The sequence below is a fragment of the Pholcus phalangioides genome, unplaced genomic scaffold (genome assembly GCF_987345545.1).
Source record: "Pholcus phalangioides strain wild (caught in Gottingen) unplaced genomic scaffold, Ppha-v1.0 ptg000011l_1, whole genome shotgun sequence".
Classification (NCBI taxonomy): domain Eukaryota; kingdom Metazoa; phylum Arthropoda; class Arachnida; order Araneae; family Pholcidae; genus Pholcus; species Pholcus phalangioides.
Genome location: NW_028301604.1, coordinates 59,929,259 through 60,073,437, shown reverse-complemented (window position 1 = coordinate 60,073,437; position 144,179 = coordinate 59,929,259). Strand labels below are relative to the sequence as shown.

Genomic DNA, 144,179 nt, shown 5'->3' with positions numbered 1-144,179 from the left:
GTTATAATATCACATTACATGGAGAGAAGAAGCGCCGATCGTGATAGAAGAAGACTGTACTTGGCTTCTAATGAGATTTGATATTTCAGTTCTTTTAAAAAGCTGCAACCCTCTTCTAGGGGAGAAATTTACTTTCAAATACAAATACAAATACAACGCCACAACAGGCAAATTGCCCAACGAGGTGGCTGACTTAAGAACATCATAGATCCCCGAGCCCCTACCTACTACTGCTACACCCCACATGCACCCCCCCCCCGCGGAACCCCCCAACGAATCGGTACATGCGGGAATGTGCGTGTACGTGTAGTGCAACCTGACGTAAAGTTTGTTTCGGTGTAATGCTTGTTATGTGTACTGCTGTCATCTGCCCCCCAGTTTTACTAACTATGAGTGAAGTGTTATGGTTGAATGATTTACCGTTGTAGGACTGTTGCTCTCTGTGGCGAGACTTTTTAACGGGGAGATCGGCTCGCATTTGCGCCTTGAAGTTGGGAACCACAGAAAACCAACTTCAGCCGACCACCACTGTGGGGTTCGAACCCGGATCCTCGCATCACGAGTCCGGCCCTATAACCACTCGACCACCACAGCGGCTCGTTGGTGTTTGGCGCGTAGCTAGCCGTTACAAAAATTCAAAGCGTTGTAACTCCGCACATATTCGTCCGATCCTAAAACGGAAAACACTTTTCGATATTAGTTTTTCATAAGGAATATATTAGTTTCTCCACACGTGCGTAATTATTGAACGGTCGATGGTATCCTCCCTGTGTGTATATTGTCATAAAAAATAAATTAAAATAGTGTTGTAAGGATAAAAAAAATCATGTGTGAAGTATTATTAATCTTATAATGTTAGCTTTCTTCATCTATCAACATTTTTAAACATAATCGACATTACCGATCGAATCCCTCATCATAGACTGAAGTTTGAGCGAAATGTACGGTCAATTTAAGTAATTCATTGACGATTTATCATACTTACCAATACGAGTTGGGGATTATACATAATGACCTTTTACTGTGAATGTGATGAATTCGGAAAATTTATCAAACTTACCAAAATGGTAGATGATTGTGAATAATCACTAAATCAATCTAAATTAATTAAAAATAAAAATGAATTAAATTAATTAAAAATAAAAATGAATTAAATTAATTGAAAATAAAAATGAATTAAATTAATTAAAAATAAAAATGAATTAAATTAATTGAAAATAAAAATGAATTAATAAAAAATAAAAATAAATTAATAAAAAATAAAAATAAATTAATAAAAAATAAAAATGAATTAAATTAATTAAAAATAAAAATGAATTAAATTAATAAAAAATAAAAATGAATTAAATTAATAAAAAATAAAAATAAATTAATAAAAAATAAAAATAAATTAATAAAAAATAAAAATAAATTAATAAAAAATAAAAATGATAAAAATGAATTAAATTAATTAAAAATAAAAATGAATTAAATTAATTAAAAATAAAAATGAATTAAATTAATTAAAAACAAAAATGAATTAAATTAATTAAAAACAAAAATGAATTAAATTAATTAAAAACAAAAATGAATTAAATTATTAAAAATAAATTTAATTAATTAAATAATCACCATATTTATTACATTTACGGTAACATTAACATATACACACATGGATGATATCTAAGCAACATGTTTTGGAATGATGAAGTTTTTGTGCAGGTTGTACGGATAATAGAGGAAAAACAGATCAATATGTAATTAAAAATATGTTCACTCATGAAAAAAGTATATTTTCTTTTGGAAGCATTGCAAACCTATAACATCAGTATATTGGCATCCCAAAACATTTTCGAAATATTCACGGCAGCAGAATTATTATAAAAAATCACTATTTTTGTCGGTTTTGATTGAAATTCTTATTCACGATCAACTCCTTATCAAGTTACTTAGATTTGTTTAAAGTCGACCGGTTTGAAAGGAGATAAATGATTCGATTCTAGGAGAAAAAAATTATATTCACTGCATATCACTATGGCTGAAGTCGTTTCTTTGACTCGTTCAACCCTTTGGGGTCCAGAGGTTTTTCGGCACTTCGTTGGTACCATAGATAGTACGGTTCGTACTTTATAGTGCCTCCCCGCAATAACAAAGGTTCCTGGATGCATGTCCCTTTGGAGTTTTTGTATAGCTTATATAAGTTAACCAAATTCACAGGGATCTTCGTATTATTGTAAGGGGTCGTTGCAACAATGAAGTACCGTTGTTTCCTGCTGCAGACCTATGTCGAGTCCACCTCGACCGCAAAAGATTGATCTACCTCTATTAACGCAGTACGTTTACTCTTAAGTACTGTTGCTAAATGCTACTGTTGCTAGATCTTTCCAGGGTATGTGTCTATACTAAACCCACTTTATAATAGAAGTTATATAGTATTACTTATACCTCACTAAAAGCAGGTGTGGAAAGCCTCAAAAATAATCTTTTGGCATAGTTTGATATGTGCTGAAATGTAGATGGAATTTCTCAGATTTAAAATAATGAAAAATGATGATGGATAGTAGTTGATTAAAAAATATGAATAAATAATGAATAATACTGATTACAAAAATTACTAAATCAGTTATAGATGTCAGCGGGTGAAGTTTCCAGTGAGCACACGGCCATATCTGTATAAACATGGTTTAACGAAGAAATGGTTTCAATATAGGAGTGGAGTTTATAAGCATTTTTAGCTTAGAACTGAAAATTGTTAAAACTTGCATAAACTGATTTTAAAAAAATAAAGAAAGCAGTCATGAGAGAAAACTCTTGAATTAATTGAAAACCTTCACCAATAACGCTTTCAATCCTTCATTTAAAATGCGGGGAAGGTTGTACCACAATGTATCCCAAAATGTGGGACAGGTTGCACCGCAATGTATCCCAAAATGCGGGACAGGTTGTACTACAATGTGTCTCCAAAAGATTGATAGAAGCGTAATGTATTTGTAACCATGAAATGGGAAAACTTGATCAATCAGCGAAGCACGATATCGAGAAACAAGTGACAGTGAACAAATGTAATTGAACTCAACACAACAGATATTTTAATAACGCGCATTATCATCTAACTGAAACAAGAGATTTTCGGAGCTCGAATATATTTGAGAGCATACATAAAGGATCAATTCGAGAATAACTGCGTTTCGTTAATTTGACTCCCACGTCAATGCTAAATGAAATATTTCGAGCCAACAAATATTATTACACGATTTTCTGTAGTCAGGCGGTTTTAAAATATACTGACAGAGTCATTATCATTGCTCTTTGAATGAGAAAGCTGATTGCTGAGTAAAGTAGCTTGCCGCTTTCTGTTTCCATGTCTTGTTTCGACGAACAAGCGTTAATTTTTGATACCGCTGTATGCATTCTCTTTTAAATGGAACTAAGAATGCTGTGGCGCAAATAACCATACACTGTGGAGGCAATTTAACGAGGTGGTTATTCTGCGAATCATAATGGCTTTGAAAATTGCACAAACTTTCCAGCTAACCGCTCTTGAAGAAAGATTGCATTTATTTCCTAAGTTTTTGAATTCAGAAGCAGTTTACTAAGCTAATTAAAAATATTATAAATCTTAATCGCTGGGCCAGCTGGGTAAAACTCCTCAAATATTAATCTTCTGAGATATACCGTTACTCAAGATTATATCATCCATTGAATAAACTATGTCTATTGAATGTCTATGCCTGTGACTTTCATTTGCTTCGAAAAATTTCGGTAAGGGAAAGTTGAATGTGAAGATGTCTATCCCGGTGCTTATTTTGCAATGTTTTCCTTTAAGTTGTCTCGCTATGCAGAGAAATCAAAACTATCCTATGGATTGGAATTCTATACATTGCATTTTATATAGGAATTAAGAATGAAAAGTTTATCATTACACTCAAGTTAACACCGACAGAAGTAATACTAAGGAGACGATTTAAATACTGACACTTTTTTATCAGCCACTGCACATAAACTTTTTTTGATCATTTGATCATTTTTGTCGCACCACGGTCATTTTCTGCACACGAGGGCTAATTAGACCGGGACCTACAATTTATTGCCGATTCCGAACGGCATGCTTGTTTTTTTTTATACTCATCGAGAGGTTGGCACGCTAACCCTTCGATGGGGGACTCCCTGCGGTAGCAATTTTTTGCTGCGGTCAAGTTGCCGTTTTTTGTTGTACCCCTGTGTCAGGAAAGTTTTCTGACAAGGATGAACCGGGTATCGAACTCACGACACCTCTAAAAATCCTTTGGTACTTTAGGCGAGTATCTTATCGACCGGGCTATCGCACCCCAACTTTTTTTGACTAAAGTAAGGACATAGCTCATTATTCTTGACACATTTCTAACAATTTTCAATTTATATACAGAAGTAACTTGATGAAGTGAACTAACAATCTTGACAAAATCATGAGCACCAGATGATTTTCTAATAAAGAGAGACAAGTCCTCTTACCTGCTACTCCATTATTTAACGAAACTACGCATAATTAACAAAGTTACTTTTAAATACGGTATATGTCTGGAAAAGTCTTACCGATTGTGGAAAAGGATTTGTCAAGAATTATCAGATATATAGTTGGTCGATACAGACAGTTACATCCATCATCTTTCGGAACAACCACTCCTCGTGTGAACGAAGAACCGATTCGCTACTCTTCGACTCTGCTCGAAATTCAGGTTGTGGTTTAGGCTCAGACTAAACCGAGACAAAATCCCCAAGAGACCGAGAGTAGAACGTAATCCAATTTGCTGAGCTTGCTTTCGCTTGATTTTACTGGAATTCCTAACCATAGCAACAGCTTCGGCTTAACAATGAGTCATTCTCACTCGTAATCCGCTTGCTTCTCTCTTTTCTTACACTCAGTGAAACCAAAAAGCCAATCAAATTTTTAACAAGTTCTGGGCATAACATTTTCTAAATTCATTGACTGGTTTCATCAATTATGATAACCACATTAACACGTTATAAAGCACTGAAAATTGTAGGTTTTGAGTACTCAGTTCTGTGGATTTAACGTCGGTAGCGATTTTGAATTGCCATTTTCTAGACATTTATATATCACTGAAAAATATCAATCGTATTTCGTCCATAGACAAGCAGAGACGAAAAGAAACTGTTCACTTTATTTAAGTCTCCCAAGTATTTTATACCTATTAAAAATCAGAAAAAAATTTTAGATTTGATATAAAGTATTATGTAACAATAAAAGTAGATTGACAATTTGAAATAAAGCTGGTTATCCCTTACATTAAATCCTGCGACATACAGCTGATGTACCTCGTATAATAATTTTACTTGTAGATTTATTTTGGTAGCCCACTGTTTGAAATGACAAGGCTAAGGAGAAAAAAAAGAACTACGAAAATATTTGCTTTATCGTAAGACGTTTTGGAGGCATTTCGCATTTTAAAGAAATACCGAGAGATGATCCAATGTGTATACAAGTATTTACATACATATCAACCAATTCTATTGGGGAATAAAAAAACTATCGTAAACAGTGCGTGAAATTTTCGTGCTCAGAATTTCACTTTTTTTATCACACAACTGAGTGAAACAAACATTATTTGGGATTGTGTCTTTTTTTAGAAATCGAAAGTTTATCTTATTATTGCTGTAATATTCTTCAAATGTTATTCTATCTCGTCCGCCGAAAAGACAAGACATCATTGCAGTTATAAAGCATGTGCAATGAGAATATCGTGATGCATTCTGTCCCGTAGCGCATTCGAAAAGAATCTATACGATTTCTAAGGTATACATTGAGTTTTATTGCCTGTCTCGGAGAAGTCACTTTTCAAAGTCGGGACAGTTTTCTTGCGATCTATCATAACATTGATCTGCAGAGCGATTTTTCTTTTACCCCTCTACCTCCTTTCTTTACGAATTCCTTTAATACAGGCTTTTTCACGGTAACCTATACTTTATATTTTCTTTTATTTTTGTCGTTGTAATTTCTAGAAATCGATCATCCATCATATCTTCATGCGCGAAAGCCATTTCCTTTTCCATATGTCCTTTGACGCACTTTCCTATAACTATATGTATGTATATATTTTATTTTGTTTGTCGCTCAATGCAAAAAAATTGAATTTTACCAATAAAAGACAAAATAGTTTTAGGACAGTCTTTCATGTCATAGAATAATTATTTATTTATTCACTGGATTCAGCATAATATTCAATCACTTATGATTATATACTATGTACACGATCACAAAAGAATCGTAATTATTAGAACAAAATGTGAAGAATAGTAGCGTTAAATATATCTAACTAAAGTAAAATAAAAAGAAGTCTTTTCTTAATAGTCAAAACTATTTTTTAATGAAATCCATTGAATTAAAAAAAATAATTTTTTTTGAACATACACATTTATCGTACATGAAAAATGCAATCTTAGTTATTTGGAGGATATACCTGCTCATCAGAAAAATCAGCGTCGCATAATAATGAACAGTTTTTCTTAATGATACCAAACGCATTTGTCAAACGATTCGGAAAATTTAGTTCGTTATTACACAGAATGTTCCTGATGATCGAAGTTAATTGGGCGAGTCATGCTTCATTTTCTCTTGCTAAGCTATCTGAAATTGAAGCAATTAGAAATAGGTGACAAATTAAACTAATGATTTGCGTTCTAACCAGATTAAGACTAAAATTATTTTTAATAGTAATCAGCAGCCTAAAGCAGGACTTCGTCTTTAGAATTATCTCGAATTTTGTAAAATCATTTTTTACTTCTTTCGATTTGAAACGAGAAATATATGTCTTGGAATAAAATATTTATATGAGAATATTTTTCACTCCATAAGTTCGGACTCATGATAATATTCAAATCAGAATAAGCTAAACATCAATTTTGTTGCCATTTTAAATGCAGTTTTTGTTACTCATTTTTACTTGAACTTTGTGATACATTTAGAAAAAATGTGATTAAATTTTGCTCACAGGAAAACGGTGAAATATTGGAAATGAAACTTAAAAATGAAAGAAATATTTCATAAGACTTTGCAGATTTTATCTTGCTATAATGAACATCTTAAAGATTCTTAGAGAAAGAGAGAGAAAGATTGTAATTCAGTTTTTGTTATGAATCCTATTTAAAATTTTTTATTCAGTGACGTCTTAGGTTCTCTAATTTGGGAAAAAATCTAAATAAAAAATATCTTTCGAAAAATGGTAATAGTTTAATTTCATTATCAATATAATCTTCGCATGTCCAATAGCTTTTTTGAAAAATCTGTTAATTAAGATAAATATTTTTTCCCCCAAGTTATTTTATAAATACTTTCATCAGTCATCATAGACTATTCAATCATTCATAAACTCCCAAAAATTCTCGTCTTAAGTATTTGAATGCCAGAGAGAGAGAGAGAGTCAAATAAATAAAACAAAGAGTATTAAATAAAATATTTATTTTAATTATTAATTCATTTTTGTTTGACTGTTGGTGAAATCATTAATAAGCTAAGTATTAAGTTTAAAGAAAAACCTGAAATATATAAAAGACATAAACAGAGACTACATTTTTTTTTGTTTAATTCAGTAAAATATTGAACCGTATTATGAATACCAGTCTGATGCTACGGTGTCTTTTCGAAATGATTTTCACATCACTCATTTTAGTTTTAAAAAAAAAACACCAAAGATATGCTATTCAACTATATACATTTAACTAAAAAAAGAGATTAAATATGACGAAAATGAAGAATTTATCATTTGAGACTTTCTTCCTTCTACACAAATTATAGGGTTTTTTTTTAAAATTAATTAATCTTATTTTTAAAAACAAATGTTCTCGATGACTGATGAAAAATTCTTTTCAATATCTGGATGATAAATTACCGATTTGTTGGATTCAAATACGAAAAATGCTTCTGACAAAATCATTAGGTAGAAAATAATAATATTTCTTGAAAAGAAATTCCTGTGTATAAAAACACAAAGCCGCGTAACTACGTCAGGAACGACAAAATAAAAATAGATTTTTTTTTATTTGTGCTCTTCTCATAGCAGAATTGAAAGATATATCGTGTTTCTTTTTCTGTTGATCCTTAATAGTAGCTGATAAAGGTTATAGATATCATTATTTTTCCCCGGTAGTCACTATAAGTATTGCATCTTCCGTTCGGAGAGCGCTACAGTTTCTTACTATTCGTAGAGGATTTCTTTACTCTTTGTCTCATTGCTCGTCGGAAGAGTACATCAAGCGGATTCATTTCTGTTTACTTGAAAGAAATGTAATCCGGTGTTTTCTTTCCTTATTTTTTCATTCGCAATCTATAAAGATAAGCGCGAGTACTTCTATATTTTCTGTGGAGTAATTGGGTTTATAGCAGATGAAAAGAAAAACTTTGGCTTTGGTACCCAAAGAACTTAACTCGAAGGATTTGCATTTTTGTGCGACGGTAGACCACCGAACCATGGAATCGAATACGGAATGAAAAAACATTGCTTTAAAATAAAAAGAAAAGAAACATACTAAAAATAGGAACATTTATTTCACAAATATAACATCGAATAAAAGGTCAATATAATTGCATCAAGGTAGTCAATCGGAAATATTTCTGCTTTCTACTCCGAAAATCAAATCACCCTTCGTAATTTAGTAAAAATTATTAATGACGTAGAAAGTGATAAAAAATTCAAAGAAATTATTGCCTAAAGAATAATTGCTGAATAATTAATTTTTTATCTTCCACTAACGTTCATGTCAAAGTGTATATGAACAAGGAAATTGGCAGAATAAATACAGTTCCGATTTACACTAATTGCAAGCTCATTTTTTATACCTAATGTTTTTTTCAAACATTATTTCTTTTCCGGAAGATAAAGGTGAGTTACAAATAATTAATTTCTTTCGCAGTATTAAATATTTTAACAGATTTGAAACTTTAGAATTAATTTAGAAATTTTCTCTTTTCACTAATTTACTGGAATACTTAATGAGCGGGAGGAACTCGTTTCACGGAAGGTCGACTCGACGTATATTCGTGTTTTTCTTTTCACGATCTAGATACGAGTATACTTTCGTACATTTAATTTATTTTTAATTGGTGGATTCCTCAGTGTGGCTTGAAGCAGCTTATAATTTATTCTTGTTTTATTTCAGCAGCAAAGAACTATCAAAATATTCTGAAGCTCTTGAAAAAAACTGCTTGACTACGTGGTATTTGCGCGCAGGTTGAAATTCAAAGAAGATTGCAGACGAAGCTTAACAGTTGACTGATATTTCAATAAAATGAAGTCTTCAGTAAAGGTCCACACGGAATAGAGCAGTCGAATTGCAGAATTCGCGAAATCCAGAAAACGATTCATATTATGTTGTTACGGTTCTCTGCTGTTTTCGGGTGGAGACTCCTATCGCTTATGCTAGAGATAAGGGAAATGGGAAGAAAAAAAGTTCAATTTTATTCGAATGATGGATACTGCTAAGATTCAATTTCGATGACATTACAGAAGTCGAATGGGAAAAAAAAATTTCATGAACTCTTTCCTAAAGAAAGAAACGAAATAACACACAAATTTCTCTGTTGGAATAGAGTTCCTTTGTGAGTAGAATCTCTCGTTTATATTTCTATTTGCAGCCTTTTGCCTAAACACACACCCGAAACTTTTGAATGTTTCTCATGATTACTTTGAAAAAGAAAAAATATATATATATATATAGATGTGAAAAGTTAACGTATGTTTTCCCAAAATGTGTGTATGTGTGAGAACAACTCCGGAGATTCTCTAACCCCGTTATCACAAACACTGATTCAAAAGAAAAAGAATTAATTTTACGGAAATGAAGCCTGGTGCGATGTAAAATTTTACTACGTCTCTGATTTCAAACAAGATTCTAATGTTTCAGAACAAAACGAAATATAATACATGCACGATTTCGAGCATATACATCACGTTTTCCGAAAAAAGCAGGACATATTTCTAGATGGTACAATTACTTGGTATAAAGTAAAATTTCTGAAATTATAATATATTCATTTTTTAAAATATTTTAATCATATGATAATGGAATGTGAAAATAATGCTCGATTTCATTCTCAAAAAGGTCTCTTCGCGTTCTCCTAAAATCATTCTTCCGAGGCTTAGATCGTCCTGCACTGCAGTATGCCGCAAGGGTTTGGAGACCATACCTATAGAGGGATACATTGACTTTGTTGAGAGAAGAGCTACGCGTGCTCTGGTTGGTAAACAAAGCTTAAGCTATGGAGAGAGGGACTTGATTTCTTGAATATATTTACATTGGAAGAACGCAGTTTTCGGGGTGACATGATCGAAGTGTTTAATATTTTCAATAGGATGGACCATGAGTTATTAATACACTGTCAATCAACTGCTTCGACAAGGAGACACCAGTATCGTTTAGTAAAAGAGAGTTATAGGTTGTGGTGTCACAGGGAGTTTTTCTCTAAAGGTTTGTTAATAAATGGAATTTTAACACAATCGACACGTTTATAAAGAAGCATGATAAACATAGTGTAAACTTAATCGAGAAGCTATCCATACTTAAAATAAGACGACCATGATTTTTTTTATGGGCAGTGTATTATATAGTATTAATTATTATTTTTCTCCTTCGTGATACGCATACGCTTTTATATTGGGTTGCTGTATTTTGGTTATATATATATATATATATATATATATATATATATATATAGAAACAGTCCATATTTTCATGGGCATCTTTTTTCAACCACATTTTGCATGTTCCCAGATCACTTGAGGGATTCGCGTCAAATTTATCGATGACTCGAGTAGCCCGCAACTCGTTCCAAACCCAAAGAAGTCGTCCGCACTCTCCTAACGGTTGAGCACTTCTGTTCTAAAACGTTGCTATACGTACAAACGGTCTTATCCACAATAGCACCCCAATCGGCAAATAAATATTTAACATAGAAGTATTTTATTTGTGCTCATTTATTTTTATTCTTTTTTTAGCATTATTCGGTAAAAATCGAAGCAAAGTAAATGCCCCGAAACATTTACTTGGTTGTTAGAGAGTACAGTTTAGTACAAATGATATAGGTTACGGTCGAAACATAAATTCTTGCACACAATTTCGGGTAAAAAAAAAGGTAAAGAGTGATAAGAACAAATAACATTGCTTCTTACTGGTAGAATAAAAGAAAAAATAAATAACAATGATTGATGGTGATAAGGAAGAAAAACCGTCATGAAGAGTAAAAGAAAAAGAGGCGTATTTCTTTCTTTAAAAAGAACTTCATTTTCTGCAAACTCAAAGAATGATTTCATGGGCTTTCTCTAGAGATCACCATCTGTAAATTGGAATGGAGGTTTTGAAATCACTGCTATAGCTCTAAAAAAAAATAATAATAAACGTCGCACAGTAACCCGGATCAATATCAACATTTAAAAGAACGAGTAACGAAAATGAATGGTGAAACTAAAAGAAATCAATTTCAGGAAAAAAGAAGTAAAATAATAGATATTGAAAATAGATGGGTTTTGTGTGGTTAACGTGTGAAAATGTGTTTCTGAATTATTTTTTTTTTAGCGTTTTTTCTTATCTTCCGAACCTCTACAACCGAAAAATATAACCATTAGAGCAGTGTTTCTCAAAGTGGGCAATATCGCCCCCTGGTGGGCGATAGAATGATCTAGGGGGCGATAGAAGGCTATGGATTTAACATTGGATCCTATGGGTTCGCTTGAGTAGGGGGGCGATAAGAGAAAAAAATTTCTGAAGAAGGAGGGAGATAGAACAAAAAGTTTGAGAAACTGCGTTAGAGCAAGGGTGCTCAAACTATGGGAGAGTGGTCACTTCACTGGTTCGAAAACGAGTCACGGGCCACTTAATTAAGTGATCTGGGACAGCGTCGCAGGTTATTTAAGTGATCTGTAAATGTGCCAGGGGGCGCTTGAGTCATCTGCAACTGAGCCGCACGCCACTTGAATGATCTGAAAATGTGCGGCGGGCCACTTGAGTGATCTAGAACGGGTCACTTAATTGATCTGTAAATGTGCTGAGGACCATCTACGTGCTATGGAACGGTGCCGTGGGCCAATCCTGTGATTTATAAATGTGCTATGGGTTACTCAAGTAATCTGAAAATGTGTTTCGGGCCACTAGCGGAAACCAAAACCGGGCAGCAGGTCACCTGAAAATGTGCCGCGGGCCGCTTGATTGATGCGGAACTGCACCGTGGTCCACTTAATTGATCTGAATGTGTGCCGCGGGCAGCTTAAGTGCTTTCGAACTGCACCCCATGTTACTCGTATGATGTAAATATGCCGCTAGTCACAGGTGACGTGGAGCTACACCGCGGGTCGCATAAGAGATCTGTGCAGTTCATGTGGCGCTTAATTCATTTTTACAAAATTATATTTGAGATTGCGGGCCACATCAGATGACTTCGAGGATCACATTTGATCCACGGGCTTTGGGTTGAGCATATACACATTATAGTTAAGGTTATACTTTTAAACTGGGAAAAATAATGGAAATTATAAACTATGTGAAATGTGATATTTAAATTTTTATTTTCTGGGTAGAACTGGCGAAGAAATATTACTCTGAACAAATCATATTTAAACAAACAAGAAAATCATATTAAATAAATTAATTTGATTAATGATTTTCAAAAATAAAATCTATTGAAGTGAAAGACTCGAACAAAGGTGATGAAAATATATAAACTGGAAACCTCTTTTGAACTAAATCAATTTTCGGTTGAATTATTGGTGAAAGATTTTGAAACGGACCTAAAGAGACTGTTTTTGACACATAAATACAAGTGATCCTTTGTAACAATAGTGTTTTTAATGCTTTAGAGCGTGAGTGAGATATAGAGCTCGATTTCTATAGTATATTTTAAAGTTTAATAGAAAAATTAAAACAAGAATGATGATTGGAAGCCAGACTCTAGTGGTTGAGATGCGGTTCTTTGTGGTTCAAATCTTAATCTAAATAATTTTTTTAACAGTATATTGAATATAAAAGATTTTATAATAAACTTTCAAGGATGGATTTTAGGAAATTTATTTTTCTTTGATACACCTCTCGACCCGACCTAGACAGTATCAGGATTTTCTGATTTAAATTTATTCAGCTGAACAAGAAAAAATAATCTTATCCTGATTAGAAGTAGAGGTAGAAGCTGAAATGATCGCGAATAGAATATGACTTAGCAATATCGAATACATATTTATAAATTGATAGATGAGTGTTCTGTGTGTAGTATACAGGGTGATTCCATAATTCACCTTGCCGCAATTTACTGGTGAACCGTTGATCCTAGAAGCATAGTTCCAGTTAGAAAAGTATCCCAATAACATATAAAACTTAGATAAGTCATTCATGTTCCAAGGGGTTGTATAGTTATTAATACACAAAATAAAACTTGTAATGCGGACACCCTTTGCTCAAAAACCTAATTAAAATGTTGTTGTTCTGTCTCTCCTGATGGCAATAAAAAAATTCCACGTTTTTAAGTACAACATTCGCAGAGATATTGGAATTTAAAAAATGAGGAAAGTTGAATACAAGCAGCATTAAATGCTCGTAAACCGTTTTGTTTTACCCACTTTTTACTATTTAATGCTGCTTACTCCCAAGTTTCCTCTGTTTTTAGAATTTTAATATACCAGCGAATATTGCACACTCAGAACTTGAAACGTGGAACTTCTTGTTGGCATCAGGAGGGACAGGGCAACAATTTTCTAATTGAGTTTTAGGGCACAGTGTCCGTATAAAAAGTTAATTATTTTATTTTAATAACTATACAACTTGAGACATGAATAACCTATCTGAGGTGAACACGCTATTTGGATACTGTTTCTAATTGGAAGTATGCCTCTAAGATCAACGGTTCGATAGTAAAATGCGGCAAGGGGAATTATGGAATCATCCTGCATAGTGTTGTGTTATTTAGTTGTTCGTGACTCGTATGCGTTCCATTGATTATTCTCCGTGTAGAATCTTGCTTTGGTTTTTCAGATGCTCTAAGTAACACAAAATAAATCGATAAATAATGTTTCCCCACTGACTTTATTCAATCGAGTTCTTTGATTTTTTTTCCGTTTTGATTGATGAGTGTTTCGAAGTTGACGATTATTTTTCTTTCAGCAAGAAACACCACTGAAACTGTTCTTTTATTCTTAATTAGGTAAATACTGCCAAAAAAATGAATGAATGCTTAATAACGATAAATGATAATTTCTTTTATGGCATAAATCTACGTACGCGAAAATGAAAAAAAATTGCCCCAATCGTACGATGTTGGATAGAGTCATCACGACGTTAAGAGGCTAATAGCAACTCTATAACTGAGTATACGTGTCTTTCCACCCAAGTCTGATTTTCTTTAAGTTCATGAACAAACAACTTTTTAGAAAAAGTTCTCTCACAACAGTAAATAAAATTTTTCAACAAGATTCAAAACAAACATTTCTTGTCTGCGAAAATTGTTTTCAAACTTTTACGAACTAATTCATTAGCTTCAGCCCGAAGAAGATTCTGGCATGACAGCTCCAGGACATCTGTCTATATTATAGGATATTTTTTTTTCGCTCGCACGTATTCGGTATGATTAATGGATTCTGAAAGTGGGGGGCATATTTATGATTAGAAAACGGCATTTATGAACTGGTGATTTAAAAATTATTCAAGATTTTCGATTTAAAGGTACAGTTGCACGCATCAGTGAGTTAAGTTGATTAAGGTTTTAAAAAATATTTTGTGTTTGAGCAGCGTGTTTTAACTTTTCTCCTTTTTGGGAAATGCCAAATATAAAAAATATTAATACAAAATGCTTCACATTTCCAAGGTAACCCTTTCAAAGTAGTAAACAATAAAAATTCACTTTCCGTTCCTTTTAATGGTTTTATTCTTGCTATAAACAATATGATGCTTATGATTTTTTTTCAAGATTCATGTACTATTCAGAATCGGAACATTAGATTCCAGTAGACATATTGTATTTTACTGTGTATAATCCTCGGATAGAACTAAAAAAATTGAATTTTCTCAATGTGGATTATATACCACTGTGTGATATCTGCAGCTTTTCCGAGAGGGTGCAATGGGAAATAAATGTATATTTTTGAATTTGTAGAAAATGATTTCTTTTAAAGAATTATAAATGTGTGGCGTATAGGTGTGAGTAAAAAAAATGTTAAAATTTTCTCTACAAAAACATGACCAACCTCCCATCGCTTGAGAATTAATTATTGGTATATGAACTTCGCATATGTGGATTATACGCCGCTACGGATTATACAATGATATATTTCTCAAAAGCAAAATTCGCATCGGCGGATTATAAGCAGAGAATTAAAATTAAATGTATAAGTTCCTTATAAAAAACTTCAGAATATTTGAAATAGTTACTTTGAAAATTTGTTGTAAAAGAAAAATGTGAATATCGAATAATCATTTTCGAATTTCAGCTTTTTTTGATGTACTAATAAGATATTAAGATTCGATTTGTTTAGAATAAATAATTAATTCTGTGTGCTGCAAAATTAAATCAGATTTTTTTCTAGCGTTTTTTTTTTTGTTTTTTTTTCAATTTTGTCATGAAACCGGATCCCCTCAGCTAATTGGAATTTCGTTACAGAAAATAAATCTAGCGAACTTCGAGGTGGTAATTGCGAAATTGTAAAATTTTTTGATGTGAATGATACGCGCGGTCCTAGCAACCTTAAATTAAGGAGAGTGATATCAACAAATATACCACGATTCTCAATTCTGATTGAAAAATATTTATAATGAACAAAATAAAGAAAGAATTCTCGCGTGTTGTGTGAGTGAAAACATAGTTCACGACACGTACTTTTATTCCGCTGTATTTTCTAATTATTCAAGTTATTAAATGCGTCGGAATGCCATAACGAAGAAAATGCGAATAAATTTATCCCCTTGAAAAAGCACTTCTAATGTCATCTCGAATTCTCGGCGTTCTGTAATGCTAAAGGCTCAAAGCTAACATCACTCGAGTTCCATCAGATGCATTGACCGGAAACGTAGACCGTCAGAAGAAAAATGAGCCTGATTTCAACTAAAAGGCAGACAATCTTTTTCTATCCTTTTCAGTACAATTTACGAACATTGATAAGAGCATACTACACCTCGATCGTTGGGTGTTAGTGGAAGTTAGTCACTTTAAAGGCACTTTTCGACATTCATTCCGATGTTTTTTTTCGACAAACTACTCTTGACACTTGAAGTTATTAGCTCTATTAAGCTCTAGTGGTTTTAGGAAATTCCGATCGTTAAATATATTTTTTATCTAGTTTTATTTTAATCCTTTCAGAATGAAACCTTCGTAATGCAATTTCAATACGGTAGTCTCATGTTTGAATGAATGATTGTTAAAGAATTGATTCTTTAATAAAATAGAAAATAATTACATTAAATAAACCTGCAGGGTTGAGAAATTGAACAGTTTAGGAGATTTATCAACTTCCGGAAATTTTCAGCTCAAACAAATGAATGAAAAAAAGCATGTTTTCTTATCTCCTAAACATAAAAAGACAATACAAACCATCCTCAAGTTTATATTTGATAAATATCTTCGCTTGGCATCGCAAAAACGGTTTTTGGGCACAAAAGCGAATTTATTTCCCGTTCAAGCAATTCTCACCAAGTTTGCGACAAATACAAAACGATACAAAAATACACTCATTAGACATTCATTCACTGCCAACTTGGATAGTGGATGGCAGCGCTCACTAAACACTTATTACGTAGACTTGCACCTGCTACATGTCACCAAACAAAATATTCTGACGTAACTTCACTATACTGACTGAAACAATTATGAGTTGACGCAATGGCGACAGATCGGAATTTTGGAGGATCGGGAAAAGTAGAAGCCGAAAAATATCTTGTCCACTACAATCGACATGTTGAAAAACAAATATGTTATTCGTACACAATCATCCTTACACGACAATCATATTTTTTTATAAGAACAGTAGTTTTTCTCCTTAATTTAAGACTATAACTTGGCTTTTTGTATTTTATGGGTTCTGGATTGCTGTATATAGGGTTGTGTTTTATATTTATGTTCAATGTGCAGTTTTTAATTACTGAGCCGTTGCTGTTGTGGCCTATATGTAGATTCTAATCAAACTATTGATTCAGGGAAATAACTGTTAAAATGTTCCGTTTGCATCCCCCGTTGTTTTATCTAAATTCAACTGGTTATGCACCGTGGTTATTATCAGTCAGACAATTTGATTAGACCAGGACTAACAGCTTCTAGCCCATACCGCATTATATCTTCCCCTTTTATTATAATAATAGCCACTTGCACTTTCGAATATATTTGTACTATGCCGCAACATGTCTTTCTGTATTCGTACCTTTGCATATCCCTGTTTGTAGAAAATTTTTCTGTACAGCTTCTTGTTTTTCTGTTGTATAATAATACTACCCATTTGCACTCTTGAATAAATTTGTATTTTGCCGCAGCATGCTCTTCTATATTCGTACCACTGCGAACGCCGTTGTTTTTGTTGCAAATTTTTCTGTACAGTATCACGCCTTCCTTTTGTATAATAATACCCAATTGCACTCTGGAATATATTGTACTTGGCCGCAAAATGCTCTTGTAAAAAAGTCTGCTACAGGCAGAGAAAGGCTCCAGAGGTGCTGTAGGATTTGGGTCCCACACGTCATACAGATCTCTCTTTTTTTCTCTACATCCTTTAGAACCGTCGCATACGCTAATTTAGTGTCGCAAATAATCTCTGTACTGCAACATGTTCTTCTTCATGTTTTACATCATGTTCTACCTTTATACAGCAAAACCCGCTTGTTTTTTGGAATTCTGTACACCAGACGCAACATATCTGTTCTATTCTGTATTTTGTACTGTCCCTTTGCCTTCTTGTTGCTTACACAGCACCATGCTCCCCCTTCTTTTACTGCAATATCCAGTGGTCACTTTGGTCCCCATTGAATATTTTCTATTCTGATGCAACATATGCATCACTCCACTATAAATGTCATGCACATAAATCCTGATGGAGCTTACAGAACTCCTGGTGAGAATAAAAAGAAGCACAAGGCCCGCCTAACAGAAAAGAGGCCAAGGGCCCAATAAACAGACTAAGACGTCTACTGATGATGGGGATAACACCCATACAGTCCTGGAAGGATAGGATGGAATCAGGCCGAATGGGTAGAAAACCAGTGCAGCCAGGCCAGGTGACCCTGTACGTGGGCCAATGTTGGATGCCGGCCGATATCTTGCGAGCTCTCATGAACAACGGACTCTGCACACTCGTGAATTCGATGTGGCTGGATTCCAATACACAATTCATGTTCTCAACTTCGAGGTGCAAATGTGAGCCTATCTCCCCGTTAAAAAGTCTCTACACAGAGAGCAACAGGCCTACAACGATACAATCATTCAATCATTACACTTCACTCATAGTTAGAAAAACTGATGGCAGATGGCGGCACTACATAGAACAAGCATTACCCAGAAACAATCTTCCGTCAGGTTCACAACACGTACACGCACATTCCAACATGTCCCAATTCATTGGAAGTTCCGAGAGGGAAAATGTGGATGAGGGGCATGTGTGTGTGGTTTAGTAGTACACAATTCATGCTGATTTCTTGACATGTAACCCGTCACAAAGGGTGCCTTACAAAAGGGATATTGGATGTGCTGCAGCTTCTTTCCATATATGTTGTGCCCACGTGGGCCCCCCTTCGCGTTGCTGATAAAATTTTGGACTAAGCTTCTCTGATGTTATGATATATGCATGTATGAGTGGGTCCGCTCCGCTCATAATTATTCGTAATTATTTGAATATAAAGGTAATTGGTTAAAATTGTTAATTTATTCAAATTTGTTAAAATTGTTAATTTATTCAAATTTGTTAAAATTGTTAATTTATTCAAATTTGTTAAAATTGTTAATTTATTCAAATTTGTTAAAATTGTTAATTTATTCAAATTTGTTAAAATTGTTAATTTATTTAAATTGGTTAAAATTGTTAATTGTTTAAGGATGAATATTTATTTAAAGATTATTTGAAATGTGACTAGGTAATAGGTGTGGTATTAATTGAGACTTGGCATTTGGTAACTTGGCTTTGGGTAGTTGAAAAGGACACGTGCAGGTGGTTACGAGTGATAAAAGATTATGTAAGAAAAGAAGAAGGTGCTTTAGGCCAACTGCCGATGAAGCACAATTAATATGGCAAGGTATGAATCTATGAAATAGGAATGTAAGAGGGAAAATACATGAATAATAGATGTCAATGATTCGCGACCTTCACTGAAAAAAAGATGCAATTTGAACACAACTTGGAAAGAAAGAGAGGGTATTGAAGAGTGAGAATATATTAGTAAGAGATTGAATCGTCATGCATAGGTTACCCTTAAGCAAATTGCCGGTGCGACTTTCACATTCGCGTGTAACCGTCACCTGGCAGGTCCAAGGCTTGGTGACAGGAGAAAGGTGATTTTCTAAAATACATGAATAGGAGCTGTCACGGAATGAGATTCGATTCTAGAGGCGTAGGTGTGGAGAAGTTATGGTGAGCGAGAGTAATGAAATTTTAGAATTAATGAATAGTAAGGATACTGTTCGCTTAGAAATGGATGTAAGAGAGGAAATATAAATACAAAGCGGCACTGCCCATTAGAGCACCTGTGCTCTGCAAGTAACATGGGGGGTGGCCTTATGTATTAATATGAAGGTGACCGGTGCACGTCGGCGTTCTAATTATTTAGGAAGGGGCGAAATTTATTAGAGTAGATGAATAGCACAGATCTTCTAAGAATGGTTACGCGAAAGTCCAATCGAATTGCCCTTGCTTGAGGCCTCAAATTAAAATGTAGTACGGAAAGAAAAATTACAAGACGGAGCGAATCCGGGGTTCTAACGAGGAGCCGAAGAGGATGTAAAATCAGGAGGCCCGATGGGAGAAGAAACATAGAAAAGAAACAGATAGAAGAGAGAAGTGAGGAGTTTTTGGTTTGATGGAAGGGGTTTTGGAATAGCGAGGAGTCGAGGAGACTCGAGCTGAGAGTCGTGGGACAATGAGCCGAGAATGATGGTATGTCCAGGTACATGAAAAATCGAAGTGCCGTAGTGCCAGGTGGAGGAGGTGCATACCTAGGATGGCAAGGAGATCACCAACGAAGACCGGGGTGATACACCAATCTATTGTTCCTTTAACTCATAATGTCTAGTTATGTAACTGTTGAATTGGTATGTAATGGGTAACGCCTCAGATACATTTGATAAAGTTTACCTGCGATTGTGCTGATAGCATATAAAAAATTTTGTAGTGTTAATGAGATATATTATAGTCTATATTGATGCCTGCTATGTTTAAACTTCTAAATTAAAAATTTTTATACTTTAAACTTGCATCCGTGCGTTTATCACTGGGTTACTGTAATTATGTTTACCAACTTCGGCCATATCGCTATATTGCAATTTACTGCCGTTAACAAGTTGGAAATGATGATGCCATCTATCGGTGGTCGCCTCAAGCTTGTTAGGGAAAATATCTGTATTCTTCCCCGGCTTTTGAACCTGGGACCGTGACGGCAACGGTACGGTGGTAGACGAGCACCTTACTACCCCGCCACTTGGGGGCGGCTACCAGCTGGAGTTTTTTCCGGCACGACCGTGCTATCCGGGGTACTGAACTTACATCGCTAATGCTACAGAGCCTGGTCGTGATCGTTTTTGTTCAGTTCAGCTTGTAGCCCATTAAGCAAAAATGTTCACGTCAGAATCGAGATTCGAAGACTGAAATCTTCAGCCAGAAATTGGTTGGCGCGCTTACCAGTAGATTACGAGGTGGATATGTTATTTTATTATTATTACTGACATTTGAATTGCACTATAAGATAGCGCAATTCAATTAATTATATTAGTTAGATATCTAATTAAAAGGAAAGAAACTAGTTGGTATTAGTTAGTATCTCATGAGACGCCTTCTTATGCTTTTGGTACAATGTATAGCCATAAGTCAATGGACACTTTGGATTGAAGAATTTTTCGAATTTCTAGAAATTATACTTGAAATTAATTTCGAGTCTCTTACTATTACTATAAATACTTGATGAATCGTTCTGAAATTTTGATCATGTAAATCCTTATGCTTGTACTTACAATTTACAGTTAAAATGTGCACCGTCCAGTTAAATTCAGTGCACCGACAAAAAAGTAATTAAGAAAAAAACGTGTTTGATCAATCCTGTATCAGAAAAAGCTGCAAATGATTTGTAACTTTTAAAAAATATTTCACCGGTTACTTTTGATGTCTGTATGGATTTTCGTTAAAACTGCATGTGCAATGATACCTTGGCTTACGAAGATAATTTGTTCCAAAAGCCCTTAGAATGCCCAGACTGTTGAGTTTTATGCTAAGAGTCTTGCACTAGAAGAACGTGCGGCTCTGAAAATATAGACTCCTTTTTTTCAATGCATTTGCTATCAGCCGAATCTGTTATTTTACATGAAATAATGCAAAACTTTTAGAAAGAGAGCGGAAGATACAACTGGAAAAATATTCCGAGGTGAACATGAGTTAGAGTCGGGCTCAAGTGACAATAATTTTGATGATTGGCGCAAAAATTCAGCTCTCAACGCGGCCGTTTTATGTTAGCGCGTGTGCCCATATCAACGAAAATAGTCATAAGCCGAATCCATATTCGTTAGCCGAGGCACAAAAAACACAAAAAAAAAAAAATCTTCGTTAGGCGAAAAAGTCGTAAGCCGAAATATCACTGTATTTTCACGAAGATATGAGAATGTTCCTTCTAAAAATTACAATTTTCATAGAGGAAAATAACAGGTAAAATATTTTGCAGAAGTTGCAAATTATTTGCAGATACTTCTGATACAGGGTTGATCAAAAATAAATCTTTCTTATTTAATTTTTTGTCGGCCTCCCTTAATGCATTCGTGACTAAATTTTCACTGAGGGTTGTGAGTATAGCCATAGGATTTACATGACTAAAAAATTTAAGAAAAATTCATGTCTTTATTTTTTTAGAAATTCGAAAAAACATTCTCTGAACTCCACTGACTTATAGCGATACAGTTTATATTATCAATTATTTTTTGACAGCACACGAATGTAATGTATAAAAAACGATTTTGAACGCATTTCACTAGATTTGGAGAAATACTGAACCAATGAAAGATTCGAAATGTATATTTCAAGCTATGAAGTGGTGAGAAAAAAATCAAAAAAGCAAAAACCGTAACGTGATTTGTGGTTTTTTAAGGCACTGGAATTTTTCCTCTTATCTTTTCACATGTCAAGAATTTTTCGTTCCTTTTTTTACTTGAAGTGAAATTTGATTCAATTTTTCTTGACTTGTTTTAAAAGTACACCACGTGTCTTGTTTGTTTAAATTGTGAATATGAAGTACTCGAATTATAAGAAAAATAATAATAGTCTTTCATATATGAATACTAGGATATGGAGTCATGAGCATTCACGGTTTAAAGACCACTGACTCCAAATAATTTTTTTTTCAACTATTTACATTATTTTAATATATGCTTGTCGATTTAAGTGTTGTAAAACTTTGGAAACCAATAAATGGGTCAATAAAACTTTTAGCAACCCATCCGAAGATTTATGACACATGAACATTTCTAGACACTATTACTTTTACAATTCTTTTAATCACGAGTTTTGTTACTATTTCTGTTATTGGCATTATTTTTGTCATTATTAATTTTTTTTTGGCCTGGAATTTTTAAGGTTGTTCGGCCGGTAGCGTCGTTTTTTCAAACTTTAGAGGAGACACAATAAAAGTCTTCGCTGAATTAGGGAAACACCTTTTCTTCATGGATTGCAGCTGCGTGAAGGTGTATGGCAATTAAATCTGTTGTTTTCTGCAGGAACTTACTTTAGAAACGTTTAACGGAAACTATATATAGAACGTTATTCTAAAAACCAATTTCGCAAAATTGTAACATAGAACTTTATTCGGCCGAAAGCTTCAATTAAACCAATATGATTTTTGCAGTAGCTATCTACTGGTCCAAACATGCATTATATGAAAAATTCTTCAGAAAGATAATTCAAGATTAAAACATTCAAAAATAATTTATTTCAAAGCTACTTTTGCCGTGCAATTAAATCCATTTTTGTAAAATAATATTCTTATATGATGGAGGAAATGAATGTGATATTTGTCATTTCAGTGGTCAACAATATTTCTGACAATTTTTCATAACTTAGAAAGTGCACGTCACTTCAATGCGCTAGAGGCGTTGTGCTAGTAAGCTTGATCATTTTTGTCGCACCACGGTCATTTTCTGCACACGAGGGCTAATTAGACCGGGACCTACAATTTATTGCCGATTCCGAACGGCAGGCTTGTTTTTCATACTCATCGAGAGGTTGGTGCGCTAACCCCTCGATGGGGGACTCCCTGCGGTAGCAATTTTTGCTGCGGTCAAGTCGCCGTTTTTTGTTGTACCCCTGTGTCAGGAAAGTTTTCTGACAAGGACGAACTGGGTATCGAACTCGCGACACCTCTAAACATCCTTTGGTACTTTAGGCGAGCATCTTATCGACCGGGCTACCGCGCCCCGCTAGTAAGCTTTCGTACAAGAAGAACGGCCAGTTATTCGATATGTTACCTGTTGAAGAAGTCATATCACAATGGTATTTAATGGACAAAATTATGAACAAATTTTAAAGTAAAAGTAATAAGTAGTTTTCAAAATTGTGTGCCAAAACATACTTCAAGATTTTTGCAATTTTATCTACTATTTTCGATGGATTTTTGTTTTTTATTAAAAAATTCAAAATGTTTGACACAAATAATCGAAATGAAACAAAACGTTCGCATATACAAAGCAGTGGCAGATTTGTTGATGTTATGGCATAATAGAACGTTTCCTGGAATTTTCTAGGCCCTTTATTTTGAGTAAAACAGTCCAACAGTACAGTATTATGACTGAAGTTTTATGTGGTCAATAAAATCATCATGCAGTAATTTTATACACTATTGGAGATGCACATTTCTATTCGCACAATCTTCCATGCCGCAAACAGTTTGAATACGGATTGAAAAACATGACGGATCGTTCATTTAGCCTCCGCAATGTCAGACACCAATTTGATTAATATTTATGAAATAGACTCGAAAGTGAAACTTGCATTCCGTAAAATTTGATACCTGATTTCTCAAGCCAACTATTAGCATCTTGTAGAATTCATACCGAGGAGGATAAAAGCAGTTTTAAAAGCAAAAAGGGGCCCCAAAAAGCAGGAAAATATCTATTCAACTACAATCGACATGTTAGAAAACAAATATGATATTCACTTCTCAAGAACTATGTTATTATACATGTTATATTATATAGCTATGTATTTTCGCATCACTCGGCTGTCGAAACCTTCGTATTGATAACGGAGCGTGACATCATCTTCGAATAAGTCACCATCTAGAGGCAGTGTCAGCAATGCGAGCTTCTGGCTTTCATGTACAGTCCCGTTCAGCACACGCGAGCTCTAAAGAGAGAGAATTCGTTGTGTTTGTAGCGCATTAGTCTAGCGTGCTCAGTCGGTACGTGAATGAACGTGGATTCGATTCCCCCAAATGCAATTGGATTTTTCTTTCCTGCATTTATCTTTGCATCAGCCAGCTATCGAAACATTCGTAAGAATTATGTGTATTTAGCGTTTTTTTTCGAATACTTTATATTTTGCATCTAATTTTCTATTGAATATATATGCTGTCACATTAAAATTTCATTTGTTTCGTAAGTTTTGGTGAATGAAAATATTCTGAAATGTTTAAATGACTTATTTGTGGCATTGCATGGTTTTTGGTGGATTTATACGTACGGAGAAACGCATAGGTTCCCAAACGCCTCCTTTAGCCAAGCTGAGCAATTAAAGGTAGCTACACTTGCACTTAACGTACTTACCCGTGGAAGTTATTTGATCTCTAGGGACCGATTACGGAATCTGAATCTTCTAAGTTGTTAACACCTCGGTAGTTTTGAAGCGTTCTTCGAAAAGCATCCCCATATATCCCGAACGATCATAGATACTTCTATTGCATAAGTGCTGCTTATGAAATAATGGGAAAAGTTTCGGTATTTTCAGACAGAAATTGGAATATCACAACCGTGTTTATTTTCCCGTCAGTTGGAGAAGTATATTTTTAGCCATTAAGTACTGAGGAATTTACCGGATACTATCGTTTCAGAAAAGAAGTATTGTGCCCTTGATCGGCCAAGCCACATCGCAGAAAAACGAAGCAATGGAGGAAAGGGTTTTGTGTAAATGACATAAAGAGAAAGCTCTCAAGAAAGAAGATAATCCACGCACCACTTGCACAAGAAAAAAAAAGGAATGTGTCCATGGTTTCTAAAATCAGCAATAAATGGGGCGCTAACATAAAAATGTTATTGCTGCTAGTTTTTGGAATTCGGGATCCGTGAGCTGTATGTGCCTGTATTACTCAAAGAAACAAGTCGTTTGAAAAACATTAGGAGCAAAAATATCTGTAAAACTCTGGAACTTTCCTTTTTTTCTCCCACAAGAATATGCTATATAGCGCAAGAATACGTTAAGTTTATGAAGCGACAAAAACACAATATTGAGAAGCCATATTGAGAGTCACAATTCCCTTTCTACGTCCAGATTTTCAAATATATTCACTGTTTCTTATTCCCGTTGCTAGCAATGCGTACGAAATTTATTATGTATTCATTGCATTTTTTGGAATTATTCGATACTGTTCAAGTACACTCAACATGGTTCACATTTTAAAATGATTACAGTTTTGAACTTGCTTTTACGCATATAAACCGACATTTCCATGGTGACAACAGATCAAAAGCAACTAGAACGAGAGGGAAAAAAGCTTTTTCATTGTACATTTATGTCGGTGAATTTTTTGTCTGAACTAGAAAGAGAGTGAATATAACTGAATATAAGAGGTAAATCTATACTTGAAGAAAATTTCTGTCAGAAAATATAATGGAAACGGAGGAACGAAACCCATACGAATGTTTTCTTTATAATAACAAATAACATTTTCTTTCTTATCAAGCCCCGAAGTGCTTGCGATCTTTTCTTTCATATAACATAATATCAGAAAGAAGCATAAGAAGGTTTTTCAAGTATTGGTTTTCCGCTTCTGTTACTTGGATACAGCATTTTGCTGACTTTTCTTTGTAGGTTTTAATAGAAGTATGCTTTTTTCACCTGATAGGTGCAAGTTTTATGAGCGAGATCCTTCCTCTTACTCTCTATTAGCAAGAGCTAAGAGATGCCGCTGCTGAGAGAGTGTTTTCTGCAACTTATATTTAATAAAATGGTCTCATTCGTATTAACTATTGCGGCCTATGTAATACAGACCCATTTTCTTCAATTATCGGGTTTGTTTCGGAAAAGAGAAACCAAAGCATCAAAAATTCGTTGCCTATTCAATATTAGTGAGTAAGATTCGAATTGAAGTGTAAGCAATCATTTTGACGCCGAATATAAACGATGGAATTTTTTTCATGCGATGCTCTTTCTCATTTGCCCACACGCGTATTTACTAAAATAATTCCATGGTATTTGATCTCTTTATAATGTATAAACCAGTATGAGTAAACTTATAATTTCATAAAAAGAAATGAATTTGTAATATTAAGACAAAATGCATTCATACAATATTCCCTTGAGTGTTATATAAATGAAGAAGAAATGCGCTTCCACAAAATTTATACAAATACTAATTTATATAAATAAAAAAATATTTTACTGAAATGAATCACAAGTGTTTCTGAGTAATTTTCATTATATATGACTAAGTGAAGAAACAAGAGTTTTAGTTTTTAAAAATAATAGCCTATATACCGAATAAAAAAATAATACTAGTTTACAATATTTTAACCCTTAAATGAGTAGCTTTGCTTATGTGCAAAGATTTCTATATAACGTTCATTACTGCAGCCAGTTTGAAGATAAAAATTCAGAAACCCCTTTGTATATAAGATGAGGTTATATTCTTTAAACTTTAAATTTTGAATTTGCTGGTAGATTCCCCAATTAACAACAACTTTTTGTTTGTTGCACATCATGTGTGGCTGTGATTTCGCTAATTTGTTAAAATGTTTTGTTTGCATATCTTTTCTTTTTTTATTTTAGTTTACAATTCGAATGCTTTTCTTACTAGAGTTTGAATCACAACGAATATAGCTATATAAATGGAAAGTAACATTACTTCAATACATTTATTTTGCATGCAATTTTTGAGACTCTGTACGTCTTTAAGGCTCTGTGTTAGCAGTACAGTTCAAAACAGATTTTTTAAATAATTTTTTCCTCTTTTAACTATGAAAGTATCTACGTCAGTAACTATGAAAAAAATTATTTTTCTCTTCTGTTTGAAAAGAAAAGGCATGGGTTTAAGGGTTCAAATATTTATTTGATAAATATTGTAGGACGCACACCCTGCATCTGTATCATCAATATGAATAAATTTTAAAAAGACACAAAATTCTGATAGTTCACACGAGCAACTTTAGAATGCTCACACAAAAAAACATAAGATGTATAGCTGCAGAAAAGCTATTTATGTTTGTACTGTATAGTGTTTTAAATTTAATGTATGGGTATATAGATTATATATTTGCGTTTGCACGACTTCGAGGAAATTGTCTATACGTATTTTCAGTACCATAAAAATGAGATCTGCAATTCTACTATACACCATGCTTTATAATCGAATTTTTTGGACAATGGTCTCAAATAAGTGAAAAAACATCCATCATACAGGAAAAGTGAAAAATTTACGTGAAACATGCCATAAATTGACGTGTTCCCGACAAGCATCATTTTCTTACGATTATCTCAAGATTTGAAAAAAAAAAAACTATTTTTAAACCTTCAGTAATTGGTTATGTGTCAGTTTCCTTTTTCGCCAAGAATTATATATTATTATTAATGAGAGCATTTTGCAGACCACTCAGCACACCACTGATTTTAAACGGTGAGTGGTCACGAAATTCGTATGCTGAAATTGCTTTACAGAAACGAACACGAGTAGCACAGCGTACTGGTATCTGAATTTTATACCCCATGAGAAATTCGTTTCTATAGATGCAATAGATAATTTGTTTTCTCTTCGATTTTCCATTAATCCAAACTCATCCATCTTACAAATTCACTTATGCAAATAATTTATAATATGATCAAACTGGAACAAAATAATGTGATTCACATTAGTTTCATTAAGAAATTACCATAATTACGTAAAAAACTATAAACCGTGTACAATCATTACACGGTAATATCATTAAAGGAACTTAAGACAGTTGAGAATTCAAAAAAAAAATTGTCTGTTAAGAATTCCAATAATAACCATGTAGCATGGAAAAACGATGCCACATAAATATTTTAAATTCTTGAGGCCTACTGCTTGTGTCATACTCACTAAACCTTAAATATGTTGTGAGAGAAAAAATTATATATTACATTTTTAGATAAGAGAACTGATTCTCTACTGTCAGCGATTTTTATAATATTTAATTATTTCGTTGAAAACAATACAACTTAAACTAAAATTAGCTGGTGAACCATATTTTAATTGGTTATTTGTTTTGGTGATGTGCAATTTAATTCAAATTATTCATTTTATTGTTTTGGTGTATGGTATTAAAATATTTTTCGAATTGAACTATTAAGGATAATTTCTTAACTGACTGTTTCAGAAAAAAAAATATCGTCGGAAAACTTCCACATTTGTAATAGATTCGCCCGATATTCACATTTGTGGGATTTTTCAACAATATTTTGCATTGTTAAAAACATGTCCATGTATGGAGCGAATTCTTTGTAAAAGTCTAATAATTCATTGCGTTAGCCGAGTTTTGTTTAATATCGTAACTTTTGCGTGCTTTTTATGTATTAAAATAAAGCAACGCAAACGTTTTCAGTTTCTACTGAATTATCGTATTTTAGGATAACTTGAAAAACTTTTCAAAATCCCATATTCTTTAAAAAAACTGCAACGTAAAAACTTACGAAATTAAAATTCTATTAGATCCAAGTACGAAAATGCACAAATTTTTACTAATACTTTACATTACATTTGAATGAATAATCGTTGAAAATTCTTGAACAGACTACAAATGTTAGCTCGTATGAAATGAATATTTTCATCTCATATTTATGAAAAGTAAAAAATTTCTTATTATAGCAGATCTTGAAAAAAAATAGTGAAAAATGATTTGCGAATATAATAAAGAACTGAAACGAAGAGCGAAAATAACTGAAGTTCATAAAACTTCGAACGTTAGACGTAACCTTCGGCTTATCTGTAGAAAAATGGGACAAAATATTCGATAATAAAAACAGGCTTTTTACAGCTTCGTTCTTTAGAATTCATAAAAAAATATTTTGACAGGAACTGATCTCATTTATGCCAGAGTTTCATTCCACGTTACTTAAAATTCATAGGTAAAATAAAAGACTAGCGAATATTATTCTCATCTCTTTGTCTTAGAAAACATAAAAAACTCGCATTTAACAGTTTAGAAATTTCCGTACATTGAAGTACGTAGCATAGAAAGTCCCAATCATTCATGAAATTTTAAATAATCATGAAGCTGTTATAAAATAAAAAATACTCAAAATGTTCTTTTATTTACGCATATAATATGTATGAGATATTTTTCACTCATACGTGGTATTTATTTTACTTTTATTTGGTGTCAAACATAATTCATGCCACATGAATATATATGTTATTTCTTTTGCGTACTCAAAGAGTAACCTTTTAAAACTCGTTTCTATATATAAAAATTTATATCAATATTTTTATTTAATATTTTCCTTAGTATTCATGTATTCATGTATTTTCATTCTTTGGAATTGGGATAAGCCGCTCTTTTTCACAATGCAGATGGCATGGTTTCGGCCGATTTCGATTTCTTAAACCGAGTTTTACGCTGGGCTCCCTTAGTTACTCTTCGATAGCATTAGCTCGACAGTAAATCGAGATGCCGAAAATAGGAGAAGTGAAAAAAATCGTTTCAAGTAGTTTGTATCTCATTAGAGCAGTCGTTCAAGGAAAAGGTGCGATAGCGCTCCCGGTTCCTGGAGGACTGAAGAATCACTCACACGTACTACCGATGAAGTGTAAGGTGAGAAGAGCGAATAGGAGGACCAATGCATTTCTTTTACACATGAATATCCTACGGTTTCCATGGAGAAGCTTTTTGATGCACCGGAAAAGTTATCTTTTGCCTACTAGCCCGACTCTATATCTACCAATCACCCTGTTACGTATTCTGTATACATTTGATTCCGGTTCTCTGAATTGGGTGATACATGCGTATATATGCTGTGCATACACACATTAACTTAGGCTTTTTAGTAGAGATATATAGTATGTATTAGAGCAAAGGTTATATTAGTTGCATCAATAAATATTAGATACCTGAAGCTTCTACGGCACTTTTAATGAAAATCAAAGCAATCCGAGACATCTACTTGCTGATGCCACAAAATATATTGAGCACCTAGAAAAAAAACGGGAATGTCATCTTCATTTTCCTCATGCAATTTAGATTCAATCAATAATATCGACGTGGCAGAACTTTGATGCTTTTTCATGGCTGAAAAAATATAGCTTTCGAAAAATCGATGCGTTTTTTACGTTAACTTCCATGTCACCTAAAAGATGAATTTAGTGTTTAACATTTCCAAGATTAGCGGCTAATTATAATTTTAACTCGTTATTTCGGAGGTTGCACCGAGAAATGTACCGAGGGCATCTAAAAACAAATATCTGTAGCGTGGATGGAAACGTTACCTGAAGGTATTTTTTAAGAGGTATGATTCACACATTCACACGATCTAGGTGTATAGAAACTTTCAAGGACTCGGTATGCAATACACGAGCTTCTCCTGAAATAGACAGCGTAGAAAGATTCGCGATCGTCAGTGATGTAGGCGTGACGCTAATGGGGCATTGATTGCCGTACACTTTCGAAAATACCTGGAGTTTTGCGGATATTTGCAATGGTGATGGTGATTCTGACTAAAATGTTTGTCTAAAAGGTGACGAGAGTTCTTTTCACAGTCATTTTTGAAAGTCCCAATACACAGGACTATTGTGAATTACCATAATTCTTTCACTAAGAAAAAAAGAATATTTATTTGGGAAAAAAATATTAAAAATTTATCCAAATTTTAGTTCAAGTGTAGAAATTGAATGGGATAACCTTCGAAAGCGCCTTTAGTTGAGAAAGAGGGTTATCTTCAACGTATCAAGATCAGACCGCAGTTTTACTTGGTTTTACTCGATCATTTGATACGAGAAACTCATTTTAGTCATAAAAATAGTCATTTTTGGAAATCGATTGCTGATGTTTCAACTCTTATATGATCGTTTTAGGGTTTGATGTTACGTTGCTCATAAAAGTTTCAGGGTTTAAATTTGCTCTTGCCTTTTTATCTGCAAACAAATTCATTGCCCATCATTCTAGAAGAAAAGCATTGAAGTATTATAAGGCAATCGAAATATTATTGATACTGTGGCAGTAAAATGAAAAGATCGTGCAGATAATACTTTTTATTTCCCTACTTATATATTTAAACAATTTTTCAATGCTGGACGGGAAGCCACCTTTATGGCAAGGGTTGTTGAATGATCTAGAAAAATGTCTCACTTACTCTAATCTCACAGTACCCTAAAATCTTTCTTAATCACCTATTGTGTATTACTTTTTATTTTACCCTATTACCTAAATTATACTTAAAAGAGAGAAAGAGAGCTTTCTTGTTATAAATGTTACATCAAGTCAATAAATGTCTTTATAAAAGCGTGAGTTGGGAGTTTTTAGGATTAGTATTATTTATATATATATATATATATATATATTTGTAGTAAATGTTGATATATTAGCATATTTCTTATACTTTGCTTTGATTATATCAATCAATAAAAAAAAGAACTAAAAAAAAATGTTAGTTTCAATCAAATTTATAGATCAGTATAATTTATAAGCATTCTTGTACATTTTCCCCGGAGACTTAAACTATATCGTAAATAGATAAGACCGATTAAAGGGAGCCAATTATTCGATCGGAAGTTGTTAAAGGTAACCTTCTGACAAAGACATAATTAGAAAAGTGTTCTGACGCTTCCAGTCCTACTTAATTGGCATTGAAGTTCTCGTTGCCTCGAAATAACATTTCGATATGTAAGCCCCTTCGATGCAATTATGGAATGCAGTGGAATGAACAATGTACACAGAGGTTAGAGTATACATCAGATAACTAAGGAATCAATGAATACCATTCAGGAGAACGATCATACACGTTGAAATCACGTGAAAAATACCAAACACCGTTCTAAGGAATCTGACAGTTACTTTGAGATACAATTATTTACAAAGGTCACAACAGGCAAAATGCCTAACGAGGTAGCTGAAAAAAAAAATGCTCATAAAAAATATGGGTATCAAGTACACTAAAACCTCGATAAGTCGTCACTCACGTTATCAAAAAATTGTGACGGCTTAAGCGAAGTGTTGTCAGTTTCAATGTGCAATATCATGTGAAAATTTAAAGTAATATAACATTTATCAAAATAACTATTTAAATTTACAATATGAAACAAAATTTATGGATTATAAAAGAAAAAAATTAGAATTTTTAACCTTTTGCGAGCAGTTAGTATTTAACTTATTGTGGTAAAATATACCGGTACACTTCAATTTATACTAATAATTTTTAATTTAGACTAATCAGAGCAACTGTTAGAATAGTTAGCTTTTCTTCATAGCAGAACTATTGCACATTTAATTTTAAATACGCATGAAATTTATAATTTTATGTTTTAATTCTTCATCAGTAGTTCATGATACCACTGGGCGTTAAGATACTCGCCTAAAGTACCAAAGGATGTTTAGAGGTGTCGCGAGTTCGATACCCGGTTCGTCCTGGTCAGAAAATTTTCCTGACACAGGGGTAGAACAAAAAAACGGCGACTTGACCGCAGCAAAAAATTGCTAGCAGGGAGTCCCCCATCGAGGGGTTAGCGCATCAATCTCTCGATGAGTATAAAAAGCAAGCCTGCCGTTCGAAATCGGCAATAAATTGTATGTCCCGGTCTAATTAGCCCTCGTGTGCAGAAAATGACCGTGGTGCGACAAAAATGATCATGATACAACTATTGTATAAGGTAATCTGAAACATACGGCCATCTTTTCACTTGAGGGGGCCCTATCCAGGGAAAGGCAAAAAAAAAATGTCTGGTTTTTCAACAAATATATTTTGTTTAAATTTGAAGCCCCAAATTAGTGGGGCCCATGCAGAAATCAGGTACTCCTCGAATAGTCCTTAATGTTTCAAAAGCTTTAGTCAGCAAATTAACTTCCTCAGCTAACTTTTGTTACTTGAGCTGTTCCATTTTGATACTTAAGACTTTTATGGTAACTTTTAAGCATATTGCAATGCTGTTATCAAGCTCTTTTTTTTTTTAAAGGGAGCCAGAGAAAGATCATCTGTTCCTCTCTCTTAAACTTTTCCATAGTTAAGAGTTAACCAAAATTTGCAACGAGTAAACGAGCGTTTAATAACATTAGTGTGTATGGAAGCCGGACGGGACCGACTAAAAATGACGACTTAACCGGAGTGATCACTTACTAAGGTGACGACTTAACGAGGTTAGACTGTATATCCAATGTACAGCAACACAAAGTAAGAGCAATTATTACGAAAAAACTAATAACTATGATAATATGTAATACACTGTTCATAAATAATTATCTTTGTCTTATCTAACTAAGTATGTATAGCTACTCCATTCATCGTATTTTATTAGCATCATATTTCTTCTCACATATGTCAATTGTGTCAGAATTCATGACCTCCCGGGGTAAGGTGTTAAATTTATTCACAACCCTTTTAGAGAAAAATTCTCTTCGACCCCACAACCTGGAGATGTCCCTTAATAATCGGTACTGGTGTCCCCTTGTCGAAGCACACGAATGGCCGTATTAAAACACTCATGGTGCATCCTATCCATCTTGTTGAAAATTTCAAACACTTCTATCATATTCCCCCACCACCTGCGTTCTTCCAAGCACCTTAACCAAATCTATGTACCTCTGTAGGTATGGTCTCCAAAACCTAACCTCATACTCCAATCCAGGACGAACTAAGCTTCGGAACAGTGGAAGGATCACTTTAGGAGAATGCGAAGACATCTTTCAAGAATGAAACTGAGCATTGTATTTGCTTTTTAAACAACAACATACTTGTTCTTTATATTTAATATATTTTTTGCAGATGAAACTAATTACCGTCTTTAGCCTGATTTCAATGACCAGATCTTATGTACTTTTTTCCTTTTCTTACCTTTGTATCATTAGGAGAACACGAAATATGAACTTGTTCTACATAAATAAGATTGGCATAAACTTTTGAAATTTTGAATAGATTTTGACAAGCCAAATAAAAAAATTGCGTTTAAATGAAAACTTTCATGAGGATTTATGTGAATGAATAGTAGTAGTATAATAGAATTTTAGTGTTTTAGGCTATAGGTACCGTTTTTCTCGGAATAAGCATGGGCGGAGGTACAGGACCCCCCCCCCCCCAGAGTCAAACGTGGAGTCGACTGATCTAATGTATATATGTATAGATGAATTGACATCATCATCATCGTTCCCCCCCCCAGCAATAATGACCTTGCCCCTTCAGACTTCCAAGTCAATTTCCGCCTATGGGAATAAGCATTGCATAAGCATCGCAGCGGTGTAAAACAGTCTTTTCACAGTGAAATTCATGTTACACCTAATGTGAGTTTTTGTTACGTGTTATTTCTTTATGTCTTCAAAAGAATAAAGGCTGAAGCATTTATACAGAAAGGTTTTTATGGGAGTGCATTTTATTTTATCATAGTTATTAGTTTTTTTTCCAGTTTTATTTTAGTATGCAATTAGTTTTTTTCGTGATAATTTACTTTTTTTGGTTGTTGTATTTAGTTTTAATAAACATCCATACTTTTTATGGGCATCTTTTTTCCAGCCACCTTGTTGGGCATTTTGCCTGTTGTATCTGTATAAATATAGTATTGACTAACTTCTGAGGAATTTGGTAATAAAGATTAAATTTAACTCTGTGAATCTCAATACCTCCATAAACTCTATGAGAAAATAATTTATCATATCTTCAGAGGAGAGCCTTACCAGAAGATGTCCAACGCGATACCCAAGAACTAAACTGACTCGACATAAATTTCTTGCCACCATCGCTTCTTCGAGAAACTGATATTTAGCAACTTTCCAAACTCTTTCCGAAAATTCGAAATCCCGAGGTAGTTCTAGAAATTACTTCCAGTTTGCTGAGTAGCATAATTCATTCACTAAGTTATGCATAAGATACTGATATTTTCCTGGTTTTGCATCACGGAATTCATTGCGATTCGTCTTCCATCCAGCGGATTCATTTCTGGATTTTCATAAATTTTTCCTCATTCATTTTCCGGCATAAAGTTTCTTCTGGTGTTTTTGAGAGGAAACGCGATCGCAAATTTAATAGGTAAAGCAACCTGAGGCTATTCGCACAGGAGGCACTTTCTTTTCTCTGTCGGTGCTGGCGGCGGAAGCATACTGGATTGTTTTCGGCGGAAGGATACCGCGTGAATCTAGATTCCTATGAGATTCCTGCGCCGCGTGGATCAGAGTTGGAGAGGATGTCTTCACCTGTGGATGCACGATCCACGTCGCTCTTGGAGGATAAGCAAGCGCCTACCAGACAAACAAGCACAACAGTGTCATCGATAGATGCAGGCCAACATCAGCCTCTGCTCTTCAAAGACAGTGAGTACAGTGCGCGTTTGCTCTGTGATCCTCTCATTCACTTAAAAACTTTAGGAATTATTTTTATTTCTATTTATTTCTCTTTATATCTTTCCCGCATATATATTTTCTTTTCTTAGAAGATAGTAATGCCCCATGTGTCTTAGAAATACGCTTATCATACAATACAATCATTGGTTGAAAGTTATGAAGAAAAGTTGTGTTCACGTTGAAATTATTCTTATCAGAAATTGGTAATGAAATACGGTAAAAAAAGAATAACTCGAAGCAAAAATGTAATTAGTGTAATATTTATTTGGGGATAAATATTTACTATTAAAAACCGATTTATTCTATTTTGGTATTGATAATTTCTATGTATGAAAATATTATTGTGTTCGATGTAACATTAACTTAACTGTGTTATTTAAAAACTAGAGTAAGTTCATGAAATCTTTTCGCTTATGATAAATAATTTTTCGATTTATGAAATAAGCTAAAATTCAAACTGTGCGAAAGAATTGAAAAATTATAACTTTATGAACAAAAAAACCCATTTTCCTTTGAACTTGGTTAGCGCAAATTTCAAGCATATTTAATTTTTGTAATACTGAATCAGTTTCACTACAGGAGCGTGAAAAAACTTTAATATTAAAATATATTGCCAAGTGCAAATAATATATGCTTAGAATTACAGACATGATAGAACATGTAAAAAGGTTCGCGAAAAAAATCTGGGAAATGCATTTCCTTCCATTTTTCAGCTATTCCATCCGTATTTATGAATGTTTAAGAAATTTACGCATATGTGAATTTTGAATTTTTTTAATACCACTTCAGAAGTTTCAACGCTGCTTACTCCTCATGAATTATAACGTGAGAAGCTATTTATTCTAAGGTAGACGTATCTATGTTTAGATACGCATAGCTACATATAGGATTCATTCAGCGTACAGTTATGCGGGCTTACATAAACATTGATAACCATCTGATCGGTAGATTTTAAAGTATACATTTTTCCAGGTTGCTTCCTTGAATGATATTTGAAAAAAAGTTTTTGCGTATGTTAGAAATCGGCAAAAGGAAATTTCATAGCCTAAAATAGGTAGATTTTCTCTCCCCTTAATACAACACACTCTGCGGCAAAAGGAAAAAAAACTCGGATAAAGACCGGAAGAAAAAAATAAGTAGCTTAAATATATATAATTGAATGAGCGAAGGAAAAGCAAAAGCTCCTTTCGCATTAGGGTAATAAATAGTCTTATCGATTTGTTTTCATTTTAAGAGGACTTTTTATGAACTACAAAATTATACAGTTCACAGAGTTCCATGCAAAAAAAAAAAATTTAAATCGGGCAATTATTTAGCCTCAATTTTATGTACAGCTAGCTAGCTATTCAAAGTACGTTGAAAGCAAAATTCTTTTTCTGTAAAGAGGAAAACAACTGAAATGTTATTTATTGTTTGAAACTATTGATCTCAACACTACGATAAAAACGTTGTTTTTATATTTTAGTTAACATGATAATTTTACATGTCATTCTCAAGAGGATATGTCAGAGTAGTCTTTGCATTAATTCTGGAAATGAATGATTACAATAACTCATTGTTGTTAAAGTGGTGTAATGGTATGTTCTGATTAAGCTAAAAAATTGATCGTACAAATCATTTCTAAGCCCTTTTATATCGGTTTAAATTTTATGTGGTTTTGTATTCAATTCCCACCATATGTATCAAATCTTTTATTTAGAAGGATCACGATGTACTTAACACCAGAATACGCTATCCTCTACGTGTGGGCTTGTAATCTTATCAAAAGTTACTCATCAATACACGGTTATATATTTCAATAAATAATATACATATGCAGAAGCTCCTAACAATAGACAAACAAAAACTATGAGTATTTTATAAATGCTCCACGGTTTTTAAATATATATCATTTTATTATAATGTACAACATAATGTTCATTGAAATAGTTACCATAATGTTTTAACTCAAACAATACGGTGTGATCATGAATCAGTTGATAGTGAAAGTTGAGTCACCAATTGTTAAGGTATGCATTCGGCAAGAAAAGGTAAGAAAGATTTTAGAATTCAACTTTACTAAAGAATAAGCTGCTCGAAATATTTTATTGAGGTAAGTGCATTTCATTGGTTGGTAATATATTATTCTTTTTAATTTTATTTTATTTTAGTAGCACCATTATATAACATCTGGTGTAATTAAACAGGAATTTTACTGCAGTTGTAAAAATTACTTCAGTTGTAATTTTAAACATCAGCTAGGTATGTTTTTATCTAGAGGAATATATAAAAACTTTTTTTTGATGAAAAAAACATTCCTTCAAAATTTACAGAGTAAGTATAGCAAATAATGTTGCTATTTATTAATACTTAGGTTTATACGAAAAAAGAAACAATTATAGACGTATTGAACCAATTTTTCTGTGTCTATATCTCGAAAACGTAATTGTATGTTAATAAATTTAATAAAAATAAAGTGGGGAGGACGTATGTTAGTAATATTTACAATACGCACCACGTAACTTTTTGAGACACGAAGAAAGCTTACCCAGTATTTGCGATAACTGGTAGCGAGACGCATTTCCATCTGCATTCAAATCTTATCTAACTTCAATGAACTTTTTTCTAGACTTATAAAAGTTTTGTTCTACACTTTCAACTCTCAATTCTCTGATAAATGTATTTAAAATAAATAATAAGTAGTAAGATAAATTGCACAATAGAAAAGAATAATTCTTTTGGTCTGAATAGCGGATCATTGTTGATTTATTCACTTGCAACATTTCTTAAATTGAGCAGTTGGTGAATAAATTGAGTTGACAAGAACAGAACTGAAAATTATAGAAATGTTGCTGTTCTTACGATGATAAACGACGAGCGGAGCAATTTTCACACAATTTACTGACTGCTCGAATTTCCTTAATGCTGCCATCCGTCTGTCGAGTGACGCTCTCTATCCGTTGTGGTTCTGTGTGAGATTCGGAAGCAATAAATTTTCTTCAGCTCACGCAATCGTTAGAAAGAGGGGATGGTGATGATCTATTAATATTGGCCTATTCCTTCAACCAGATAATTTGAGCCGAGCTTATATCGAGCAAGTTTCCCGTAGTTTTTTTTAGCTTATTCGTGATGCCACGATGCCAATATGAGCAATACCCCAAAATAAATGATACTTCCGTTGAGAATACTATTGCACAAAAAAAACACTTTCGAAGTTTACGAAAAAAAGATAAATAAATAAAAATATATATGTTTTGCTTTTTTGTGATTACTTTTTTGCAATGTATATTTTACATCGAAATACTGTAAAAAAAGTTGACTCAATTTTAACACAAAATTTTCACTTTTGGTAGCGTATAAACTTAACCCTTTCACTACCACATTATGGAAAAATTTAATAATTATCAGCAGATTTTTTGGTAGGTAATTTTAGTTCTGAGCTTAAAAGTCATAAGCATATAGCTTAGAGTCATAATAATGAATATTTATTTACTTCACCACAAAATGGCTGCAGAGCTTGGAATACTTTTATCCGATCTCGCTTGTACACCGACGTACGCGTTATTTTGCAAAAGACTATCAAGCTTTCACATTTTAGTTTCTTGATCAAATCCCCATTTTAATTTAATGCACCCCCCCCCAACCAACCAGCATGTATGTACAGTATAGCATTATTTGCTCCTTTTCTTTTGATTTTTATAAACTAGTTGTCCCACACTTGTGCTGTCATCTGGTAATCGTAAAATAGTTATACAGTCGTTATACTCTAAAATATTCTAATCTAATATTCTAACCCATCAACATGGGTAAGGAATGTTATAGGGGTTAAAATTTTTTTAAATATATTACTTTAAGTGCTGCCAGTAGTGAAAGGGTTAAGTAAAATTGAAGTATAGACATATATATATAACTGACAAATATAGATGCGACTTATTTTTTTAGTTCAAGCATAGTTTTTCAATTTCGAGATGAAATGTTTTAGAACTAATACAAGTTGTAATTATACAAATACAAATACAAATACAAATACAACACCACAACAGGCAAATTGCCCAACGAGGTGGCTGACTTAAGAACATCATGGATCCCCGAGCCCTTTTTTACCCTACCTACGAGCCCTACCTACTACTGCTATACCACACATGCACCCCGCCCACAACCCCCCCCGCGGAACCCCCAACGAATCGGTACATGCGGGAATGTGCGTGCACGTGTAGTGAAACCTGGCGTGTTTTTTTTTGTTTCTCTGTAATGCTTGTTATGTGTAGTGCTGCCATCTGCCACCAGTTTTTCAAACTATGAGTGAAGTGTTATGATTGAATGATTTTTCGTTGTAGGACTGTTGCTCTCTGTGGCGAGACTTTTTAACGGGGAGATCGGCTCGCATTTGCGCCTTGAAGTTGGGAACCACAGAAAACCAACTTCAGCCGACCACCACTGTGGGGTTCGAACCCGGATCCTCGCATCGCGAGTCCGTCACTATAAATTAGAAATGATAAATAGAAAATTAGCGTTGATTCGTAGCTGCACTTGATATTTATTCAAGGGCATTAAATCAAAATATCGAATGAGACTTAAAATATGCATTGACTGTAATATACGAAACATAATACGGATGAATTAGAGTAAAAAGAAAACGTTTACTTGAAATTTATTACTTTCCTTAGATGATCACTGTTAAACGGAATCGCTTCTGTCAAGTTCAGAGTCAGTAATGACGCAAACAGGTCGTTATAAACTGCATGTCAGCAAAATATCGGTTTGATCACGTCGTTAACCAAGCTCCCATCAGAAGTACGATAACAGTGATCATTAGTGTGCCGCTCGGACGGCCAAAAGCTAACAGTCATCTGAGAAATGGTACGGTATGTTATATCGCGAAAAATCTTGATCATCAGTCTCAAAGATGAGAAACAAAATAAATAGCTTGTTTACCAAAGGTTTCAACTTTTCATTAAAAAAAAAGAAAAATGAAGAAATTTTGGGGTAACAAAAAAATTTTTAGAAACTCTTATGAACTCGAATCCAGTCTAAAAATCGAATATAAACGCAATTCTACGTGAAAGAAAACAAACTTTGCTTTGTCCACCTTCAGTGGTTTAAGGATTTTTGGGTGCAAATAACAATATAGGTACATCATTCAAAAATGCATTAATGTACACAGCATTTAATTCAGTATTTTTAGCGTTTTATAATGACATTTTCAGTAATTTAAAACTAAGTATTTTAATTAAGGCAAAATACGAAAAAAAACCAATTTTCAGAAATAAATTATTCAATAATTAGGTCTAATCATTGAACCTCATTAAGGCAGTTATGAGTGAAAGGGGTCAATTCTTATCGTATCCAATGACCAATTCCTAAACCATCAGTTCTCAGAAATAACTTCTCAATTACAAAAATATTTCAAACGCTGTCACACATGATCTGAAAGCTGTTCAACTCATTTTTTTTTTGAAAAATTACGAAATTTAATTTCTGGATTATGAGTCATACCTACGGGATCCACGAAATTAAAGAATGCCTGCAGCAGTTTTAAGGCTACAGATGGAAAGAAATTAGGACGAGAGATACATCAAACGATGCCCTCATCATTTATTTATAATAATACTACAAATTGCCAATAAACCGCGCAGTAGCAATGAGAACCCAGCATTACAACCTCCATTGCTGTCAACAGTAGCATTCGTTCTTAAAACGAATTTTTCTGTAGCAAAATGCTAGAATATGACGCCTAATGCTGTTGTTAAGATCTGACAGTTTTGTATCCTCCATGATAGACCCTATCCTTTAAAACACCCCATAATAGTCACATCAAGTGGAATCGGGTGATCGGACATTCCAAGAGCTGTTGGCTTTTATCAGCCAAATATATAAAGGAAACAGATATTTTCCAGGTTGCACGCCGAGGTGAACTCGGAAATAAAAGTCATCTGGTCTCCGCCGGGACTCGAACCCAGCCCCTCTTGCATTCTGGACAAGCACGCTACCATCTACACCACTGGAGACACGGCCCTGCCTTCCTTATTTCACGCACTGTGGCTTGAGTGCTGAAGTGGAGCCATTAGTAGCCTCTCAACTTCAGCAAATGGCCCTCAGGTGGGACGGTAGAGATAGAGATAGACGGCTTTTTCTCAGCCAATATATCAAGGAAACATATTTTCTGAATTTTATGACGACGTAAACTCGGAAAGAGTTCGAGTCCCGGCGGAGACCAGATGACTTTTATTTCCGAGTTCACCTCGGCATAAAATCCAGAAAATATATTTCCTTGATAAATGATTGTGTTGGGTAGTGTACCGTTTCGCAAATGGTTATACTGAAAATACCCACGTTTTTGAAGCTTAGATATAACGGAATTCTATAACATGTCGTCATAATTCAATGTATGTAGTAGGTGCACTTCAACAACTCTTTATGTTGCGTCATTCAAATAAGATTGTATTGGTTATTAGACATACATTTTTTTATACGACCCTTTAGAGTTTAACTAGAATGACGGGAATTAAGAAGATGCGTGAAATTCCAAAAATTATACATTTCATAACTCGGTCACTTTTGTTCGTAAAAATGATTACTATATGTGACTTACAGGACCCAGAGACAGCATAAGAATTTAAATTTCACGACGTTTCAAAAATATATATTTTTTGAGATAAACGACTTCTAGGATGATTTGTAACATCATTTGAAACACTTTTTATTAATTGGAAGTTGCTTCCACGACTAACGATTTAGAAATTAAATATTTTAGATGACGATAAGACTGGACACCCTGTATAGTGGTTGCTATGATGGATGTTTGCAGCTTACGTATACATGAGCGTAGAGATAAATTGATGCTGTGAACAAGTTCCAGTCAACAACGCATCCATCTTTATTTCCATTTCTCCCTCATAGGATCGATTGTTTATATATCCATGACATAAAAAAGAACAACATCGGGTAAAGAGTTATTCCAGAGTCACATACTCGGGCAAACTTACTTTTATTTATTTTTTCAAAAGAAAGTAAACAAAACTTATGGACATAACTTTTTGTGTTCCACTTCCTTAAGTTTGATTTGAAAAACAAGACCAAAAGTGTTATTTTTACTTCGAGATTTCTTTCCGGAGGCTCATTTTCAAAAGGCACAGAGATCTCAATATTTTGAATCCCTCTTGCATGAAACTTATACGTCTCGAAAAAATTGCGTTTATTCGGCTTGTTCACGAGAACGACTTCATAATCCGTATCTGCATCTGAGAAATATATAATATCTGTGCAATTTGTAAAGTGCGTATTGGAACAGTAACACGTAAATACACGTAGTTAAACCTGTATGAAACAGAAGGGCAAGAAACTGAATTTATTTTCCATTCCAGACAGGTTTCCGTTTTATAGAGGTGGACATAAAAATATATGCAATGATTTATTTCTATCGTTTACGAAACTTGAGATTTGAGAACATCACACTTACTTCTATAAGATGTGTTAAACAGAGACATGCATATTATTATTTTCAATTTTTTCATGTTTGCTGTCTAAATAGCTATACATTTTAAATTTCATGTTTAATACACCATTAGGTAAACTTCAATATAACGATGTTCTGCGGACCAAAAAAAGAATATCCTTGTAGAAGGATTATCGTTATATCGAGAGGCAAAATTATCCTTACGCGTGATCAAATTTATGCTGTTGTTGTCATCTTTTGTACATCGACATTGTTAATACCATCAGAAAATGCGCTTTTATGTATTTATTCGCCGCAAAAAATTTTAATTTACCAATTTATTATAAAAATTCACTAAGATGCATTGCCCTTGTAAAGTACATAGTTGCACTTTTGTGTCTTACACAGAAAGTAGCAACAACTTCCTTTAGCTTTTGGTGATCCATTAGTGCAAAATATCGATGTTATTAGACGCTTTTTTTTAACGAAAACAAGTGACGAAGTTAAAATTAAATTAAAAACGATTTTGAACCAGTACCTCCTAGAGATAGAAGACCTCTGAACTGTTTGCCATAAACATCATTCGGACTACCTAGCAAGTTTGCCACATTTTGAAACACAGCCTACTATTTCGTTTCTTTTTTTTTTGGCGTAGAATCTTCCTGATTGGCTCACAAATGCCGCCCAGTGATTGAATGTGGGGCATAGAAATCACCAATTCTGAGCCCGATCATTCCTTTTCCTCACAATAATGATACTGGCAGGTGCAAAGAATTTTTTCCCTGAATATTCTGAAAATGGACTACTTTCTGACGTCACAAGCAGAATGCGGAGGCCTTGTATCTCTAGGAGGTGCTGTTTGAACACAATATAAAAAATATCGTTATGGCGGTTTCAAAAATTTCCTAAAAATATCGTTATAGAGGGATTTATCGTAGTGAAGGATATCGTTGTAGCGAGAGGTTTCAGTATATTTAAAATTAAAATTGAGAAATTGCAAACCTTTGCTAAATTGCATACCTTTTTAAAAATACCGACAATGAGATCAACAACTAATAGCGTTAGTGAAAGAAAGATTCTGCATTTCTGTAACATTTTTGTGTTCAAATTCAATACTGTACTCGTTTCTTGTGGCTGGTGGCCATCTCTACACATCTCTACGCGGTATCGCTAAATTGTGAACAACACGGTCTCCCTTGTGAACATTCAGTCTCTCTTGCGTATTTAGTCTCCCGAAATTATCAAACTTTTTCCAAGAGATAGGAGTATTTTCTAACAAAAGTCACCATTTCCGTCATAAATGTATTTATATATAAACTCACACAACAGGCATATGCCCAATTACAGTGTAGTGAAGAAAAAAGTAAAAAACAAACATAAACAGCACGTTGCAATATACAGAAAGGCAAAGAATAATACAAATAATAATGGCACAATAATAATAACGCAAATAAATATAATACAAATAATACCATATGTGTGTACAAAAAAAGGAGAAAAAAAAAAGTCAAAAAAGCACATGAGAACTTACACACCTGAGGAAGCGAAAAAGAGGAGAATTTTCCAACACGTTAGTTCGGTATGGTGGGACATGCAAGAAATTTCGGTTACGAAGATTGATGCTATTACAGTGAAAACTGATTTGCGCTAAAATGTCTGGTGCATCCAAGTCGAAGTGCAGAATTTTCACAAAAAAGGTGATCAATGCATTCTGACTGCGGACTTCGAGTGATTCATAGTGAAAAGTAGATCTGAGTATGTCTGTAGAATTCGAATATCAAAAATTTAAAACTTCTTGAAGTAAACAAAGCGCAAAAGCCTATTTTGTGTGCGTTCAACCCTCGTGTTATTGCACAAGTAATACGGATACCAGATTATGGAACAATATTCTAGAACTGACCTTACGTAAGAATCGTAAAGACGCAGCAAGATTTCTGTATTTTGAAAAAATTTGCTCTTGCGGGTTATGAAACCGACATTCCTTGATGCTTTTGAAACAATGTGATTAATATGCTGGTTGAAATTGAGAGTCTTATCAAAAGTGACACCTTCATGTACTCTACTCTTTCGAGCGTTTGACCATCAATATTGTAATTGTGCAGGAATGCTAAACAAGCTTTTACTAAATTTTGAATAGTAAATCCGCTTCCTCTCGATCATCAAAGCCAAGTTCGATCATCTTCTTTCAAGATTGGCACTTTTACTCTTCGTGAAGAGTAATGTGATATCTTTGTTATTACGGCAAATTTATCACCAAATTTGTAAAATGTTGGCCAAATGAGACCGATTTGGAAAATTATTTTCCCAAAATCAACACTGTTGCCAAAATGTGGTAATTTTTTCTCCTTAGTATCAAGTCAAATTTTTTGAAGGAAGGTGCATACACTTTTGTACGTGTTTAATTGCGCGATCGCTTTTTTACGCTGTCATTTTAATCAGATTACATGTCGATCAGTAAAATAGGGCAATATTTTTTTGAGCAATTTTAAAATTTCATCGAAACTGTTTCGCTAAAAAGCTTAAATGAATGATGTTAAAATGGTAGCTTGACAAAGATGACTGGTGGAAACAGTAAAATAATAACAACGATTCAGTCAGAAACTTTTAATCAAACTAATTATTCTATTAATTGACAATTATTCTATTAATTTTTTTTTAATTCCCACGGATGAACTAAAAAACTGCAATCTGAGAAAATCGTAATAAAATCGCTTAGAAATTTGAAAGTGCAACACACACACACACACAAGAAAATAAAAAAAACTGTGTGTGTGTGTGTGTGTGTGTGTGTATATATATATATATATATATATATTACACGTGATTACCAAGTAATCACGTGTGTAATTATTGGGTTATTGATGTTACCACCCTGTGTATTCAAATTGTCCGTGTGTTATATATATTAGCACGTTTTTACTCACGAACATATCCGAAGATACGAACGGAAATATTGTACTGAATTTGACGGTATCTGGAGGAAATTAATAAAATTCATCCGATAAGACGTGATAAAACTGCCGTGTCGCGCTCAAATTTTTTGACATTCGTGACTTGATTAGCGTTATGAGATAAAACGGTTATAGGTGTCTCTAAAACAACGAAATACAGTAAAAAAATAGCCCTGCGACATCTCAAATTGTACTTCGCTGAATTCATGACGTGACAGAACGTGGGACGTGATAATGCGTTTGATGACAACGAGCAGAGAGTGCATTTCTTTATCCAAAGAATAAATGTGAAATTTATTCATGAATTATGTATGCTATGTGTTTCATACATATTTTTTGCTGCTTATTTTATTTTTATTTTTTTATTGCTTATACGTTTTTTGTTGGTTATTACTAAATTTCACCCCACTACGATTCCCCATTCATAGAATTCGTGATACGAAATAGCTTTTAATTCATGTAAAATATCAAATACATAACACTAGCAAGTAATAACACCGTTGAGTTTTTTTCAAGTATTCTCACTGATTCGCAGGTGGTTAGTGGCTGTACTTGATGCCACAATTCTGACTTACGAATAATTTGACATGTGCCTAGTTGTTCGGAACGGAACAAATTCGCAAGTCGAAAGGCTGCTATATTTGTTATTTCAATTTTTTTCATTAATAATTATTTTTCCAATGTTGAAAATCACAAATCGTCATGTGGTAAAAATTACTCGTAAAAATTCAACAAACCTTCAATGCATTCACACTTAACTTAAGATGACTGGTTCAAAACAAGTTTAAGCTAGTCAGTTTTGACTTCATATATATGTCAGTTTTTGACTTTAATCTCATATCTCTGAAAAAAAAGTTAAATTAGTTCTATTTATTTCCATTAAAGGCACGTGACGAATATTCCTAAGCATTCAACATCGAAATACGAACAATCTTTTTGTTCATCGAAATTAATTGAGAACCCATTTAACGTATAATTTTAGAAAAAGACATTTGTATTGAGAGAGAAAATTTTGTTCTCTAATTTAAATGCTAAAGATCGGGTAATCATATTGCGTTAAATTTATCTATGATCAAATTTGATGCTTCACTACTTCCCTACCAACTTAACGTCGGATAGTTTCTGATCTGCTTTTCATGTTTCTATCGATTATTCATTTTTCAGGAATATTTTTCTTTTTTACGTTTACACAAGACCTTACTTCCCTGTAATATTTCTTACTATATCGCTACTACCGGCCACATATTCGTTCTAATCTGCTACTGGGACATCATCAAAGATAATATGCATTATGGACATCTAAACACGACGTAGCGAACTTTGTTGAAAGCATGATTGTAAAAAAAAAAGACCGTACGTTTAATTGTCAGTAGATTTCTAATGTGAAAATTTAGTTGAATTGGTAGCGCTGAGAACACGTAATCAGGTATATGATCAATTTTTCATTTGAAAACACAAATTTTTACAGTCCTAATCTTTAATTATTTGATAATATACTTGTATAATAGATTCTTCATATTTGTAGCTTAGTATCGTCATGCTACGTTATAAAATTTTTCGTTTCAGAAAACGTTGAGAGTTAGGACAAAAACTTTTTCCCATTATAAAGTAGAAAATATAATTTTCCCATTATAAAGTAGAAAAAACGAATAGAATAGACATTACCTGCTATAATTTTGCAATTTCAGTTTCTGCAAAGAAAAATTTACTTCATACTTTTCTCATTAAACTCTTATAGTTTTTTTCACAACCACTGTGTTAATATCGTATATATTGTCTCATATCAAAAATTGCTATCTATACATATAAAATAACATGTCCTGACTGATTCATTGACTGACTGACTGACTGATTCATCATCGCCGAGCCGAAACTACTGAAGCTATAAACATGAAATTTGGTCAGTAGTTTTATTTCATGACGTAAAGACTCACTAAGGAGGATTTTTTCGAAATTCAACCCCTAAGGGGGACGTAAAGGGGGTTCAAATGTTACATAGAGAAATTACACCGAGCTGAAACAGTTGAAGCTACAAGTAGGAAATTTGGTCAGTAGTTCCATTTCATGAGGGAAAGACTTACTAAAGCTTTGGTTACAGTGGAGCAAAGAAATATGAGTTCCAAGAATACCGACGAAGAAGGAAAAAACGCATAGGGTTTGAGGAAGAGATGTCCGCACATTGTAAAAGCGGAGGAGGATAGAGAAAATTCCCGAAGGGGTTCTGAAATGTAAGGGTGTGATGATGATGTTCCCTCCTCAGACGAGGGGAAAAAAGGGAAAAACGGACCAATCAGCAGATCGAGATGAAAACAAACCGGATTGTTCAAGTCACGCACTTTGTTGAGCAGAGTCTATCTCTAGTCCCGCTGCTCGAGTATGTGAAGTGTAGAACAAAACAATACAATTGTTTTCGTCGCTAGTGTCTATTATGCACTCGTACCTCGTGGTCGTCTCACTGAGTTCGACCTAAATAAGGGGTTTTCGAAATGCCCCCCCCCCCCCTAAAATTGTCACAAGGGGTTCAAAGGTTATATAGAGGCATCACGCCGAGCTAAAACCACTGAAGTGAAAATATGAAATTTGGTCAGTATTTTTATTTTGTAATGAATAACTCACTGAAAAAAGATTTTTCAAAATTCAACCACTAAGGGGGGGGGGGGAGGTTCAAAGGTTACATGGATCAATCATAACTGCGCCGAAATCGTTGAAGCTATAAATATGAAATTTTGTCAGTTTTTTTGTTTTATGATGTGGAGACTCACCAAGGAAAGAATTTTCAAATTTCAATCTTTAAAGGGGTTATAAAGTGGTTCAAAAGTTGTATGGAGCAATCATGGTGCCGAGCTGAAACCGCTGAAGCTATGAATGTGAAATTTCGTCAGTATTATATTTTATAATATAGACACCCCCTAAGACGGGATTTCTGAAAATTCAACCCCCAAGGGGATCATAATAGGTTCAAATGCTATGTGGGTGAAGCATCGCTGAGCAATTTTCAGATTACCAAATCCACACGAGCGAAGCCGCGCTTAACAGCTGGTATATATACATATAATATTCCTGATTTATATGTTTCTTAGGGAAAAAGAACGCATTTTTCCTTAAAAATATATGATTTGAACTATTTATTGAACATAAAGTTTTACCTTTAAATTTCTCAGTAGTAACATTTTTTTCTGCGTTTTGCCACTTCCTCCTCTCTTTACTTCCAAAGCAAATCTGAACGCTGACTGAAATGTTGACGCAAAAAATTCTATCGAAAATCTATATCCATTCGTATATTTCATATTAGCATTGTTTGAAGGGATTTAAGGGCGTATAATATTGCCCTGTAGTTATCGATTTCTGTCCGCTCATCACTTGACACGTCAGAACATAGCACAAACTGGAATGAATAGCCATTGCTCACACTTGCTCATTTCCACAATGTATAGCGTAACTATTAATTCATGACACACGCACAAGCTCTTTGAATGCTATAGTTTTTGCGCAATGGTTCTCATTGTTATTTCTATCGTATAAGAACATATCTTATATGGACAGTGTTTCTTAAAATCTCGTCATATATAACATTCACTTATCACTTATATATAAAAATCATTACTTATTAGATCAGAAACAATAATATTTCTTATAAACTGGTGATCAAAAACGTATATATAATCAGAATATGTTTTTAAACTTATATTTCTTTCATAGTTTTGAAGATAGTTTTGGAACACCACACAATACTGACAGCGAACCAAATCCTCATTCAAAGTTTACTTTTTGGCTACCTCCTCTCTCGATGGTTTCGTTACTTTTCTCAATTGTTTCTGGTTGTAAATGTTTCAAAAGATTTGAGTCTTTAACTATATATTTGGTCAAATTCTCACGGTCATCTTCCAATAAGCTTGTGCTTCTTAGACTCAAGGCCCATAAGAATGACATTGGCCCACCGTTTAAAAACTGAAATGCATTTCCTGATAATGTCAAATACATGAAGCGTTGAAATGTTGAGCGAAAATTCGAACTCTGAGCTTTTCAATCGTAATTTTTATTTTATGTAGACTATTCAAAATTTAACATTTATTATTGCTATTTGAAGAATTTTTGCGTTCCTAACTAGTTTGGCATAATCTAAATTAAAACATATAACTTTCGAATATACCAGAAATCCGAACGATACGATATGGTTGTACGTGGGAAAAGAATGTCCATCCACACCTAAAATATATTCTGCAGAACGCGAGTCTTGCAATTGTATATATATGTGTGTACTTTGATAAAATGCAGAGAAGTCAGCTCGTCTGCAAATTTTTCCTCTCTCTCTTTTTACCAAAGTATAAGAATGAGGAATAACGATAATAATAATGATATAAAAAAGCAGAAGGAGAAAATGCAAAAATAAAAGTCAGAGCTTCCATCAAAATGTCGTTTGGAACGCGAAAGGTGGATTGCAGGTTTGTGAGACGTCTTTTTATTGAAATGTCACCTCACGAGAAAAATGGTCGGAAGAGCGTGAAAGCTATATTTGATTATCTACAGCGTAACAAAAGATAAGCGTTAGAAATTATCTTTGATAATTCTTTCGCCACTTCTTCTGGGCGATACTTTCTTTCGTAAAAATTGCTATTCAAACAAAGAAACGCACCAAAAATTCCTTATGCAAAACAATTTTTACCTTCGGTTGAAACGAGCCTCCCATCAGTTTGATCACTTTAACACTACGCCGTCATTTTAATTGAAATGCATGGATTTCCGACCTCTAAGTCAGAATTTTTTTCAGATAGCGAAAATGATTTATTACTACTTGGATTTAATCTTATGGAAACCTTTTGCTATGCGTAATTGCTCGTAAAATATTTTCGCGCGGTACACAGCATCAGCACAGTTAAAAAACTTGGTTCGAATTTTTATTTTTTAAACATTCATCCACAGATTACTTCTAAATATGTATATTAGATTTTAGGGGGGGAAACCTATTTAATATCATTTTTTTCGAATGGTAACTTGCATAAAAATTGTTTTTAATATTAGAAAACCAAGGTTAAATAAAAGCTTTTGATTAAAATATTTTCACGCTATTCCAGCGTTGATTTTTTGACTCGCACATTCAGTTCAAAGCCAAATCTATGCTATGATTCTTATAGAAAACAGATTTAAGAAATTTATTATGTTTGCATGAATATTTTTGCTTCATGTGGCTGTTGTTAGAAACTAATCATAGTCTATCAAAGATAAATAGAGTTTTGATAAAGTACAATTCTGCAAAATATGAATGTATGCACCATGAATGTATTACTCAATGTTACTCAGAATACTACACAGAAAAGATCAGAACATAAAATACAGAGAGAGAGATTCATTATATACTTAAAAAAAGTTTGTGCATAAAAATATTTGTGTAAAAACATATGAAAGAGAATATGTATTTGTTTTTACAAACAGATAAAGAGTACTTTATTATATAACTTTATTATTATTTATTGATTCAACAAAAATTGAGTTCAAATTTATTGAATGATATGAATTATTCTGAGTGTGAATTTCACTCCCTATTGTGAAAGTTTATGTTGGTAGCAAATACGTTACCACAATTTAACACATTTATTCATCTGTCACAAGTCAACTCGTGTTTTTAAAAGCATACGTAGCCGGTATAATGAGTAAGTTTTTCCTTAGAAAACCGGTCTATAAGGTCTATAATGTGTTAAAATAAGAGTATATGCCTATTCCTTTCAAAGCTGAAAATTACTCCCGACATTATACTGCATATATTATTTGGTGTAGTGTGACCATACATTTTCCTACGCCCTCAAAACAGAAATTTAATCCAATATGTACTATTACAGGATTTATGAAGTTTCACTCTTGAAGTTTTCTAACTGATAAAACTATTTTCCTCCTTTTGTGAAGCATATCCATGAATCATTTTGAATTTCTATCAAGATTTTCAGATTTGTAATTGATACCTTTCTGCGTAAATCAGCATTTCCAAGAGCTGATTCGTGAAGAGATATCCGTGTTCATTTATTGAGGTTCACCAATTGTTTCGGTAAACGTGTCTCAAACCAGGAATCACGCTAATTAATTCAACAGCTTCTTGCCGCTACAGTCACCGACCAGTGACTCGGAGGCATTCTGTCGTTTGAATAATGATTCAGACCAACGAGAGAGAATTTCAATGCAATCATCCAATGAACCATCGTCTTGTCCGCCAACATCCGTTGAGACCGAAAACTATGAAACCGTTCCTTCACTGTAACTATTTACTGCTCCTTCAGTTATTTACTACATTGCCCCTATTTACTACACTTCAATCGTCAAGAGTACGTTACGTCATATCACATGAGTGAGCAATGATATTTGTTAAGGTATACGTAAGACCGCGTGAACCAGCTGCTAGACGCAGTCTCGTCCATTTGAATTTCATAAGCTGAGCTCTCAGCTTTACAATTAAAAGTGTTTTTTATGGCTATCATACATTCTGACAGACTATAGAAATTTCTTTGATTTCTTTGATTCAGCTGAATTGTTCAAAAATTTTGAAAAATATGTGTTATTATTGCATATCAGATGGCTAATACCAAGTATATTGAACTATGCCCGAATAGCATGGTGGTAAGATGCTGTCACGATCCCAGGTTCAAACCCGAGGGAGGATGTAGATAAGCTAGTTTCCCTAACGAGCTTGAGGTGAGACCACCGCCTTCATTTTCAACCCATGTCATTAATGACAATAAATGCATTATAGCGATATGGCCAGAGTTGGCGTAGTAGTAATATTGGACTGGAGATAACTGGCAACGGAAAAAGTCTGGTAAAACTAGTCACAATTATGTGTACCTACTCAAATGTTTTGTGCTAGCAAATAAATAAAACGAGATTGATTTGTTTTATTTAAATTTGTTATTTACATTTGGGAAATGGAAATTTTTTCCTCACAAGAATACAAAGAACTATAAATATTTTATAGTCACTCTCCGTCGGAAACGTAAAGATACTCAAGAATAAAATACCGTGTTATCGACTTTTTGGTGAAAAAGTCGGCCCTGAAAAACTCTATATACGTAAAACTTTTTAAAGTTAAAGCCTTATACAATTAGCAATCAGAAAAGTATGTATTTTTCCCTCGGGTTGTTCTCGATGCAAAACTATAGGCAATGGTCAAGATAACCCACCATGAGTTTCAACTTGTGGCGTAATTTCCTCTGTAGTATTTTATCTCGTCAACGATTAGATTAGCCAGTGGCATAGCACGGGGACTATTGAGAAAAGCGAAATAACACAAGACACTTATATATCAAAATAAGAAATAACAGGAATAACACGATGATGACTATTGTTTGCTTCTGTATATCATATACACTTAATTCACGTCAACGTTGGAATAACAGATCATCGAGCCAATATCAATGGAACGATGCAACTATTATGGGATTAAAGAGCGTATGAGAACCAATAGCAAACCTTTATCGATTACCATCGGTTATTATAGATATCGGTTGATTATATAAATGATTTTATCACTCAAGACAGTTTTGTAGTGAATAGAACATTTTTTAACTTGTTATAACGAACTTATAGATATCGTGAATAATATATCATACTAATTGAATTTTCAGCTTTTAATCTGTGTTTTAGACAGCAAAAAATGAAGCTATAAATAACAGTTTCTATACCATTATGTCACCGAAGGCAATCGACGCTCTACTATTTCATAGGGAAAGTGGTCAGTTTTACCATGAATAGTCGAGTGCAAAAGCGAATACATTCATTTTGGGAATTAATGTGAAAGCTCAAGGAAGCTCATCCGTTTAAAGTTTGGTGAATTTTGTTGAAGATGCGAGGATATAAATGAATATAAAAACACAAATACTCGCACGAAATCGTTACGCTCTTGTGAAAGAATCTGATGGTAAAGAAGAAATCTTCACCGCAGTTTTCTTTCAAAAACATGAAAGATGCTTACAGCGAGAATTGAGAAACTTTGATCCCAGGGGTTTGAAATGTCAGAAAAATTAAAAGGATGGAATTAATTCCTATTCCCCTTCTGTAAAAACGTTTACCTGTGTTAAACGCGAATATATATATATATATATTGCTGTTTTAAAATGTTATTTATTTTTAAATTACCTATTATTTATTTTTCTTCTTCACTTTTTCTTTCTACATATAAATTGGAGAGGATTTGACTTTTCATAGAATTTTGTGTTTTGTTAGTAAGCAGTGACGTTAGTAAAACCTGTAATGTCGTTGTTGCAAATAAGTGATTGACCAGGGTTAATATTTATGCACATGGATCGTATATGCATTATGAGTCGTTTATTATTCTAGTAATCAAAAATGCTTCTCTCAATATTCGTTGTTCGAGCATTTTTGATAGCGTTATATTAACTCTATTACGATAAAGCTTTATTGTTCGTGAATTCCCGCAATTTTAATCTCATAACTTTGAATAAAAAATAATGAGAGAATGGATGGAATTTCCACGAAATTGATTTGAATTTCATTATCTTAAACAGAGTGAAAATAATTAAAAAAGTATTAAATTATTAGAAAAAAAGGTTTGCTATTGAAAAAGTCATTACTTTATGAGAATAATTAGCTGTGGCTTTTCCTTTAGTAATTAAAATTTAGCTGGCGTACTATGAATCAGGGATAATTACAGTGCCAAATAAATAAGCCAGTAAGGGTTATTATCCCCCTTGATTTAAGTATCAGTTTTGCCCCGACTGTACCCTGGGAATTGGAAAGAAAAAAACGAAGTCATAAAGAATCGCAGTTAATTAGATCCTTCCCCTCCCCCCCAGCTTCCTACATATTAAAATCACTGAAATGTCGACTGGAATGTATTTCATCTCACTGAATATATATATCTATACATATATATTTAAATACATGTATATCTATTTTGTTATTTGACTAGTATCGGCCTCTCTGTGTTCGTAACGTGATCCTCCCGTAATTTATGATAACATAGATGAGGAGTGAGATTTTCTACAACCTGCATAATTCTCGACACTCTACGGCTTTGATGGAGTTTGAATGTTCATTACAGTTTCCGATGTTCAGCAAAGGTAATCTCTTTGTTGAGCTTTAGGGCAATGCATATGATAAAGTGTAACGCATTTTCCAGCAAACAATTCACGTACGGCCGTGTTTATGATCGTTGGTCTATACATACATTTGTATTCCTTAATACATCGGTTTCACCAACTGTCATTTGAATAGAGATGATCAATAACATTCTTATCATATCAAATTCCAGTTGACTTTGAATCTCTCTCTCTCTGAGTGTGTACGAATGTCAAATCATATCATCATGTTAGTTACATTTCACTTTCTCGTTATGATTTAATAGAATTTGAAATTACGACATAATGATTCGAAGATTTATTCACAAATCACTCGCTCAAACTCGTTGTTCTTTAAGTAATTAAATACTTTATTTTATTCAACATTCAATCTCTAGAGCCTATAGATAGGGTAACCTAGTCATTTCTCAGAATCTATCTGAAATTCTATGAGAGAATGTATGTCTATGAAATCAAAAAAGAGAAATCATCGAATAGTATACCTCACTTAAACTTTGTGAAGTTACTCAAACTTGCATTTTGAAGGAATAAATGACGATTTTAAATGAAAGTATCAGCTTTTTAAATATATATTTTAAATAAATAAATAAATATATATATATATATATATATGCACATATACAGGGTGAATCAGACACGTCGTGGCAAGAATGAAGCGAAGCGCCTGCGTGCAAGTCTTTAGCAACAACCTGATTGGCTGCTTGCGAAATGGAGCTATCCGATTGGTCTATTCGAATTCTCTTTAAATTCCCGTTCGTAATGAATTTAAGCCATGGCGCTGCGATCGGTGGTGTTGATTTATTGTCGTTTACTAATTTATTTTTGAAGTTCCGGATGTATGTGCCTTCGTAGAAGTCTAAATCGGCCGTGGATTTCACTTTGTGAAAAACTCCTGAAATCTGAATCTATAGCCCTCTTGATAGCAATGACCGGCGATGGTCGATTTTTCGCATTCTCGATTTTTAACACAGCGAGCATGTACATTTAATCTGATTTTTATGGGTCTCATTGTTTGGCAACAGGTTCTTACGGAAGCTCAATCACATTTTTACAATTTCATTTTTTAAATAAACATTTCCTCAATATAATGTGCATCGGTTTTTTCCGCATATTAACAATGATCAGTAGTGAAAGTGTTGGAACGTGCTTACATGAAAGATAAACAACATTTACAGAAAGGATAATTTAAGTGAATTACTAAAGATGTTTGTATATAGCCTTTGCCGGTATCCATTACTCAAGCTGGCAGCCTATAGAGGTCGGGTTTAAAATTATCTTATCTCATCCTTACTAGAGAGAGATCCTTGCTGACAGGTCTTTTTTCAATTAATGTAAGACGAACCAATTACCATCTAAGGAAATAATAAATTGTAGTGAACCACCACAACTTGTGTGATCAACTTATGCTCATTTCCCAGAAAATCTTGCAGTTAAGTGAATTTTAGCACTAGCATAGCACTAATATATCAAGAACTATCGACCAATCAGTCTCCTATCAGTAAATTATAAAATCTTCACCAAAGTGCTGACAATCCAAATTGGACGAAGCTCAACCAAAAGAACAGGCAGGATTTCGAAGTGGATTCAGTACAATGGATCACATCCAAACAATCAGGGAACTTATAGAGAGACACAATGAATACGAATTACCATTGTGTATGGCCTTCATTGATTTTGAGAAAGCGTTTGACTCTGTCTTCACATATGCTGTTGTTAAAGCTCTAGATGTAATTGGGGTAGAGAAGACTTACATTAATATCATTAAAAAAATATATGACAAAGCAACTGCAACTTCGCTTGGATAAAGGGAAAGCAAAAATTAAACTTGGAAAAGGAGTCAGACAGGGTGATACTATCTCCCCAAACTCTTTACCACTGTTTTAGAAGAAGTATTCAGAAAACTAGATTGGGATGAGAAAGGAATTAAAATAAATGGAGAATTTCTCAACCATTTGCGTTTTGCTGATGACATTGTTGTTATCAGCAGTAATCCAGACAAACTAGAAGAAATGATATAAGAACTGGCGAAGGAAAGTATTCAGGTGGGCTTTAAAATGAATCTGCAAAAGATTAGTTATGTTCAACTCCTTTGCGTTGAAGAGGACAAAATCTTGCTCAACAACACAGAGATAGAAGAAGTAGAAAGCTATGTATACTTGCGACAAGAAATTACCATGGACAACACAACTGAATCATTAATGAAATAAACAGAAGAATCAGGATTTGATGGAGCACTTTTGGCAAAAACTGTGTAATTCTGAAGAGTCACATGCCATTATGTTTGCAAATAAAACCAGTTTGTGCTACCAGCACTGACTTATGTTGCTGAAACATGGACACTCACAAGCAAGATAATACAAAGACTTCAGACAGCACAAAGCAGCATGGAAAGATGTATGCTAGGCATCACAAGAAGAGACAGAAAATGACTCACTTGTATAAGGAACCACACAAAGTTATATGATATCATGAAAAGAATTAAATGTCTAAAATGGAAATGGGCTGGACATATTGCAAGAAGACAGGACAACAGATGGACCACAAGTATTCTAGATTGGTACCCCCGTGGTGTTAAACGTCCGACGCAAGATGGATTGACGAGATCAGGAAAGTGGCTGGAGTCAACTGGGTGACTAAAGCATCAGAAAAAACAGTATGGAAAAATTTAGAGACCTTCATCCAGCAGTGGACTGAAAACGGTTGTTGATGATGATGATGATAGCACGAATGTCATCAAAATTAAAATATTATAATAACGAAGTTAAACTATTTAAGTAAGCAATTCGGTATTTTAAATAATAGTTTGATGAATGTAGTGAGCTGTGTGAGGTATGGACAACTCACAGCAAATTGTTTTGCTAAACGGGCTAAAGCTAATGGCTGGTTACTTTAATTGTTTATCACGTATTTTTTTTATTGTCAAATTGTCAAATGTTAAATCTCAGGTAAACAATTTGTCACTTGTAGTCAAATTCTTACGCCCACTATTTCAACCACTTTTGACTGCATTTTTAATTTGTCACTGGTGTGCACGTACTTTCTTTCTCTCCAGAGCAAATGTTTTTTTTGTTTGTGAGCAGGTGGTCTACTCACTAGAAATTCCCGAATAAAAAAAGTGAAACTCTTTATTTGCACGAGAATTATTTTGGTAAATGAATATGCACTAATAAATAGAAAAAAAAGTATTTAAAAACGTTTTTTGCGGGGTACTTAACGCATTTTCCCCTATTTTATTGCATATTTTGGAATTTTGTTGTAAATGTTTGGAATACATGTAGAGTGAATTTTTAGGCATTTTTATTGCATATTTTGGCATTTTTATTGCATATTTTGGCATTTTTATTGCATATTTTGGCATTTTTATTGCATATTTTGGCATTTTTTATTGCATTTAGATTTAAAGCATATATAGTATTTTAGAGCATATATAGTATTTTAGAGCATATATAGTATTTTAGAGCATATATAGTATTTTAGAGCATATATAGTATTTTAGAGCATATTTCGCCACTTTTTTTAGCGCATATAATTCGGGCTCTATTAATGATGATCTAAAACGACTGAAATTCTGCCTTCGCATGCAAGATGCTATGAAGGCGGACAATTTTTCATCTGACGTCGAGCAAGTTTTGCAAGATTTTTCATATTACCTTGACATTATACATGTGATTAAAGAAAGTCATATTGAACATTTGTAAAAAACTCATACATTTTCCCTTTATATTCACGTATGGATTCTGCGTCACTAATTTAAAAAAAATACATCATTTTCAAATCGGATGATTCTTTCTGAATCACATTGTACAGTGATTGAAATTGACCACTTTGGGTAAAATAGATTGACTAAAATTATATTTCAGCAGTTTTTTTTTAATCGAAAAACGCACATAAATATTATAATGTAATGTTTTTTTTAATCACTGTTTAGAATACCTTACGTGTTCCTTACGCACTCCTTACGTGAGAACGGATGCAGTTTACACCAACAACAAAAGTTGGAAAGAAATGTTTTTGGCAATCTCTCTTGATGTATTTATGAATTCCATAACTTATGTTTCAGAAAGGGGTAAAAATACTCTATTCATATGTTGTGCTCAAGCTGGATATCTCAAACTTTATGCTTGAACAAATAAGTGTACTTTTTTTTCTTGATTTTTTTTTGTGGTAGTGATTCTTGAAAAATGATGAAGTTCGGAGAATATTGAGTGCGTTCCATCTAGAAAATGATCATAAAAAAGTATGCCAATGTACTTAGTGGAATGTTTCGCACATGCTGCAAAGCTCAAGTTTCCTCAAGTATGTTTCTGGCAGCAAATATTGGCCTCCTGGGCCAGTTTGGTTGGTTTTATCCTGAAAGTCCATTATGCCACGCATAAAAACCTTTAATACCTCTTCTTCTTTCTAGATATCTCTCTATTCGTTCGGAATCGTTTTTTTTTTTTTTTCTCTTTTGCAGCAAGTGGTCGGCTAATACAACAATGCAACGAAAATAGGATATGCGGCCGTCGTTCCATAAAACAGCGATAAGGAAGCTGTATCTAGAATTTTTTTCCCCGACTCGCGTGTTCGTTTTTCTCTGTTTTAGTTATTTTGTAAAAAAATATAAAAGGTCCTGAAAGGATTTCATTAATAATCTCTTGGCTATTAAAATGCTCATTTTACTTGTCCTACTGTTGGATTATTTATGAATGTTTTTACATTCTAATTATTTCAAGCATTGTAATGTGTTTTATAGCGTCGGACAGTCTAAAACATTTCCAATGCACACTCCGTTATATATTCAATGGTAATTTAAATTCAACCCGAGCGTACATTCCCCCCCCCCCCACAGTATTTTTATAAGAATGTTTTTTAAAATAAAATCCACACTCTTTTTCGAGAAGTGAAAAAAATAACGTAAAATTCTAGAACACAGTCATAGCTGCAATTTAAACTTTCTGGGCTGCATCGTAAATGATGAGAAGCAAAATAAAAGTTACAATAAAAATGCAAAATTCTGAGAAATTTATGTTAAGCCCAGAAACGATGAAACCCTACACAGCAAGTGCTTTTTTTTTAGAGTAAATGCATATGAGACTGCAACACACATCAAAATGATATTACATAATAATATACAGGGGTTGTACACTTTTATCCTTATCTAATAGATAATTCCTAAACCATTAGTCTTTGAAGAGATTTCGACTTGCAAAAGATGCTTCCAATGTTGTCACCTATCGTATTAGAAGCCATTCAAGTAAGAAGAAATTGAAACGTTACAAAATTCGAATTTTTATACAGACTAGTTATACCTAGTGGAAAAAATTTTCTATAATATTTCTGAAAATATGATATTTGAAAATGATATTTCTATTTCAACAAAAAAACCCATAATTTTGCGTCTGAAATTGACTTAGATATGAAACGTTTTTTTTTTTTGGAAATGAGATATCGCACTATCCTTTATTGTTCGCACTGCTACAGCTTTATTTGGGGTGCTTCTCTTCTACAAAGTTTTGCACAGATGAGGGACTTTTCATTTCTTTCTTCGTCTTCCTCAGACGAGATCATAATCTCTTGCGTTAATCATAATAAGCGAGATCTTAATAAGCTCCTGCTGTTGTGCGCAATGGAGATCCATCAGTTCGTCTGTAGATATGATAATGTTCCTCCAATTGTTCTTGAATGTCGTGCTCATGCACCTCCAGTCTCATGGTCTTCCCCAAGGACACAATCTCCTAGGAAATAGTGGCCCTTATTCATGAGCTAGCCCCTCAATGTCACGGTCAATAAAGCAATCAGGCCAAAGTTTTTCTCCAAGCGGAATTGAAAAAATTCAAGCGCACGTACTCGTGGTTACAATGTTACATCTAGTTTCATATCGTAAACAGTCACGCTCTCAGTGATGTTCATTTTTCGAATTTGACACACTGACCGGAGACTGTAGGTAAGTACATTACCTAGAATTTCACTGCACTTGTGTGGGCGAAAGCGAAAAACCATCAGCTTAGTTATGATAACGTGGAAATAAATAAACAAAGCCCAAAATTTTTGCTCGTACTGCGAATCATCACTCGTTAATCGAATCAAAATTTGTTCCAAATTTTTGCTCGTTAACTGAAGTTCCGCTGTGTATATATATATATATATATATATATATATGTATGTATAAAGGAAACTGTTCAGTTCATGCAATGAAGCAAAAGTTTAAAATTTCATTGACTCAATCTCATTCAAAATAAAATTTAACATTAAAATTTTTTTTTGAAATTTAAATTTTCAAATTTAAGTTAATCAAAATTTAATTTAAATAAGTTAAAGTTTGATTTAAATAAGTTAAACAAAATTTAATTTAAATAAGAGTCAATTAAATCTTAAAATTTTTCTTCATTTCATGAACTGAATAGGTTCTTTTATATTTTGAAGTGATTTTTTTATTCAATTACATGGATGTCATGGTATTTTATCATGCGCGAAGCTGTTTTTAAAGCATCTTTTTGAAAATTTACAAAAATTTAATTATGAGAGATATGTGAAACTTTTTACTTTTGCAGAATAGCAGATACAATCAAAAACGTGTAAAAAAAGTTTAAATAAACCAGTGGCTAAATAGCATTTTTAATGATATTTCTATTAGAGCAAAGTTGTTCACCATGTTAATAGGTACAAGACAACATTTGAAGCATTTTTAGTACGTGGTAGTTCCTTTATAGACTAGTTAGGAAAATTAGTAATTCGACATAAGCATATGTATATAAAAATCAATCAAAATGACACATATTTCTTTTGCTGTGTTTTTTTATATATTTAACTAAAATCTTATAAAAAAAAAAATATTTTTTGGAACTGCGAGAAGTATTGCACGGAATGTTTAAAGCAAACGAAAAACGTTTAAAGCATGAAATGCATAGGAGTTCCTTTTCTAGTTTTCGAAACGTGCAACAAATATGTAACTAATTCAAAACGACCTCAATTAATGTAACTGAACGATTCCTCCAAATGATTTTTCATTTTCGGTGTGTGTTTTAGCTTTTATGTCAAAGAAAACTTTCAGTAAAATATTTGAAATTAATCTTCGAATTTGAGAACTCGAATATAAAACTCTAGAGAGATTTCGCTTATTTTTCATTTTATTCTATGAAATTTTCCAAGAAAGTAGTCGTATTCGATGCACCTACACAAAGATTTGCGTATGCCGATTTGAGAACAAACTGAATTTGATGTGTGGGGTGACGTAGACGTGAAAGTGCCTTTCGTTTCTAAAGAAACCCATCCATCCATAATCCGTTTTGAGGTCCATATATATCTGTCATCTCGAACCTCCCACCACGGAATGTTCTTGCGTGACACGCTTTTAGAGATGCACTTCAAAAGTGCCCCCTCCCACGAAAAACATGAAAATTTTTGAATAAATGGAAAACGCAGATGAAAAATGTTCGGACAATTGTCGGCAGATTCTTTTTTAGATTTCTTCAAAGTATGTTAAATAACATAGACTACGCTCTATCAAAAATGGTTCCCCACTAAGATAAAATCAGCTGCATTTCGATGAAATAAAAAAAAATTACATCAGCGTTTCTTGTCTAGACATATATGAATAGCATAGGATGCGGTGATGTATTATGAAATTTGTCTGTTATTCAAAACTTGTATTTACATTTTCATTCTCTTGTAGTATCAATGTGTGGCATTTAAATTTGTTTTTTATTTCTTTTAATTGAAAGTGACCCTTCACTTGTGTGGCATTTATTTCAGAAAAATGCACCAAAAATGGAAAAATAAATTTTCTGTTTAATTTTTTGTTCATTGTACGAATAAAAAGAACGGTATACCTTTATATATATATGTAAGTTGTAAAAAAAGTTTTGAATTTTAATAATCACTATTTACTACAGGGGTGGCCAATCTTTTTCGCAAACCGTGCCATAATCAAGATTATTTTCGATGCGCATGCCACTCTATGTATTTTAACACGCTGTTCATACGTCCCGTTTTTACGGGATACGACCATTCTCTGTTCCTGCAAAATATTGCTCGGTTGTCCTCTTATTTTCATAAAAATGTTCAGTTTTTCATCTTTTAAGTTCTAAATCGTTTTTTATTTTTGGGTCATAATTTCCATTATTGCAATGCAGATTGTGTATGTACGTATATCGGCAGAAGTTCATCTTAACTGCACAATGTTTGGGCATAGACACCCGAACCTGAGGACTAAATTCTTTTGTCTCCCCTTCCCAATAAACTTTGTGAGAGGACTTAGCCCCCCCCCCCTCCCAAGAATTCATGAATATACTATGCATGTCCCCCATGTAGACGATCCTGAATCTCAAACCCATGGGACGTCCAGCAACTATGCCCAAAGATGAAAAACCGAACAGAAACGCATTGAATCATCACATCATTATTATTCTTAGAGAGGCTACTATACTAAATATAGGTTTGGCAGCCTACACACAAGACCATCATTCGTAAAAAAGAATTATTTAAAAGTTGGAGAGAATTTCTTTTTGATTGAAAAAAAAGGGATAGAATTTCTTTAATTTTTGAAAAGCGTTAGCGTGCCACTTCTGATACCATGGCGTACCTCGAGTTGGCCACCCCTGACTTAATAAGTAGTAGAACAATCACTATTTATTAATTAATATGGTAATCACTTTTTAATTATTAATAGGATAATCACTGTGTGTGAACTACCACTTATTATTGAATAATTGCATTTGAACAGGATGTCATAAGTTGATGTATCATTAATTTTTAGTTGATGAGGTCAAGATATCTTATATTTCGGTGAGGTGTATAGTCGCTTATTAAGATTTACCACGCCAAAGATAGGTTGATAGGTAGTATAATGTATAATTAACATCTCATGGAGAGATCTTCCCCTTGTGCATATGAGTATTATGTTGCTAGGTGATGATCCCGACAGACACAACTGCATTGACAATTCAACAGGTAGGAAGATGTTGTTGACCGTCCATTCAGCGATTTCAGATCACTAAATGTGCCCAAGGATAATAGACGATAGCTTTTCAAACGATTACACCAAGTGTTATAGACATATGTCACTTTACGGTGACTTGAGATGTTGTACAGGCCTTCTCGACATCCAAGTCAAACGAAAACAACGACTTACTGCCGAGCACTATATAACTCGGGGGCAATGTGCTTAAAAAGCGTAAGCAACAGAGCCCTGCCATGTTCGGTAAGTTAGTAAGTAAGCTACTGTCAGCATTTTTTGAATGTTACTTCGTGAAAGTACAGTTGAGGAGAAGTGCCTGTAAACGGCATATGGTGAAACTGTAGATGAGCGGATTGGATGTGAAACACTAATAACATGCTAATTTAAAACTAGATAAATGTTGAAAACTAGAAAGTAATGCCTTTCTACTGTCAACAATGTTTTCGGGTATCCATGGTTCTTGAACAAAATTCATTTTAATGAAATTAATTTTCTTCAACTTTTGAAAAGTTTGCATTATTTACAAATTTCCGGTAATAAAAAATATCACTATTTTATAGTAATATTTTTATTAACCGACGGAGCCTATTATATAACTTAAATTAGCTATAAATCATGTTTGTTTTTTTTACATAAAACCGAAATTTTATGGGTTGAAACTGCGAAGGATCGATGCTTCATAAAACTTTCATTTAAAAATAAAGAAAACGCTTTGAAAAATGAATGGGTATGTTTTTTTTTCTATTTAAAGATGATTGCGAAAAAAACTTCATCAAAAAATTAGAAATCATACAAATTTTTACGAGGATTTTTATGACCACCATGTGAATTACAAAAAAAAAGAAAGAAAAGCTATGAGTATCAAAATGATTTGACTTTTTTGTACTGTGCAAAACAAGTAACTGTTCCACCAGTGGCATCTACGTCATCATCAATGATGAAACTGAAGCACATCTTCTGATTATTCTCCGTTCCAGCATCCATGATATGCTCCATTAGGTCTTGAAATGGTTATTGCTTGTCTCAGTGGTTGGAGCAAGACCGATGGCTTATTCTATCTTTCTCTCGTTTTCTTTCCTTTTACACTTTGTGTGTGTGTATGTCTTTCTCAGGCACCCCCGATAGAGTGGACTAGCTCCTCAATTAAGATTAATGGCCAAGTTGTGGAGTTGCCCACTCATTTAAAGCTGCTAGGTATCCCTCAGCCATCGATTTTTCTTCAGAATCCAGGTATCGATCATTTTAAGGCAAAAAATATTTTCTTTTTTCTTATGGCAGTTTTTTTTTCCAGGAAGAAGTTGTCGTACTATCTAAAGAAATAAAGACAGCTAAAACATTGTTTAAATAATTAATTATTTTGAAATTTGCTCCTTTTTTAATAATAGTTTCCCGAGTTCAATTTTTTTAAGCAAAACCGAGATTGTTAAAAAATAGCCGAGAAAATTAGCTATCAATGAGCCACATAAAATTATAATTACATTTTATCGACGACTTAAATAATAATGTATACCAGTTTTTGGTAAGAAATGCACATCAATGAATATTCAAATATTTATCAAAGACATAACAATAGGCACTAATTTAGACAAAAATATTAAAACATCTTTGAAATATTTATGAGAAAAGAAATCTTAGACACTCGTGTGATGTCTGGATAGAAAATCTACTGATTTTATTATTATTATTTATTTAACAAAAGAAATTTACAAATATACGCAAATAGAGAGAACTGGTCATCCAAGGTGAACATGACTGCCACATATTAGATGTTGGGCTTTTTCATATAAAAAAAGTAAAATGTGTGAGGGGAAGAGAAATCTATACATACACTTTTATATAAACACAAATATAAACGGAAGGGGGGGGAGAAGAAATTATAATCAGTTAAATATTAAGTAATAGATGGGTGAAGGAGGGACGGAAAAAAACAAAATTAGTTGTTACATCATTGTGGCAACGCGAGACAATAAGTAAGATTTGAATAATTGAGCTACTGTCGTAAAAAGGCACAATATTTAAGATGCTGATAAATATAAGGGGAAAAATCAATAACTTTAATTAGTGGGGGAAAATGTTTAAAATATTGGAAGTGCACGGAAATATATCATCAATAGACAGTAGATATCTTTTGAAGCACTTTTTGTAGGTATATAGAGAGGGAGCATTTTCTCTCTTAATTTCAATGGGAAGAGAGTTATAAAACTTAGGTATTAGGTAAGAGAAATAATTTTTTCGTATTTTTGTGCATAATGCGTCATGAGTAGGTGGCATTACGCCTAGCAGAAGATTAAGTGGATATTAATGGTAGAGAATATTGACGTTTAAAGAGAGAAGTATAACAGGGATTTATAAAAATATAAGTATCTAAGTGGTAGAATTTCTATTCTTTGGAAGAGAGTGATGAAAGGAGTGCAATAGGCATTAGAAATTAGCCTTATAATTTTCTTCAGTAGTGATATTATAGGTTTTGAATTAATCAAATAAATCACTAGCCCAAATAGGTAGACCGTATAATAAGTAAGAGTAGAACAGCGAGTAGTGAACGATTAACGAAAAGAACGATTAACAAAAGTTTCTTGAAGATAAAAATTATACATTGTGAATCTTAATTTGATTTGTAGATTATGAACGTTGGACTTCCATTTCATATCAGAGTCAATGTAAATACCCAGGGATTTTATGGTATTCACATGTTCTAATTTATGACAGTTACAACCAGTGTTAATGTGATATATAGGTTTATGAAGCATAAAATGAATATTCAAAGCAGGAATGTTATGTAAAATATTAAGTGGTAGATCATTTGCATAAAACCAGTCTCTAATTTTTATCATGTCAGAATTTACTGTGTTTTGAAGAGATTCATCAGAAGTAGCAGAGTAAAGAATAATTATACCATCAGCAGAACGTGATTATCTTGCCACTAATTTCGAGATCACATAAATCATTTATGAATATATTGAAGAGTAGGGGACCAAGAACAGATCCCTGGGATACTCCTCTGTTAACCCCCAAAAAAATTACTTGAAAGACAGTCGCATCTTACTCTCTGGGATCTGTTCGTCAGGTATGATACTAAGAGATTTGAAGGGATGTGTTTCCCCCACATGCCCCAAGCTTATATTGAGGGATTGCATGGTTAAAATGCTGTCAAAAACTTTCCTTATGTCCATGAAAACAGCTAAGGGTTTTCTAGATTTGTCAAGATTATGTATTATGTATGTACTAAAATCTAAGTAAAGCAGCTTCAGTGTTATGATTAGGAAGAAACCCAACGTGATTATGAGAAAAAAATTAGTATGAGAAAGAAATAAGAGTAGTCAAACCTCGTTAATATATCACTCTCAAGAGACCAAAAATATGTCCTCGTAAGCAGAGTGACTCGTTAAACGGAGTAAGCAATAGCCGCGAAGATTCCTGTCTCCCTATTGATGCATTCATACAGAAAAAAAAAAAATTTAGTTATTCAAACGAGTTCAGTCATGAAAATTGATTACTCGAGTTTTTCTTAATCGATTAATGTTTATTTGCTACATAATTACGCATTTGAACAACACAAAATATTACCTTTTCGATTTTTAGAAATTCACAAATTTTTTCGCATGTTTATGGAAACCGAAGTATTTTCATCTTGTAACGCAGTTTAATTCTTTTGAAACACCATAAATCAAAATAAAATATTCTTTATGGAATATTTAATAAAAATGTGTGAACGAAAAAAAATGTTTGTTTATTTTTCATTGAAAAAACACTGGCGAGTTTTGTTTGTGTGGAATTGGAAGTTGAAGAAGCTTTCCTTTTCTTCAAAGATGATAGAAATTGGAAGTCTCTGCCTATTGTGCTTTCCAGTCCCGATACAAATTTTCTTAATATAGGTCTTGAAGTGAGCAGCATCGCATTTTGAGAACTTTTGAGAAGAGCAAAGCTGTTTAGAAATTTTCATTTTGTATTTTAAGCAATGAGTAACATTATAATATGCAGTACTGACCTCTTGATCACATGAATATTTTTTAGTTTTTAAATAAAGTTTTGAATGTATACAATCAAATTTAAAATTAAAATTAATTTCAATTCTAAAATTTGAACACAAAATATTGAAACGAAATTTTCATCATTATTATTAAGTAGGAAAACATCGGAACAATCTTATTAATGTTCTGGTTTTGCATATAGATAAATAAATACATACCAAGGTACTTTCTTTATCCTTAAACACACAGTAAAATATATTTCAGTACAACAATCTCAATTTACTTGCTTGAAAGTTTCACAAATTATTGAAAGGAACATTATAACATCACGTTCCGAAACATTTCAACCTGATTTAAAATTTTGAAATGATTATCATGATTAACATTTATAGTCTTCGAAATTTCATTATATCGTTACTATCAAAACATTTAATCGGATACATTCGCTCGAATGAAACGATGCACTTATTGGTTGCATTTTTCAAGTGTTACAAAATAATTTTTACGGTGCAATATTCGTCTTATACAGCTGAAAATTATGAACTGATAGATCACTTGATGACTTATGAATGAAAATCCTCGGAGAGAAAGGAATGAGTCAACTCACTAAGAAGCATTTCATGTGGGTAACTTTCTTCAATACAGCTGATATTGCAATGAACTCAGAGTTTAGGTTTCCATGATATAGTTCAATTTTTTTCTTGTAAATGAATGCGTGTTGCAGTAAATAGCTCCATTCCTCATGTCGCACCGAAAACAGTAGTATATGCGTGTGTTCCACACATTTCACTGGAGCGCAAGAGGCCATCTTATATCTGAACAATATCATTCCCGTAGTATAGTTTCCGTCCCGTAGTTTCCCAAAATTTGTGCTCCATCGCTTCCCTTCTCCAAAAACCTTGCCTTATCGCCCCAACTCAAGCCAACCCATAGGATGTAATACTGATCTTAAACCGATAGCTTCTACTACCCCTCGGGGCCATTTCATTACCCCCAGGGGACGATGTTGCCCACTTGGGAAGCACTAGTGTAAAGCATTGATTTTTGATCAGTGGAAGTTTATGAATTGTGATACATGAAAATAAAACATATTTTTTTAAGAGGTGCGACAGAACTTTGGAAGTAAGTTTCTAACCACAGTAGCTGATCTCTATGGTTGTACTTTTCCGTTTAGCAACCATGAGTAAAGAGTTAGTAACCAAACCAAGTGGGATCTCCGATCTACGTAACAGTGGTTACATGTATCATCTGAATATGACGCCCATAGACTGTTGAAATGTGTGAAGATTTGTGGTTTTCCCGGATTATTCACTATTATTGCTGGTTCTTTATTGTGTGAGTATATCAGGCAAAGGATTCTATTTTCTCCAAGTTCAGACGTGACGTTGCGTGTTAAGTTCAGAAATCACTGGATTTGTCATATTTCACGCTAAAGGGCTGGGACAGCCCTTCAGTGATATTTCTTATGTTTGAAGGAAAGACCGACTACTATTTATTGTTATTACACTACTCGAAACAATTAGGGAATTGTGTATTAATTATTTAAATTTATTAAATTTATATATTTATATTTATTAAAATTTTGTTGGTTATTAATTCTTGTGACACAACTCTTTGTGAATACCTAACAATGCTCTATGTCAATATTTTATCAATTAAAATGTTTAACAATCAAAAGTAAATAAAAACCACACCTCCCAAATGGTTTTGAGCAATGTATCTTCACCAGAAGAGGTAGTATCTGTTTGCCAAGAGACCCGTTGTTTATCGTCTTCCCACTGCTAAGCTCATTTGAATTTTTGTAGATAACATCGTGAATGAAACATGACTGGGATCTTATCCACAATGGCAAACTGAGATTCAGCTTTTGAAGTGATATCTGTCGTTACTATATGTTGAGAGAACCAATAATAATAATAATAATAATATTCAATTTACTTACTCATCGTATCCAAGAAATCGAGATTCCTTTACACGTGGATGTTTACTAGTGTGCGCCGTGATAGCGTTACATTTCACATACCTTCGAACATATTTAGAAAGGTAATTTCAATGCTACTCGCGAAAGAAGTATATTTCAAGTGAAAAATTTGTGATTATATTATGTACAGGGTGGTCATAAAACAACTTTGCCGATATACGTGTCACCAGTGGCCTCAAAAATCAACTAGTGCAAATGAAATTGGAGATATAAGTGTTTCTCCAAGTATGCACTCGAGAATGAAAAGAAAAACAGAACTCCAGCTTTCGCGGTTACGGTTACAGCAACTAAATTTCGAAAAATTCGAATAGCAACACTCACTTTTATGCATTGCATAATGATCGGTGCAGTAAAAAACCATGAATGCTGTTGAAACGGTACCTGTAGCACCATAAACGCCGGCGCGAGACGGATACAAAGAAAGATGATCTCACCAAGCCCTTGGTGAGCGCTAATGCACCTAAATGATTTGCACTCATTGATTTTTGTGGCCACTAGAGGCTCGTGTATCGGCAAAGTTATTTCATGACCACCCTGTATATAAGATGCTATTGCTATACTATCAAAGTAATGCGTATTATTTTGCATCGAAAGCATGTTGCATTTTTATAAATGTATTTTATTCATACATCGAAGACAAAATCGATATTTTTGGTTTCCTGTTTTGTATACAGAAATTACTTATGTAACGTATGGCCAATAATAAACAATTCTTATTTATGTGTATACTTATTACATAAAAAAATCGTACATTAGTCTGTTTGGAATTTGTGATTTTACAAAGCATTTTTTATGAGTTTATAAGTGGAACTTAAATGTATCAGTTATTTTTCAACGTGAGCTAATGCTAATCTTACAAAATATTTCAAACCATTTTGGTCTCAAAAAAAAGGAAAAAATGAAAGTGATACAAACAATTTATACATCATTTTACCGTGCTCTTTTTATAGTTGGAAAAATATAGACACTCAGGACACTAGAGAAGCTTTTAACCACTTAAGGTGTTTAGGAAGAATGTGATGTATGCAGTAGAAGTTTGCATTAATTTTTTTGAAAAATTTCGAGAATAATAGCTATTTTCATATGAATAGCTGCAGAAAAGATTTTACTGATTTACACAAAAAACGGGTTAATGTACTTCCGTAGAGAAAAGCAAACCTCGACCGAAATGCAAATTGCCACCAGAAAGCGTGACTTCAAATAATTTCTAAAATAACAAAGAGAATTTATCCGGAGTTGTGTTAGCTGTTCTACAAGAATTAATATTTGTGATTGTCTTAGATCACTGACAGAGCTATGTATCAACTTGTGTGTTAAGTCTCAAGTTTCACACGTCATTTCAAGAAATCTCTGAATAATATAGAAGTCATTTGCACACGTCAGCAGTTCGCTTACTCTCTCAGAGAGAGCTTATTCAACATCATATGATCTCAGTTGCGTGTATTCAACACATTTCATGAATTTTGATTAAATATTCATACATCAGTGGTGGTCAAATGAAAAGGTGACGATCTCGCAAAAACGCACAAAACAAACTCAACATAGCATATAAAAATGCGGAGTCTTCTAACGTTTTAGAAATACACAAGTTATAATATATACATATTAAGTCACAGATATACTCTTTTGACGCCACATGTTCACGGAAAAGATTCATTTATAAAGAACCCTATGCCATGTTTCCCTCTCCAGTGCCCTTCTTTGATGTCATTTCATCTGGCCTCTGTAACAGCCTCATTTTCAAGAACTTAGTAACTGTCAGACATTGCACATAACAACTAAAACACATTAAGGGTTATGAATTCCAATTTTTTTCTGTTTAGATGCAGGAACGGTTATTCACACGCAGCCCACAAAACAACCGATATTTCGAAATAATTCTGTTGACAGTTTAATACACAAAGGACATAGTCTCCCAGCGTACAACAGTGAATATAGCGAGTTATTGTTAGTAATATTTAATAAGGCAAACAAATGCTAGTGAAGATGTAAAGTTGTCTGAGTTGAAACTAAAAATTTAACTTTTCTATTCAATCCAAACGGACCATATTGTTACTGTGCTTGGGAAGTTGTTTTATAAAATTAAAAAAAAATTATTTAGTAACTCTCTTAAAATTTTATATAAATAATTTCTCATGCAGTAATTCATATTAATGAAATTTTTTTCAAATCTCGAACAACCCACCTTATTTGAGTAAAATAGTATGAATGCAATTTTATTCTACGAATGTAATAAAAAAATGCATGTACACAGATACTTATAACAATTCTTTTCTTTTTTTCTAAATGAAGGTAGCATCTGTAAATAACGAACTTACTATAAATTTAGTGCACGTAAATGTTGCTTTTCACGAAGGCACATTTTTTTTGTCACTTCATGGAGATAGAATAGAGAACACTTCTATTTTTTGGTGGATATTTCTACTTATTTAGCTTCCGTACGTTTTACCAAACTAGTTTTTCTTCGGTATAGGTCATTAGTTGGGTAGTTTATATGAGCATGATACTTCAACAGCTGCACCTTTGAGCAATTTCATTCAAAGATAGAATTTTTTTACGTGGTTAAGAATTCTAATACGCTCAGATGATCATACGTCCGATAGAGCCTTTTTTTTTTACTTTGCATCATTAATCACGAAAACCATTAGACACAGGCCTTATACGAACTTTGTTTCGATTCATTGGCTCCCGTGTACACCAGAAACTGCCGAATTAATTCTCTTGTATTGACATTTTTTGAATATTTTCTTTCCATTAAACACTTTTAAATTCATTTAAGCTGAAGGGAGAGAGTTTACAAAATTAAACTTTTTTAAGGACATTCATCAATTTCATCAAATATCGTCATAAACATACTGCCATATGTTTATGATATGGGGCATTCTTTAGATATAAATCACTCGAACCACATGTTTATAGAATGAATAAACTTGAGTTTCGACAAGAAATAGTTGTAACAACACATTTCAATTTTGTGTGCATGTGTCCCATGCGAAATTTTATCATTTAACCGGTACATAAAACTTGGATAATTAAAACAAAAATGATGCGATACGTGCAACGCATACTTTTTATCATGCAATATGTGATATTATTTGATAAAACTTGGTCATTCAATTTGGTCCTTCTTTTCCTTCTGAAAAAGCACAAAGGACAGGTTTCGTTACATTTCATAACCACATGTCATCATTTACGACGTGACACATGTCGCTATTACCATATTCCAACACGACAATGACCGTAAATATACCTCAAAAGTCATTAGACATTACTTAAAAGGCAACAAAATGAAAGTTTTATGCGTGTTGAAATCAGAGCCATCCTTGACTTGTGAATACCATCAGGTACCATTTTAAGAATATATTGATTGAGTTCGATAGACAAGTTGGAGCCAGAAATTATGTAAATTCGATTGTTTTTCAATTGTATTAAAAAAAGAACGGGAAAAAAATGTCCACTGACCATGTGACAAACTCATTGAGTTCATACCCAAAACATGACAAGTAGTTTTGCAATCTAAACTGCTTCCAACAAACTGTTGACCTATTCTACTTAGCTCTAGCGCTCAATACAAGACTGATTTTATTATTTAATAGTTTTTTGCTTTCTTGTTTGTGTCAAAAACTTTTGAACCAACAAAAAAGTAAATTAATTTGTTTCTGAATTTAAAACGTTTAGATGCGCAATTTTTTGTTCAAAATAGTTTGCAATGACGCTCAGTGTTTATGTTTCGTAGGATAGATTTAATCAAAAAATTAAAATACAAATTTTGAAACATTTAAAACAAAACTTCAAATACAAATTTTGAAACATTTAAAACAAAACTTCAAATACAAATTTTGAAACATTTAAAACAAAACTTCAAATACAAATTTTGAAACATTTAAAACAAAACTTCAAATACAAATTTTGAAACATTTAAAACAAAACTTCAAATACAAATTTTGAAACATTTAAAACAAAACTTCAAATACAAATTTTGAAACATTTAAAACAAAACTTCAAATACAAAAGACTTTTAAGCGCTACTGTATATACATAATTATTTTTGACGCGTGCTACAAAATTATTGGTAGAGTATGTAGGAACTACTGAAGAGAGAGAGAGAGAGAGATTATGTACTGAAGAAGCAAACGAATCAAAATATTAGATAAATGCTATACCCAATCATCATTATGCAGGGGAAGATAGTTTTTCAAATCACTTCAAAAATAATAATCTTATGTAGTGTTGAATTTTTTAAGTCCTTATTCCTAAAATAGTTGCCTACTGATAACTGTAAAATAAACATTTTATCTTTTTTCTCGGATTTATTTTGACCGTACATATTTAGTATAAATCAATTTTAGTGTACCGTATTACTAATATCTCATAGAGAAAAATATACGGTTGTTTGTTTTTTATTCTTATACAAATCGATGTGATACAAGATATGTTATCGTAAAACATTTATACACTTTTTATGCATTTTTCCTAGAAAACAAAATGTTGTTTTGTTTTTTCTTTGTTAATACTGAGTATTGAAGATTGTTTGGAACGGAAAAAAGTGAACGTTGAGCTCGCGTTCTACACTTAATCATAAAGCAGAAACAAATGCTGTATGCATTAAAAAACTTTTTTAATACATACAAAAAGGGATTTTTTTAAAGAGAAAAACGAAAGTCCAATCGTTGAAAATACAGTATATATCAAGACTCTCACGCTAAAAATTTATGCTCTCATTACTCATTGTTTGCACGAAACGAAAATGCTGTAAAAAATAAAAAAAATAAACAAATGTTTTGCGTTTTTTTTATTTTTAACGGCTTTTGAAATTATATATTGTTATGTATTCATTATGTTAACTCAGTTAATGTTTTTAAAGATAGCTTAACAAGAACAACGCAAAGACCAACATTATTCACAGTCCCTGATTGCTCTTTCTAATCATGACTCCATGTCACTGAGCTCCGCCTCTTAATTTTCTTCAACTTCATTCTAAAATGATTTATGAATATGATAAGTCGCATTTCCAACGACACTATTTTTTAATTACGGTGTTGGAAAGCAGTAAAAAAGAGAAGTAGAGTTTAAATTATTTGAGTAATTACAATGCAGCACACTTTTAGACCTCTGGAAAAGTTAAACGTTCTAAGCGAATGCAATTAAAAATTCCAACTTGAGATAGCGTGTGCCTGCTCCTTCCAGCGAACCTCGGTTTCCTGCTTCAAAGCAGTATTTTAATAAGACGGACATTAAACCAAATGCACGAAACATTGAAAAATGTTCATCCTTCCAATTTCGCGTTCTTCATTTCTCTACCAGTTTCTCAATGTTCATAGTACGCGTTTCATGTAATAATTGAGATAAAAATTTCCTGAAGTTTTCCATTTGCAACGTAAAAAAAAAAAATCTTATATCTTAATTGTCTCTAATTACATTTTTTCATAATATCGTGCCATCGTACATATTTTTAGGCCGATAGCTTAAGATTAAATCGAATAGCATGAACATGAATAAAATGGTGTGGTTTTTTCAGTGTCTCATTTAGATGATTAATAAAATTAATGTTGTAAATTTATATAAATTAACTACTTAATAGTAATAGAACAAACATTTGAATAAAGCTTCACCATTATATTTTTATTAACGATAATTATAAAACTATGTACCGTGATAACGTGCTTCTCATCAACTTCTTTAAAAATATAAGTTCTTACTAATTGGATTTGATTTTGAAAATGCTTATCTTTTTATTTATGCGGTGCATTATGAATAATTGAATACTAACCAATAGTACTCATTTTTGTGTGAATTCCGAAAACTCCCTTTCGAATAAAAGTTTTAATTTTCTTTAGAAGCCTTGAGACCTGAAAAAAAGTTATACAAAATTTCCTTCAAACATTTAAAATATTCAAAGGAACATTTTCTTTATATAATTTATATTCTCATATATATGTAACAATAAAAAGCGAGAAGTAGTCCCGAAACGAAATGCGTATACGTATACAAATATATTTTTATGTATGTAACATATCTGATTGAAATTATTTTGAAATACGTTTCATTAATTTCCAGAATTACGGAATTTAATTGTGATGATTTTTTTATGTGTTTGAATGAACCTATACATGGTATATTTGTAAATTTATAATTTTATTGACGTTTGATTATTTATTTACCTTTCAAAGAATACAATTGCAAGATGCAGTAATAATTATTTTTAAAATTTGCAGAGTTGGGAAACTAAACCGAAAAGAGATAAAAATAAATTTACAGCTATATAAATTTCTGAAATTGCTTTTTTTTATAATTTCCTTTGCTTTTTGTGGTTTTTGCCGCTTCAATAGGTAAAACGTTCAGCGGCCGAGAAAGTTCGAAGCATATTTTCTCACATTTCGCCGATCTAAAATTGTAAGTTTCTCATGAGTTTAATAAACTAAGTTTATCCCCTTAAAATAGAGGTTGCAGAAAAAAGGAAAGTATATCCACCTCTGTATATAGCTCCAATTTCTCAAATACTTCTTCTTCGCAATAAAATGAAAAAATAAATAAATAAAAACGGTATGGGAAAAAAAACAAAAAAGTATGTATAATAAGAAATTCTAAACATCTTTTTCTGCACAAAAAAAATTTTAATAACCTCTTCGAAGTTATCGATTTCAAGTTTCTTTTACTGCTACAGGTTTTTACTGTAATCGTTAAAACAATTTTTAAAAGTCACGCGTGGTGAGGATAGCGTTTCCAAAACGAGTTTTCTAGATTCTATATAAATTTCTCTTGGTAAATTATTCCCAGATTTTTTTATTGCGGTTTTATATAGCCCGGGATGGTAAATAACTGTGCAGGGAAAAAAAAGGATATATAGTCTGGAGTGAAAATACGCGAGAAAAATTTCACCAGTATTATTATAATTCATATATATCATGAAGGCCAAACAGAATCATTGCATGCTTCTCCATATTTCACGTTGCACTTCGAACCGTAATTGAAATTCTTTAAATTGAATATTCTTGAAATGGTCGTTGCTTTTATTTCCTCAATTGTTTCTCGCTCATTTTTTCGTAGATCACGAATACCACTTTTAAGTTCAAACTTAAAAGTAGTACTTTTAGCAAGTTCAAACTTGTTAACAACGAACTCAAAAAGAAATTGCTGTTTGCAAAACAAACGTTGATTAACTGAATAAAAACAAACTTTTATGGTTCACCCGATGCATGGAAGCAGCTAAGATACATTAAAAATGGATATTGATGACAATATTTGTATTTTTTCAAAAAACCCCCGACGAATTCAGTTCAGTATAAATGCAGAACAAAAAAAAGTTTTTCAAGGCATACATTGCATGTTTTTTTATCACAATATATGTTCCCCTCTTTATCATAAGCAAAATAGATTGAATTTTTTTTAAAGTATTAATTTCAGAATGAATGTGAAAATTGTCATCTTTAGATTGCAATTTTCTCTTCTACACATTACGAATCCATCTAGCGAGTCTTTAGTACATGATTGCTCAGGGATTCTCTCTCTCTCTCTCTTTTCTCTGATTAAATTTTAAAATAACCTCTGTAATTCTAACATAAATGTCTGTTTCTACGATAAATTTTTTGCCGCGTGTTTCATGTAAATACAATTCACTCGTTTCAATCTCAAAGTGTTTCTCTGGATCGTAAACAGGGATAAATAACTAAAACAATTATGATAGATTTTCGGAGAATACACTTGCATAACTATAAGTACTTGTCTTTTTTCAGAATGGTTTCTCAAATCTTTCAATTGCATGTCTGCATTCAAAAACATAAGAAATCGTGATTAAATGTGATATAAGTTTAAGTTTCAATAAATTGACGAAAATCATTGACCAGCAAAAAATTTTTTTTATTTTTTAATATATCATCTCACGCAGAATAATTACGATAAGATTTCAAGCAATTGTTGACATTTTAAAACATTCCTGAGCATCTCTCCAATTTTCACAGCGAAAAGATTTGAAATGTAACTCTGAAATAACGTGAAAACTCTGGAACATTGTTTGGTTCTCTTGTCATTGATTGCAACTGAAAACATCCACTAAGCTAATCTTTATATCTGGAGCAATATTGTTGATCTGTGCTAGTTTCAAACGAAAAGGAAATACAGCTTTTAAGTGGGAAAAAATGTTATGGATCAGCACGTAGCGGAGAGAACGTCTAATCCACGAGTGACGTTTTGCAGTCGTTTGATTCAGCGCACGTAGTTAGTGTCTCTAGTCCGGCTCATTAAGTTCAGATGAGCAAGATATATTATAGGGTAGAGAAATTAAAGCAGAGTGTTCTTCTGCAGTGAGATATTAAGGGAAGGTCAGGGAAATATTTCCTAGATTTAATGTTCATGAATTGTGGTAGGCACGCGATATTAAAACCTTTCTGTTAGGATCTGCGGAATGCTCTAGAAAACCAACGTGAGCAAAGTAATGAAGGAATTCCTGCTGGGGATAATTAAGAATTCCAGAATAGCTTGATGGACATTTAATGATCCTTTCACTTTCGAAAGGTAATCTTCTACTCCGATTTTTCAATCAGATGTCGTCTTTCTTACATTTACAAGTGAACTTTCATAGAAATTAAATTTTCTTTATTAAGATCAATTGCTTAGGAGTGAAAAGTCAGCTCTCTGAATAAAATTAGTACTATTTTGTTGAATGTGTAGCTTTTTAAAGTTTATTTTTGAAATCCGTTTATATAGCTACCAATTATCAGTTATCACTGGAGCTACGAGAAGCCAGAAAAAAAAAATACGCATGTGTTAATTCCAATTTATTTTTAAGGTTTCAAAGCGTGTCTTATTGCTACCATTATAATACACTATCCTGGCTTGTCTTTTGAATGTGATTTTAGCTATTATCTATTATAAATTATCAGGACTTGAAATTTTGAAAGAATGTGATGCGGAGTTGTAGATTGTCAAATAAATTGAGGAAAAAACGATTAATTCGGTATTTTCCGAAAGATAAGCCGGCTCCTGAAAAACTATAAAAAAAATAAGTTTCCAGAGAAGCTTCACATTTAAGCGTGAGTCGTTTCCCGGTTAATTAATAGTCAAGCCTTTTCATTTTGAAATTTAAACACTTATTTGCATTGATATCTCTCATCCATCCCATTGGGTTTGTTTTTCCCTATTCGTGTTTTATCTCCCCCGCTGTTTTATGTGTTTGTGTCAATAAATTATTATTATTATAATTGACAACTTTCGTGTATTTTATAAGATTTATCGTTTCACATTACATTCGCATCCTTACTGTATTACAACAAACATCTAAACTGGTATATGTAACACTAAAGCATGGATTTCAAAAACCATCAGCCATGTTCCGAAACTTTTTTCGTAGTCATTCAAACATTTCCCAATCGATCAATAGTTCTTGTCTTATTTTTAGATTCAATATTTGAAGAGAAATTTCAAAACATATTATCAAAGATTCATTAAACTCTATTTCTTTGGATAGTTGGTAAAATAATTGAAGGGATACGCGTGTGACTCACATGTCGTATACTCGGTTTGAAAATACGTCTTATATTGAATTTCTCTTCATGATTTAACAAAAGAAAGGAGTTCATCGATAAGTCAAAAAAAGCAATAAAAATGAATGAAAAATTAAAATTAAGTTCCAAATGCATAAATTGATGCTCAGATTCAAGAATAAAATTTCGTTACGAAGTAGGAAGGAATATAAAAATGCAAAAATCGTTTTATATCCTTATTCGAAAACGTCATCACGACAGGAGAATAAATATTTTAAAAAAAACTCGATTTTTCGTTGAATTTTGCAGCAGCGCACACACATTTTCTGGCAAAGATAAAAATAAAATGAAAACAAAAATGAAAAAATCCATAACTATTGAAAATATATGCTTTTTTATACTCAAAAAGATTGCGCTGCATCACTCTTCTTTTTAAGAGATATGAGAATTTCAATACAGATTTGAGAGAAGGAACCTTTCTTTTCGCGCACTCCATCATAACGATAGCGATGTACTTGACATTTTACTTAGTATTTTCCTATATTGCGTCGATACCTTTACTATCATTTCTTTTTATCGCAATAAAGGAAACGAACTCTGGAAAGCTTTTTGTTTTGAAATTCTAGCAAGACACTATCTCACAAAAGTATGTTAGAATTCGTATGACTATTTCAAATGAATATGTATTCGAACCCTTACGTACTGCAAAAACGCAAAACGTGGATTCTTACTCGAAGGAAATCTGAGCAAATATTCTAATACAAGTGGTTGTTTAGCTTTGTCTTATTTAAGAGAGAATGTTTTACAATATTTTATTTACTGCGTTTCTTTGATTAAGTGCATGCATAAGAAGGAGGGTCTCGGCTTTTGTTTATGAAAACGAAAAACCATTCTAAGAAATTGATGTACAAGATAGAAATATAACTTCGCAAGTGAAGGAAATTGATAAGGGTTAGGATGAGTAATGACTAATTACGTTCATCCTCGTTCGATTCAAGCTTTTCTTTTATGGGCACCAACATAACAGAACAAATTTCTTCAAATTCCCTTAAATTATTAATGAAATTGATAATTTTATATATATACTCTGCGATGGTTTTGAAAATTCTTTGAATACAATATTCATAGATGTAGAATATGTTTCACTAATCTGGGGTGTTTTCACGAGGGAAATCAAGTCTTCAATGTAAAATTTTACTTTTTTTCCTACTACTTCATCACAAACCAACTGCGACCATATCACTGTAAACGATTTACCGCCGTTAACGGGTTGGATTGGAAATGAAGGCGCCATCTATCGGTGGTCAACTCAAGCTTGCTAGGGAAAAAATATCTTTCTATCTATATTTTTACCCAGGATCGAACCTGGGATCCGATGGAACTTTTCAACAGCGGTAGACGAGCATCTTACCACCACGGCACTCGGGCACTTCAGCGGGATATTGCTGCCATTACAAATTAATTGATTAATTAATTACAAATTAATTAATCCTTTAAGCGGTTTTGAAAATTTTCCTGATCCTCGTTATAACTGCCACATCAGAAAACCTTCTTCTCATACACACGACTAATGGGAAATAAATGGGTAAAAATGAAACGGTGAACCACTCACGGCCCAGGTGGACTGATGGCAGGGCCCGGTACCGGGCCGTGGTTGGGAAACACTGGTCTAATGGACTTCGTAACCCAAGGAACACATCAATCACAGCCAGACAGTTTACTCGATATTCTTTTTTTATACTTTATGCTACATCTTTAAACTTCCGAAATCTTTATTTTATTATAGAGTGGGAGTAGAGACTGAAAAATAGGTCCTCTTCACGTGAATGTAGTATAGGGAATCACCGCTGCTGTGTGTGTGTACGTGTTGTGTATGTGTTAGCTTTGAGCGATTCTTTATTAAGAAGTAATTCCTGGAGAAAGTAAGGGGGTTGAAATTAGAGGCATACAAAACGATGGAATGGAGCAATTTTTTTCTATCTCGAAACACAACAGCATATACGGTCATTTGGTTAGTCGCCCTCTTTTTGTTTGAGCCTATCAACTTTTCTGTCCCACTTTTACATATTCTTTTTCATTTTCTCAATTGTGAGAAAATGGATCGCTAGGTCGCGGGAATGTTTTTAAGTCAGGAAAAAAACCCTCAAAACAGCCAATAAGTGGCACCAACGTACACAAGCCAAAAAAAAAGATACGCAAATAACGAACAGAATGCCTCTAAATCGTTTATTACAGCAGTATGTGTTTCACCACATGACCGGATGGACCGGATCGATACACCCGGGACCGTACCGCTCATACCAGCGCCACCTATCGGCTGTTTTTGAGTTCCCGTGACCTTTAGCGATGCTAACCCTGCAAACCGTTTTTTATTTCGGTTATTTTTCCGGTTTTTATGAATTTTTAAAGTTTCTACGATTTTTTTGCCCACCATGTAGTTATAAATCATAATTATAAATTTATATTGAAACCTCGCTACAACGATACTCGATATAACAATAATCCCTCAACAACGATATTTTTCTTATTCTGCAGAATATTGTTATATCGAGATTTCACTGTATTGCAGTCATTATTATAGTTATGGCCCTATAGAATATGCAGAAAATTTTCCCAAAAAGTATGCGGGATATCCGTGCTAAATGTGCGGAACAAAAATGATACATAATAAAATCACGTGATTTGAAACTATTTTTATTAGTAAGTTAAGCATTCATGAACTGAACCACGAAAACAAATACTGTATAGCACGATTGTGTCATTCAAAAGCAATTAAAAAAATGATATTTAAAATGATATGGTGAACATATTTTGTTAAAATGATTGATTCCATATCCATTTCCATTCGCATTGAGGGAGAAGCTGGTTCATCTTATTCTAGCATAAAAAAACCGAGCAAAATACATTTAATGTATTTTGGATTCTTTTTGTTTCCTACAATAAATCTAGTCCAATTAATTCAAAAAAAATTCCTATATTTTGTTTATAATATTTCTAAATACTTATAATTGTTCTTTTTCTTTCATACTTGTCTTAAAGTTTTTCTAAACATTTTTTGAAAATCAGATTAATTATGAAATTTTAGGCAGGGATTTTCTACCATCCGTAAGACTGCTCATGGATGGAGGCAAGAAAATTATATTTTTAATTTTTATAATCCGAACTCATGTTAATTTGGCTGGGAATCGATGTTTTAGAAAATCCTCCATACTATTGCAGTAGATTCTCGCTAATCCAGACACATATCCGTTCCAGGGTGTGGATTACCGAACTCACCGGATTAGTGAAATTAATTAATTAATTAACTTTTGTGCAATGACATGTTTTCTCTCAAATACTCGAAGAAAACCCGCCTAAAAACGCCATATTACTGGATGGGCCGGACTAACGCATTTCCTGATTATCGAGTCACTACTGTACTTGTTTTCCTAGAAACTGCTTTCACATGGTATTGGGGAGGGGGGGTCGATTCTTCTCGAATAGGAAAACTGCTATCTACAGTCATGCCCCCCCCCCATACATACTAGATCAGGGCCCCTAGGCTGGGATCTTTGGTGGGCCCCGTATGAGATTTTTCATTGGCCCTTCTATATTGAATTCATAGCGTGAAAAAGCAAAAAAGAAAAAAAAATGATGAAAATTGCCTAGTCCCCCAGGGCTGGAGCCTAGCCAGCCCCGCCTTTGTGGGGGCCACGTCTGCATGGAGAAAATAAATTTTTTTTGGTGTCTTGCTTTCTTAAACTTCCATCGAACTCAATTTGAAACTGAATTCATCACCAGTTTTCGATGAATCAACGTGCTTAAAAATTTGATCAAAATATTGATTCAAATATATTTAAATAAGGTAACTTACCTGAAATGTTATATATATAGACATATAATTTATATATAAGAGGTATAATCGGTTTTTCGTCACGTAAATCAAATTCATTTACGAACTTTTATTAAAAATTTCACGCAAATTTTAATCGGGTTTATCGAGAATATGTTTATAAACTAAAATTCTTAACTGGGAATTAACATTTAAACACGAAGAACGAGAGCAGAGAGGAAAACGGGAAATGAGAAAAATATAAAAAAAAACCGTGTTCTGGAGTTGTATGAAGTTTTTATTTCGTGTAACCGTTACTTGACCTATTCCGATCCAATTTCAGCCAACATTTTTCTTTTTGCAGAGTGTGGTGTGTATATTCTATGATTCAATCATTGGAAAAATGAGAGGGGAAAAAACCAAACCCCTCCTTTCTCCGAGAATAACCCTTTAAGGGGGCCTCAAGAAAATGTCTGTCCCGGGGCCCCGAGAAAGCACGCTATATCCTTGGCTTTTCTCTTATCCTTTTAATATATTCGATTTATTGTTAGACACACTATACAAGTTTCCTCAGTCTGTAACTTCTGGTCGTTTTCTTACTAGTTGAGGGAGGATGCAAAACTACTTTTCCTGGAACTCCGTATACACACACATAAGTACGTGTATGGAAAGCTAAGGAACGACCATCTTTTAGATTCTATACTTTCGATGTCTTCGGGCATAGAAGGACATGTGAAGTATTTGATATTGATGGGATGTTGCGCATATTTTGTATTCGCATCGGTTTGTTTGTGAGCTATAGGGTGTTGAAAACCCTTACTTTCTGATTCTTGGAAGTAAGGTTACAAATCACTGCTAATCGTACTCTTATTCATTTCTAATAGAACTTCTCTCCGTTTTCTTAATATATTTCTCGATTTCGGATGGCAATATTAAAGGCTTTATATACTGGGGGAACCATACCGTAACCGGAATCGCCTTACGGTAAGCAGAGCATCCGTAGTACGCGGTTCTCCTACTATGTAAGCTTAAAACCACTCCTTCTGAGTCATTGTGCCAAGTGACGTTGCTTAGAAAGGTTTTGTTTGGCATTCGTGAATTTTTTCGTGGAAGTTGTTTATCCTGTTTCTCGTTTTTTGGTCACGGGCAGATTTACGTGAACAGTGCGGCATAGGCGGTGATAGACTTGTAAGTCTGGGGGTGGGCACGATGATCATGATGTCAATTCATATATATGCATGTACATTAGATCACTCAGCTTCACATTCAACGCTGGGGGGAGGCAACCTCCATGTCCCCCGCCCCGTATCTCCACCCATGAGCGCGGGGCTGTGAAGATTTGCTTCCTGCTCGAGTAAAAGAAGTAGAAACTGTTGGGATGTTAGAAACAGCTTACGGGGATGCTGCTGTGGGTGGTAAAACTCAAGTATACGGATGATTTTTTTTTTATAAGCTAGCTGCTAAGAATATTGCACAACAGTGTGCGAAGAAAAGGCCCGATTTGTGAGAGACGAGCGACTAGATTTTACATCATGACAATGCTTCGTTTCACACATCTTTCGCAGTGCGCCAATTGTCAACAAAAAACACTATGACTTCTGCGCCCCACCTGGACTATTCACCTGATTTCTCCAGACTATTCACCTGACTAGCTACGTGTGACTTTTCTTCATTCTTACGGATGAAGACGAGTCCTGAAATGAAAGCGTTTTTCCAACATGGATGAGGTGCAAACAAAAACGATGGAGGTTCTGCTCGGCATCGCAGGAGATGTATTTCAAAAATGTTTTGAACAATTGAAAAAAGACTCGACGAGTGCATTAGCTCTAATGGAGAGTACTTTCAAGGGAAATCAAGAAATTTATTTTAAAATTTAGAAAAAGAAATTCCTCTTACTTTTGGGTACCTCCCTCGTATCACACGTGAATAGAGTATTTTTAATTTTCATATGAACAGATAATTTCATTGTTTCAATCGATGAATAAATTGCTTTTGAATGACTTTACTCGTTTCTTCCCTTACTAGTGGGAATCAAGTTCTGATTTTACGTGTAACTTGTAGTTGCTTATTCCACAGCAACTCAACCAATGAGGATTGCACGACTGACTCGGATTTTTTTAAATTCGGCACACGTACAGGTGGTCGTATGAGAATACCCAAATTTTCAACGACATGCTCTTCGTATTTGTGGAGCTACGTGAATTTGAATTTTATGGCGCCATTGAAAAACCGAAAAAGGGTGTTGCTCTTTTTTCTTGTACAGCAGCTGTGTTGAAGCGATATAGAAGTGATAGATATCTATGAGAACTGTATATTCTGTATATTTAGAATAAAAATATTGTAACATCTGAATAGAAAGCGGAAGAATCATATCACACCTTGAACTTTGAGCTTCTAACTTTTAAAATTTCTGATTTTTCCGAAAGTCCACCATTATTTTGAACAAAAAAGCTTGAAGAACCACGGTTTTCAATTTTTTCTGTTGTAACAATGGTATTTGATGAAACTTTCTGATCAATGAATTTCTTTGTCTCACCTTCCTGTTTCGAAAATATTTTAGCTCAAAAGTCACTGCGTTTGAGCAGAAAGTCGAATTTCGGCGATTTTGGCAGCCATTTTTCTGAGAGAGGACACGCAGACAGCGCTTTCCATGTAATTGGATACGAACAACAGATATGTCTTCTGCTCATTAAAAAGGAATTTACTTATGGGAAATGAACACATAAATAGATATTTTGATTACGAAGTCTTAGTGCATATTCAACAAGTCCGATTTGCCATATTGGATATATGTTTTGCAGAGAAGGAAGGCAAGTGGATAGAGCTTTCTATTGCAATGAACAAAAATCACAGATATGTGTGCTACTCATCAAAATAGAATTAACTTTTGGGAAATAAATAAAACAGATATTTTATTATGGCTCTCTAGAGCAGGGGTTTCAAACTCGTGGCTCGCGTCCGCATACGGCTCCGAAAGAACTAATGGTGACCCACAACGTCCCAACAAGCTCTAAAAATAATGTTTGTCTTTTTAAATTAAAAAAAAACCTATTAATTGATTTTTTTATTAAAACGTGGGAAGTATTTGTCTCAAAAAACAAAAAATGAGACAAGAAAGAGCAATTTCATTTGCATGAAATGGCTGCATATTCTTATAAACAATCCAAGTCTTTCAGCGACGATTCCCTTGGTTTAGGAATGGATGATAAATGCTGCCGGAAATGTCTGTTTTAAAAAATACGTGCAAACATTTCATGATATTTTTCTATCGAGACATATTAGGGTCGAAAGAGTAACATCTACTTTACCGCACACCAACTCCGGTCATATATTACCATACGGTAATTTCCAACCAGTGGAGTTGGGTTGGAAATGAAAAGCGCCATCTATCGGTGGTCGCCCCAGGTTCGGTGGATCAAGAACTGGCTTCAGATATCTTTGGCCAAATTGGAACCTGTGGACGCGTTAACGATAACCTTCATAGTGGAAGACGAGCATTTTACCACTGCGCCACTCGGGCACCTGAAAGTGTAACAGCAACGGCTAATAATTTGCGTGTCCAGTTAGAAGTAATATCTTCAAATATACATTGCTTTTCAGTAGCGCTCGATGAAATTTTAGGTCTTCATTGACATGACTTTCTCTGGGATAATACGAACATAACTGAAAATTTCTTTTGGAAATGTTTTCTATTCACGAAACCATTACAAAAGAAGATATTTCTATCTTCGTGGCAAACTGTGTCAAATTATGCATTTAAGAAAAATGTCAACTTCTTATGAACAAACTCGTAGCAGTGAGAAAGGGCGTCAGCAATGGCTGACAAATACGTAAATTTTGCTTAAATACTTACAGCGAAATTCAAGAAATTTCTTAATTTTCTTTGTATTCAGTCATTCTTAAACTGCGTCTTTCCATTGCGTCATTTATCAGCAGGATCTTTCATGGAAAGAGATTAAAAATAAGTAGCTTTCTAAAGCCTGTGACGATCACTTCATCCAATCCAGAGACTCCAAAGTTCTTATTCCAGCAATTTCTTCAAAATTTGAAGAGTAATTTCGAGAAGATACCTTAGTGATATACTTTAGAAGATACCTTAGTGATATACTTTAGAAGATACCTTAGTGATATACTTTAGAAGATACCTTAGTGATATACTTTAGAAGATACCTTAGTGATATACTTTAGAAGATACCTTAGTGATATACTTTAGAAGATACCTTAGTGATATACTTTAGAAGATACCTTAGTGATATACTTTAGAAGATACCTTAGTGATATACTTTAGAAGATACCTTAGTGATATACTTTAGAAGATACCTTAGTGATATACTTTAGAAGATACCTTAGTGATATACTTTAGAAGATACCTTAGTGATATACTTTAGAAGATACCTTAGTGATATACTTTAGAAGATACCTTAGTGATATACTTTAGAAGATACCTTAGTGATATACTTTAGAAGATACCTTAGTGATATACTTTAGAAGATACCTTAGTGATATACTTTAGAAGATACCTTAGTGATATACTTTAGAAGATACCTTAGTGATATACTTTAGAAGATACCTTATACTAAGCAAAAACAATAAAGAAAATGGCTACCCCTATGGCCAAATTGGTTTTTTTTTAAATATTCTCAAGGGCGTAATCAAACTACCTATTTCTCAAAAGTAAATTCTTTTTTAATGAGTAGCAGACATATTTGTTGTTTGCATCCAATGCAATGGAAAGTTTTATCTGCGTGCCCTCTCAGAGAAAAATGGCTGCCAAACTGTTCAACATTCGATTTTCTGCTCAAACAGTGATTTTTAAGATGAAATATTTCTAAAAAAGAAATGCGACACAAAGAAATTCATTGATCAGAAAGTTTCACCAAATACCATTGTTGTAACAGGAAAATTGAAAACCCTGGTTCTTCAAGCTTTTTTGTTCAAAATAATGGTGGACTTTTGCTAAAATCAGAAATTTCAAAAGTTAGAAGATGAAGTTCAAGGTGTGATGTAATTCTACTCAGATGTTATATTATTTTTATTCTGAATATACAGAAAATACTATTTTCATAGACACCTATCACTTCTATATCGCTTTATTACAGCTGCTGTACAAAAAAAGGAACAAAACCATTTTTTCGGTTTTTTCAATAGTTCCACAAAATTCAAATTCATGTAGCTCCACAAATATGCGGTGCAGTTGGTTGAAAATTTTGGTATTCCCATACCTCGGTATCACCTGTACGTGCACTGAATTTGAAAAAAATCCGAGTCGGTCAGGCAACTAACCTTCTATTTTTTGATCGCTTTATTATGAAATGAGCCCTTCCATAAATAGCTTATTTGTATTCTTTTTTTGTGATTAAAAAGAAAGTACAAATTCGAAGAATTTTTTTTAACGCAGGACGTTGTAATTTTATCTTCTTCATCATATAATTTTAATCTGATCCTGTATCATTTATTAAGAAATAAACTACGTTTTTATTCACTTTCTTACACATGATAGGTGTTCAATTTCAAAGAAAGTTTTTTTTTGATACTTTCAGAAATATGATGGTCATGTTTTTTTTTTATTTATTTAAGGGGTGTCACGATCTCTGAAGTTGATTTTTCAAAAACGATTTTGAGAAATATTTCATTCAATTGCAAAACAAATACAAAAATTTCGAGTGAATCGGTTAGTTTGTTCTTTCAAAATAAAAGAAAGAAGTAATGAATATAGTGCAAATGTATATAAGAAAAAACACTTTGAACGCGATTTTCTCAGATTGCAGTTTTTGAGCTCATTCGTAAGATAAAAAAACGATTGCACCAAAAGAGTTCTGAAACTTTGCAGAAACGTTTATTCGATTTACCAATCCCCTAATGAGAAAATGTTGAATTCAGATTTTTGAAATGTATATTTTGATTATTTTTAAAAAAAATCTATAAAACTCTAACGAATAGTCAGCTATCCAAGTTCGAAGTTCATTTTACTAACAAATGTCGAACAAAAATTTCAGCTAAATTTCAGAATTTTTTTGTGCAAAAAATTCTGAATTTAAATTTATAATTGAAATTTCAGAATTTTTTGCTGCAGTTTTTTTTATTCTTACGGATAAACTCAAAACTGCGTTTTCAAAAACTCTATAATTCATGCCTTTTTTTTATTTTATTTTGAAAAGACAAACTAACGATTGACACAAAATTTTTAGCATTTTATTTTCAATTGAATGGAATATTTTTAAAGTCATTTTTAAAATATCGACTTCAGGGGATCGTCACACTTTTTAATAAAGCTTTGTATTATTTGTTGTAAAAAAATGTTTTTTTTTAAAAATTATTTTCCTTTTCTGACATTTTAATAAAACCGAGATTTTTCACCGCTACTTATTTGTTATCACAAAAATTTATATCTTGCATTGCATTACATAAATGTGAATACAGAATTGAAATCACCTATATTTTGAGAAGTATTAAATAAATGAATAAGAGCATTTGTATGAGTGTGCGTGTGTGTTGAGAAAAAAAATCTAATCTTATAAAAACCAAGTGTGAACTTTCGACAGTTATGAGAAACTTCCAACGGGATTCAGTCATCAGAAGGAAATAGTTTTACCAGGAATACAAGCTATGAAAACACATGACGCCTTTTTAGTCTGAATCAGCATTTCCGTTCTGCAATAAAAGGGAGAAATTTTCAGGAAGGAGTCTCGATGTCGGTCCTGACAGCAAATGTGGGAGAGCAGACTTAATGTCGGTTCGAACATTAACTGATGTCTTACTCAGCGCCCTACGTCTCGTGAGATCATATGTTTTGCTGCCTTGACGATAAAATCCAAGAGCAAATCTTGTCGTCGCCACTATAAAACATAAACTGTAACAGTGCAAAGAAGTTAGAGTAATGTTAAAAGAGGTAGAGTAAGTGAACCGACGCGACTGACACTCAGAAGACAAACATAATGCGTTTCTTTATTTAACATTCATTTTTCTATTTTCTTCATAAAAATTAACAATTTATACGCCCCATTAAAAAAAATCACTTACTGGTGAATTTTTGGCGTGAATACGTCTTTTAAATCATCTGACGATGCTGGGTGCATTCTCAAAAAGGTGTGTAAGGAAATAATTTAAACGCTCATATCTCGGGAAGTATTCGGAATCTACCAGTGCTTTTGATGTCTGTAAGTAGATCTTGTTGAAACAATTTCAATAATACTACTCTGATTTTAACACCTCTTTTGGTCTGGGCACAAGGCTCGCGGCCAGCTTTCGTTACGGAATTGTTTTCCCGCTATATCTGGAAAGATTCGCAATGCAAATAGATGGCATTGATATCATGTGTTAGCTATTTTGAAGGCAAATTTGATGATACCAACTTCATTATGTCAGTACCTACCACGCGATTCGAAGAACAAAGAATGTATTCACGCCGAAACTTGCGGCTGAGTCAATGACACAGCCTACTTCAATTTTTTCGTAAAATATAGACCATTATCATTGTCAACGACAAACATGTTTTTAAGGGGTCTTATACCCTTTAACATGGTTAAAAGTATGTCCTAGTAGAATATCATTAAGAATACTACGTACTTATTTAATTATTGACTTACTTCAGTTTTTTTACACATATTTTTGAATAGGATTGGATTTTGGTTTTATTGGTGCTAGGACCAGTTAACACATATTTTTGATTATATATACTATCTTATATATATATATAAGATATATATGGTTGGTATAAAATTTTACATATCTCCAATACTTAATTTTTTACAAATTTTCGAAAAAAACGCATGAAAAACATCTTGCGAGCATGGCATCAATGTTATTGAACAGAAATTGATTCAAAATAACGGAAACTGTTCAGCTCTGAAATGAACTAAAAGATTGAGATTTCATTGACTCAATTTTTTGAATTTTGAAATTTAAAAAAATTTAAATTTTAAACTTAATTTTAATAAGATAGAGTAATGAAATCTCAATCATTTCATAAACTGAACAGTTTTCTTTATTCTGGATTAATTTTTATTAAATTACATTGATGTCATGCTATTTTATCAAGTTCACAATCTGTTTCTCATACTTTTTTTTAAATTCGCAAAAAATTAGGTATCAAAGATGTGTAAAATATTATACTAGCCTAAGATAGCATATCCAAATAAAAAGATGTATAAAAAATTGAAATAAATTGATATTTAAATATTACTTTCAATTTTCTGCTAGGAAATAGTTTTTTACCATGTTAAAGGATATGGGCCCCTTCATTTGAGAGAGACATATACAGAGAGAAGGAATAATTGCATTTCTTACATAACACAATTTTAATTTCACGTCTTTTATATTTTAGTTTTTGGAAATAACATTTCTATTATAGTCTTATAGTCAAAAATCCGATTGAAAATCGGAAAAAATGACATTTAACAGAGGGTTTATTGATTTTTGCAATGGCCATTATAGGGTTAAACTGATGGCCAGATTGTGCTTTAGGTGCGTAATATGATAAGAGAGTGACAAAAAGGTGAAACTAAAATTACCGAGAAATGAAAGTATCTTTAAATCACTTATCTAATTTTGAATTGTAAGTTATTATGGAAAATAAATGATATTTAATAGATCTAATATAGATATTACAAATTTCTCAAATGAATCCACTTGCTTGGTACTGAAGGCGTTATTTTGTCAAAAAAGAATGGATCAAAAAAATGTTTCGCCTTATTTTGAACAACATGAGTAAAACAGGAGGAAAGTTTAGTTATCCAAAGACAGCGTGCACATTATTGAAATTACACGTATGTAAACTGAAATGTTTCTCCAGAAACCGTTGGCAACCAGAAATAATTTTGTGTGACTATGTAAGTAAATTAAGATTCATTCTCATGTCTGCAATTTATTCGATCACGCAAACAATATACTGCTCGGCAGAAAAAAATATTCTTTCGTTAACTCAATAACAGTGATGTAGTGACGACTAATCTAATCACTCCCATCAGTAGAATGAGCAAATGAAATTTCTCTGTTGAAAAGGATAAGTGATAAAAGAGAGTTTAGAGCTGCAAGCTGCTTACCATTCCAATAGACCTCTATAAAAATGATGTGGAAAAAATAGTTATGTATAATATAAAAAAAGAGACGATTAAGCCTCCTTGCGAAAGTTATTATGTCTAAACTCGCACAACAAAGCTCGTTGTTTCAACATCGCACAGAATTTTTGTTTTATAAAACTAGTCCCACACATTTACCAGCGTGATTTTCTCAGATGAATAGCTCAAAGTAACATCAGAAATACATTTTGGATTTGTTTGGTGTAAATGGGAATGTGTCGGTAATTTTGACATTTGGCAGTTTTCCAAAATCTAGATGTCTTTGCCGAGAGGCTTGAAAAATTCATAAAAAATGCATATTGTTTGATCATCATGGCTTGGTTGAATCCATGTTTATGTAATTTCGTGCTTATGAGCAGAAAGCATTCTCATCAGGCACATACAAAAATCATGCAATCTGAAATAGAAACATAGTTAGTGTGGTGAAGAAAGGAAGTAAATAAAATTCAAAGCCAAACTTATAATATTCAAAAGTTTTGTGAAATTATGTGGAATTATAAGTTGTGGGAAAATCTTTGCAATATTTGGGGGAATTATTTTTGCACAAACCACGAACTTATGCGTAAGTAAAAATAAAAGGAAAAGCAGTTGTATTGAAGTAAACATTTTGTTTTTTTTTGCATTAAAACAGGAAGGGTCACACATTGTTAAGTACCTGCAAAATCTCATTTGAAAAAGAAAAACTAGCATTTTTGTTTCGCTCTACAAACAAAATGATTTCTTAGGAGCCGAAAAGATTCTTTTTGAATTATAAAACAGTATAATGGTTAATCGATGAAACCTGTCTGAGTGGATTAAGTCGAATGGGACGTGTATTCAAAGGTATGGTTGAGTTGAAAAAAAGCGATATATAAAAAAGCTGGAGTGTCATCGTAGATACTTCTCCCGCTGCTTGAGGAAACAGCGGAATATCGTTCGTGAAGGACTTTGTTGTTTCTCTACAATGAGAATCTGAATAAGCTGCTTGGAGCCACCAAGAATGAGTATCCTAGCATACTTTCTCGTAGTGTGATTTTATTGCAAGACAACGCTCGTCGTTATGTTTTTTTTTCATAACCATTCAGAGGTTTTTAAAGATTTGAACAAATACAAATAAAATGATAGAATAATGGAATACCGGGATGCAAGGTGGAATGTGCACAACCACTCACATCACCCCATAGGCCTGTTTTTTGCTAACATCTATTTATTCTAAGATCGAGTTTATTTGTTGATAATTGATGTATTGCACGTCACTGATTATAATTTTCACTGTATGTATATACGTAAAAGGCATAATCAACAACAGCAGTTATTTCCAATCCACTGCTGAAAGTAGGTCTCCTCTAATTAGTTTAGATTTCCTCTGTTCAATGCTTTTCCCTTCTATTTGACAGTCGGCTTTTTGATCTCAGCAGCCCCAAAGCAGAATATACCGAGAATTATGACGTATCTCGCAGAACAAACGGTGCTCGGAAATAATTTTAAGAAAACAAAGCAAAAGAACTCTTGTGTATTAGAAAACACTATTATTTCGGAATTTTTGCCACAGAACATTTTCATTCAGCTGAATATTTTCATTGCAGAACAATTCAAAAGATTCAGCTTTGGGCTCATCAGTAGTCTTAGTATATTCATTATCGTAGACTCTTTTCGGTAAACCAAAGACGAATAATAGCAACACGTAATTGATATGTTCATGCTCGTGGTAGTAGATACATGGTAGTTACCATGTGTTGAATTTCTCGAATTTACCACAGTTATCACGTTTTTCAGCTAATAGATGGTTTTGTGCTTGACGTCCAATTCATTATGAGACATTTTTTTTCCAGAAAATATAGATACTATACCATTCACTCGTGTAGAGTTTGGATTTTTCTTCAATTGTATGTAGTGTGTGTATCAAATACTTCATATTCAAATCACGTAGAATTCTTCCGCAAATTAAAAAAAATATAATTCGAAAAACTCTTTTTTTCAAAACCAAAATAACTTGTTTCGTATGAATTTATTTTTACCGCGCAAGAGAGATCGGATGAACAAAAGTTGTGTTTGAGGCATGTTTCTATTTCAAAGAGAAAGCCAGCTCTTATTTTAATATGAAAAAGAATAATTACCAAAAACAAAGCAGAAACCAGAAATCTAACGTCGCATAAAATTTAATCGCAAACAATTTCAGTGCTCGCGGCATCCTGTTTCTAATTCGAGTTTTAGGCTGAATCTCCAACTGAATAAAATTCCTTTCGAATTAATTTTCGGTCGCATCGTTTTTGTGTTTCTCTTCAAATGCGTTTTGAGAAAACATTCTCTAAAGGAATGGAATTAAAATGTGATGTTGATTTCTTTGCATAGGAGAGAGTAAGACGTAATAACACGGGAAGATAGAGTGATTTATGGACCAATGCACGATATTCAACCTGGCAGAAAATCCCCCCCCCCATCGAATGCATACGATTAAGCATTGAGCGCATATTTCAAAGCAGTTTCTCTTTTTTCATCTCAATACGATCAGCATCTATTTACTTGAAATGCACGCTACTAAAAGACGGTTATCTGAATCATTTCCAGAAGCAGGGAATGGATAGAATATATTTATGTAAGAAAATGACTACTGCATTACTTGTCTTCTTCATTTTGCTGCCTGACTGAGAGATGCAGCCTATACACAATTCATTTTACAGAGCAATTGGGCTTTTGAAATTCTAGATCATGACAACTTTTGATTTTTCTTTTTCGTGATATAAAAAGCTTAGCTTGATTAAATTGGAGTAAAGAATCAGACTAGATTTACAATGAATTGAGATTTAATTCATCAAATCAGTAAATTGTGATCACGGTAATGCGCTCACTGATTTGATATAAATGATTCGTCTTTATAGTGTTTAAGAAGTAGAGTTAATTAACTTCATAGATGTTTCGTACTCTATTATTAGTGAGTTCTTGAGTTTTCCGAGAATACTACATTGATGATTTTTTTTTATTCTTATTACGAATAAAAATAAATTGATATCTAAGATTACAATATGTTGAAAGGTTTTTAATAAATATTCTAGTTATTTTTTTTTGTTACAAAAAAACATGAATAAAAAAAAATTAAGATCCTCATCTTTATTTTGTGACTTCTGTTCTCTTATATACTGTTCATACAACTTTATCTTATGATAAAAACAGGAGGTTTATAGGATTCTCTCGATAACATAGTTTAATCGGAAAGAATAGAACCCACTCGTTTCAAAAGAAAGTTGAGCACTTTATGCTTTCGATTACCCACAGACACTGAAAACCACTTTAGTTTCGCTCTCTCGGACACAGCGTTAAATCGCTTAACCGGATTATTTTACCGTAAAGTTGAACAGAAAATGAGAAGCTTTCATCGATAAAGTTCTTTTTCTTTTTCGCTTCGCCATCATCATGGAGATTTTCTTCACGATTTTTTGTGCCATGAACATTGAAGATCATCAGTTCATCATTTGATTTGGTGATTTCTAATTTCAGATTTCCCCTTGACTGATTTTTGTACAGATTTAATTTTAATTGAACGAATGATGATATTAAAAATTTTAAATCGTAGAAGAGAATTTTTCTTGTTTCTTTTGTACTGGGTGAAATGTGGTGGAACCTTTTTTTTTGCCATACTCGAAAATTGAAATCACGTATTTTCTTACACTTCAGAAGATGAAATAATTTCGTTAACTATCACGAATATGGTAACTAACACAAATAGGAACTAAAAAGCATAAAAAGAAGTTTGTCACATGTGTAAAACGACAGAAGAGTCAGATATTTTTTACTACTTTACCGCACACCAACTCCGGCCATATATCATCGTACGGAAATTTCCAACCAGTGGAGTTGGGTGGGAAACGAAGGCGCCATCTATCAGTGCTCCAGACTCCAGGCGGTAAAGAACTTGTTTCTGACATTCTATGCCCTTCGTAGTAGAAGACAAGCATTTTACCACTGTGCCACTTGGGCCCACAAAATCCTACACTGGTAAAGGGCTTATATCCTGAAAGGGACAGAGCCCGGGTCCTGTCTAGTCTGAAAAATATTTTTTATGCGTCAATATTAAATATTTAGTAATGGGAATTAAAACACGTAGATGAAATTCACTCTAACTACTGTTTTGAATTTCTATTAAGTGAGATTTCATTCTTTGTGAAATCATTATTTTGTGCTTCATCATACTGAGGACTCAAAATTCAGAGTTTTCCTCTGTTTCAAAATTTGTGTAATGAGAGGTTCAATTTCATTTACAAACAACATTATAGAACTAGCATTTTACATGTATATTTTAATTTTTTCAATTATCTATGTATTAGGATGTTTCTTAGAATTGTATTTCCTAAACAACGGAATCATAATGATTCCCCAGAAAACAATGAAAATGAGTGACATTTTCACTGAATGCATAAATAATGTATCGAATTTCTTACGCCCAACTAAGTTAACTACATTTGTTTATTGGGATATACTACACCAATGATGCATATATAGTGTAACATATCTCAGATTTTAAATACAAGTTCGAAATTAAGAAAAGTCACAATAGTTTTTACTTTTTTCCTAATTTTTGTTAATTTTACTCAAATCTTCTAATTTTGTTTGTGAACTCATCGGTTGTTAGAATTTTAGGGGATACATGTTAATAGTTTAGCAGTACAAAATCATTGTGTGCTCGACTCTGATAAGTAATTTAGTGTAGTGTAATTGTTTTTTTTAGATTTGAAAAATCTCTCTCCCACAACAGGTATTCTTTCTAAACCTTTCCTGAAAATATATGTACTTAATTTTTATTTGGAGGGAAAGAGAAAAAATAAAAATGCACACAAAGCCATTATCAAAATATAAATATTTAGGAGAGACTACGGAATGCTAGATGTTTAGATGTACATCGAGAGTCATACCTGTATCAGTTTCATGAACGTTTGACAAAATATTAAGAAAACTTGGAGCAAGAAGTGAATTTCAATGTTTAGAATTTTGCTAGAAGAGTGATTCACGGCAAGAGATTTATGAAGAAAGCATTCTAAACGATTTTTTTTTTCGCGTCAAGAGTAGATGTATCTGGAGTTTAGTTTCGTCTTTTTACGATGAACGTGCTTATACTTCTAGTTTTTGCATACTTTGACCGCTTCGTTGGATGTACCTGCTAACATACTAAACTGTCTCTGTATATTACTGGTAGAAAACGAACAGGAAGCAGATACTTTCCTCCAACATCTTATTTCTATGCTGCGAACAGCGCACAGATCCCTATTCGTGCTTTCCCACATCGATTTGTCTTGCATTTCTCGTCTGGTTATTCTGGCATATTTCACTCTTGCTGGTGAATCGTTACAAGGAACATTTTCCTATGGGCTATATTGAAAAGACTTGAATATGTTTTAGATATTCGCGAGAAATTCTGCAATATTTCACAAATATAATAGTACGAACGTGAAGGTTGTTTGGCGTTAGAATCACGCATTTATGTTTCGAAAACTTTCACATGAATTCAAACTATAGCTAGATTTGAGAAGGGACATTCATTGTATCATAGATAATATTCTGTGTAGTAATTTAAATTTGAATTTACGTCCAATTCATGAATAATGTTGAGAATATAAATATTCAGCAGTATTATAGTAAGAGTATACGACTAAATGAAAAAATGTACTCGAAAAGGTTACAATTCTCTAAATAACAATGAGGGATTCGTATTTTGGAAAAGTTCCAATCTTTAAAATGGAATTTTGAAGACCGAAAATTTAAGAAGCACTTCAAAAACTATGTGTGCAGCCTCTTATTGAGAACGTTAAAGTATAAAATTAGATTATAAATTTCTGAAATATTATTTTTTCGAATTGTTTGAATTTTTTATTTTTTATTTTGTTGAAATTGCGTTTTTATAGTTATTATATATTTAGAATGTAATTTTATACACATAGACATTTTGTAATTTATTGTGTAATAGTACCCACTAGAATGCTAAATAAATTCAAAATTACGACCCCAAAACTTAGGTAGTTTGGCAAAGTTAGATATTAGGTTTCTAACATTATTCAAAATCAAATGTATACGTTTTTATTGCAAAATCATATAACTTTTTCCGTATCTGATGTTTTCTGTTCTTTAACACATCCTTAATTTCAGATGACCAACAATCCAAGATATTCGACAATGAACAATTGCCGGATCATTTGATTGAGTTACATAAAGGTCGACCAATCAAACTTCAAGTGAAGGTCCTCGTCCCGGTTCACGACCATCCTAACGTGAGCTCTTGCTATTCAAACATTTTGATTATTTCATTATTGTGCGAATGAATGGCGCTGCATTAAAATAGAAATGTTGAAATACACTTGAATAGGATATTTGAAGTTTCTGAAATCATTACCCTTACAAAGTACATGATCAATGTTGTTGTCACTACAGTACGAGTACTATGAAGGCGTTTCAAAACTTGGCCAGGGCGTTTCTGCCAGAACAAATTAGAGAAACAAAAATTTATCAATTTGCCAAGCCAATTATATTCACACAATATTATTTACATACAGGCTTCACTTGCTTTACGCAATTAATTGTTTCCACAAGATGATCACGTAAGACGACATCGTCACGTAAATTGAGTAAAATTTAACATGGATAAAATAGGGATACGGGATTTCGTCATAAGTGTTAGAAAAAAAATAAACCCAACTTCCCGTAGCAAAATAATTTTTTTAATGAATTAATTATTAAAACTTATAAATCAATCTCAATTTACGCTATATGAATAAATATCATTATTAATTTTTGCTTTTCTTTCACTACTGCATATTGATTATAATGTGAAAGTTTTTTTTCTGAGTCCCTGTTCTTGTTTTTTAGTTTTTTTTCCCCTGAAGAGCCTGTATGATAAAAAAGACATAACTTTTAATTCGTCTTAAAAGATTAACTTTTAAGTTAATTTGAAAATTTAAGAGTTAAATTATTAACTTTTTAAGATTAACTTTTAAGTTACAGATAACTTAGCAGTACAGATTCAAGTAACTAGCAGTATTCTTCGTCCCCGTGTAAAAACTTTAGGAGCAAAGCTGGAGAATTCTGAATATCTCTCGCACAAATATGACAATTCTAGATTCATTAACATCGTTTTCATCGATCAAAATTCTGATGGCATTGTCGATGTGTTACCAAAATATGCTCATTAGTGAGATCTGATGAGATGGATTAGAGCTTTTTTTCCATATTTGTCTCATCTATATCAACAAATCCAACAAATTTTGTCATCTTAAATTTTTCATACCTCTAATTTGCCCAATCTAAAAAGTCCATTTGAGGACTAAAATCAAACTACACCCAAATTTTGCAATTCACAATTTCTAAAATCATTTTTTTAAAAAATCGGGGTATAGCGTGATTTCATAAAGCGAGGGATACATGTATCCCAATAATATTTACACACACAGACAATTTTCCTATTCTTCATCATTCTTCCTCCCCCCCCCCCATATTGTCTTGGTAATGTAATTAAATTTTTAAATACCTTTGCATAAAAATTATTGCTAAAACAGCAGCGTTTCTAAATTGAATGCCGCAAAATGTCCCGCAGTAGACTTACATTTTCACACATGGTGCTTTTACACTCCATTAAGTCCATATAAAAAACATACACTTTGAACCACGAAACACTGTTTCAATGACATAAATTTGAGATTGGGTAGATTTGCTGAAATTTTATCCTTTTATGTTAATTGTCTGATCACTGAGTAGTCTTTTCAGAAGTTGGTGATATTCATTTCGGCCCCGAACAAATCTGCGATACAAAAATACACGATGATATTCTAACTCTTCTAACTCTTAAAAATATCGTATTTAAATTTCCAAACAACTGTTGAAAGTTAAACTTAGTAATTTATATGATTAATTTAATCGTATCTGTGCAGTGATTCTGAAATAGGCTGATTTCTATGTTTCAAAGCCGGATTTTAGAGTATAAGAACTAGTGGACGAATAAATTATTGAACTACAGTCGACGCTCGATATAACGACCCCCTTTGTTCTATAGAAAACGCACGCTATATTGGGAGGTAAAGCGTGTTGGCACGCTACACCGAAAGTAAAACGTATATGATAGTCGTTCTATGAAAACATATAGGACCTACGGTCGTTGTAATGAAATGTTCGCTACAGCGTGGGGTTGTTATAACGAGCGTTGACTATATCTTTATGTTGAGATATGTACACTTTTCGTGCTTGAACCAATGGAGTTAGAAAAGCATGGTTTGTGGTACATGTATGTAGACAATCTTAGCGCGCATGCTTGCATTTTTTTCCTGCCTACAGAAGCTGCCAATCACAGGCAGACCGCCGATGAGTGAGGAAGTCTATATGAGCGCCGTCACATTTTTGTTTTGAAAAAATGGCAGGAAAAATTTAAACAACGCTACTGTATTAATCGTGGTGTACCTGCCAATTGCGATGCAGAACTTCTTGGTAGTACTCCTTAGTGACTTCTTGACAGTACTCCTCCAAGTAGTAGTGGTCATGCTATGACGGCCAACATAACATTACATCTCCTGAACACCAAATCGTCAGTCAAAATAGAATCAGCGCCCGAGTGGCGTGGTGGTAAGATGATGCTCGTCTACCACCATGAAGGTTGCTGCACGGTCCTGGGTTCGAACCCGAGGGAGGACATAGATATTTTCCCTAACGAACTTGGGGCAACCACCAATAGTCTTCATTTCCAACCCATCTCATTAATGGCAATAAATTGCAATATAGCGATATGGCCAGAGTTGGTGTTTGGTGAAGTAGTCAAAATAGAATACAATGCTAATTTTCGCCTCGGCTGCAAGTTCTCTGATCGTGATTTGATGTTACTGCATCACCAGAGTTCTCACTTAGTCAATAACGATCTCGTTTCCGGAAGTTGAGGAACCCTACCAGAACGTGCTTCATTCTCCATTAATGTTTGGCCATCTTTGAAACGGTTGTACCACTCCTTTAGCGACGTGGGGAGCATTTCTTCTCGCAAATTGTTTCCACTCGGGAATCACCAAGCCTCACACAAAATTTAATGCAGTATTATTGTTCAAGTTTATCCTGCCATTTTGACAAAAACGAAAATGCGACAGCGCTCACTTACACTTCCTTACTTATTCATCGGTGGTCTGCTGGCGACTAGAAGCGTCTGCAAACAGGAAAAAATTCAAACATGCACATTAGGATTTATTACATACGTGTACCAAATCATGCAACCCTAGCTTTACTGGTTTACGCACGAAAAAAGTATGGTCGGATACTTTTTGAACATAATTTGTATTAATCTGAAATTGTTAACTCTTGAATTGCAGGTGAGTGACTATAGAATTCACCATCATTTGTACCATTTCAAGTGACTATTAATGATAAAAAGGAAATCAGATAAAAATTAGGAAATATTTTTGTGGGAAGTTTATTTGATCATTGTAGGAAATTATTTAAAATTTGTCATTAACCTGGTTACTGTAGGGAAATTTTTGAATGAAAGGAGTCCCTGAATATTTAATTTTATTTGAAACGTGAGAATCTAAGAATACTTTATATTTACTTGGTAATATACTAGCACCACCAAACAAAATATCCCTTCTAGAATTTAGTGATACTGATTATGTCGACGCCAATAAGCAAGCATTTACGGTTGTCATGGTCTCGTCATCTCTGGAGAACTCCATGACTGGAGAACGCTATCATATTTCGTATGCTTTGACAGAGAAACGGCTGTTCGTTGCTGGATCTCATACATGAAGATCTAGTTTAACATTTCATCTCAGAAAAGGGTAAAGATAATGGAGCTTTTTATCTCTACAATGTTGGTCTTTAAATATATCTTACGCTGGAAGAAGCTAGTCATATTTAACTTTCAATATAGGCCTCCAGAAACCTATCAGATAAATAGAAATAATATAATAGATAATAATATTTATCAGTATTAATCCTTTGCAGTCGAGAGGTGACTCTCAGTCACCACTTGATTTGATGCGGTAACTCGAGAGGTAACTCGCGATCACCACTCGGTTTGGCGCGATAATTCGAACGGTAACGATGGTTTATTTGGGTTTGGTTTGGGCAATATCGCTTAATACAAGTGTATTCAACAATACATGCGTATAAAACAATGGCCAATCTTAAATACGTTTTTTAGATTTATTGTTATATATGCGGCTTTTCGCGTTAGTTCGAACTCGACAGTCATGGTAATAGGAATATTATTTTCAAAGTTACGGAGTCCAATTAGCATGGAATACGATGAAGGAATCAGTTCAAGTGAAGATGAGAGTTCGATTTTTCGTTGACGAAGAACGAAATTACGTCTATGAATAGACTACTTGGCGATAGAAAGAAGGAAAGCAGTGATAAAGATAGCGATGAAGTAAGAGGTGTAAGAAGGCGAAAAATCAAGGTAATAGATAGTGAATGTGAAAGCGACAGTGATTCCGCAGAAGAGAAAAAAAATTCAGAATGGATAACGTGCACAGAATCAGAAAAAATGCCGCAAAGAATACCGTTTGTATCCGGCGAAAGAGCCGCAGGACCACAAGTATCTCAGACATAAAAAAACCATTAGATTTCTTTAAGTTATTACTTATTTATTTATTTGAAAATAAAGATATATAAAATGTTAAAATATAAAGGTTTTTTTAAACGTCAATTTGTGTGTGAAATCATTTTAAGTTAGCTGTAAGAAATTCACCAAATATGCGGAAAATCATCTCGAATTGCTGTTCGTCCGAGCGAAAAAGGCCTCGAGTGTAAAGGGTTTAATTGATACCAGCAAAAACTAACTTTAGCATTTATTTATTAGGACCTGAGTGATTTCGAAAGAAAGAATAAATCAAAAAAACATGAATGGGTGCAGGTGATCAGACAGGATGCTTACGTACCTGTCACCTGTCAGAGTCGTATCTAGACGTATCAGGGGACCCATATCACGCCAACTGCACACGTCCCATACCATCACAGAGCCTCCACCAGCTTGAACAGTCTCCTGTTGACATGTAGGGTCCATGGATTCATGAGGTTGTCTCCATACCCGTACACGTCCATCAGCTCGAAGCAGTTGGAACCGAGACTCGTCAGACCAGGCAACGTGTTTCCAGTCCTCAACAGTCCAATGTCGGTGTTGTCGGGCCCAGGCGAGACGTAAAGCTTTGTGTCGTGCAGTCGTCAATTGTACACGAATGGGCCTTCGGCTCCGAAAGCCCATATCGATGATGTTTCGTTGAATGATTCGCACGCTGACACTTGTTGATGGCCCAGCATTGAAATCTGCAGCAGTTTGCGGAAGGATTGCACGTCTGTCACGTTTAATGATTCTCGTCAGTCGTCGTTGGTCCCGTTATTGCATGATCTTTTTCCGGCCGCAGCGATGTCGTAGATTTAATTTTTTACCGGATTCCCGATATTCACGGTACACTCGTGAAATGGTCGTACGGGGAAATCCAAATTTCATCTCTCGTGCGCCGACTGTAACACCACGTTCAAACTCACTTAAATCTGGATAACCTGCCATTGTAGCAGCAGTAGCCGATCTAACAACTATGCCAGACACTTGTTGTGTTATATAGGCATTGCCGACCGCAGCGCCGTACTCTGATTGGTTCCATATCTCTTTATTTGCATACACATGCCTGTACCAGTTTTTTTGGCTCTTCAGTTTATATATATATATATATTTTGATCACTTTTTTCCTATTTTTAATCTACTTGAATTTTCGTAATTTTTTTTGAAGTTCAGAAACCGATGGATCGATTTTAACAGGTATATGAAATCTACACATACACACAAATAGGAATAATTAGTTTACTAAAATTAAAATGTCAATCGAGCGCAAAAGTGAAATATAGGTTGATGATTTTTTTTCCTTTGCATTGTAGTCCTTAATTCAAGTATTTTCTAATTCAACAATTCGAGCTGAAGTGTTTTCGCATTCATTATTAAAACTCTCTCATGTGCAATACAAATTCAAAAATTATAAAAAATGTTTTTTGTACAAATAGTTTTCTGAGTATAATTTAAACTTCGAAATATTAGTTTTAGTCTATGGTTTTTACTAACTTCTAGATTGTACATATTCTTCCAATCAATTTGTTTTCATTTTTTTAAACAAATACTCGTTCTATGAATGTATGTTTTCCTGAAAATTGATGGTATCTATTTATTAATGAAGAATCCACAGATTGGTAAGGCTGTCTTCTTCAATGCAATAAACATACTAAAAAAAACCATATAAAGCTTTATATTTATTTCTCTCTCACTCATACGCATTCAACTTATACCATCACATTAGAATAAATATGGTATTTGTACTCACATTTACAGCTTCTGAAAATTCAATTATAAAAATTCCCTTTCTCTTAATTTGAGAAAAAAATTATCTTCACGAATCGCAAATCTATAGTGAGTTTCTTTTTCAGTTATAAAAGCCAATTCCTTTTTGTTTGCCATAAAAAGTCTAGCGTTCGAACTCGTGAATACACCAAAACACGTGAATATATCTCTTAGTTGCTCTTATCTGAAGCGTCAAATATTTAGTAATAGAATATGAATGGAGTAAATAAATTAAAAGGCGTTTGTTTTTCCCTGGAAGAGAAGTTGTAGAGATCCGAAAAAGGTTACAAAGTATACATTATTTTTCTCTTGTGCAGAATAATACTCCTAGTATATTCAGAAAAGCAGACGTGATGCAAACAAAAGAAAGATGATATTGTCATCTAGGTTCTCAAAATTTCCTCGAAACCTGACAAAGAAGAGTTTAAAGATTGAATTTATGGAAAATGTTATATTTTTGAAGTACACCTTCTTTCCAATGAATTAATTTGTTTTAATTTTCTTGCGCACAAAAATTATTTCGCTGAATTATTATATGCTTATTGAATATTCTTATAAGCGCACGCGCTTTAATGGCTTATTTTCTGTTTTTGTGTTAGTTCAATTTTGTAGGGAAACTTCTTGGACCGAAAGGAAACTCATTAAAGCGTTTGCAAGATGCCACGCAAACTCGTATGGCAATTCTTGGTAAAGGCTCTATGCGTAATAAGGAAAAAGTAAGCGTCATTTTAAAATATGTGCTATAATTATTTATTTTTACTTGATAATGTTTTTTCCTAAATTACTGAATATTGAATTTTACCCGTCTCATTCTTGAACCGTAAATTTTAAACAATATGTCATTAAAAGCTCTATATTTAATGGCATCTATTTGCTAATTATTTAATCGCTTCTCGGCCAAGATCAAAGTGTATGTAGTATCTGCTTAATATTATTTAACTTTATTGTATATTGACATATATATCTTCCTGTTGAACTTATATATTCGTAACTTACTACTATCAGCCCTTCGCAGAAACAAAAAGATGTCTATATCAAAAAACAGTTGAAAACAGAGATGTTTTAAATCAGTAATAAAATAGTTTTTTCTTAAAATGAAGGTACTAAGTGTATCTAATACTTGATGAAATGTCTTTTAAAGTCTGGTCGCATATTTTTGCTGTTGAGAAAATCCTAAAACACGATAACGCTGTCGCATATACACATTCAGTGAAATTATCTTAAACGACATGATTTTATTTTTATGTTCATTTCAGGAAGAAGAGCTCCGCAATTTGGGAGATCCTAAACACTATCATCTTCATCAAGAGCTTCATGTAGAGATTTCTACATTTGCGCCGGCTGCTGAAGCATATGCTAGAATAGCACATGCTCTCACTGAAGTTAAACGATTTCTAGTTCCGGTAAGACAAAATATCTTCTTGTGGTACCCCAACATTGTTGGAAAATGAATAATTAGTAGTCAGTCTAGTCTTTGCCAGTGATCTCGCTAATTAGTGAGATTAACCGGCGCACCTATTTCTTTTTCAGGATTATTATGATGATATACGGCAACATCAGCTTCGTGAACTTGCACTAATGAATTGTGATAAGAAACAAGTGAACTCGGATGTTGGCAACGGGTCAGGAACTCTTAGTCCCCTATCTTCTCCGACGTCTACAACTTCGCCCACTGAGCCTTTACGGATACTACCACCACCTCCATCCGTGCAGCTGCATTCACCACATAAAACCGTAGTACACTTGTCGAGTGGATCAGTCACCAATGATCGATCTTCTAGAGTTCATTACGCATCGTACAGAGCTGCACCACCTTTGATATCACCCCCATATCATGGGGTACCCTTCTATGGAAAGATTGAACCTGAACCCCCGACATTAATTATTCCTGAACATGAAGATGTTGTGAGTACACAAAATTCCTACCATTCAAATTTAATATCGTACCGATATCGTATCTCGGATGGGAAAAGTGAAGTTATAACTCGATACTTTTAGGTTAATGTACTCATAAGTCACTCTATAACGTCATCGTAATAGTTATATTCGTGTGATGTTTTACAATTTATGACAACCATTTAACGTAATTCGTGCGTTGAAACGGTAGTCGCACGATATAGAAACTATGTAAGTCAAAATAGATGTGGAGCTGTCTGTCTAATAGAATCGTTAGATGCTCACCAAATTTCTCTTACGATTGTAATGAATACTCTATAATGACAAGAATAAAAGATATAATATTTTGAGTGACATTCACATCAGAAATGAATGACAAACGAGTGGAAACACAACCATCTAATCACACATGTGGAACTATATTTTTGCAGATGTCCCTTGTGGCTCGAGAAAAAGTTAATTATATACACATCATCGTTTTGAAATTTTGATAATCTTAATACTCAATGAAACACTTGAATTTAATTCCAAATTCGTTGTGAAATAAACTTGACTCGATAACATATTCAGTCATTTTTAGCTCGATAGATAAATAGATACTGTAAGCCCATCCTGAATATAGATTTGTGTAAAAAACGTTTTAGAAAGAAATAATGCAAAAATTGTATAAGACAGAATGAAATTCCTTATATATTTTGGTATTTAATTGTACATTATATCATATATTCTGTATTTATTGTTCATTTTCTCATGTCAGAAGTGTATTGTATTCTTTACAGAACTTCGACGATGCTTATGGTGACGAGATGTATGAAGCATTGTATGAAAATGATTTAAATCGTTTAGGGTAATACATTCCTTTCTGAATCATTTGCTATGAAAAAAAAACAATGTATAATGCATCAAAAATTATGATTTTTTTACTGTCCTTTAACAAGCGAAAGTATAGTAATATATATATATAGTAGTATAGTATTATAATAAAGTATAATTTTGAGTTGATAATTTATACCAGGGCTGTGTAGAGATGTTGAATATCGATAAAAAAGAAATAGTTTTTATTGATTTAAGTCGTTGTTCTTTTCTTCAATAATTTATATCGTTTTTCTGCTAGTTATCAGTCTCATAAACATGACGTTAGGAAACAATACGTGTAAATAGATGCATAACAAAAATATTCTTTTTGCTTATAAACACTAGTTTCAAAGAAAAAAAGAATTAAGCTCATCGGGATAAAAGACAAGGAGTTTGGATTATTCTAGTTAATAGTTTTCGAACTTAACCCTGTTCGTTTCAATTGATAATATTGTGAACGTGGATTTTAAATGGTAGATGAATTCGAAAGCAAATATTTGATGTGTTTTTTTTAACTTTAAAGACATTTCTACTGTTATTTATTTTTAGAGAATTTGATGAAACGGAATATTTAGGTCCAGTTGCAGCCATCCCAGGAAGCAGAAGATACGACCAAAATTTCTGCAGTAAGTGAAATTTAGGATACACATTTTATATAGGCAGCTCTGCTAGAAAATAAAGTTTCGTTCCTTCTTAGGTGATTGAAAAATGCATTTTTGGGTTAGAGGTTTGTTTATTGATCGTAGCGATTGCCGGTAATATCAAAACAGAGAATGCTCAAACTTTTTTCATAGGGACATATTATAGAACCAGTATAATATACAATGTACGAGTGGCGTGGTGGTAAGATCGTGGTCTACCACCGCGAAGGTTGCTGTCACAGTCCCGGGTTCCAACCTAAGAGAGAATACAGGTAAGATATTTTCCCTAACGAACTTGAGGCGACCACCGATAGACAGCGCCTTCATTTTCAACCCATCTCATTGATGGCAGTAAGGGTATGGTTTATCTAACTTCTCGATTGTACATATTATTCCAATAAATTTGTTTTGATTTTTTTTTAAACAAATACTCGTTCTATGAATGTATGTTTATCTGAAAATTTATGGTATCTATTTATTAATGAAGAATCCAAAGATTGGTAAGGCTGTCTTCTTCAATGAGACAAACATACTAAAAAAAAAAACATATAAAGCTTTATATATTTATTTCTCTCTCAATCATACACATTCAACTCATACCATCACATTAGAATAAATATGGTATTCGAACTCCTGAAACATCTAGTCAACACATTTAAAGCTTCTGAAAATTCAATTATAAAAATTCCCTTTCTCTTAATTTAAGAAAAAAAAATTATCTTCACGAATTGCAAATCTATAGTGAGTTTCTTTTTGAGTTATAAAAGCCAATTCCTTTTTGTTTGCCATAAAAAGTTTAGCGTTTGAACTCGTGAATACACCAAAACACGTGAATATATCTCTTAGTTGCTCTTATCTGAAGCGTCAAAGATTTAGTAATAGAATAAGAATGGGGTAAATAAATTAAAAATGGGGTTTTTGTTTTCCTGGAAGAGAAGTTGTAGAGATCCGAAAAGGTTACACAAAGTATGCATTATTTATTTAGTAAATTGCCATATGGCCAGAGTTGGTGTTTTATAGTATCATATACAGGGAACCCGATTGGTGCAGTTGTAAGATGTTCGTCTTCCACTATGAAAGTTGCCGTCAAGGTCCATGTGTTCGCATCCAGCCAAAAGAGCATCCGAAAAAGTTCTGTACCTATCGAGCCTAGGGTGACCACCGATAGATGGCACCTTCATTTCCACCCAACTTCGCTAGTTGGAAATAGCCATATGGTGATATATGACTGGAGTTCGGTGACGTAGTATCATATATACAGGATAGATACTACTAGTACACCAACTCTGGCTATATAGCAATTTACTGTCATTAATGAGATGAGTTGGAAATGAAGGAGCTGTCTATCGGCGGTCACCTCAAGCTCGTTAGGGAAAATATTTTATCCATATCCTCCCTCGGGTTTGAATGTGGGACCGTGACAACAATCTTTTCACGGTGGTAGACAAGCATCTTACTACCAATCTACACACGTCATTAAAAACTAATATAAAAAGTGTTTTACATTTTAGGATCGGATGAATATTTAAGGAGTTATAACGTTATAACGTTTCGAATTTTTGTGACGTGTCAGTTTTGTAACGGTCAGTTACGCGCCAAAAACTCACAACGAAAGTAAATTTTTCCCCCAGCATTTTTTTGAAAATAACTTGAAGCATTCAATCTCATAGGAAGCCTAGTTCGATCATCATCTTCCACGATTGGCGCTCTTTTTCTTGTACAGTCATGTAATAACCTTGTTATTACACGGTACCTTCGTCTGCTATATTGGCAAATTTATCATCAAATTTTTAAAGTGTTAGTCAAATGAGAGAGAGAGAAAGAGAAATCTATTTGAAAAATTGTTTTCCCAAAATCAACACTTTTTTTTGCCAAAAAAAATTAATTGCTAATTTTCTCTCCTTCGCTATCAAATCAAATTTTTTAAGGAAGTTGCGTATCGTTTTTTTACGCAGCCGTTTGTATTAGATCATGTGTTGATTAATAAAAGAGTTTAATGTTTTCTGAGTAATTTCAAAATATCATCTAAACTGTTACACGTAAAATATTTTAATGAATAATGTAAAAGTGGTAGCTTGACGAAGGTGACTGGTGGAAACAGTAAAATAATAACAACGATTCACACACACACAATCAGAAACGTTTGATCAAACTAATTATTTTATCCCTTTAAGACCGAGCTCGATCCATCGTGCGGGTGAAATACTTAACAAACATTCATGTTTTCAAAATTTTCCGTCTTAAAGGGATATGAATTGACATTCAAAATAACTAGTGGTTTCGGATTTTTTCTATTGATTATCCATCCTCACATTTTCATACCGAATAGTACATGTTGCAGCGAAGATTTTCATTTCCCATTTTTATAAACCCATTCTGTCTTGCCAAATTTACTTTTCTTTTTTACAAGAAATATTTTGATGACTTCGAAATTTATTTTAACCTACATGAGATCGTGGCAGAACTTTAAATTTTTTTAGATGAATTTTCATTCAAGAGCGTATTTATAAGCAGGTGGTTGCCCCCAGAGCCTTCTTAGCAGAGACGGACTTCAAGCTCTTGCCACTCCTTTGAGATGCTCTTATATTTCGTTTCTTAATTTTCAAAAAATGAAGCCCTCACTTTTCTGTTTGTTCTTCTAAATACGGTTTTAAATATTGTTTCATGCATACTCACACACATAGCATAAATGAGATGCCATGAAAATTTTAAACTGTATTTGTTAGACTTCATCATGGCAATTTGTAACTATGATCGATAACAATCAAAAAGCTTATTGCGTTAATCAAGTCAATTGTGATGCTCAAATACAATCAGCCTATACAGCCTATTTTATAAGTATGGAAGATAATGTTAAATCCCTACGCTCCTAAGAACATTGACACAATTATGTATCAAGAGGAGATAATTATTATTCATTTTCTCCCGAATCATGTCATCGAATTAAACCTACAGTAATTTACATTTTTCATTCTTGAAATATTTGAAATGATAGAAAAATTGGAATATATGTGATTCTTTCTTGCCAACGCGCTAAAAATTTACCATCCAAAACATTTTCTAATATCAGTTCGATTTTTTGCATCGAAAAGAATTTTTATTTACCACTCCTGTCTTTGTAGTGATATCATGCTGAATGTAAATGTAATTCCTCTGGTTTTTAGGGGAAAACTGGAAGCCACCACCCAACTACATGAGACGTCGTCTGAAAGTACTATCAGTAGGGTCAGTTCCACGTAGGCCCTACAGAAGCAAACCATATACCTTGCCACCTAGCCATTAAGACCAAAGATGACACAGCAAATATTTTGAAGAAGATATAAAAAAATTCTTTTCGTTTTGTGTGAATGAAGAAAATCAAAGTTTGTTTTTTTTTATGTGGAGCAGTAATTTTTCAAACATTCAAGAAGCTAAACTTCGGTAGTTGTTAAAATTTTTGCTGACGGGATCAAGTTTTTCTCATCTACCATTCATCACACATATTTAGCTATCATTTCATTTCTATTTTATACCAAAAAAAACAGCTTTAAGGCAAATATTTCCGGCCAGTTCATGCGTTGAATTTTCTACACTTACCAAGTCGAAATAATCGCATCTTTACTTCAGATAAACCTTAATATGTATTGTTATTCAAAAATTGTTAAATAATGGATTAAGTTTGTTGTACAAAATTACATGAGATATGCTACTTCTACGTATTTCATAAACATGCTATTATTACTTTAAGAACAGACGTTTTAAGAAAAGTGGTTAAAAATATCAGTTTGATTCTAAAAAATTAACGTATTGCATTCATTCAACATGGCATTTCAACTATCTCAAGTAATTGTATTTTGTATCGCAAACTTAGTGAAGAAGTGAGTGATATTATATATAGGATTAAAAAATATTTGTGACAAACATTTAAACAGAGGTCTATCCCTCTATATTAAAAAATAATCAGTCAAACCGATATTTTCCTTGTGGATCAGAATGAATTGATGTTGCAACTCGTAAAAAAATTTGTTCATTATTTTTTCTAAGGAAAAATCACGAAAGACGAAACATTTTCAAAATATAATATTCATCTGAAACTTGTAAACGGAAAATTTCATTCTTCCTCAACTCTCAAATGATAAAATGTACATTCGACTCTCAAACATTCTGCATTACCTTCAATCTACAACATTGTGCACTTTTTATATTGTAATTCCATAATACCCATTAGTTAACGAACGCAATTCATTCCGATAGAACTTCATAGCTAAAAAAACCGCTAGACGCAACTTTTTATTCTGAATCTCTTACAGTTTCATACTTAGGATACTGCTACTTTAAATCAGTGTAACTGCTGTTAATAATTAAAAATTAACAATCTCTTACAGTTACATATATGCACTGTGCTCTGTTCTCAAGAATTTGAGGTTTACAAAGAGCAGCTCTTGGAACTAAAATATGTTGCTGGTATTAAACAAATAGATGTAAATTCGATGCGATCGGTGTCTATTAACCTAAATCGTTGTACATGGTGGCGAAATACGGTTTACTAAACCTTTTCGCTGTTTTAGTTCTTCGTGCATTGTTTTTAAAAATTTATAACTCGACTAGAAGAGTCTCGCAGAGAATTAAACGAGCTTTTATCGCAGTGCTTAAAAGTGATTCCTCACATTTTTTTAACATAATCTTACATGAGATCAATATTTCTTTATAAAATTGTAGCTCTACAAGTTTGCCATATTTACTTTGCATCATTCCCAAAAACATATTCCGCAGATTTAGAGAGCATTGAATACACTTTTTAAATAAAAAGATCTTCCGATTACCGATCTAAGCCTATCCTCTGTAAAGTGGAGAAATATCAGCCTATCCAGTGAAAAGTTAATATTCTATCAAACGCATTTTTAGTTCATTTAACTAATGGTAGCTTGCTAATTTTACTCACCTCATTAGGCAAGAAATGTCAGATTGAAAACAATTTATTTTCATAATAAACGAAAACAACTTGAAGAATTGCATTTCATCAATAATTCATACGCATTAAACATGATGAATGAAAACACATGTTGGGATTGTAATCACAGAATAAGGAAGAAGAAATATATAGAATAAAGTATGATGAGAGATCACATCGTCTTCGATTTATAAGCCGAAAAGTGATTGTAGTACAAGGATTTTGGGATTTACGACAGCTTAAATGTCACATAAAAGTGCGAAGAAACATGTGAATTTAACATTTATGAGAATGAATAAAACGAATGAAAACGTAAATACGTTTCCATCCCTGAAACTTGATATGTTCGTCAAATAATCTCATTGAGCCATTTGGATGCTTTTGAGGTCTTGCCAATTAATGTTCATTCATTTGCTTCCCCAAGAAACGTACATCATTAGGAATAATGAAGTTAATTTTTCTAAATCGAGGGCTATGCAAATAAAAAGAACAAATTCATTAAATTCATTGATGTTTTTAATTTACGTTCATTTAGGCTATTTTTTGTTTCTGCAAAATCCACTCGTACCCTATTTGCTTAAATTTATGGATATGTTTTGCTGATAGTGTTTTGAAGATTAGTTAAGTGATTCAAGGTAATATGCTGTATAACGTTAATCTCGCATGATATTTATCGGGATTTAATCTGGAAATTCTTCACGTGGTTTCCAATATGATTCGAAAAAACACGAGGCAGGAGACTCGTGAGATCTTATTTACAAACCAAGTTTTCTACGAGAGACAAACGAGCTTGCCTGATGCTGAATCATTAAGATGAATCATACATCTTTTGTAACTGTGAAGTAGAGCCTTGTATCAATGTCTGTTAGCATTTTGTGTATGGACAAGCATGAACTCTTTTTGGTGGGAAACTTCTCTGATAACAAGGCATACATAGTCGAGCTAACTGCATAAAAAAACTATGCTTAATGGAAGTGATATTTTGTGGGATCAACAGAGATTTTTTATGAATTCTTTTTTCTTCGAGAATGTATCCTTTGCACGCCATACGTGAAGTTTTGTGTTTTTGCCTTTAGATTTAGCAGCGCTAAGACTCTGATGGTATAACTCTGTGTTATCGTGTTTATTGAATGTAATGATTTTGTGTCCATTAAGGAGCTTCATCTGTGAAACAAAACGTGTTTGTTCCTTGTGTGCTCTCATCTTTTCAATTTGAACAGTTCAGATATCCGAAGTCATATTCGAATGTGTAAAATCTATGTAGAATCCTGATGACTATAATCTTTGTGTGTGCAACGAGTTTTTGTGAACAGTTTTCGTGCTTAGTAAATACAGTTTCACAGCTGATTTTCAACTGATGCTAACAGTGTGTTAAATAAACTCTGCTTATCCATTAGTGATAAACAGGGTTGATTCAACTTTTCTAGCATTTATAGTAATGTTAGTATTGAACAAGCATGCAGCTTTTTCACGATTCGTGCTGAAGAAATCTTGGTTGGTTTGCCTTCGTAAATTGAATTTTTTAAATGTATATGAGTATCAATCTAAGGTCATGTTTCTTGTAATGCATGTGCAAGTATGTCGAAATGTCTCTTCGGGTTATTAATGTTCATGAAGAACTTGTTCTAAGCTCTTACACAGGTGCTGACGAAGTTTTTACAAATACTCAGACTAACAGGTTCACGCCCAACGAATAAAATGTATAATTTCATCGTGGATGACTGTATGTTTTGTCCATCGTTTATAAGTGTTTTGTTGTGATCATTCTTTACTTCGTGATAAATTTACTTGAAATGTGAAGTATAAATAAAAAAAAATTACGTTTCGCACAGTAAAATGTGAAACAAAAATATTAATATCGAAAGCTTCAAAAAACAGTTCTTCGAATATATCTATGGAATTAACTATCACACATTCGTCGTCAGACGAAATTCTTCCCAAATTCATACAATCTTCAGTACAGTTAAACTTTTTAAAACAGACACTGTTATTGATAGGAAATAGAGAAATTTCGATTGTTAGTGCGAAATGTAATTCCTTGAAATACTTTAATTTACTACTTGGTATGTATAGCCCAGATGTGCTACATTTTATTCAGAGTATCGCATTTTGATTTTTGATTAAACTGAGTTGATAACAATTAGGAGAATGTAAAAATTTAAATTTTTGCTCCACACAATCATAAAATGTAAATTAGTCAAATTTGTGCTTCGCTTGTGCTGAAATGAAAAGAATTCACCCCGAGAGACATTTGAGTAAACATCAGCGATTGAAATTCATCTCTCATTTTTGACTCTTTCCACCTTCTTTCCCCCCCAAGTCTTGGAAAATTTTTAAGACTATTATTTAGCTTCGTAATAAATGGAAAAAATCAAGTTTTAATCACTGATATCTGTGCGAGTATTTTTCTCAAAGTCACAGGGTATACATTTTTTTCAGTTAAATGAAGAAACGCGCATATTTTACTGATTGACATTTTTTTTGAATGGGGTTCGTATTAGGGGAAATATAAAAATTCCGCTTTGTATAATATTGCCCTCAATTATTATTTTATGGAGATGCAGCTATCACAGCTGAATATATATATTTCCCTCTTTTGTTAATTGTTTTTATATTTTATTTTAATTTAAAATCAAACGTAAAATTTATGATTACATGAGAGCGTAACTACGTAAAAAATAAAAAAATCTGTACGCGCGCGTGCTAATTCGATTCATGTGGTCACAAATTATTCTGTAAATATGATAATTTCATATACAGTTCATTCTGAGTGATATTTTTTGAATTGGCATTTCAGTTTCAGGAACATATTCAAAAAATATTATTTTCAGTTTGGTTATTTCTGTCTACTTAACAGGGATTCGAATCAACCCGTCAAACCAGGAATTTTAGCCAAATGAAGCGCGAGATCATTTGATTATTTGTTATTTTTATTATTTTACTTCTACTAGCCGTCCTACGTATTTTTGTAAAATACATGTTGTAGTTTTTACGTTCGATTATAGAATTATTACGGTACCCGAACCTGACAAATCTCTTCAGTCATAACATCAGAATAACAGATAATATAATAAAAAATTGTTTTATGAAGCTTTCCAATACGGTAATGATACATGATGTATTCATATAATACGTAAAATACAGGGCGATTCTAAATTCATGGGACAAACTTTAAGAGGTGATGTAAGACTCCTAAACAAGCATTTTTGGTCATAGAATGTGTGGTCGAACCACAATAGCAAAGGCGGTAGAGGGTGTTTTTAGAGAGTGCACAACAGCACCGCACCAAAAGCAAATAACATATTTTTCTGACGGATTTGCTGCAATGATTGCAATCAACCATTCGAGGGTACAAAATATTGTAATGTGGTGCAACCTGTGTAACGCAAATTCTACCACACGTCATTATACTGCCTGATCATTGTTTAGTGCAACATAACCTTGATGGTCCTTGCACCAATAAAAAACAAACTGCAATCCAATACGAAGTTGCATATGCACCCTCGAATGATTAATAGCACATATCGCAATAAATCCATCAGAAAAATATTTTATACTGCTTCACAAATGCTAAGAAACAGTGTAATTTTTCGTCATACCTAACGATAGATATCCTTTAAAGAAATGAAACTCGGCGCATGTTTAATAGACATCTTGAAGTATCTTTATTATGAAATAATGGAATGGATATCGCCACATATATAAGAAAAAGAAAAAAAAGATGCTCTTTGCAGCAATTGTAAACAGTTAGTGCTCGTTCTGCTGGAAATAAAAACATACATGAGTTTCATACATGTCACCATGATGTGTGACCTCCTCGGACACTGATGCATATTTCACATCTAATGTGCTCCCTGTCCACTAAACTGTTTAGGAGAGCTTGAGGCATTTTGTCCCATTTGTCTTTCAAGGCGATTTTGAGTTTCTGTATGGTTCGAAGAAGAAAACTGAAACTAGAAGTGCTATTCGAAAGTATGCTAGAGGCCTTGGGAGGATCACTACACCTCAACAGGATACATCATATGTCAGCCTAGTGGTGAAAAGAAAGAGAAATGCCACTTCTGGTGAGATAGTCGTAGACATTGCTAACGCTACTGACACTCGCATAAGTGCGAGAACCATTTCTCGGCGATTGAACAATGTTGGCTTATTTGCACGGAAGCCTGTACAATGCATTCCGCTTCGAGCACATCATCTTTGAGAAAGATTACGTTGGTGTAAGGGCCTCCTCACACATGGATACTGAAGTCTTACTACTGATAGGAGACTCGGTACCCAGAGGATCGAGCACGTATATTTCTATGGAGCTCCTCGCACGGAGATACTGGCATATTGGCGAAGAAATATCCTACGCGACATTGCGTGTTAGTCGAACGCAACAAAAGTATCGCGACTCCTGAAATATTTCTTCACATTTCCGTTGGTCAACGTTGTACGGGGGAAGACCCGAAGCTGAATTTTGTAACAAAATAAACACGGTACTTGTATTTTCTACACAAATGTTCTCTGATGCAACCCTAACACCAGATCCCTCTCGAATCGAATGCGGGTAGTAAATATAGATCATGCACACACACACGTGCTTGTGGGAGTATATGGGAAAACACTGTACCCCTCCAAGAGATACACAGTTATATTTTTTTCTCTCGGTATCGGTAGCAGCAGTCAGCTCTTAAGGAAATAAAACTTCATCTTATAGAGCTACACTCCCTCCAAATAATGGATATTTACAACATGAATTTGAGTTGCCTTAAGGATTATTAGCAGTCACTCATAAGGACTCACGGGTGATCAGCTGATTTATTAATTCCAGGTAAGTCTCTTTTCCAATTCCGAAGAATGCAAAGAATCCGATTCCTGTTGGCAGTAACGAATAGTGTACGAAGAATGTTATTTTCAATGTATGGATGTACCCAGAATTTTCTTTTCTCTATTTATCATTTTTCGCGAAAATAATAGTGTAGGATGATAATTATTTGTAATTATAATAAAATACCATCAACTTCATTGCTGCTAGAATCGCTGAAAAAATTTTCCGATCATGATTCATAATGCATAGGGAGGTGACTAAACACTGTGACATTTCTACTCATTTTTCTGGGTTTTTTAAAGTAGCCGCAGTGTTAGAGGAAGTGGGCAACTCCCCTCGTTCAAATCAATTGATGTGTAAAGTTGAGACTACTCGAGTTCGATTCTAATATCCCTGTGTGAGGAGGCCCAAATGGGCGTATTCGTTGGGATCAGCAACAGTGGTCTAGAGTCATGTTCTCTGACAAATCTCCCTTCGGCATTAACAGTTATTCTGAGCACCAGCTACTGTGGAAAGAACATGGAACTCGTTTCCATCAGCGGAATGCCTAGAAAATTGATCGCTATGGCCGAGGAGTAATGTGTGGGTGGGTGTGATGCAAAATGGCAGCACTCCGCTTCCTATCTTAAATGGAAGTACCGTAAAATCATCGCGGTATTGCACCTACATTCTCCTGGGTCATGTCTGTCTTTTCCGTGGTGCAGTTTGTCCAAACCTTCTATTTATGGATGACAATGTCCGGTCGCATAAGACAGATGAAGTGTCCGACACACTAAAGTGAAGATATTGAGCTCATGCCATGGCCTGCATATTCGGTGGACCTAAATTTTATTGAGCACGCATGGGATGCACTCGGTACGTATTGCTCAAATCAGAACAATCCTCAAACCATACAAGAGCTTAAAACCATCTTGATGGACGAATGGTACAAAATCCCTTAAGCTATTCTCAATAATTTATTGGACAGCATGCACAACACATGCCAAGTGTGCATCAGTGTCCGAGGAGGTCACACTTCATACTGACGAACTCGTGTCTTTATTTCCAGGAGAGCAAAAACTTTTCGTAACTGTTTACAATTGCTGTAAGGAGCATCTAGTTTTCTTTTGATTGTCTTTTTTTATCATATGGTGATATCTGTTTCATTTTTCATGACAGAGATACTTCAGGATATCTATCGAAAATGTGCCGACTTCCTTTCTTTGAAGGATGTCTATAGTTAGGTATAACGAAAAATAACACGGTTCCTTGGCATTTGTCAAGCAGTGTATTTGTTTTTGGTGAAGTGATGTTGCGTACTCTCTAAAAACACCCGTTGCCGTCTTTGTTATTGCGATTCGACCGCACATTTTATGATCAAAAATGATTGTTTAGTTGCCTTATATCATCCCTTAAAGTTTATCCTGTGAATTTACAATCACCCTGCATAAAAATTGTCTTGTGAATCAATAAATCTGAATTGTATAGCGATAACTGATGACATACTATATAATCAACAATCTTTATACTTTACTTGCAATTGCTAATGTCAGTTGACCTTTATTCCAGTTATTCACGGGTATATTATGAATATAAATCCTTGGAAACTCCCGTGTCACATGATGTAAAATGTAACGTTATTGGAAAAGAAATTATTATAGTTTATGACTTTTCTGTGATCGTGAGTGTTTTTCCGACGTGTTTTGCTAAATATTCAAATTCATGTTATCGTCAGTGTGTGTGGATGTTCTATTCTCATACCACCAATATGAGACTTCAGGTTCAGAACCATCGAATTTATTAATATAACATCGACTAAATGTTTGTTGTTTGCTTCTCGCATGTTCATGATACAGGTAAATCGTCATAATTGTAAGCAGCTTAGATTCGAGTTAATGGACTAGTCTAAGATAACATACAAATTCAAGAGAAATATCAACGGATTTCTAGGGTTTAATCACAAAAGTCCACATTATCTGAAACTATACGTGTTACGAGTGAAGAAAATTTGAGTAATTATGCTCATTTGAAAACTATAATGAATAAGCAATGTGTAAAGAACAAAGTATATACCTTCTATGTGCATGGAAAAACAATACAAGTTTCTAGCATGAATGGAATACAAAATTGTTTGTTAAACTTTGCTCATCAACATTTGTCGAAAAATCAAAATATGTCTAGGCAAATTCAAAAATTATACTTTGCATTTTGTAAAGAGAGCAATTATCAAATTGAATATGATAAATTAAAATATTATTATATTATAAATACTTTATATAAAAATGCAACATATAAATTTCCTACGCAAAAAATATTTAAAAAGATTTATAACATATGTCTTGAAGTATTAGCTGAGGCTTTCATGGTCAGCGTTCAATGAGTTACAAGCAGATTCCGGGCTATTGGTCATGGTCTAAGTTTTTTTTCTTCCAGACGTTTCGCCTACATCTGTGGCAGGTATCCTTCTGATGTTAAACGCACGTCGCTTGTTGTAGAAACCTATGTTATCACTCTCCGCTATCCATACGAAGGCTTGCAATCTTCGTAGGGATAGGGAAGAGTGACATCATTATTGGAAAGGTCGCTATCTGGTGGCAATGTCGGTATTGTGAGCTATGTTATGAGTTATGGATGTGCCCGTCCATTGTACGGTCCCGTTCAGTGCAGAGGAGCTCCAAGGAAAGATTGAGATATTCGTTGCCTTTGTAGTCTAGTGGTCTAGGGATGCTCATCTGGCAAGTGAGAGGACGTGGGTTCGGTTCCCCGCAAGGACAGTTGAATTTTCTTTCTTTCTGAATTCATCTTCGCATCAGCCAGCGGTGGAAAGCCTTCGTATGGCCTAATATCCCGGAAACCACTTGCAATGCATTATATCTCTTTATTTACGCTCATTTTATTCTGCTCTCTCAATAAAACTTCTAAATTGAGGGTTTTTTAAAAGAACTTGTCTCTCTATAAACAATGAGAGATAATCTAAACCTGCGCGCGATACGTAGTACAGGTAACGTGCGCTACGTATCCCACGTTATTGTGAAATATTAAACAATTTCTCTCGATGATTGCTGCATCATCATTCATATCAATAAACAACTGCTGTGGAGTGTATACTAAAAACTCTAAATCTCAAAATATTTAATTTTTTATTATTTCATACTTTTTTCGTGTGTTTGATTCGACTGAAAGTACTTCAACGTGCTCGCACATGAATTTACATGAGCATTAGTCAAATGCATATATACAATTTTCTTTTATGAAAAAAGGAAAAATAATACACTATGTAGTGAATGCGAGCGTTCAATTAACCAGTAAATTAAATTTATTGTGTTTTTGTTAATAATACAACAGAATCACTTTAATGCGAATGCTCACAAAAAAGTTCTTGTTTGCCTCGTTATTCATTTGAAAATAGGGATTAGTTTGATGTTGAAAAGAAAGCAAGAGACATAATCGTTTTTTCATATTTTTGAATTCATCCCATCCAGAAAGTAAAGGAAAAGAGAAAGAAAGAAGATTAGTTTCTTCTTTTTTTCCTTTTTCTTCTTGTGTAGTTTTATGCCGCACAGTTTTCAATCCTGCTACCTTAATTTGAATGTATGTTTGTTACAATGTGTTGATTTTTCATTTTTTTTTCCTTCATTGTGACTTCCTTTGACTTGAATGTTTGATATTGTGTAAACGCGTCTGTAATCGAATTAAATTGTCAAGTAAGATGTATGAATGTATATTTGATGTTATACTTTTGTGCAATGTTGTCGCTCGCATGTGCGTATATGTATAGGTATTGAGCAGTCTTTTTGTTTCAAATAAATGCATGTACGTTGCTTGATATCAATAAAGTCAATATATATACTGAAGTTTCACATATATCTTTTCAACTACAGGTCACAATATCAGATCACAAACCTATATTTAAAAATTATTTACCTTTATCAATTATAGTCTAACACAGAAACGATGCAAAACTAATATGCATATATATATATATAAGTGAAGGTTTTTTACATCTCGATCCAGATTTCAGTATTAATTTTTAAATGCAGGTTATATATATACCCTGGAGGAATTCCATACCACATTAAATAATACATTTTACGGTAACCCTTGATGATAAAAAAAAAAGAGAAATGTTAAGTGAAGAAGCAAAAAAAACTGCGTCGCACGTATAGAAGCTTACAGTTATATGACATGATGTCACTCTCCACTTGTTTATGCAAGATATGCAAGAAAATTGGATGTTGTGTGAAGATACTGATTTTTTTAAAGAAAAATTCAACTCTGCCTCAACCGGGAATCGAGCCCGGGCACGTAATTATAAAGCTTTTATTCTCAGTTCTACTAGCGGGATTAGCACGCAGTGATTGATTAGCACGCAGTGACGAAAGCCGGAGCTTTTGGCAAAACTGCGTTCCACCAAATAACTCGCTAAACTTGATAGTGTGAAACTGAAAAATCTTGATAATGAATGAAACAATTTTTTTTTAATAATACAGTAATAAATTATCGACTTTAATAATTTTTTATACGTTAGAAAATCTCTGAATTTCTTGATGCAGATTAAATACTACTGCCTATTTTCTGTAGTTTGGTTCACAGAGATGTCGAAAGAGAAATATTGTATTTTAAAAAAATTAAGAATTATCAGTGATTTCTAAAAAAAATCAAATTCCAGTGGAAAAATCAACATTTTTCTCTGTAAAAACAACCAAAAATTTCTTCCATTTCTCAAAATTTCACTGCTGTTGAATGATATTTACACATGCTGATTATATAATGAACAAGTTTTTTTCAAAGTGGTGAAATTCGTATCTCCGAACTTTATGCAGCCTCGGATTATTCGCAGTAAATTACGGTTTCTATTAACATTTAAAGTTATGCAACTGTCAGCGCTGACCACGTGCATAGTAGCTGGAAAAAAAGAAAGAGTTTGAGGGGGGGGGGGAGAAAGAGGAAATTCGTTTCTCAAAGAAAATAATTATTTTTATATCAAAACAACTCTCAAAAAGATTGTCTGATAAGCACTCAAAAAAAGTATCGTTTTCACCTTCTCTCAATTTAGAGAGAAAGTACATTTCTGTTTTTAAAAAAGTTTCAGTGAAGAAAAATAAATCAAAGATCATCAAAAACCAAGATGGAAGAAAGGGAAAAAAATAACCTACAGAGGTTTAGAACGCACAACCTTTGTCGTCAAGCTTCGTTACCAACTACACCACAGCAGATATCGAATTTCGGCTGTAATTAAATAGATCAAAGAAAAAAAAAAACGTCATTCAACTTCGCCACATGAAATTTCGTTAAGCACTTTCCTACAAGTGACGTATTGGTTCATTGCGACTGATCATGAGATGCTAAATTACTCTATTATACCTGGTATCTGCATGCCTGCATCCCGGGCCCCTCCAGGGAAGAAATCGTCCCTCCCGTTCATAGCTTAGTGTTAAGAACACTCATCCGGCGTACGAGGATACCTTCATGGGGGAAGTTGACAGGGTTCATACAGCGGGACTGCCCTTGATGAATTTCATTGTTTTTTGTTGTTTAACATTGTAAAATTTGGAACAGTTGAAGCCCAAGATAAATCCATCTGAGGCCTCCACTAAAAATATAAGAATCGGGTCCCGAGTCCTTGGTTGGGAGGGCCCGCTGGATTTTATTTGCTGGTAAAATGAACGCAAGTGAAAGCTTTCGTTGCCCTCACAGGGAAGATGTTCTACAAGCCTCCCTCAAGTCGGGGGGCCCCATGTGGAAGTTGACAGGTTTCATTTCGGGGGGTCCTGGATGAATCTCGTTGTTTTTTGTTGTTGTTTAACACTTAAATTTAGAACAGCGGAAGCCCGTGATAAATCCACGATCTTCCCACTCATTTTATGGCATTTCTGTGACCCTACATGTGAACTGGATTTCACTCGTACCTGAAATTCAATCCTCTTCATGCTATCAAATTCATTTTCTGGTCTTTCGAGTATATCTGCTGTTGTTTTTTTCTTTCATTCAGTTTTATAAACTTGTGTCTTAAGTAACTTTTTAATACATAATGCGGTTTAACTAACATATGTAAGATCGCAAACAAAACGCAAGAAACGTAGCAGTCTTATCCTTCCATTTAGAAAAAGAGCAATTCGCCATTCAAACAAAAAAAACTTTCTGCATTGTAGTTGAATTTCAAATTATGTATTGAAATTTATATGATCAGCTGTTTGAATACACCAAAAAAAGCAAGATTGTCAGCTGAACAATTGTAAAATGTGATGCGTTTTAGCATGATTCTGTAGGATATCTGGAATAAAAACTAAGAAATGATCATGCACTGTACTGAGTTTCATTAACTACCAATAATTGTGGTGCGATATTAACAAAAAATATGCAGTACATTGTACATATGATCGAAACTGCTTTTGCGAGTTAGCCGCTAGGAAAAGCATTTTTATTGCATTTTTAAGGTGTTTCAAATATCATCGCATTAAAATATAAATATATTCTTGTGCGAAAATAATTTATCGTAATTTTAACAAGACAATCTCAGCTGTCCGCAATTCTTTCTGAAGCTCTTTCAAACGAATAAGAACAAAAAATAAAATAAACATGTATCAGGCATTAAAAAGCTGCTTAATTTGACGAATTTTTATTTGCTACTTGATTTTTCTCTATACATTTATAACTTTCTTGAATAATGCTAATTGCTGCTGGAAAAATCGTCGTTTCCTCGTATAATACTAGGGAATAAATATCTGTAGCATTTATTGCTCTAATTACGAAAATTTATTGCCTTTGAATTTGTTCATATGAGAATTAGCTTAAAGACAAGCGCTCAAGTTCTTTCGAAACAAATTTTCCTTTTTCTTTTTCTTTAACACAATCTAAACGATTTTCTACACTCAAGAGCCCAAAAACAACAGAAAAAGCAATTCGTTTCAAGTACTATTCAAGTAATTGATTTTCAGTTCGCTTCTTTGCTTGTCTGGAATGATTATTAACAATGAATACAAATACATTTTTGAGATTCCATCTTTTTTTCTGTTCTGTCTTTTTTTTTTTGTTTCATCTGATTTCGTTCACAATACCATATCAAAGCCATTTGCTAAAATCATTTAATTTTCATTTTACCTTTCACGAAAGAAACAGTAGCAAAATATATGATCGCGAATCGAAAGATATGTAGCGTGTTTAGACAACACATCGTTTCTCCACACTTTTCTGAAGTTTCTACTATGAGAAATAATGAATTGTAAGGATTGCGTTTTCGGATTGTTCACGTCAATCTTCATTTTCTCTCTACCATTACGAGCAAATCCTTCAACCGAAAAGAACAAAAAGCGTATTGAAGCGTATATCTTCAACTATTTGTCTCGTCTTGTGATCGGCATATCCAGACGTTCTGGAAGTGTCGTGGAAAAATATATAGATTTGCTATAACTTAATTTCAGTTAGTATATCAATTCACTGCGGAAAAACTTTTAAAAGAAAAATCTTTCTCGAAGTGTGATTCTTCATTCGTCATAGCAAACTGTTGGGAATGAAATGTTTGCTGTCAAGATTTGACAGTCTTTGTGGAATTTAGACCATTAGACCAAGTGACACTTCATAGAGTTAATATGATGTTGAATAAATGCTTAGGATTTTTTTCTTTAAGCTTTCAAATGTAATAGTAATCATCAGTTGTTGTCTGCTATTTGATTATAACGGTTGAGCTTTGTATTTATTGGTTATAAAATTGTTTACGAGTATATAAGATTATCAACAGGAAATTACGCAGTACAATATGTGAAACTAATTAAACCCATTATCCCAGAATTATTTTTCTTTTAACTGCTGGAAGTGAAGAAATACTGGGGATAGATTTACTTTTTGATTTGAGGCGAGAAAATTTAACGATACAAACTTTACAAATGGGAAGCAAGCCTGCGATATACATGCAGTATTTATCCACTATATGCGCAATTAGTAGTCACACTTATTCCCATCTTTTCGAACACTTCATTTAATGGTCAAAGGACAGGCTATAACGAAACTATCATTGGTCCACAAATGTAGGTGTCATTATCAATTTTTTCATACGAGTACATGGAAAGAGTGGTGTGCCATAGTTTTAAGTTTGAATTATTTCCTCTACCCAAGGATAAACGATAGATTGAAATTTAAAATAGAATTAGGCCAGGATTACCATACAAAAACGTTTTACAAAAATTCATTTATAAAACTTGAAGTATACAATCGATAAACGCATAGATTACTTCCAGCCAATGTATTGGTGCAATCACGGCGCCTAAGGAAAGTATTACACTATAAAAGTTTGATAAAATCACTTTTATATAACTTAGAATATAAAATTCAAACTTAAAATTCCAACCAATGAAGCTCATACGTTACATTCCAGCAAATGCAACCGATAATTTTATTGGTTGAATTTTTCAAGTTTTGTAAAAGTGCTTTTATAAAACTTAAAAAATACAACCAATAAGGTGATCGGTTACGTTCGAGCAAATGCAACTGATCAGCTTACTGGTTACATTTTTTAAGTTTTATAAAAGCCCTTTGATAAAACTTTTACAGTGTAATCCCGGCCTTGGAGATAAACCAGTTTCTCTCCCATTTTGAATGACAAAAAAAAAGAATAAAAATAAATGTATAAGTGTCTTTTTTTTTTATCCGGAACATACATCTTAGATTAGAAGGATTTTTTTTTTGTTCCATGCTTTCTTTCCAAAGTTTTGGCTGAGCTGAATGATCTTGGTGCATCAGCTTGGCCGGATGATTTATGAGAATAAATCACTGAAACGTGTTTTTCTACAAGTTAGAAGTGCACTAGCAAAAAAGTATCAATCGTCTCCATTACTTATAGGCTGAGTAACAAAGCATATGGTTTATGAATAATAAACCTAATGATATTTTTCGTAGATAGCATGATTCTAGCATAGCGAATGGTTTTTATACTAATACTAGGGGGGGCAGAGCCCCCCTGACGCCTTCGGCGTCCAACCCCCCCCCCCCAACTCCTCCAATGGACCTAACTACTCTTTACATCTTTAATTATAAAGCAAAATATTCTTCAGGCATTCTGCGAATGCCTGCAAATAGTCATTCAATTGCCTGTTTCCCATTCTGATTTCGATAAGCAATGCACTGCCATCATAAAAGCAGCATAATACACGATGCACCACAATACATACGTGACGATAGGCAATACAGAACAATAAGTAATGCACCAGCATATGCAGTGCATCACAATAAGGAATGCACGTGGTGTATCACAACACGCAAAGCACCACCATCGGCAATAAAGCACAATACTTAATCCATCACAATATATGCAGTGCATCGCAATAAGAAATACAGCAAAAAACGCAATGCACCACCACCGACAATGCAGCACAATAAGCAATGCACCACGCAATATGCACCATCATCAGCAATACAGCTAAATAAGTAGTGCACCACAATAAGCAATGCACCACGCAATATGCACCATCATCAGCAATACAGCTAAATAAGTAGTGCACCACAATAAGCAATGCACCACGCAATATGCACCATCATCAGCAATACAGCTAAATAAGTAATGCACCACAATGAACAATACAGTACAATACGCGATGCATCGCAATAGGCAAAGTATCATAATATGCAATGCACCACAATGCACCGTAAGCACTGCATTGCAATAAGCAATACAGCACAATATGCAATGCACCACAGTACGCAAGGTATCGCATTACAGCACAATATGCAATGCACCACAGTACGCAAGGTATCGCATTAAGCAAGGCACAATAATACGCAAGGTATCGCATTAAGCAAGGCACAATAATACGCAAGGTATCGCATTAAGCAAGGCACAATAATACGCAAGGTATCGCATTAAGCAAGGCACAATAATACGCAATGCACCACAATACGCAATAAGCACTGCGTTGCAATAAGCATTCCAGCACGCGATGCACTACAATATGGAATGCACCACTATATTTGCAGTACGCCGCAATAAGCAATACACCCCAATACGCAATAAGCACTCATTAAAATAAGCAATACAGCACGCGATGCACTTCAATACGCAATGCATTACAATCAGTAATGCACCACTTATTTGCAGTACACCACAATAAGCAATACAGTGCAATATGCAATCCACCACAATACGCAATACGCAATGTATCGCATTAAGCAAAGCACAATAATACGCAATGCATTACAATACACAATAAGCACTGCATTACAATACACAATAAGCACTGCATTACAATACACAATAAGCACTGCATTACAATACACAATAAGCACTGCATTACAATACACAATAAGCACTGCATTACAATAAGCAATACAGCACGTTATGCACTACGATACATAATGTATAACAGTACACAACCAGCAAATCAGCAATGCACTGCAATCAGCGAAGCATCACAATATAAGCAATTCACCACAATAAGCAATACAGCATGCGATGCACTAAAATCAGCATTGTACCACAATCAGCAATGGACCATATTGCAGTGCACCACAATAAGATATACAGTAGGCACGTAGTAAATATAAGCAGTAGACCCGACATTATAATAAGCAATACGGCACGCGATGTACTACAATACGCAATACAGCAGCACAAAACGCGATACACCACAATACGTCATAACCACTGAAATACGATAAGCAAGCGATGCACTATAATCAGCGATGCACAACTATTTGCAGTGAACCACAATACGCAATACAGCCCAATGCGCAATAAGCACTGCATTGCAATGAGAAATACAGCACGCGATGCACAACTATTTGCAGTGCACCACAATAAGCAATACAGTACAATACGCAATGCAGCACGATACACAATACGCACTGCATTACAATAAGCAATACAGCACGCGATGCACCACAATACATAATGATATGCAGTGCAGTACAATACGCGATGTATCACAATACATAATAATATGCAATGGAGTACAATACGCGATGCATAACAATAAGTAAAGCACCATAATAAGAAGAATTACAGCACGCGATGCACTAAAATACGCAATGCACCAAAAATAGCAATGTACCACTATTTACAGTGCACCGCAATACAGCATAAAACGTAATGCACCACAATACGCGATGTATCGCAATAAGCGAAGTACCATAATATACTCAAAAACACTGCATTACAAGAAGCAATACATCACGTAATGAGCTAAAAAGCGCAATGCACTACAATAAGCAATACAGCATAATACGCAATGCACCACCATCGGCGATTCAGTGCAATAAGCAATGCGCCACCGTAGGCAATACAGCACAATAATTAGTGCACCACCATATTCAAAGCACCGCAATAAGCAATGCACCACTATATTCAGTGTACCACATTAAGCAATATAGCACAATAGGCAATATTCCACCATTGGCAATACACCACAATAAGCAAAACAACACAATGCGTAATGTACCCCCATCAGCAATACAGCACAATAACAAATACACCGCAACCATAGCCGCTGTGGTGGTCGAGTGGTTATAGTGCCGGACTCGTGATGCGAGGATCCGGGTTCGAACCCCACAGTGGTGGTCGGCTGAAGTTGGTTTTCTGTGGTTCCCAACTTCAAGGCGCAAATGCGAGCCGATCTCCCCGTTAAAAAGTCTCGCCACAGAGAGCAACAGTCCTACAACGATAAATCGTTCAATCATAACACTTCACTCATAGTTAGAAAAACTGGGGGCAGATGACAGCACTACACATAACAAGCATTACACAGAAACAAACTTTACGTCAGGTTGCACTACACGTACACGCACATTCCCGCATGTACCGGTTCGTTGGGGGGTTTCGCGGGGGGGGGTGCATGTGTGGTGTAGCAGTAGTAGGTAGGGCCTCCAAAAATGGCTCGGGGATCCAGGATGTTCTTAAAGTCAGCCACCTCGTTGGGCAATTTGCCTGTTGTGGCGTTGTATTTGTATTTAATACAGCACAATAAGCAATGCACCACAATACGCAATGAACCACAATACACCATAAGCACTGCATTAGAATAAGCAATATGGCACGTGATTCACTAAAATACGTAATGCATAACAATGCGCAATTGACTAATATTTTACAGTGCACCACAATAAGCAATGCAGCACAATATCCCATGCACAATACGCGATGCATCGCAATAAGCAAAGCACCATAATACGCAATGAGCCATAAGCACTGCATTACAATAGGCAATACAGCACTCAGTGCACTACAGCAGATAAAACATCCCAATCAGTAATGTGTGTAATTAGTAATAGTGCACCACAATCAGCAATGCAGCGTAGTACCCAATGCACTACAATTCGTAATACGGCACATTATGCGATGCATCGCAATAAGCAAAGAACTATAGTACGCAGTGCACCGCAATACGCAATAAACGCTGCATTACAATGAGCAATACAGCACGCGATGTACTACAATATGCAATACAGCACGCGATGCACTACAATATGCAATGCTCCGCAATCAGAAATGCACCATTATTTGCAGTGCACCACAATAAACAATGCAGCACAATGCGCAATGAAAAGCAAGAAAACAATGAGATTCATCGAATCGAAATGAAACCTGTCAATTTCCCCATGACTGTATCTGTCCAATGCCCCGCCTTGGGTACCCGGACCCTGTGTGTTGGGAGAACTCTGGTGATGTATACATACCTCTGGGTACATGCACAAAACTTGGTCCCTACAGGTCAAGCAGTTCCCGATGTGCTCAGGAGTTAAATGAAAACTTGACCCAAAATCGTAACCGGCTTCCGTAACACAAAAACGTTACAGATTTTCGTAACACAGAAACGTCACCGACTTCCGTTACATAAAATCGTCACTAATTTCGGTTGCTTAAAAACAGGCCTTTTTCGAGTTTGTGATTTTATATTATAGAGTAGATGTAATTGATAACTGAGAGGTTTATTCTGTTGATTTTACTGTAACGTAATGTATTGGAATTTATTTTTAAAGAAATCATTTGATGTATTCTTATTCGTATTAACTCATAGAGCATGCAATTCATTAATAGTAGTTTGAGAAACTCCCTCGATATCAAATGCTTTTGATATAACGATAAACGATGAAAGTTTTATCGTTTGAGATTACTTTTTCCAGTAAATGATCCCTAAATAATGAGTTGAACCAAAGAACCTCAATAAAAGGTTATTATTTGCAATCTTCTCGGTCCCCTTTCATTTTATTTTATTAATTAAAAAAGAAGAGGGGGAAAAGTATAAAAGCGAGTTATTTTAATTGCACTTTCAGATGATTTCGAATCTGATGTTTTGCCAACCTTTTAAGTTGCTGAATTTTATAAAATCTGTTTGCTTCTTCACCTGTTTATATGCCACTTGATGAGTTTGTTTTTTTTTTTTTCTAATAGACTTCATATTGTACAAAATTGTTTTGCACTTTAATATACAAGGAAAGCATAATTATGCAGCTATTCCCTGATCGATCATTTAACTGAGGTATTCAATAATGTCCATAAATTCTATGGCCATGTAGATTCTCACAAAAGCTATCATAAGAAAAAAAAATTAAAAAAATCATTCTCCCAGTGGCTGAGGATTCTTTAAATACCAAAAAAAAAAAATGCTCTCTTTTTTTCCTTCCATTATTCTTTATGACATTTTTCACGGCCATTATTTACTAGACGAATAAACATTTAAGCCCTAAAAATGCGTTATAGTGAAAAGTACTGTGCAAACTCGAGTGTGAAATGAAGATTTATGCGTGTTTCGGAAAATTTGTGATTAAGAAAAAGACCCAGGACAGAAATCGAAGAAATAAAAAGGATCTTACATAGTTGTTTCTTTTACCAGGTTTTTTTTTGTTTTTTTTTTTTGAAATAAAAGTGCGGAACTGACTGGTCGGAATTAAGATAAAATAACAAATAAAGCACTATTTTAACAAAGAACGAAGTCTTCAATTTAAAACTGTGCGCTTATTCTCCGATATAGCTCCATCGTTCTTGCTTCGACCACACCGGCAGGCCTTGTTCTGCATCTTAGCTCACATAAATTATTCCCTCTCATTGTGATATTTTCTTTATTTTGGCCGAAAATAGTGTTTAAAAATTAACTTTGGTGTTAGTGCGTCTATAACAAGAGATTGTAAAGTGGGGTGAGTTGGGTACAGATTTTGGACATTTTTTTGTATTATCTCTCTAATGAATTAACATTTTTTACAAAAAGTTGCATCACTAGAGCGAGAAAAGTTTTTCCTCCATGTTTTTATGCAAGGATAATTGTTTTATTATAATGAAGAAAAATGAATGCAAAGTTACACTACCTGACGGGGTAACTTGGGTACACTACTCTATTATCTTGATATCTCGCCTATTGAAGCGTATGCTTCCATCTCACCCACTGAAAATAATTCGGGACAAATGATAAAAAAAAAGTATAAATACATAAAAAATTGTTTTTCTTACAAATATTTAGATTGGGGAAATTATTCTTTAATGTCTACAATATAAATCTGTCTAGTCAAAGATTCCTGTTTTTTGAGGGTTTATCTTTCTTAATACATATATAGCCAGATGAATACCACACAAATCTCCTCTTTCAGCTCTGACTTCCAATATTTGTCATTTTTTCCAATGATATTTTTGCATGATCAAAAATTTAAGTAATCTGACCTGGGTATTTTCTTCTCCCTCACATTTGACTAAAATAAAATCTCCAACTGTGATGTCGGATCTTCTCCGAACTATGTCTATCAAACTGTTTTGTAGTAGGAGTTTAACATGTTTATCTTTCATCTCTTGTGGTGCTTGTGGAAGAAACTGAAATCGATTTCAGAATCTTCTGGCTTGAAAAGGCTGTCTTCACTTTTCTGTCTCTTATGTGGTTTATGGTTATTCATTTTCCAAGGAGAAAGTAATATAAAAAACTCTCCCCAGGTCACCCCACAATTCCTAAACATTTTACTAATCATGCAACCATTAATTGAAAAATTAAGTTAATCAGATAATTTATCATTAGATAATTATTTTATTACTAGATAATCATATAATATTTTATTATTAGATAATTTATTTAAGAAAACAATAAATATAGGCCTATCTACCAAAGCAAACTTCTATCAATACTGTAACGTGTAACCACTAAGCTCTGTAAACCAAGTTTTGCAATAGTTTCATGAAACCTAAAATCACAGGTTATGATAAAAGTAGGCGTAAAAAAGAGACGGCATAATTATGAGAGATTCAAGCAGAGTTTTGAATCATGGAGGCTCACTCTTACGGATGGACCTGGAATCGCGTCTCTCTATTCACAGTGGCTATGGCGTCATCTAAAATAAAAAATTAGAGTATGTAACCAAGTCACCCCGCTAGTCACCGAGTCACTCCCACTTTACGGTAACTAATGAAAAATGTGCAATTTGATGAACCAAAGGCAAATGAAATAATGCGATGTATAACGAGATGAATCGAGAAGATATCCATACTTAGATAATACAACTATGATTTTTTATGGGCAGTGTATTTTATTTTAACATAATCATTTGTTTATTAGTTTTATTTTAGTGTGTATTTGTTTTCTCGTAAATAATTATAGCTATTCATTCTTAGAATAAGACAACCGTAAGTATTCTTTATGGGCATTGTATAATATTTTATCATGTGTATATATTGTTTATAATTTGTGTTAATTGCATTTTTAATTGGGTTGCTGGTTTTTTTTTGAAATATATGACATCCATATTTTTATGGGCATCTTTTTATCAGCCACCTCGTTGGGCATTTTGCCTGTTGTGGCGTTGTATTTGTATTTGTATAATTGCTTTTATTTTGGGTTACTGCATTTTAATCATATTTTACATTCATATTTTTAAGGACATATTTTTTTTCAGCCACCTCGTTGTGTATTTTTCCTGTTGTGGCCTTTGTATTTGAAGAAAAAAAAATTGATAAATATATAATGGATCATTTAAAGTTGAACCTTTTTTGTCACACCATGATGATTTTCTGCATACAAAGGAAAAAAACCGAAACATACAGTTTATAGACGATTCTGAACGGCAATGTTCTGCATTTTTCCATCCATATGTCTTGCCGAGAGGTTGGTGTGCTAATCTCTTGGAGCAAGGACTTCCTGCCGTAACAATGTGCAGTCGTCTCTAGTGCTGTTTTTGTTGTATCTCTGAGTCAGGAGATTTCCAAATCCCGATCCACACCAGTGTAGAGAACAGCCAGCCGAACCACGCAAAAATCAGTTTTTTGAAGTGTGGCTGTAGGGGTTTTTTATCGATTTTGCCATCTAAAACCGGTTTTTGAGCGGTTCGGGGTGGCGTAGCGCTTCGGGTGTAGATCAGACTTTACGAGGACTAAAAGAGTATTAAACACGTGACACCTTTGAATATTTCTTAGCTCTGTAGGCGAATGTCTTTACGATCTGGGCTACCATGACCAATGAATGACGATAAACACGCGCATATTAATATAGAAATTAAAAATGCCACATTATACACAATAGAATATTTTGTTTAAAATACCTACAGAGGGACATAGACTTGGTTGAAGGGGTGCAGAGAAGAGCTACGCGTGTCCTTATTGGCACACAGGGCTTGAGTTATGAAGAGAGACTTCATTTTTTGAATATGTTTACATTGGATGAACGCAGGTGTCGAGGAGATATGATCGAAGTGTTTAAAATTTTCAATGGGATGGATAGGATGGATCATGAACTTTTAGTACACCGCCAATCGACTGCTTTTACAAGAGGACACCAGTATCGATTGGTGAGGGACAATGCAAGGCTATGGTGTCGCAGGGAATTTTTCTCTAATAGGGTTGTTAATAAATAGAATAGCTTACCCCCGGAGGTAATAAATTGTAACACAATTGGCACGTTTAGAAAGAAGTACGATAAACATGTTGGGGTAAATCGAGAAGCTATCCATTCTTAGAATAAGACAACCATAAGTATTCTTTATGGGCATTGTATAATATTTTATCATGTGTATATATTGTTTATAATTTGTGTTAATTGCATTTTTAATTGGGTTGCTGTATTTTTGAAATATATGACAACCATATTTTTATGGGCATCTTTTTATCAGCCACCTCGTTGGGCATTTTGTCTGTTGTGGCGTTGTATTTGTATTTGTATACTTCGCTAAGAAATTTGTTGAGGAGAAATAAATTCAAATGTTATTACTGAAAACGTAAAACTGCAAACAAAATATTTTTCTTGCATCAAAAAATAAGACACATACACACATTCTGATCCATCCGGAACTTGATTTCTGATTCTTTACCAACCCGAAAGTCAGAATTTTTGCTCCGTTAGAGTGATTTAGCTTTCAGAAATACGTTGAAGCTTTGGAAGATAAGCCCAAATCCTATGTTGATCTCAGAGTACTTTTCTTATCAACTGGAGAATTATCGAGAACTAATCAACTGATAATCTCGGAAGAAAAAAATATAGAAAGGGAGAGAACTTGTGCGGAAAATTTTTCACGAAATAAATAGTTTTCATTGAAAAGATTATGTCTGCAAGTTTTGGAAATAGTTTCGTTTATGTGATTATTTCAAAGATATTGGACATATTGCGTTATATTGGGTGAATAAATAGTTATTTTCTGCAGTATATAACAAAAATGTGAAATTCATTATATGTTTATTTAGAAACTAACAGTTTGAAATTTAGAAAGGAAAACGAATCTGATGATTCACATCCAAATTTTGTAATTTGCATAGCAATTGAATTTAAAACTAATCCTACCTGCATTAATTGAATTTTTCATTCTAGCAAATTCGTATATAGGTTTTCATTGCATTCCTCTGAAAACCGAGGAATCTTGCATCGAAATAGATTTTTTTTAAAAAGTGTAAAATACCTTGAATCTATACAGGATGTTCTATTAATGTACCGACAAACTCAGAGGATTGTTACTAGACATCAAGAGGAACAAAAATTGCAATGGAACATGGAATGGTGTCGCAAACCACGTTGAGAGGGTGAAAATCGCGAAAAACGTATGCAGGTTTCGATGTTACGCTGGAACGATAAAAAGTACAATAATAACTACAAAAAGTTTAGGTGATTAATTATTACAAGAGTTGTTGGAATTGGCGGCTGATGGCGTCATTGCACAGTGTACAACGACGTAAAAACGGTTCCCGGACGAGCTCAAGGATACCAGGTATGCTTTTGATGACTGCGCCACAGCGACGACAAATTCCGCAGATTAATGTGTACGAGGTGCATGTACGGTTAGGTAGTCGTAGTAGTCTCACTAACTCTCATTTTAGCTGAATAGTAATGTTGCTTCACATTGAATAGCTTTTGTGCTGGAACTTTTAACATATTTTTAAAAATGAAACAGTATCACCCGTTCTGAAAATATCCTCACTACTACTACTTAACCCACCATGCACCTTTTTTTGTTGTACACATTTTCTTTTCACAATTATTCTCTCTCACTAAACTCCTGGAATATATTTCTTAATATGCCACTGATATACGGTTCTAACTTTAGAGATGGTAAAAATGTATTGAAATGAATATTTCTGTCTAAAAAGAAATATTTCGTGTGTCTAAAAAAAAATCTTCCGCACGTGTTGTGTGTGCCCCATCTACGGTTTCCCTTCGGAAGCAAGGGATTGCCCCCGAGCAAGAAAATAGTAGCTGTCGGAAAAGGAAACGGTTTCATCAAAAGTACATTCTGATGACTCAGAAGAAAATGACTTCAGAGATTAAACTTTCTGATGATAATTGACAAAAAACGAGACTGATTGCTCAAAAAAACTAAGCATATGACCAATGGCTCGAAAATATGACTTGTCAAAAAATATGGCGCGTCAAAAATCCGAGCCCTAGTTATTATATAACGTTTTGTATTATAAATGACCAGTAAAATCAATTAAATACAGTAGTTAACATGACAAACTGACGGTTAAGGTATATTCCGTGATTTAAGGAGAACCAGTGTTCATAGTTTTCTCTCTTATTTTTTGTTTTAACTCGGCATTTGCCATTTTGTCAGAGAATAATCACTCAGTGTCGACTCTCTATGTTTCTGGAAAACGTCGAAATTACAGGAAATAAACTGAAGACTTGCCTCACATGCACGAATAGATAAGCGTTCCAATACGGATAACATTGATCTGTGAGTACTAACGAGAGTAATAAGAGATATCAGACACCTGTAACCACTCGTTAATTTAATTGCCCGAGAGTTAGCAAATACCTCAATTAAACTTATCCTCTATCAACTTACAAACTAGTTTCTCTTTGCAACCGCTTACACATCGAAAATCAGCACAAAACGTAATGTAATCTTCACGTATTCCCAAGGCATCAGCATGATCCATCCAGGGAATTCGCTAACGTTAGTACACATCCATGCCCGAACCGGGATTCGAATCCAGACCTGCGCAGTGAGAGGCTCGTTACTTAACCACTCGACTTCCAGGCGGCATTAGAGTAAACTTCAAATGCTTATTCATATCATTTTTTTCTGGTTTTCGAAGCCTACAATATAACAATGGGGAAAAACAGGAGAAACAGGGCGACAACTTTCTAATTGGGTTTTGGACACGGGGTGTCTGTATAAAAAGTTATTTTTTTTATTTTAATGACTATACAACCCCTTGCAACATGAATGTTGTATCTTGGCTCTACACGTTGTTTGGATAATTGTTCTAAATGGAAGTATTCCTCTAGAATCAACGGTTCGCCAATAAAATGTGGCAAGAGGAACTAAGTAATCATCCTGTATATCACTGCATCATTCAAGGGAAGAACATATTTTACTTGGTAATGGTTTTTAAAAAGAAAAATTTATCTCTTTTGAGAAAAATGTTAATTCCATAAATAATGTAAAGTATATAAATTATGAATATAAAAGTAGGTAAAAACTAAATGTTGAAAGAATAACTATACACTAAAAATTCCAACACACTTAACGTCATTCTTTATCGCTTGTAAAAAAGTCCTAAATTGACTCCTTTTACATCAGTGATAAAGTTACTTTGTCAAGAAATAGCCATCGAGATTGTAAAGGCGGCTCATTTTCCAACCTCTCTTACCTTCGGTGAAAAATGGAGGTCATTTTAAGTATGCCAAGAATTTAGAACGAATTCATTATAGCGTAAACTACGCCCATTGTAGAATGTTTGCCATGGGATACGATACCGATCGCTTAACGTTCCACAAATGATAGTTTCAACTGAGATTCTCTTTAACACGCGAGACCTCTGCTCATAGGTTTTGTGAAAGGGCATTGCTGTTACGAAAATGCTGTCGTAACGGTAGAAATTTCTAACGAGTCCAATGAACCAAGCGAATCCGTAATGAGTGTTTTCACAAGTTTCTCATCGCATTAAGGAGCTCAGCGGAAACATCTGATCTCATGCGTATTTTCACCTATGAAAATCATTTCATAAGTATTAATGTATAAATACATACATACAGTAAAAATCCGATATCACGAGTATGGTTTATAACGAGTGATTTGCAAGTGATTGTCAAATAGCTAATATTAAAGATACAAAATATATTCGGTTATTACGAGGTGAAAATTATGAAGCATTCGCTATATATAACATCCTTTTTTTTAAAAAAAAAAATTGAAAGTACCAGTTTCTCCTCTCCCTTCAAAAATTAAACATTATGACTCTTATCATGCTACATGCTCCTGGTAACAATAACTCTGAGGTGCTTATAACAAAGAATGGAAAACGGAAAAGTCGATTTGCAAAATATACAGAAAACTGGATGTTGTGTGAAGATGATTATTTTTGGAAAGATGTTGATTTTTTTTATAGGAAAGAAGAGTTCATCCCTGTCTCTACCGGGAATTTAACATCTCGTTCGCCGGACGAATGTCCTCACCACCAAGTTACAGAAGAGATAACATTGCTTCCTTGGAGAGTATATATCAACGGGACAGTGACGAAACCAGCTAATAGCTCGTAGATGACAAAGGCAACCAGATGGCTGTATACAAAGTGTTTCAAAACTCAACGTACAAACTTTTAGGGGAGGTAGAAAACACAAAGGCAAATCAGAATCACATAGGAATGTCTGACCGGAATCCCAAATCTGATCAGATGGAGGATAACCGAAGATGCAGAATTGACTAGCCAATGACGGGTGGAAAAACTCTTTATTTAGCGATACTTTTACACGAGGACAGTACGTATACGCGTTAAGTTTCAGAACAAGTGCTCAAAGTTCTTACCATCCACAGTTGAGCACGCTTCGCATTGATTTCCGAACCCTTTCAAAAATACCCGGATTTTGCGGACGTTTTCAGCTGCGACGGAAATTCTTACGACGAGGTCGGTGTCAGAATCAACGACCCACTCTCGAAACTTAACGTGTACACGTACTGTCCTCCGTGTAAAGTATCGCTAAATAAAGAGTTTTTCCACCCATTATTGGCTTGTCATTTCTGCATCTTCGTTTATCCTTCAGTTCAACAGATTGGAGTTTCCGGTCATACATTCCTATGCGATTCTGTTTTGTCATATATATATATATATATATATATGCAAGATCGCGACATCATGCCATTTATATATAGCCATCTGGTGGCCTTTGTCGTATTAGCTGGTCGTGTCAGACTGTCCATTGCACCGTCTCATTCAGCCTATGTATGATGAAGGAATTTTCTATCTCCTCTACAGCATAGAGGTGCGAGCACTCGTCCAGCAAACGAGGTATCCGTCCTCAATTCCCGGTAGAGGCAGAGATGAATTTTCCTTTCCTAAAAAAAAATCACATCTTTCAAAAAAAAAGAAGCATCTTAACACAACATCCAGTGTTCTGTATATCTTGCATAAACAAATGGAGAACGACATTACACATGAATACCAATTAATTATTTAACCTCCTATTTCTATTTTCCGGCTTTCCTACTATACACATGGGATGAGTAATGGTTTTATTTGACTTATGTTTCTCCTAGTGAATAAGAGACCGTGGGACCAGAACTTACAGTGTGAAGTCGTTTTCCAATGTCTGGAAAATTGTGCTCAAAAAATTTCCGCTTAACGGAAAATTGTTCACGAGTCCATGAAGCCACACGGAAGTGAGCAATGATAATTATATCATTGATAATTGAGAATTTTAATTGTTTAATTTGTCGACTAAATCGCTTTGATAATACGAAATTCTATACAAAATGTCTTACAAAATCAACTGCTGTGAGACAAAAACTCAATTTTATGACTAGAGTAAGTTCTGTTCATCCGTTAGTATTGAACGAAATGCTTTAAAGAACGTTTTAGAGCCGATAAAGCAGCTATTTTCAACAATTTTATATCCAAAGAGAACAAAAAAAGGGAATTCACTTACAACGAGAACCCTGTAATAACGGCAATTTTTCTCCTGATTATGAACTGTCGTTATAACGAACTTTTACTGTATATACTGTACTGTAATAGCGTATAACATACACTGCCGTCATGCTTGAAGTTTTGTGTTAGTAATTTGTCCGTATGATAACTATAATATGTTTAGAAACGTACGCATTGTGTAATTTGTTTCTTTTCACTGATATTACTTCTTCACTAATATTTGTTGAAGATGTTTTCGGTCTTTTTTACTGCAATTAAGTAAATTACTCATATCCGTATTTGCTTTGAAAAGTTAGAAATTTTATCAAAAGTCACTAATTCAAAAAAAAAAAATTACATTGCTGAAGGGGTCTAACAAAAAACAAAAAAAACGAAAGCGCTAGCAACATTCCTGCAGTGTTTGTCGTTTTTCATTTGAATAATTGATTTTTTTTAAGTACTTGTGGAAAAACAATTAATTAAAATAGCAATTCTCGTTATAAATGATGTTGTAGAAAATAAGTAAAACTAATGAATCCGTTATTTGAAAAGACGTAAATAACATGAATATTACTTGATATTTTTCTTCAAACATTGGTTTATTAAATTAAAAATATTTTTTCTTACGCACATTAGTAATAACAATATTGAAACATTCTGAATGGGATTTAGAAGCTACTTGTATATAAAGAAATATTTAAATATATTTTGATGTAGTTTAATGTACACTGGTGAAATAAATTAAGAGAATTTGCATATTTTATCGAATTTCATGAAAAGAACTGAACTGAATGTAAAACCACTGCTTCTAGACAAAAATGAAAATCTTGTACGTCAAATACGTAAGCGTACATGTGTGTGTAGGCGGAGCCAGTAGAGAAACAGGCTTTATAAGCGCGCGTAAGTTATACGCATTTCGTTCGCTAGCACACCTCGGCGAATTTCTTGGTGTTATTTTGCAGCAATCGGTTAATTTCAAATTGTAACAGTAAAAATGAGTAACCACCAACGTTTAGATGATGGAATGAGGTGGCGAATTGTGGGGAGGCTAGAAGCAGGCCAATCTCAAGTCCAGATTTGTAGAGAGTTCAATTTAACGCCCAACGTCGTGTGTAACTTATGGAAACAGTTCCAGGATACCGGATCCATCGAGAGAAAGCCTGGGCAAGGTCGTCCAAGAGCCACGACGGCCAGAGAAGATCGCCATTTGTCGATTATAGCGAGGCGTAACAGGAGTGCTACAGCTTCTCATCTCTCTCGTGACTTGTATGCAGCCACAGGAACCCGTGTATCAAAGGTGACTGTTTCCAAAAGACTTCATGAGAGAGGGTTGTTTGCAAGAAGACCTGCTGTTTGCGTCCCGCTCACTTCTACGGACAGGAGAATCCGTTTATCATGGTGCAGAGAGCATAGAGATCGAAGTATGGATCAATGGGCGACCGTTCTCTTCACTGATGAGTCCCGGTTCAGCCTAAGCACCGATTCTCGCCGTACGTTCATATGGAGAGAACCAGGGACTCGCTACCTACCCTCCAATGTCCGCGAAATCGACCATTATGGCGGAGGAGGTTCAATGGTCTGGGCAGGCATCATGTTGGATGGCCGCACACCTCTCCATGTCTTTGAAAGAGGCACTGTGACTGGTGTGAGGTATAGGAGCCCTATGTTCGCCTTTTCAGGGGTGCAGTTGGTCCTGAGTTCATTTTAATGGACGATAATGCGAGGCCACATAGAGCTCTTCTGCTCAACGATTTTCTAGAGAGTGAGGATATTCGCCGGATGGATTGGCCAGCCAGATCTCCAGACCTTAACCCTATAGAGCCTGTCTGGGACGCTCTGGGGAGGGCAATTGCAACTCGCAACCCCCCTCCGGGAACCATCCAGGGAATGAAAACAGCGTTGCTGAACGAGTGGGACCAATTGCCACAGGAAATGATAAACTGCCTTATTTCAAGTATGAAATCACGCTGCGAGACCTGTATATCTGTAAGAGGGGACCATACCCCCTATTAACCCATCTATTAACCCTTTTTTTTTTTTATTCTGCAACCGCTGTTTCATACCTTCCGACTCCAACGAGTGTTACGCACGATCATGCGTGTGTATTACAATTATTGAATGGTTATTTGTTTTGTATTGTATCAATGTATGTACATATCAAATTTCATTAAAATCGGTACAGTAGTTCTAGAGATAATCGACCAAGTCTGCAAATTCTCTTAATTTCTTACACCAGTGTATGTATTTTTGTCCTAATGTATAAAAATAATAAGAAATCAACATTATGGAAATGAATCATACACTATTTGCTCTTTCATTTCGGAAATAGAAACAAAATACGGAATAGCGAAACATTTAGTTATCTTCTAAATCCACAAAATGTTATTGAACGTCTTCAACGAAGTTTCATTAATATTAACATACCTCATTAATGCTAATTATAAAAGAATCCATTGTGTCATTCAGATATGATTTTCCCTATCAAGTGTATTTTTTTCTCGAATTGTTATTAAAAAATGTTCTCAAATAGAAAGGTAATGTAGTAAAAGAAAACAAATGTGTACGTTTATTAATATGCAATGCAACACACACAACACAAGGGAAAGGCAACCTAATAACTTTTGAGACGATGGTTTACTTATTTATTTTATTTTTTGGCTACGTATGTTAAGTCTATCTCGTGTAAAAGGGGTATGATAGATTGAATAATAATGAAGAAAAAATTCATCCTAGATGTTGGTTGAACGGTATGAAAAAAATATATCCATAGCAAGAATATTCAACAAGGTTGTTTCGGAGATCCCTTGAAATCTTCTGAAAATAGATGCGTATTGAACAAAATATGTGCAACGATAGCAGTAAATAAAGTAGATGTAAGGTGTTACGTTGCTATGTTCAAAAGATTATGATTGCTTAAACTTCAAAGAGCGATGACAAAACAAATGCTGGACTGATTCTCTTCATACTTCTAATGGAGTTACTTAAATTTTATGTGACGCAATTTACTTGAACTTGAAGTATTTAACGTGCATCTTCCATTTGAAGGCTTTGTCGAAGACGAGTTGCGAAGCTCCCAAACAATAATCATAATTGTGTTTGCAAATGTGAATTTTTCGAATTCGTAAATTTCAAGGCCTAGCTCTGTAGCTATAATACTTCTCATGCAGTTACGTTCCTCGTACGTTTACTACCATCATCTCAGTGGTTCATGTTTGGATAGAACACATATTAGTTTTAAACATTGACAACACAGATATAGCAGTAATTATGAAAGCACAAAAGTCCTTTTAATCATTTATATGCTAATCCAGGTTCATGAGTGGAAGGAGGTTATGAAGTTGTAATTCAATAACAACTGGAATTTCTCTGCTGCTATCTTTAAATTCTTAGGAGAGCTGAATCTGGCAACAGCATGCAGCAAACTTTATATACATAAATCCCGCAACTTCCAAAAAGACTACAATGACACACAAAAACTAATTACATCATTTTTTTTTACGCAACCTCTTCTTCCCAAAGTGGGGATTTATTATCTTCAAAAAAATATCTGACTACACAATGTCTAAAAATAATCATAGTAATGGAAGGCATGAAGCTCAACAGACTGACTGCAAAGTTTCAGAAGCATTTCCTTCTCTAGAGAAGAAACAGATTCAATTTCGAAATTGATGAGTTGTCAATCATGTTCTGTGTCCATCATTAAAAAAAAAAAATTCGCAATCATGTTTATTGATTATACCGAGACATTTACACGCAAACCATTGTACATATTTTTATTCCCTCTTTTATTTTTTTCAAATATATTTTTCTGAATAGTTTATAGGTGTAAGCAGTGACACGAAAAGTAATTTTCTGCTTCAGTGGTATACTTTAAACCTGGATAACTTCAA

General features: G+C 33.8%; 1 protein-coding gene across 1 annotated transcript; it reads left to right on the top strand.

Moving 5' to 3' along the window:
* Positions 1-35,712: 35,712 nt before the first annotated feature.
* On the top strand, positions 35,713-121,855 carry LOC149080642 (uncharacterized). Its single transcript, XM_089238800.1, has 8 exons — positions 35,713-35,839; positions 98,686-98,807; positions 105,490-105,606; positions 106,147-106,293; positions 106,421-106,795; positions 107,566-107,633; positions 108,191-108,267; positions 111,447-121,855. Exons 1-8 carry the CDS (start codon positions 35,713-35,715, stop codon positions 111,563-111,565), a joined length of 1,152 nt encoding a protein of 383 aa, XP_089094926.1. The 3' UTR covers positions 111,566-121,855.
* The last annotated feature ends 22,324 nt before the right edge of the window (positions 121,856-144,179 follow it).

Excerpts from the sequence above, each read along its gene's own strand:
- LOC149080642 (XM_089238800.1), top strand. The coding sequence starts at position 35,713 with ATGTCTTCACCTGTGGATGCACGATCCACGTCGCTCTTGGAGGATAAG. Across the intron at positions 98,808-105,489 it reads CGGTTCACGACCATCCTAAC|TTCAATTTTGTAGGGAAACT; the intron begins GTGAGCTCTTGC and ends TTTTTGTGTTAG. Across the intron at positions 107,634-108,190 it reads AATGATTTAAATCGTTTAGG|AGAATTTGATGAAACGGAAT; the intron begins GTAATACATTCC and ends ATTTATTTTTAG.